A 144179-nucleotide genomic window follows, 5' to 3' on the forward strand; every position below is an offset into this window, starting at 1 on the left:
GTGGATCGGAAATGTGATTGTCGTATCCCAAAAGAAAATACTGTCGTTTCCATAGAAACGTTACTCGATTTAGAAGGAAATGTCTTAGAACACATAGTACTCGTATTTCACAGCGACGCAATATCCGTGTGAATTCTTCAATGTGTGGGAGTGAGGGATGCAGTAAAGAAGGATTAGTGGATCGGAAATGTGATTGTCGTATCCCAAAAGAAAATCCTGTCGTTTCCATAGAAACGTTACTCGATTTAGAAGGAAATGTCTTAGAACACATAGTACTCGTATTTCACAGCGACGCAATTTCCGTGTGAATTCTTCAATGTGTGGGAGTGAGGGATGCAGTAAAGAAGGATTAGTGGATCGTAAATGTGATTGTCGTATCCCAAAAGAAAATCCTGTCGTTTCCATAGAAACGTTACTCGATTTAGAAGGAAATGTCTTAGAACACATAGTACTCGCATTTCACAGCGACGGAATTTCCGTGTGAATTCGTCAATGTTTGGGAGTGAGGGATGCAGTAAAAAAGGATTAGTGGATCGGAAATGAGATTGTCGTATCCCAAAAGAAAATTTTGTCGTTTCCATAGAAACGTTACTCGATTTAGAAGGAAATGTCTTAGAACACATAGTACTCGTATTTCACAGCGACGGAATTTCCATGTGAATTCTTCAATGTGTGGGAGTGAGGGATGCAGTAAAGAAGGATTAGTGGATCGGAAATGTGATTGTCGTATCCCAAAAGAAAATCCTGTCGTTTCCATAGAAACGTTACTCGATTTAGAAGGAAATGTCTTAGGACACATAGTACTCGTATTTCACAGCGACGCAATTTCCGTGTGAATTCTTCAATGTGTGGGAGTGAGGGATGCAGTAAAGAAGGATTAGTGGATCGGAAATGTGATTGTCGTATCCCAAAAGAAAATCCTGTCGTTTCCATAGAAACGTTACTCGATTTAGAAGGAAATGTCTTAGAACACATAGTACTCGTATTTCAGAGCGACGCAATTTCCGTGTGAATTCTTCAATGTGTGTTAGTGAGGGATGCAATAAAGAAGGATTAGTGGATCGGAAATGTGATTGTCGTATCCCAAAAGAAAATTCTGTCGTTTCCATAGAAACGTTACTCGATTTAGAAGGAAATGTCTTAGAACACATAGTACACGTATTTCACAGCGACGCAATTTCCGTGTGAATTCTTCAATGTGTGGGAGTGAGGGATGCAGTAAAGAAGGATTAGTGGATCGGAAATGTGATTGTCGTATCCCAAAAGAAAATCCTGTCGTTTCCATAGAAACGTTACTCGATTTAGAAGGTAATGTCTTAGAGCACATAGTACTCGTATTTCACAGCGACGCAATTTCCGTGTGAATTCTTCAATGTGTGGGAGTGAGGGATGCAGTAAAGAAGGATTAGTGGATCGGAAATGTGATTGTCGTATCCCAAAAGAAAATCCTGTCGTTTCCATAGAAACGTTACTCGATTTAGAAGGAAATGTCTTAGAACACATAGTACTCGTATTTCACAGCGACGCAATTTCCGTGTGAATTCTTCAATGTGTGAGAGTGAGGGATGCAGTAAAGAAGGATTAGTGGATCGGAAATGAGATTGTCGTATCCCAAAAGAAAATCCTGTCGTTTCCATAGAAACGTTACTCGATTTAGAAGGAAATGTCTTAGAACACATAGTACTCGTATTTCACAGCGACGGAATTTCCGTGTGAATTCTTCAATGTGTGGGAGTGAGGGATGCAGTAAAGAAGGATTAGTGGATCGTAAATGTGATTGTCGTATCCCAAAAGAAAATCCTGTCGTTTCCATAGAAACGTTACTCGATTTAGAAGAAATTTGTGTTAGAACACATAGTACTCGTATTTCACAGCGACGCAATTTCCGTGTGATTTCTTCAATGTGTGGGAGTGAGGGATGCAGTAAAGAAGGATTAGTGGATCGGAAATGTGATTGTCGTATCCCAAAAGAAAATCCTGTCGTTTCCATAGAAACGTTACTCGATTTAGAAGGAAATGTCTTAGAACACATAGTACTCGTATTTCATAGCGACGAAATTTCCGTGTGAATTCGTCAATGTTTGGGAGTGAGGGATGCAGTAAAGAAGGATTAGTGGATCGGAAATTTGATTGTCGTATCCCAAAAGAAAATCCTGTCGTTTCCATAGAAACGTTACTCGATTTAGAAGGAAATGTCTTAGAACACATAGTACTCGTATATCACAGCGACGCAATTTCCGTGTGAATTCTTCAATGTGTGGGAGTGAGGGATGCAGTAAAGAAGGATTAGTGGATCGGAAATGAGATTGTTGTATCCCAAAAGAAAATCCTGTCGTTTCCAAAGAAACGTTACTCGATTTAGAAGGAAATGTCTTAGTACACATAGTACTCGTATTTCACAGCGACGCAATTTCCGTGTGAATTAGTCAATGTTTGGGAGTGAGGGATGCAGTAAAGAAGGATTAGTGGATCGGAAATGAGATTGTCGTATCCCAAAAGAAAATCCAGTCGTTTCCATAGAAACGTTTCTCGATGTAAAAGGAAATGTCTTAGAACACATAGTACTCGGATTTCACAGCGACGCAATTTCCGTGTGAATTCTTCAATGTGTGGGAGTGAGGGATGCAGTAAAGAAGGATTAGTGGATCGGAAATGTGATTGTCGTATCCCAAAAGAAAATACTGTCGTTTCCATAGAAACGTTACTCGATTTAGAAGGAAATGTCTTAGGACACATAGTACTCGTATTTCACAGCGACGCAATATCCGTGTGAATTCTTCAATGTGTGGGAGTGAGGGATGCAGTAAAGAAGGATTAGTGGATCGGAAATGTGATTGTCGTATCCCAAAAGAAAATCCTGTCGTTTCCATAGAAACGTTACTCGATTTAGAAGGAAATGTCTTAGAACACATAGTACTCGTATTTCACAGCGACGCAATTTCCGTGTGAATTCTTCAATGTGTGGGAGTGAGGGATGCAGTAAAGAAGGATTAGTGGATCGTAAATGTGATTGTCGTATCCCAAAAGAAAATCCTGTCGTTTCCATAGAAACGTTACTCGATTTAGAAGGAAATGTCTTAGAACACATAGTACTCGTATTTCACAGCGACGGAATTTCCGTGTGAATTCGTCAATGTTTGGGAGTGAGGGATGCAGTAAAAAAGGATTAGTGGATCGGAAATGAGATTGTCGTATCCCAAAAGAAAATCCTGTCGTTTCCATAGAAACGTTACTCGATTTAGAAGGAAATGTCTTAGAACACATAGTACTCGTATTTCACAGCCACGGAATTTCCATGTGAATTCTTCAATGTGTGGGAGTGAGGGATGCAGTAAAGAAGGATTAGTGGATCGGAAATGTGATTGTCGTATCCCAAAAGAAAATCCTGTCGTTTCCATAGAAACGTTACTCGATTTAGAAGGAAATGTCTTAGGACACATAGTACTCGTATTTCACAGCGACGCAATTTCCGTGTGACTTCTTCAATGTGTGGGAGTGAGGGATGCAGTAAAGAAGGATTAGTGGATCGGAAATGTGATTGTCGTATCCCAAAAGAAAATCCTGTCGTTTCCATAGAAACGTTACTCGATTTAGAAGGAAATGTCTTAGAACACATAGTACTCGTATTTCACAGCGACGCAATTTCCGTGTGAATTCTTCAATGTGTGGGAGTGAGGGATGCAGTAAAGAAGGATTAGTGGATCGGAAATGTGATTGTCGTATCCCAAAAGAAAATCCTGTCGTTTCCATAGAAACGTTACTCGATTTAGAAGGAAGTGTCTTAGAACACATAGTACTCGTATTTCACAGCGACGCAATTTCCGTGTGAATTCTTCAATGTGTGGGAGTGAGGGATGCAGTAAAGAAGGATTAGTGGATCGGAAATGTGATTGTCGTATCCCAAAAGAAAATCCTGTCGTTTCCATAGAAACGTTACTCGATTTAGAAGGAAATGTCTTAGAACACATAGTACTCGTATTTCACAGCGACGCAATTTCCGTGTGAATTATTCAATGTGTGGGAGTGAGGGATGCAGTAAAGAAGGATTAGTGGATCGGAAATGTGATTGTCGTATCCCAAAAGAAAATCCTGTCGTTTCCATAGAAACGTTACTCGATTTAGAAGGAAATGTCTTAGAACACATAGTACTCGTATTTCACAGCGACGCAATTTCCGTGTGAATTCTTCAATGTGTGGGAGTGAGGGATGCAGTAAAGAAGGATTAGTGGATCGGAAATGTGATTGTCGTATCCCAAAAGAAAATCCTGTCGTTTCCATAGAAACGTTTCTCATTTTAGAAGGAAATGTCTTAGAACACATAGTACTCGTATTTCACAGCGACGCAATTTCCGTGTGAATTCTTCAATGTGTGGGAGTGAGGGATGCAGTAAAGAAGGATTAATGGATCGGAAATGAGATTGTCGTATCCCAAAAGAAAATCCTGTCGTTTCCATAGAAACGTTACTCGATTTAGAAGGAAATGTCTTAGAACACATAGTACTCGTATATCACAGCGACGCAATTTCCGTGTGAATTCTTCAATGTGTGGGAGTGAGGGATGCAGTAAAGAAATATTAGTGGATCGGAAATGTGATTGTCGTATCCCAAAAGAAAATCCTGTCGTTTCCATAGAAACGTTACTCGATTTAGAAGGAAATGTCTTAGAACACATAGTACTCGTATCTCACAGCGACGGAATTTCCATGTGAATTCTTCAATGTGTGGGAGTGAGGGATGCAGTAAAGAAGGATTAGTGGATCGGAAATGTGATTGTCGTATCCCAAAAGAAAATCCTGTCGTTTCCATAGAAACGTTACTCGATTTAGAAGGAAATGTCTTAGGACACATAGTACTCGTATTTCACAGCGACGCAATTTCCGTGTGAATTCTTCAATGTGTGGGAGTGAGGGATGCAGTAAAGAAGGATTAGTGGATCGGAAATGTGATTGTCGTATCCCAAAAGAAAATCCTGTCGTTTCCATAGAAACGTTACTCGATTTAGAAGGAAATGTCTTAGAACACATAGTACTCGTATTTCAGAGCGACGCAATTTCCGTGTGAATTCTTCAATGTGTGGGAGTGAGGGATGCAGTAAAGAAGGATTAGTGGATCGGAAATGTGATTGTCGTATCACAAAAGAAAATCCTGTCGTTTCCATAGACACGTTACTCGATTTAGAAGGAAATGTCTTAGAACACATAGTACTCGTATTTCACAGCGACGCAATTTCCGTGTGAATTCTTCAATGTGTGGAGTGAGGGATGCTGTAAAGAAGGATTAGTGGATCGGAAATGTGATTGTCGTATCCCAAAAGAAAATCCTGTCGTTTCCATAGAAACGTTACTCGATTTAGAAGGAAATGTCTTAGAACACATAGTACTCGTATTTCACAGCGACGCAATTTCCGTGTGAATTCTTCAATGTGTGGGAGTGAGGGATGCAGTAAAGAAGGATTAGTGGATCGGAAATGTGATTGTCGTATCCCAAAATAAAATCCTGTCGTTTCCATAGAAACGTTTCTCGATTTAGAAGGAAATGTCTTAGAACACATAGTACTCGTATTTCACAGCGACGCAATTTCCGTGTGAATTCTTCAATGTGTGGGAGTGAGGGATGCAGTAAAGAAGGATTAATGGATCGGAAATGAGATTGTCGTATCCCAAAAGAAAATCCTGTCGTTTCCATAGAAACGTTACTCGATTTAGAAGGAGATGTCTTAGAACACATAGTACTCGTATTTCACATCGACGCAATTTCCGTGTGAATTCGTCAATGTTTGGGAGTGAGTGATGCAGTAAAGAAGGATTAGTGGATCGGAAATGAGATTGTCGTATCCCAAAAGAAAATCCTGTCGTTTCCATAGAAACGTTTCTCGATTTAGAAGGAAATGTCTTAGAACACATAGTACTCGTATTTCACAGCGACGCAATTTCCGTGTGAATTCTTCAATGTGTGGGAGTGAGGGATGCAATAAAGAAGGATTAGTGGATCGGAAATGTGATTGTCGTATCCCAAAAGAAAATCCTGTCGTTTCCATAGAAACGTTACTCGATTTAGAAGGTAATGTCTTAGAACAGATAGTACTCGTATTTCACAGCGACGCAATTTCCGTGTGAATTCTTCAATGTGTGGGAGTGAGGGATGCAGTAAAGAAGGATTAGTGGATTGTAAATGTGATTGTCGTATCCCAAAAGAAAATCCTGTCGTTTCCATAGAAACGTTACTCGATTTAGAAGGAAATGTCTTAGAACACATAGTACTCGTATTTCTCAGCGACGCAATTTCCGTGTGAATTCTTCAATGTGTGAGAGTTAGGGATGCAGTAAAGAAGGATTAGTGGGTCGGAAATGAGATTGTCGTATCCCAAAAGAAAATCCTGTCGTTTCCATAGAAACGTTACTCGATTTAGAAGGAAATGTCTTAGAACACATAGTACTCGTATTTCACAGCGACGCAATTTCCGTGTGAATTCTTCAATGTGTGGGAGTGAGGGATGCAGTAAAGAAGGATTAGTGGATCGGAAATGTGATTGTCGTATCCCAAAAGAAAATCCTGTCGTTTCCATAGAAACGTTACTCGATTTAGAAGGTAATGTCTTAGAACACATTGTACTCGTATTTCACAGCGACGCAATTTCCGTGTGAATTCTTCAATGTGTGGGAGTGAGGGATGCAGTAAAGAAGGATTAGTGGATTGTAAATGTGATTGTCGTATCCCAAAAGAAAATCCTGTCGTTTCCATAGAAACGTTACTCGATTTAGAAGGAAATGTCTTAGAACACATAGTACTCGTATTTCACAGCGACGCAATTTCCGTGTGAATTCTTCAATGTGTGATAGTGAGGGATGCAGTAAAGAAGGATTAGTGGATCGGAAATGTGATTGTCGTATCCCAAAAGAAAATCCTGTCGTTTCCATAGAAACGTTACTCGATTTAGAAGGAAATGTCTTAGAACATATAGTACTCGTATTTCACAGCGACGCAATTTCCGTGTGAATTCTTCAATGTGTGGGAGTGAGGGATGAAGTAAAGAAGGATTAGTGGATCGTAAATGTGATTGTCGTATCCCAAAAGAAAATCCTGTCGTTTCCATAGAAACGTTACTCGATTTAGAAGGAAATGTCTTAGAACACATAGTACTCGTATTTCACAGCGACGCAATTTCCGTGTGAATTCTTCATTGTGTGGGAGTGGGGGATGCAGTAAAGAAGGATTAGTGAATCGGAAATGTGATTGTCGTATCCCAAAAGAAAATCCTGTCGTTTCCATAGAAACGTTACTCGATTTAGAAGGTAATGTCTTAGAACACATTGTACTCGTATTTCACAGCGACGCAATTTCCGTGTGAATTCTTCAATGTGTGGGAGTGAGGGATGCAGTAAAGAAGGATTAGTGGATTGTAAATGTGATTGTCGTATCCCAAAAGAAAATCCTGTCGTTTCCATAGAAACGTTACTCGATTTAGAAGGAAATGTCTTAGAACACATAGTACTCGTATTTCACAGCGACGCAATTTCCGTGTGAATTCTTCAATGTGTGATAGTGAGGGATGCAGTAAAGAAGGATTAGTGGATCGGAAATGTGATTGTCGTATCCCAAAAGAAAATCCTGTCGTTTCCATAGAAACGTTACTCGATTTAGAAGGAAATGTCTTAGAACATATAGTACTCGTATTTCACAGCGACGCAATTTCCGTGTGAATTCTTCAATGTGTGGGAGTGAGGGATGAAGTAAAGAAGGATTAGTGGATCGTAAATGTGATTGTCGTATCCCAAAAGAAAATCCTGTCGTTTCCATAGAAACGTTACTCGATTTAGAAGGAAATGTCTTAGAACACATAGTACTCGTATTTCACAGCGACGCAATTTCCGTGTGAATTCTTCAATGTGTGGGAGTGGGGGATGCAGTAAAGAAGGATTAGTGAATCGGAAATGTGATTGTCGTATCCCAAAAGAAAATCCTGTCGTTTCCATAGAAACGTTACTCGATTTAGAAGGAAATGTCTTAGAACACATAGTACTCGTATGTCACAGCGACGCAATTTCCGTGTGAATTCTTCAATGTGTGGGAGTGAGGGATGCAGTAAAGAAGGATTAGTGGATCGGAAATGTGATTGTCGTATCCCAAAAGAAAATCCTGTCGTTTCCGTAGAAACGTTTCTCGATTTAGAAGGAAATGTCTTAGAACACGTAGTACTCGTATTTCACAGCGACGCAATTTCCGTGTGAATTCTTCAATGTGTGGGAGTGAGGGATGCAGTAAAGCAGGATTAGTGGATCGGAAATGAGATTGTCGTATCCCAAAAGAAAATCCTGTCGTTTCCATTGAAACGTTACTCGATTTAGAAGGAAATGTCTTAGAACACATAGTACTCGTATTTCACAGCGACGCAATTTCCGTGTAAATTCTTCAATGTGTGGGAGTGAGGGATGCAGTAAAGAAGGATTAGTGGATCGGAAATGTGATTGTCGTATCCCAAAAGAAAATCCTGTCGTTTCCATAGAAACGTTACTCGATTTAGAAGGAAATGTCTTAGAACACATAGTACTCGTATTTCACAGCGAAGCAATTTCCGTGTGAATTCTTTAATGTGTGGGAGTGAGGGATGCAGTAAAGAAGGTTTAGTGGATCGGAAATGTGATTGTCGTATCTCAAAAGAAAATCCTGTCGTTTCCATAGAAACGTTACACGATTTAGAAGGAAATGTCTTAGAACACATAGTACTCGTATTTCACAGCGACGCAATTTCCGTGTGAATTCTTCAATGTGTGGGAGTGAGGGATGCAGTAAAGAAGGATTAGTGGATCGGAAATGTGATTGTCGTATCCCAAAAGAAAATCCTGTCGTTTCCATAGAAACGTTACTCGATTTAGAAGGAAATGTCTTAGAACACATAGTACTCGTATTTCACAGCGACGGAATTTCCGTGTGAATTCCTCAATGTGTGGGAGTGAGGGATGGAGTAAAGAAGGATTATTGGATCGGAAATGTGATTGTCGTATCCCAAAAGAAAATCCTGTCGTTTCCATAGAAACGTTACTCGATTTAGAAGGAAATGTCTTAGAACACATAGTACTCGTATTTCACAGCGACGCAATTTCCGTGTGAATTCTTCAATGTGTGGGAGTGAGGGATGCAGTAAAGAAGGATTAGTGGATCGGAAATGTGATTGTCGTATCCCAAAAGAAAATCCTGTCGTTTCCATAGAAACGTTTCTCGATTTAGAAGGAAATGTCTTAGAACACATAGTACTCGTATTTCACAGTGACGCAATTTCCGTGTGAATTCTTCAATGTGTGGGAGTGAGGGATGCAGTAAAGAAGGATTAATGGATCGGAAATGAGATTGTCGTATCCCAAAAGAAAATCCTGTCGTTTCCATAGAAACGTTACTCGATTTAGAAGGAAATGTCTTAGAACACATAGTACTCGTATTTCACAGCGACGCAATTTCCGTGTGAATTCGTCAATGTTTGGGAGTGAGGGATGCAGTAAAGAATGATTAGTGGATCGGAAATGAGATTGTCGTATCCCAAAAGAAAATCCTGTCGTTTCCATAGAAACGTTTCTCGATTTAGAAGGAAATGTCTTAGAACACATAGTACTCGTATTTCACAGCGACGCAATTTCCGTGTGAATTCTTCAATGTGTGGGAGTGAGGGATGCAATAAAGAAGGATTAGTGGATCGGAAATGTGATTGTCGTATCCCAAAAGAAAATCCTGTCGTTTCCATAGAAACGTTACTCGATTTAGAAGGAAATGTCTTAGAACACATAGTACTCGTATTTCACAGCGACGCAATTTCCGTGTGAATTCTTCAATATGTGGGAGTGAGGGATGCAGTAAAGAAGGATTAGTGGATCGTAAATGTGATTGTCGTATCCCAAAAGAAAATCCTGTCGTTTCCATAGAAACGTTACTCGATTTAGAAGGAGATGTCTTAGAACACATAGTACTCGTATTTCACAGCGACGCAATTTCCGTGTGAATTCTTCAATGTGTGGGAGTGAGGGATGCAGTAAAGAAGGATTAGTGGATCGTAAATGTGATTGTCGTATCACAAAAGAAAATCCTGTCGTCTCCATAGAAACGTTACTCGATTTAGAAGGAAATGTCTTAGAACACATAGTACTCGTATTTTACAGCGACGCAATTTCCGTGTGAATTCTTCAATGTGTGGGAGTGAGGGATGCTGTAAAGAAGGATTAGTGGATCGTAAATGTGATTGTCGTATCCCAAAAGAAAATCCTGTCGTTTCCATAGAAAAGTTACTCAATTTAGAAGGAAATGTCTTAGAACACATAGTACTCGTATTTCACAGCGACGCAATTTCCGTGTGAATTCTTCAATGTGTGGGAGTGAGGGATGCAGTAAAGAAGGATTAGTGGATCGGAAATGTGATTGTCGTATCCCAAAAGAAAATCCTGTCGTTTCCATAGAAACGTTACTCGATTTAGAAGGAAATGTCATAGAACACAAAGTACTCGTATTTCACAGCGATGCAATTTCCGTGGGAATTCGTCAATGTGTGGGAGTGAGGGATGCAGTAAAGAAGGATTAGTGGATCGTAAATGTGATTGTCGTATCCCAAAAGAAAAGCCTGTCGCTTCCATAGAAACGTTACTCGATTTACAAGGAAATGTCTTAGAACACATAGTACTCGTATTTCACAGCGACGCAATTTCCGTGTGAATTCTTCAATGTGTGGGAGTGAGGGATGCAGTAAAGAAGGATTAGTGGATCGGAAATGTGATTGTCGTATCCCAAAAGAAAATCCTGTCGTTTCCATAGAAACGTTACTCGATTTAGAAGGAAATGTCTTAGAACACATAGTACTCGTATTTCATAGCGACGGAATTTCCGTTTGAATTCGTCAATGTTTGGGAGTGAGGGATGCAGTAAAGAAGGATTAGTGGATCGGAAATGTGATTGTCGTATCCCAAAAGAAAATCCTATCGTTTCCATAGAAACGTTACTCGATTTAGAAGGAAATGTCTTAGAACACATAGTACTCGTATGTCACAGCGACGCAATTTCCGTGTGAATTCTTCAATGTGTGGGAGTGAGGGATGCAGTAAAGAAGGATTAGTGGATCGGAAATGTGATTGTCGTATCCCAAAAGAAAATCCTGTCGTTTCCATAGAAACGTTTCTCGATTTAGAAGGAAATGTCTTAGAACACGTAGTACTCGTATTTCACAGCGACGCAATTTCCGTGTGAATTCTTCAATGTGTGGGAGTGAGGGATGCAGTAAAGCAGGATTAGTGGATCGGAAATGAGATTGTCGTATCCCAAAAGAAAATCCTGTCGTTTCCATAGAAACGTTACTCGATTTAGAAGGAAATGTCTTAGAACACATAGTACTCGTATTTCACAGCGACGCAATTTCCGTGTAAATTCTTCAATGTGTGGGAGTGAGGGATGCAGTAAAGAAGGATTAGTGGATCGGAAATGTGATTGTCGTATCCCAAAAGAAAATCCTGTCGTTTCCATAGAAACGTTACTCGATTTAGAAGGAAATGTCTTAGAACACATAGTACTCGTATTTCACAGCGAAGCAATTTCCGTGTGAATTCTTTAATGTGTGGGAGTGAGGGATGCAGTAAAGAAGGTTTAGTGGATCGGAAATGTGATTGTCGTATCTCAAAAGAAAATCCTGTCGTTTCCATAGAAACGTTACACGATTTAGAAGGAAATGTCTTAGAACACATAGTACTCGTATTTCACAGCGACGCAATTTCCGTGTGAATTCTTCAATGTGTGGGAGTGAGGGATGCAGTAAAGAAGGATTAGTGGATCGGAAATGTGATTGTCGTATCCCAAAAGAAAATCCTGTCGTTTCCATAGAAACGTTACTCGATTTAGAAGGAAATGTCTTAGAACACATAGTACTCGTATTTCACAGCGACGGAATTTCCGTGTGAATTCCTCAATGTGTGGGAGTGAGGGATGGAGTAAAGAAGGATTAGTGGATCGGAAATGTGATTGTCGTATCCCAAAAGAAAATCCTGTCGTTTCCATAGAAACGTTACTCGATTTAGAAGGAAATGTCTTAGAACACATAGTACTCGTATTTCACAGCGACGCAATTTCCGTGTGAATTCTTCAATGTGTGGGAGTGAGGGATGCAGTAAAGAAGGATTAGTGGATCGGAAATGTGATTGTCGTATCCCAAAAGAAAATCCTGTCGTTTCCATAGAAACGTTTCTCGATTTAGAAGGAAATGTCTTAGAACACATAGTACTCGTATTTCACAGTGACGCAATTTCCGTGTGAATTCTTCAATGTGTGGGAGTGAGGGATGCAGTAAAGAAGGATTAATGGATCGGAAATGAGATTGTCGTATCCCAAAAGAAAATCCTGTCGTTTCCATAGAAACGTTACTCGATTTAGAAGGAAATGTCTTAGAACACATAGTACTCGTATTTCACAGCGACGCAATTTCCGTGTGAATTCGTCAATGTTTGGGAGTGAGGGATGCAGTAAAGAATGATTAGTGGATCGGAAATGAGATTGTCGTATCCCAAAAGAAAATCCTGTCGTTTCCATAGAAACGTTTCTCGATTTAGAAGGAAATGTCTTAGAACACATAGTACTCGTATTTCACAGCGACGCAATTTCCGTGTGAATTCTTCAATGTGTGGGAGTGAGGGATGCAATAAAGAAGGATTAGTGGATCGGAAATGTGATTGTCGTATCCCAAAAGAAAATCCTGTCGTTTCCATAGAAACGTTACTCGATTTAGAAGGAAATGTCTTAGAACACATAGTACTCGTATTTCACAGCGACGCAATTTCCGTGTGAATTCTTCAATATGTGGGAGTGAGGGATGCAGTAAAGAAGGATTAGTGGATCGGAAATGTGATTGTCGTATCCCAAAAGAAAATCCTGTCGTTTCCATAGAAACGTTACTCGATTTAGAAGGTAATGTCTTAGAACACATAGTACTCGTATTTCACAGCGACGCAATTTCCGTGTGAATTCTTCAATGTGTGGGAGTGAGGGATGCAGTAAAGAAGGATTAGTGGATCGTAAATGTGATTGTCGTATCCCAAAAGAAAATCCTGTCGTTTCCATAGAAACGTTACTCGATTTAGAAGGAGATGTCTTAGAACACATAGTACTCGTATTTCACAGCGACGCAATTTCCGTGTGAATTCTTCAATGTGTGGGAGTGAGGGATGCAGTAAAGAAGGATTAGTGGATCGTAAATGTGATTGTCGTATCACAAAAGAAAATCCTGTCGTCTCCATAGAAACGTTACTCGATTTAGAAGGAAATGTCTTAGAACACATAGTACTCGTATTTTACAGCGACGCAATTTCCGTGTGAATTCTTCAATGTGTGGGAGTGAGGGATGCTGTAAAGAAGGATTAGTGGATCGTAAATGTGATTGTCGTATCCCAAAAGAAAATCCTGTCGTTTCCATAGAAAAGTTACTCAATTTAGAAGGAAATGTCTTAGAACACATAGTACTCGTATTTCACAGCGACGCAATTTCCGTGTGAATTCTTCAATGTGTGGGAGTGAGGGATGCAGTAAAGAAGGATTAGTGGATCGGAAATGTGATTGTCGTATCCCAAAAGAAAATCCTGTCGTTTCCATAGAAACGTTACTCGATTTAGAAGGAAATGTCATAGAACACAAAGTACTCGTATTTCACAGCGACGCAATTTCCGTGGGAATTCGTCAATGTGTGGGAGTGAGGGATGCAGTAAAGAAGGATTAGTGGATCGTAAATGTGATTGTCGTATCCCAAAAGAAAAGCCTGTCGCTTACATAGAAACGTTACTCGATTTACAAGGAAATGTCTTAGAACACATAGTACTCGTATTTCACAGCGACGCAATTTCCGTGTGAATTCTTCAATGTGTGGGAGTGAGGGATGCAGTAAAGAAGGATTAGTGGATCGGAAATGTGATTGTCGTATCCCAAAAGAAAATCCTGTCGTTTCCATAGAAACGTTACTCGATTTAGAAGGAAATGTCTTAGAACACATAGTACTCGTATTTCATAGCGACGGAATTTCCGTTTGAATTCGTCAATGTTTGGGAGTGAGGGATGCAGTAAAGAAGGATTAGTGGATCGGAAATGTGATTGTCGTATCCCAAAAGAAAATCCTATCGTTTCCATAGAAACGTTACTCGATTTAGAAGGAAATGTCTTAGAACACATAGTACTCGTATTTCACAGCGACGGAATTTCCGTGTAAATTCTTCAATGTGTGGGAGTGAGGGATGCAGTCAAGAAGGATTAGTGGATCGGAAATGAGATCGTCGTATCCCAAAAGAAAATCCTGTCGTTTCCATAGAAACGTTACTCGATTTAGTAGGAAATGTCTTAGAACACATAGTACTCGTATTTCACAGCGTCGGAATTTCCGTGTGAATTCGTCAATGTTTGGGAGTGAGGGATGCAGTAAAGAAGGATTAGTGGATCGGAAATGAGATTGTCGTATCCCAAAAGAAAATCCTGTCGTTTCCATAGAAACGTTACTCGATTTTGAAGGAAATGTCTTAGAACACATAGTACTCGTATTTCACAGCGACGCAATTTCCGTGTGAATTCTTCAATGTGTGTGAGTGAGGGATGCAGTAAAGAAGGATTAGTGGATCGGAAATGTGATTGTCGTATCCCAAAAGAAAATCCTGTCGTTTCCATACAAACCTTACTCGATTTAGAAGGAAATGTCTTAGAACTCATAGTACTCGTATTTCATAGCGACGGAATTTCCGTGTGAATTCGTCAATGTTTGGGAGTGAGGGATGCAGTAAAGAAGGATTAGTGGATCGGAAATGTGATTGTCGTATCCCAAAAGAAAATCCTGTTGTTTCCATAGAAACGTTACTCGATTTAGAAGGAAATGTCTTAGAACACATAGTACTCGTATTTCACAGCGACGCAATTTCCGTGTGAATTCTTCAAAGTGTGGGAGTGAGGGATGCAGTAAAGAAGGATTAGTGGATCGTAAATGTGATTGTCGTATCACAAAAGAAAATCCTGTCGTCTCCATAGAAACGTTACTCGATTTAGAAGGAAATGTCTTAGAACACATAGTACTCGTATTTTACAGCGACGCAATTTCCGTGTGAATCCTCAATGTGTGGGAGTGAGGGATGCTGTAAAGAAGGATTAGTGGATCGTAAATGTGATTGTCGTATCCCAAAAGAAAATCCTGTCGTTTCCATAGAAAAGTTACTCAATTTAGAAGGAAATGTCTTAGAACACATAGTACTCGTATTTCACAGCGACGCAATTTCCGTGTGAATTCTTCAATGTGTGGGAGTGAGGGATGCAGTAAAGAAGGATTAGTGGATCGGAAATGTGATTGTCGTATCCCAAAAGAAAATCCTGTCGTTTCCATGGAAACGTTACTCGATTTAGAAGGAAATGTCATAGAACACAAAGTACTCGTATTTCACAGCGACGCAATTTCCGTGGGAATTCGTCAATGTGTGGGAGTGAGGGATGCAGTAAAGAAGGATTAGTGGATCGTAAATGTGATTGTCGTATCCCAAAAGAAAAGCCTGTCGCTTCCATAGAAACGTTACTCGATTTACAAGGAAATGTCTTAGAACACATAGTACTCGTATTTCACAGCGACGCAATTTCCGTGTGAATTCTTCAATGTGTGGGAGTGAGGGATGCAGTAAAGAAGGATTAGTGGATCGGAAATGTGATTGTCGTATCCCAAAAGAAAATCCTGTCGTTTCCATAGAAACGTTACTCGATTTAGAAGGAAATGTCTTAGAACACATAGTACAAGTATTTCATAGCGACGGAATTTCCGTTTGAATTCGTCAATGTTTGGGAGTGAGGGATGCAGTAAAGAAGGATTAGTGGATCGGAAATGTGATTGTCGTATCCCAAAAGAAAATCCTATCGTTTCCATAGAAACGTTACTCGATTTAGAAGGAAATGTCTTAGAACACATAGTACTCGTATTTCACAGCGACGGAATTTCCGTGTAAATTCTTCAATGTGTGGGAGTGAGGGATGCAGTCAAGAAGGATTAGTGGATCGGAAATGAGATCGTCGTATCCCAAAAGAAAATCCTGTCGTTTCCATAGAAACGTTACTCGATTTAGAAGGAAATGTCTTAGAACACATAGTACTCGTATTTCACAGCGTCGGAATTTCCGTGTGAATTCGTCAATGTTTGGGAGTGAGGGATGCAGTAAAGAAGGATTAGTGGATCGGAAATGAGATTGTCGTATCCCAAAAGAAAATCCTGTCGTTTCCATAGAAACGTTACTCGATTTTGAAGGAAATGTCTTAGAACACATAGTACTCGTATTTCACAGCGACGCAATTTCCGTGTGAATTCTTCAATGTGTGTGAGTGAGGGATGCAGTAAAGAAGGATTAGTGGATCGGAAATGTGATTGTCGTATCCCAAAAGAAAATCCTGTCGTTTCCATACAAACCTTACTCGATTTAGAAGGAAATGTCTTAGAACTCATAGTACTCGTATTTCATAGCGACGGAATTTCCGTGTGAATTCGTCAATGTTTGGGAGTGAGGGATGCAGTAAAGAAGGATTAGTGGATCGGAAATGTGATTGTCGTATCCCAAAAGAAAATCCTGTTGTTTCCATAGAAACGTTACTCGATTTAGAAGGAAATGTCTTAGAACACATAGTACTCGTATTTCACAGCGACGCAATTTCCGTGTGAATTCTTCAAAGTGTGGGAGTGAGGGATGCAGTAAAGAAAGATTAGTGGATCGGAAATGAGATTGTCGTATCCCAAAAGAAAATCCTGTCGTTTCCATAGAAACGTTACTCGATTTAGAAGGTAATGTCTTAGAACACATAGTACTCGTATTTCACAGCGACGCAATTTCCGTGTGAATTCTTCAATGTGTGGGAGTGAGGGATGCAGTAAAGAAGGATTAGTGGATTGTAAATGTGATTGTCGTATCCCAAAAGAAAATCCTGTCGTTTCCATAGAAACGTTACTCGATTTAGAAGGAAATGTCTTAGAACACATAGTACTCGTATTTCACAGCGACGCAATTTCCGTGTGAATTCTTCAATGTGTGATAGTGAGGGATGCAGTAAAGAAGGATTAGTGGATCGGAAATGTGATTGTCGTATCCCAAAAGAAAATCCTGTCGTTTCCATAGAAACGTTACTCGATTTAGAAGGAAATGTCTTAGAACATATAGTACTCGTATTTCACAGCGACGCAATTTCCGTGTGAATTCTTCAATGTGTGGGAGTGAGGGATGAAGTAAAGAAGGATTAGTGGATCGTAAATGTGATTGTCGTATCCCAAAAGAAAATCCTGTCGTTTCCATAGAAACGTTACTCGATTTAGAAGGAAATGTCTTAGAACACATAGTACTCGTTTTTCACAGCGACGCAATTTCCGTGTGAATTCTTCAATGTGTGGGAGTGGGGGATGCAGTAAAGAAGGATTAGTGAATCGGAAATGTGATTGTCGTATCCCAAAAGAAAATCCTGTCGTTTCCATAGAAACGTTACTCGATTTAGAAGGAAATGTCTTAGAACACATAGTACTCGTATGTCACAGCGACGCAATTTCCGTGTGAATTCTTCAATGTGTGGGAGTGAGGGATGCAGTAAAGAAGGATTAGTGGATCGGAAATGTGATTGTCGTATCCCAAAAGAAAATCCTGTCGTTTCCATAGAAACGTTTCTCGATTTAGAAGGAAATGTCTTAGAACACGTAGTACTCGTATTTCACAGCGACGCAATTTCCGTGTGAATTCTTCAATGTGTGGGAGTGAGGGATGCAGTAAAGAAGGATTAGTGGATCGGAAATGAGATTGTCGTATCCCAAAAGAAAATCCTGTCGTTTCCATAGAAACGTTACTCGATTTAGAAGGAAATGTCTTAGAACACATAGTACTCGTATTTCACAGCGACGCAATTTCCGTGTAAATTCTTCAATGTGTGGGAGTGAGGGATGCAGTAAAGAAGGATTAGTGGATCGGAAATGTGATTGTCGTATCCCAAAAGAAAATCCTGTCGTTTCCATAGAAACGTTACTCGATTTAGAAGGAAATGTCTTAGAACACATAGTACTCGTATTTCACAGCGAAGCAATTTCCGTGTGAATTCTTTAATGTGTGGGAGTGAGGGATGCAGTAAAGAAGGTTTAGTGGATCGGAAATGTGATTGTCGTATCTCAAAAGAAAATCCTGTCGTTTCCATAGAAACGTTACACGATTTAGAAGGAAATGTCTTAGAACACATAGTACTCGTATTTCACAGCGACGCAATTTCCGTGTGAATTCTTCAATGTGTGGGAGTGAGGGATGCAGTAAAGAAGGATTAGTGGATCGGAAATGTGATTGTCGTATCCCAAAAGAAAATCCTGTCGTTTCCATAGAAACGTTACTCGATTTAGAAGGAAATGTCTTAGAACACATAGTACTCGTATTTCACAGCGACGGAATTTCCGTGTGAATTCCTCAATGTGTGGGAGTGAGGGATGGAGTAAAGAAGGATTAGTGGATCGGAAATGTGATTGTCGTATCCCAAAAGAAAATCCTGTCGTTTCCATAGAAACGTTACTCGATTTAGAAGGAAATGTCTTAGAACACATAGTACTCGTATTTCACAGCGACGCAATTTCCGTGTGAATTCTTCAATGTGTGGGAGTGAGGGATGCAGTAAAGAAGGATTAGTGGATCGGAAATGTGATTGTCGTATCCCAAAAGAAAATCCTGTCGTTTCCATAGAAACGTTTCTCGATTTAGAAGGAAATGTCTTAGAACACATAGTACTCGTATTTCACAGTGACGCAATTTCCGTGTGAATTCTTCAATGTGTGGGAGTGAGGGATGCAGTAAAGAAGGATTAATGGATCGGAAATGAGATTGTCGTATCCCAAAAGAAAATCCTGTCGTTTCCATAGAAACGTTACTCGATTTAGAAGGAAATGTCTTAGAACACATAGTACTCGTATTTCACAGCGACGCAATTTCCGTGTGAATTCGTCAATGTTTGGGAGTGAGGGATGCAGTAAAGAATGATTAGTGGATCGGAAATGAGATTGTCGTATCCCAAAAGAAAATCCTGTCGTTTCCATAGAAACGTTTCTCGATTTAGAAGGAAATGTCTTAGAACACATAGTACTCGTATTTCACAGCGACGCAATTTCCGTGTGAATTCTTCAATGTGTGGGAGTGAGGGATGCAATAAAGAAGGATTAGTGGATCGGAAATGTGATTGTCGTATCCCAAAAGAAAATCCTGTCGTTTCCATAGAAACGTTACTCGATTTAGAAGGAAATGTCTTAGAACACATAGTACTCGTATTTCACAGCGACGCAATTTCCGTGTGAATTCTTCAATATGTGGGAGTGAGGGATGCAGTAAAGAAGGATTAGTGGATCGGAAATGTGATTGTCGTATCCCAAAAGAAAATCCTGTCGTTTCCATAGAAACGTTACTCGATTTAGAAGGTAATGTCTTAGAACACATAGTACTCGTATTTCACAGCGACGCAATTTAGGTGTGAATTCTTCAATGTGTGGGAGTGAGGGATGCAGTAAAGAAGGATTAGTGGATCGTAAATGTGATTGTCGTATCCCAAAAGAAAATCCTGTCGTTTCCATAGAAACGTTACTCGATTTAGAAGGAGATGTCTTAGAACACATAGTACTCGTATTTCACAGCGACGCAATTTCCGTGTGAATTCTTCAATGTGTGGGAGTGAGGGATGCAGTAAAGAAGGATTAGTGGATCGTAAATGTGATTGTCGTATCACAAAAGAAAATCCTGTCGTCTCCATAGAAACGTTACTCGATTTTGAAGGAAATGTCTTAGAACACATAGTACTCGTATTTTACAGCGACGCAATTTCCGTGTGAATTCTTCAATGTGTGGGAGTGAGGGATGCTGTAAAGAAGGATTAGTGGATCGTAAATGTGATTGTCGTATCCCAAAAGAAAATCCTGTCGTTTCCATAGAAAAGTTACTCAATTTAGAAGGAAATGTCTTAGAACACATAGTACTCGTATTTCACAGCGACGCAATTTCCGTGTGAATTCTTCAATGTGTGGGAGTGAGGGATGCAGTAAAGAAGGATTAGTGGATCGGAAATGTGATTGTCGTATCCCAAAAGAAAATCCTGTCGTTTCCATAGAAACGTTACTCGATTTAGAAGGAAATGTCATAGAACACAAAGTACTCGTATTTCACAGCGACGCAATTTCCGTGGGAATTCGTCAATGTGTGGGAGTGAGGGATGCAGTAAAGAAGGATTAGTGGATCGTAAATGTGATTGTCGTATCCCAAAAGAAAAGCCTGTCGCTTCCATAGAAACGTTACTCGATTTACAAGGAAATGTCTTAGAACACATAGTACTCGTATTTCACAGCGACGCAATTTCCGTGTGAATTCTTCGATGTGTGGGAGTGAGGGATGCAGTAAAGAAGGATTAGTGGATCGGAAATGTGATTGTCGTATCCCAAAAGAAAATCCTGTCGTTTCCATAGAAACGTTACTCGATTTAGAAGGAAATGTCTTAGAACACATAGTACTCGTATTTCATAGCGACGGAATTTCCGTTTGAATTCGTCAATGTGTGGGAGTGAGGGATGCAGTCAAGAAGGATTAGTGGATCGGAAATGAGATCGTCGTATCCCAAAAGAAAATCCTGTCGTTTCCATAGAAACGTTACTCGATTTAGAAGGAAATGTCTTAGAACACATAGTACTCGTATTTCACAGCGTCGGAATTTCCGTGTGAATTCGTCAATGTTTGGGAGTGAGGGATGCAGTAAAGAAGGATTAGTGGATCGGAAATGAGATTGTCGTATCCCAAAAGAAAATCCTGTCGTTTCCATAGAAACGTTACTCGATTTTGAAGGAAATGTCTTAGAACACATAGTACTCGTATTTCACAGCGACGCAATTTCCGTGTGAATTCTTCAATGTGTGTGAGTGAGGGATGCAGTAAAGAAGGATTAGTGGATCGGAAATGTGATTGTCGTATCCCAAAAGAAAATCCTGTCGTTTCCATACAAACCTTACTCGATTTAGAAGGAAATGTCTTAGAACTCATAGTACTCGTATTTCATAGCGACGGAATTTCCGTGTGAATTCGTCAATGTTTGGGAGTGAGGGATGCAGTAAAGAAGGATTAGTGGATCGGAAATGTGATTGTCGTATCCCAAAAGAAAATCCTGTTGTTTCCATAGAAACGTTACTCGATTTAGAAGGAAATGTCTTAGAACACATAGTACTCGTATTTCACAGCGACGCAATTTCCGTGTGAATTCTTCAAAGTGTGGGAGTGAGGGATGCAGTAAAGAAAGATTAGTGGATCGGAAATGAGATTGTCGTATCCCAAAAGAAAATCCTGTCGTTTCCATAGAAACGTTACTCGATTTAGAAGGAAATGTCTTAGAACACATAGTACTCGTATTCCACAGCGACGCAATTTCCGTGTGAATTCGTCAATGTTTGGGAGTGAGGGATGCAGTAAAGAAGGATTAGTGGATCGGAAATGAGATTGTCGTATCCCAAAAGAAAATCCAGTCGTTTCCATAGAAACGTTACTCGATTTAGAAGGAAATGTCTTAGAACACATAGTAATCGTATTTCACAGCGACGCAATTTCCGTGTGAATTCTTCAATGTGTGGGAGTGAGGGATGCAGTTAAGAAGGATTAGTGAATCGGAATTGTGATTGTCGTATCCCAAAAGAAAATCCTGTCGTTTCCATAGAAACGTTACTCGATTTAGAAGGAAATGTCTTAGAACACATAGTACTCGTATTTCACATCGACGCAATTTCCGTGTGAATTCTTCAATGTGTGGGAGTGAGGGATGCAGTAAAGATGGATTAGTGGATCGGAAATGTGATTGTCGTATCCCAAAAGAAAATCCTGTCGTTTCCATAGAAACGTTACTCGATTTAGAAGGAAATGTCTTAGAACACATAGTACTCGTATTTCACAGCGACGCAATTTCCGTGTGAATTCTTCAATGTGTGGGAGTGAGGGATGCAGTAAAGAAGGATTAGTGGATCGGAAATGTGATTGTCGTATCCCAGAAGAAAATCCTGTCGTTTCCATAGAAACGTTACTCGATTTAGAAGGAAATGTCTTAGAACACATAGTACTCGTATTTCACAGCGACGCAATTTCCGTGTGAATTCGTCAATGTTTGGGAGTGAGGGATGCAGTAAAGAAGGATTAGTGGATCGGAAATGAGATTGTCGTATCCCAAAAGAAAATCCAGTCGTTTCCATAGAAACGTTACTCGATTTAGTAGGAAATGTCGTAGAACACATAGTACTCGTATTTCACAGCGACGGAATTTCCGTGTGAATTCTTCAATGTGTGGGAGTGAGGGATGCAGTAAAGAAGGATTAGTGGATCGGAAATGTGATTGTCGTATCCCAAAAGAAAATCCTGTCGTTTCCATAGAAACGTTACTCGATTTAGAAGGAAATATCTTAGAACACATAGTACTCGTATTTCACAGCGACGCAATTTCCGTGTGAATTCTTCAATGTGTGGGAGTGAGGGATGCAGTAAAGAAGGATTAGTGGATCGGAAATGTGATTGTCGTATCCCAAAAGAAAATCCTGTCGTTTCCATACAAACGTTACTCGATTTAGAAGGAAATGTCTTAGAACACATAGTACTCGTATTGCACAGCGACGCAATTTCCGTGTGAATTCTTCAATGTGTGGGAGTGAGGGATGCAGTAAAGAACGATTAGTGGATCGGAAATGTGATTGTCGTATCCCAAAAGAAAATCCTGTCGTTTCCATAGAAACGTTACTCGATTTAGAAGGAAAAGTCTTAGAACACATAGTAATCGTATTTCACAGCGACGCAATTTCCGTGTGAATTCTTCAATGTGTGGGAGTGAGGGATGCAGTAAAGAAGGATTAGTGGATCGGAAATGTGATTGTCGTATCCCAAAAGAAAATCCTGTCCTTTCCATAGAAACGTTACTCGATTTAGAAGGAAATGTCTTAGAACACATAGTACTCGTATTTCACAGCGACGCAATTTCCGTGTGAATTCTTCAATGTGTGGGAGTGAGGGATGCAGTAAAGAAGGATTAGTGGATCGGAAATGTGATTGTCGTATCCCAAAAGAAAATCCAGTCGTTTCCATAGAAACGTTACTCGATTTAGAAGGAAATGTCTTAGTACACATAGTAATCGTATTTCACAGCGACGCAATTTCCGTGTGAATTCTTCAATGTGTGGGAGTGAGGGATGCAGTAAAGAAGGATTAGTGGATCGGAAATGTGATTGTCGTATCCCAAAAGAAAATCCTGTCGTTTCCATAGAAACGTTACTCGATTTAGAAGGAAATATATTAGAACGCATAGTACTCGTATTTCACAGCGACGCAATTTCCGTGTGAATTCTTCAATGTGTGGGAGTGACGGATGCAGTAAAGAAGGATTAGTGGATCGTAAATGTGATTGTCGTATGCCAAAAGAAAATCCTGTCGTTTTCATAGAAACGTTTCTCGATTTAGAAGGAAATGTCTTAGAACACATAGTACTCGTATTTCACAGCGACGCAAATTCCGTGTGAAATCTTCAATGTGTGGGAGTGAGGGATGCAGTAAAGAAGGATTAGTGGATCGTAAATGTGATTGTCGTATCCCAAATGAAAATCCTGTCGTTTCCATAGAAACGATACTCGATTTAGAAGGAAATGTCTTAGAACACATAGTACTCGTATTTCTCAGCGACGCAATTTCCGTGTGAATTCTTCAATGTGTGGGAGTGAGGGATGCAGTAAAGAAGGCATATTGGATCGTAAATATGATTGTCGTATCCCAAAAGAAAATCCTGTCGTTTCCATAAAAACGTTACTCGATTTAGAAGGAAATGTCTTAGAACACATAGCACTCGTATTTCACAGCGACGCAATTTCCGTGTGAATTCTTCAATGTGTGGGAGTGAGGGATGCAGTAAAGAAGGATTAGTGGATCGTAAATGTGATTGTCGTATCCCAAAAGAAAATCCTGTCGTTTCCATAGAAACGTTACTCGATTTAGAAGGAAATGTCTTAGAACACATAGTACTCGTATTTCACAGCGACGGAATTTCCGTGTGAATCCTTCATTGTGTGGGTGTGAGGGATGCAGTAAGGAAGGATAAGTGGATCGGAAATGTGATTGTCGTATCCCAAATGAAAATCCTGTCGTTTCCATAGAAACGTTACTCGATTTAGAAGGTAATGTCTTAGAACACATAGTACTCGTATTTCATAGCGACGGAATTTCCGTGTGAATTGGTCAATGTTTGGGAGTGAGGGATGCAGTAAAGAAGGATTAGTGGATCGGAAATGTGATTGTCGTATCCCAAAAGAAAATCCTATCGTTTCCATAGAAACGTTACTCGATTTAGAAGGAAATGTCTTAGAACACATAGTACTCGTATTTCACAGCGACGCAATTTCCGTGTGAATTCTTCAATGTGTGAGAGTGAGGGATGCAGTAAAGAAGGATTAGTGGATCGGAAATGAGATTGTCGTATCCCAAAAGAAAATCCTGTCGTTTCCATAGAAACGTTTTTCGATTTAGAAGGAAATGTCTTAGAACACATAGTACTCGTATTTCACCGCGACGCAATTTCCGTGTGAATTCGTTAATGTTTGGGAGTGACGGATGCAGTAAAGAAGGATTAGTGGATCGGAAATGAGATTGTCGTATCCCAAAAAAAATCCTGTCATTTCCATAGAAACGTTACTCGATTTAGAAGGAAATGTCTTAGAACACATAGTACTCGTATATCACAGCGACGCAATTTCCGTGTGAATTGTTCAATGTGTGGGAGTGAGGGATGCAGTAAAGAAGGATTAGTGGATCGTAAATGTGATTGTCGTATCCCAAAAGAAAATCCTGTCGTTTCCATAGAAACGTTACTCGATTTAGAAGGAAATGTCTTAGAACACATAGTACTCGTATTTCACAGCGACGCAATTTCCGTGTGAATTCTTCAATGTGTGGGAGTGAGGGATGCAGTAAAGAAGGGTTAGTAGATCGTAAATGTGATTGTCGTATCCCAAAAGAAAATCCTGTTGTTTCCATAGAAACGTTACTTGATTTAGAAGGAAATGTCTTAGAACACATAGTACTCGTATTTCACAGCGAGGCAATTTCCGTGTGAATTCTTCAATGTGTGGGAGTGAGGGATGCAGTAAAGAAGGATTAGTGGATCGTAAATGTGATTGTCGTATCCCAAAAGAAAATCCTGTCGTTTCCATAGAAACGTTACTCGATTTAGAAGGAAATGTCATAGAACACATAGTACTCGTATTTCACAGCGACGCAATTTCCGTGTGAATTCTTCAATGTGTGAGAGTGAGGGATGCAGTAAAGAAGGATTAGTGGATCGTAAATGTGATTGTCGTATCCCAAAAGAAAATCCTGTCGTTTCCATAGAAACGTTACTCGATTTAGAAGGAAATGTCTTAGAACACATAGTACTCGTATTTCACAGCGACGCAATTTCCGTGTGAATTCTTCAATGTGTGGGAGTGAGGGATGCAGTAAAGATGGATTAGTGGATCGTAAATGTGATTGTCGTATCCCAAAAGAAAATCCTGTCGTTCCCATAGAAACGTTACTCGATTTAGAAGGAAATGTCTTAGAACACATAGTACTCGTATTTCACAGCGACACAATTTCCGTTTGAATTCTTCAATGTGTGGGAGTGAGGGATGCAGTAAAGAAGGATTAGTGGATCGGAAATGTGATTGTCGTATCCCAAAAGAAAATCCTGTCGTTTCCATACAAACGTTACTCGATTTAGAAGGAAATGTCTTAGAACACATAGTACTCGTATTTCACAGCGACGCAATTTCCGTGTGAATTCTTCAATGTGTGGGAGTGAGGGATGCAGTAAAGAAGGATTAGTGGATCGTAAATGTGATTGTCGTATCCCAAAAGAAAATCCTGTCGTTTCCACAGAAACGTTACTCCATTTAGAAGGAAATGTCTTAGTACACATAGTACACGTATTACACAGCGACGCAATTTCCGTGTGAATTCTTCAATGTGTGGGAGTGAGAGATGCAGTAAAGAAGGATTAGTGGATCGTAAATGAGATTGTCGTATCCCAAAAGAAAATCCTGTCGTTTCCATAGAAACGTTACTCGATTTAGAAGGAAATGTCTTAGAACACATAGTACTCGAATTTCACAGCGACGCAATTTCCGTGTGAATTCTTCAATGTGTGGGGGTGAGGGATGCAGTAAAGAGGGATTAGTGGATCGTAAATGTGATTGTCGTATCCCAAAAGAAAATCCTGTCGTTTCCATAGAAACGTTACTCGATTTAGAAGGAAATGTCTTAGAACACATAGTACTCGTATTTCACAGCGACGCAATTTTCGTGTGAATTCTTCAATGTGTGGGAGTGAGGGATCCAGTAAAGAAGGATTAGTGGATCGTAAATGTGATTGTCGTATCCCAAAAGAAAATCCTGTCGTTTCCATAGAAACGTTACTCGATTTAGAAGGAAATGTCTTAGAACACATAGTACTCGTATTTCACAGCGACGCAATTTCCGTGTGAATTCTTCAAAGTGTGGGAGTGAGGGATGCAGTAAAGAAGGATTAGTGGATCGGAAATGAGATTGTCGTATCCCAAAAGAAAATCCTGTCGTTTCCATAGAAACGTTACTCGATTTAGAAGGAAATGTCTTAGAACACATAGTACACGTATTTCACAGCGACGGAATTTCCGTGTGAATTCGTCAATGTTTGGGAGTGAGGGATGCAGTAAAGAAGGATTAGTGGATCGGAAATGAGATTGTCGTATCCCAAAAGAAAATCCTGTCGTTTCCATAGAAACGTTACTCGATTTAGAAGGAAATGTCTTAGAACACATAGTACTCGTATGTCACAGCGACGCAATTTCCGTGTGAATTCTTCAATGTGTGGGAGTGAGGGATGCAGTAAAGAAGGATTAGTGGATCGGAAATGTGATTGTCGTATCCCAAAAGAAAATCCTGTCGTTTCCATAGAAACGTTACTCGATTTAGAAGGAAATGTCTTAGAACACATAGTACTCGTATTTCACAGCGACGCAATTTCCGTGTGAATTCTTCAATGTGAGGGAGTGAGGGATGCAGTAAAGAACGATTAGTGGATCGGAAATGTGATTGTCGTATCCCAAAAGAAAAACCTGTCGTTTCCATAGAAACGTCACTCGATTTAGAAGGAAATGTCTTAGAACACATTGTACTCGTATTTCACAGCGACGCAATTTCCGTGTGAATTCGTCAATGTTTGGGAGTGAGGGATGCAGTAAAGAACGATTAGTGGATCGGAAATGAGATTGTCGTATCCCAAAAGAAAATCCTGTCGTTTCCATAGAAACGTTACTCGATTTAGAAGGAAATGTCTTAGAACACATAGTACTCGTATTTCACAGCGACGGAATTTCCGTGTGAATCCTTCACTGTGTGGGAGTGAGGGATGCAGTAAAGAAGGATTAGTGGATCGTAAATGTGATTGTCGTATCCCAAAAGAAAATCCTGTCGTTTCCATAGAAACGTTACTCGATTTAGAAGGAAATGTCTTAGAACACATAGTACTCGTATTTCACAGCGACGCAATTTCCGTGTGAATTCTTCAAAGTGTGGGAGTGAGGGATGCAGTAAAGAAGGATTAGTGGATCGGAAATGAGATTGTCGTATCCCAAAAGAAAATCCTGTCGTTTCCATAGAAACGTTACTCGATTTAGAAGGAAATGTCTTAGAACACACAGTACACGTATTTCACAGCGACGGAATTTCCGTGTGAATTCGTCAATGTTTGGGAGTGAGGGATGCAGTAAAGAAGGATAAGTGGATCGGAAATGAGATTGTCGTATCCCAAAAGAAAATCCTGTCGTTTCCATAGAAACGTTACTCGATTTAGAAGGAAATGTCTTAGAACACATAGTACTCGTATTTTACAGCGACGCAATTTCCGTGTGAATTCTTCAATGTGTGGGAGTGAGGGATGCAGTAAAGAAGGATTAGTGGATCGGAAATGTGATTGTCGTATCCCAAAAGAAAATCCTGTCGTTTCCATAGAAACGTTACTCGATTTAGAAGGAAATGTCTTAGAACACATAGTACTCGTATTTCACAGCGACGCAATTTCCGTGTGAATTCTTCAATGTGAGGGAGGGAGGGATGCAGTAAAGAAGGATTAGTGGATCGGAAATGTGATTGTCGTATCCCAAAAGAAAATCCTGTCGTTTCCATAGAAACGTCACTCGATTTAGAAGGAAATGTCTTAGAACACATTGTACTCGTATTTCACAGCGACGCAATTTCCGTGTGAATTCGTCAATGTTTGGGAGTGAGGGATGCAGTAAAGAACGATTAGTGGATCGGAAATGAGATTGTCGTATCCCAAAAGAAGATCTTGTCGTTTCCATTGAAATGTTACTCGATTTAGAAGGATATGTCTTAGAACACATAGTACTCGTATTTCACAGCTACGGAATTTCCGTGTGAATTCGTCAATGTTTGGGAGTGAGGGATGTAGTAATGAACGATTAGTGGATCGGAAATGTGATTGTCGTATCCCAAAAGAAAATCCTGTCGTTTCCATAGAAACGTTACTCGATTTAGAAGGAAATGTCTTAGAACAAATAGTACTCGTATTTCACAGCGACGGAATTTCCGTGTGAATTTGTCAATGTTTGGGAGTAAGGGATGCAGTAAAGAAGGATTAGTGGATCGGAAATGTGATTGTCGTATCCCAAAAGAAAATCCTGTCGTTTCCATAGAAACGTTACTCGATTTAGAAGGAAATGTCTTAGAACACATAGTACTCGTATTTCACAGCGACGCAATTTCCGTGTGAATTCGTCAATGTTTGGGAGTGAGGGATGCAGTAAAGAACGATTACTGGATCGGAAATGTGATTGTCGTATCCCAAAAGAAAATCCTGTCGTTTCCATAGAAACGTTACTCGATTTAGAAGGAAATGTCTTAGAACACATAGTACTCGTATTTCATAGCGACGGAATTTCCGTGTGAATTTTTCAATGTTTGGGAGTGAGGGATGCAGTAAAGAAGGATTAGTGGATCGGAAATGTGATTGTCGTATCCCAAAAGAAAATCCTGTCGTTTCCATAGAAACATTACTAGATTTAGAAGGAAATGTCTCAGAACACATAGTACTCGTATTTCACAGCGACGCAATTTCCGTGTGAAATCTTCAATGTGTGGGAGTGAGGGATGCAGTAAAGAAGGATTAGTGGATCGTAAATGTGATTGTCGTATCCCAAAAGAAAATCCTGTCGTTTCCATAGAAACGTTACTCGATTTAGAAGGAAATGTCTTAGAACATATAGTACTCGTATTTCACAGCGACGCATTTCCGTGTGAATTCTTCATTGTTTGGGAGTGAGGGATGCAGTAAAGAAGGATTAGTGGATCGTAAATGTGATTGTCGTATCCCAAAAAAAAATCCTGTCGTTTCCATAGAAACGTTACTCGATTTAGAAGGAAATGTCTTAGAACACATAGTACTCGTATTTCACAGCGACGCAATTTCCGTGTGAATTCTTCAAAGTGTGGGAGTGAGGGATGCAGTAAAGAAGGATTAGTGGATCGGAAATGAGATTGTCGTATCCCAAAAGAAAATCCTGTCGTTTCGATAGAAACGTTACTCGATTTAGAAGGAAATGTCTTAGAACACATAGTACACGTATTTCACAGCGACGGAATTTCCGTGTGAATTCGTCAATGTTTGGGAGTGAGGGATGCAGTAAAGAAGGATTAGTGGATCGGAAATGAGATTGTCGTATCCCAAAAGAAAATCCTGTCGTTTCCATAGAAACGTTACTCGATTTAGAAGGAAATGTCTTAGAACACATAGTACTCGTATTTCACAGCGACGCAATTTCCGTGTGAATTCTTCAATGTGTGGGAGTGAGGGATGCAGTAAAGAAGGATTAGTGGATCGGAAATGTGATTGTCGTATCCCAAAAGAAAATCCTGTCGTTTCCATAGAAACGTTACTCGATTTAGAAGGAAATGTCTTAGAACACATAGTACTCGTATTTCACAGCGACGCAATTTCCGTGTGAATTCTTCAATGTGAGGGAGTGAGGGATGCAGTAAAGAAGGATTAGTGGATCGGAAATGTGATTGTCGTATCCCAAAAGAAAATCCTGTCGTTTATATAGAAACGTCACTCGATTTAGAAGGAAATGTCTTAGAACACATTGTACTCGTATTTCACAGCGACGCAATTTCCGTGTGAATTCGTCAATGTTTGGGGGTGAGGGATGCAGTAAAGAACGATTAGTGGATCGGAAATGAGATTGTCGTATCGCAATAGAAAATCCTGTCGTTTCCATAGAAATGTTACTCGATTTAGAAGGATATGTCTTAGAACACATAGTACTCGTATTTCACAGCGACGGAATTTCCGTGTGAATTCGTCAATGTTTGGGAGTGAGGGATGCAGTAAAGAAAGATTAGTGGATCGGAAATGTGATTGTCGTATCCCAAAAGAAAATCCTGTCGTTTCCATAGAAACGTTACTCGATTTAGAAGGAAATGTCTTAGAACAAATAGTAATCGTATTTCACAGCGACGGAATTTCCGTGTGAATTTGTCAATGTTTGGGAGTAAGGGATGCAGTAAAGAAGGATTAGTGGATCGGAAATGTGATTGTCGTATCCCAAAAGAAAATCCTGTCGTTTCCATAGAAACGTTACTCGATTTAGAAGGAAATGTCTTAGAACACATAGTACTCGTATTTCACAGCGACGCAATTTCCGTGTGAATTCGTCAATGTTTGGGAGTGAGGAATGCAGTAAAGAACGATTAGTGGATCGGAAATGTGATTGTCGTATCCCAAAAGAAAATCCTGTCGTTTCCATAGAAACGTTACTCGATTTAGAAGGAAATGTCTTAGAACACATAGTACTCGTATTTCATAGCGACGGAATTTCCGTGTGAATTCGTCAATGTTTGGGAGTGAGGGATGCAGTAAAGAAGGATTAGTGGATCGGAAATGTGATTGTCGTGTCCCAAAAGAAAATCCGGTCGTTTCCATAGAAACATTACTCGATTTAGAAGGAAATGTCTTAGAACACATAGTACTCGTATTTCACAGCGACGCAATTTCCGTGTGAAATCTTCAATGTGTGGGAGTGAGGGATGCAGTAAAGAAGGATTAGTGGATCGGAAATGAGATTGTCGTATCCCAAAAGAAAATCCTGTCGTTTCCATAGAAACGTTACTCGATTTAGAAGGAAATGTCTTAGAACACATAGTACTCGTATTTCACAGCGACGGAATTTCCGTGTGAATTCGTCAATGTTTGGGAGTGAGGGATGCAGTAAAGAACGATTAGTGGATCGGAAATGTGATTGTCGTATCCCAAAAGAAAATCCTGTCGTTTCCATAGAAACGTTACTCGATTTAGAAGAAAATGTCTTAGAACACATAGTACTCGTATTTCACAGCGACGGAATTTCCGTGTGAATTCTTCCATGTGTGGGAGTGAGGGATTCAGTAAAGAAGGATTAGTGGTTCGGAAATGAGATTGTCGTATCCCAAAAGAAAATCCTGTCGTTTCCATAGAAACGTTACTCGATTTAGAAGGAAATGTCTTAGAACACATAGTACTCGTATTGCACAGCGACGGAATTTCCGTGTGAATTTGTCAATGTTTGGGAGTGAGGGATGCAGTAAAGAAGGATTAGTGGATCGGAAATGTGATTGTCGTATCCCAAAAGAAAATCCTGTCGTTTCCATAGAGACGTTACTCGATTTAGAAGGAAATGTCTTAGAACACATAGTACTCGTATTTCACAGCGACGCAATTTCCGTGTGAATTCTTCCATGTGTGGGAGTGAGGGATGCAGTAAAGAAGGATTAGTGGATCGTAAATGTGGTTGTCGTATCCCAAAAGAAAATCCTGTCGTTTCCATAGAAACGTTACTCGATTTAGAAGGAAATGTCTTAGAACAAATAGTACTCGAATTTCACAGCGACGGAATTTCCGTGTGAATTCGTCAATGTTTGGGAGTGAGGGATGCAGTAAAGAACGATTAGTGGATCGGAAATGTGATTGTCGAATCCCAAAAGAAAATCCTGTCGTTTCCATAGAAACGTTACTCGATTTAGAAGGAAATGTCTTAGAACACATAGTACTCGTATTTCACAGCGACGAAATTTCCGTGTGAATTCGTCAATGTTTGGGAGTGAGGGATGCAGTAAAGAACGATTAGTGGATCGGAAATGTGATTGTCGTATCCCAAAAGAAAATCCTGTCGTTTCCATAGAAACGTTAGTCGATTTAGAAGGAAATGTCTTAGAACACATAGTACTCGTATTCCATAGCGACGGAATTTCCGTGTGAATTCGTCAATGTTTGGGAGTGAGGGATGCAGTAAAGAACGATTAGTGGATCGGAAATGTGATTGTCGTATCCCAAAAGAAAATCCTGTCGTTCCCATAGAAACGTTACTCGATTTAGAAGGAAATGTCTTAGAACACATAGTACTCGTATTTCACAGCGACGCAATTTCCGTGTGAATTCTTCAATGTGTGGGAGTGAGGGATGCAGTAAAGAAGGATTAGTGGATCGGAAATGTGATTGTCGTATCCCAAAAGAAAATCCTGTCGTTTCCATAGAAACGTTACTCGATTTAGAAGGAAATGTCTTAGAACACATAGTACTCGTATTTCACAGCGACGCAATTTCCGTGTGAATTCTTCAATGTGAGGGAGTGAGGGATGCAGTAAAGAAGGATTAGTGGATCGGAAATGTGATTGTCGTATCCCAAAAGAAAATCCTGTCGTTTCCATAGAAACGTCACTCGATTTAGAAGGAAATGTCTTAGAACACATTGTACTCGTATTTCACAGCGACGCAATTTCCGTGTGAATTCGTCAATGTTTGGGGGTGAGGGATGCAGTAAAGAACGATTAGTGGATCGGAAATGAGATTGTCGTATCGCAATAGAAAATCCTGTCGTTTCCATAGAAATGTTACTCGATTTAGAAGGATATGTCTTAGAACACATAGTACTCGTATTTCACAGCGACGGAATTTCCGTGTGAATTCGTCAATGTTTGGGAGTGAGGGATGCAGTAAAGAAAGATTAGTGGATCGGAAATGTGATTGTCGTATCCCAAAAGAAAATCCTGTCGTTTCCATAGAAACGTTACTCGATTTAGAAGGAAATGTCTTAGAACAAATAGTACTCGTATTTCACAGCGACGGAATTTCCGTGTGAATTTGTCAATGTTTGGGAGTAAGGGATGCAGTAAAGAAGGATTAGTGGATCGGAAATGTGATTGTCGTATCCCAAAAGAAAATCCTGTCGTTTCCATAGAAACGTTACTCGATTTAGAAGGAAATGTCTTAGAACACATAGTACTCGTATTTCACAGCGACGCAATTTCCGTGTGAATTCGTCAAAGTTTGGGAGTGAGGGATGCAGTAAAGATCGATTAGTGGATCGGAAATGTGATTGTCGTATCCCAAAAGAAAATCCTGTCGTTTCCATAGAAACGTTACTCGATTTAGAAGGAAATGTCTTAGAACACATAGTACTCGTATTTCATAGCGACGGAATTTCCGTGTGAATTCGTCAATGTTTGGGAGTGAGGGATGCAGTAAAGAAGGATTAGTGGATCGGAAATGTGATTGTCGTGTCCCAAAAGAAAATCCGGTCGTTTCCATAGAAACATTACTCGATTTAGAAGGAAATGTCTTAGAACACATAGTACTCGTATTTCACAGCGACGCAATTTCCGTGTGAAATCTTCAATGTGTGGGAGTGAGGGATGCAGTAAAGAAGGATTAGTGGATCGGAAATGAGATTGTCGTATCCCAAAAGAAAATCCTGTCGTTTCCATAGAAACGTTACTCGATTTAGAAGGAAATGTCTTAGAACACATAGTACTCGTATTTCACAGCGACGGAATTTCCGTGTGAATTCGTCAATGTTTGGGAGTGAGGGATGCAGTAAAGAACGATTAGTGGATCGGAAATGTGATTGTCGTATCCCAAAAGAAAATCCTGTCGTTTCCAAAGAAACGTTACTCGATTTAGAAGGAAATGTCTTAGAACACATAGTACTCGTATTTCACAGCGACGGAATTTCCGTGTGAATTCTTCCATGTGTGGGAGTGAGGGATTCAGTAAAGAAGGATTAGTGGTTCGGAAATGAGATTGTCGTATCCCAAAAGAAAATCCTGTCGTTTCCATAGAAACGTTACTCGATTTAGAAGGAAACGTCTTAGAACACATAGTACTCGTATTGCACAGCGACGAAATTTCCGTGTGAATTTGTCAATGTTTGGGAGTGAGGGATGCAGTAAAGAAGGATTAGTGGATCGGAAATGTGATTGTCGTATCCCAAAAGAAAATCCTGTCGTTTCCATAGAGACGTTACTCGATTTAGAAGGAAATGTCTTAGAACACATAGTACTCGTATTTCACAGCGACGCAATTTCCGTGTGAATTCTTCAATGTGTGGGAGTGAGGGATGCAGTAAAGAAGGATTAGTGGATCGGAAATGACATTGTCGTATCCCAAAAGAAAATCCTGTCGTTTCCATAGAAACGTTACTCGATTTAGAAGGAAATGTCTTAGAACACATAGTACTCGTATTTCACAGCGACGCAATTTCCGTGTGAATTCTTCCATGTGTGGGAGTGAGGGATGCAGTAAAGAAGGATTAGTGGATCGTAAATGTGGTTGTCGTATCCCAAAAGAAAATCCTGTCGTTTCCATAGAAACGTTACTCGATTTAGAAGGAAATGTCTTAGAACAAATAGTACTCGAATTTCACAGCGACGGAATTTCCGTGTGAAATCGTCAATGTTTGGGAGTGAGGGATGCAGTAAAGAACGATTAGTGGATCGGAAATGTGATTGTCGAATCCCAAAAGAAAATCCTGTCGTTTCCATAGAAACGTTACTCGATTTAGAAGGAAATGTCTTAGAACACATAGTACTCGTATTTCACAGCGACGAAATTTCCGTGTGAATTCGTCAATGTTTGGGAGTGAGGGATGCAGTAAAGAACGATTAGTGGATCGGAAATGTGATTGTCGTATCCCAAAAGAAAATCCTGTCGTTTCCATAGAAACGTTAGTCGATTTAGAAGGAAATGTCTTAGAACACATAGTACTCGTATTCCATAGCGACGGAATTTCCGTGTGAATTCGTCAATGTTTGGGAGTGAGGGATGCAGTAAAGAACGATTAGTGGATCGGAAATGTGATTGTCGTATCCCAAATGAAAATCCTGTCGTTTAATTAGAAACGTTACTCGATTTAGAAGGAAATGTCTTAGAACACATAGTACTCGTATTTCACAGCGACGCAATTTCCGTGTGAATTCTTCAATGTGTGGGAGTGAGGGATGCAATAAAGCAGGATTAGTGGATCGGAAATGAGATTGTCGTATCCCAAAATAAAATCCTGTCGTCTCCATAGAAACGTTACTCGATTTAGAAGGAAATGTCTTAGAACACATAGTACTCGTATTTCACAGCGACGCAATTTCCGTGTGAATTCGTCAATGTTTGGGAGTGAGGGATGCAGTAAAGAAGGATTAGTGGATCGGAAATGAGATTGTCGTATCCCAAAAGTAAATCCTGTCGTTTCCATTGAAACGTTACTCGATTTAGAAGGAAATGTCTTAGAACACATAGTACTCGTATTTCACAGCGACGCAATTTCCGTGTGAGTTCATCAATGTGTGGGAGTGAGGGATGCAGTAAAGAAGGATTAGTGGATCGTAAATGTGATTGTCGTATCCCAAAAGAAAATCCTGTCGTTTCCATAGAAACGTTACTCGATTTAGAAGGAAATGTCTTAGAACACATAGTACTCGTATTTCACAGCGACGGAATTTCCGTGTGAATTCGTCAATGTTTGGGAGTGAGGGATGCAGTAAAGAACGATTAGTGGATCGGAAATGTGATTGTCGTATCCCAAAAGAAAATCCTGCCGTTTCCATAGAAACGTTACTCGATTTAGAAGGAAATGTCTTAGAACACATAGTACTCGTATTTCACAGCGACGCAATTTCCGTGTGAATTCTTCAATGTGTGGGAGTGAGGGATGCAGTAAAGAAGGATTAGTGGATCGGAAATGAGATTGTCGTATCCCAAAAGAAAATCCTGTCGTTTCCATAGAAACGTTACTCGATTTAGAAGGAGATGTCTTAGAACACATAGTACTCGTATTTTACAGCGACGCAATTTCCGTGTGAATTCTTCCATGTGTGGGAGTGAGGGATTCAGTAAAGAAGGATTAGTGGATCGTAAATGTGATTATCGAATCCCAAAAGAAAATCCTGTCGTTTCCATAGAAACGTTACTCGATTTAGATGGAAATGTCTCAGAACACATACTACTCGTATTTCACTGCGACGGAATTTCCGTGTGAATTCGTCAATAATTGGGAGTGAGGGATGCAGTAAAGAAGGATTAGTGGATCGGAAATGTGATTGTCGTATCCCAAAAGAAAATCCTGTCGTTTCCATAGAAACGTTACTCGATTTAGAAGGAAATGTCTTAGAACACATAGTACTCGTATTTCACAGCCACGCAATTTCCGTGTGAATTCGTCAATGTTTGGGAGTGAGGGATGCAGTAAAGAACGATTAGTGGATCGGAAATGAAATTGTCGTATCCTAAAAGATAATCCTGTCGTTTCCATAGAAACGTTACTCGATTTAGAAGGAAATGTCTTAGAACACATAGTACTCGTATTTCACAGCGATGGAATTTCCGTGTGAATTCGTCAATGTTTGGGAGTGAGGGATGCCGTAAAGAAGGATTAGTGGATCGGAAATGTGATTGTCGTATCCCAAAAGAAAATAATGTCGTTTCCATAGAAACGTTACTCGATTTAGAAGGAAATGTCTTAGAACACATAGTACTCGTATTTCAAAGCGACGCAATTTCCGTGTGAATTCGTCAATGTTTGGGAGTGAGGGATGCAGTAAAGAACGATTAGTGGATCGGAAATGAGATTGTCGTATCCCAAAAGAAAATCCTGTCGTTTCCATAGAAACGTTACTCGATTTAGAAGGAAATGTCTTAGAACACATAGTACTCGTATTTCACAGCGACGCAATTTCCGTGTGAATTCGTCAATGTTTGGGAGTGAGGGATGCAGTAAAGAAGGATTAGTGGATCGGAAATGAGATTGTCGTATCCCAAAAGAATATCCTGTCGTTTCCATTGAAACGTTACTCGATTTAGAAGGAAATGTCTTAGAACACATAGTACTCGTATTTCACAGCGACGCAATTTCCGTGTGAATTCTACAATGTGTGGGAGTGAATGATGCAGTAAAGAAGGATTAGTGGATCGTAAATGTGATTGTCGTATCCCAAAAGAAAATCCTGTCGTTTCCATAGAAACGTTACTCGATTTAGAAGGCAATGTCTTAGAACACATAGTACTCGTATTTCACAGCGACGGAATTTCCGTGTGAATTCGTCAATGTTTGGGAGTGAGGGATGCAGTAAAGAACGATTAGTGGATCGGAAATGTGATTGTCGTATCCCAAATGAAAATCCTGTCGTTTCCTTAGAAACGTTACTCGATTTAGAAGGAAATGTCTTAGAACACATAGTACTCGTATTTCACAGCGACGCAATTTCCGTGTGAATTCTTCAATGTGTGGGAGTGAGGGATGCAATAAAGAAGGATTAGTGGATCGGAAATGAGATTGTCGTATCCCAAAATAAAATCCTGTCGTCTCCATAGAAACGTTACTCGATTTAGAAGGAAATGTCTTAGAACACATAGTACTCGTATTTCGCAGCGACGCAATTTCCGTGTGAATTCGTCAATGTTTGGGAGTGAGGGATGCAGTAAAGAAGGATTAGTGGATCGGAAATGAGATTGTCGTATCCCAAAAGTAAATCCTGTCGTTTCCATTGAAACGTTACTCGATTTAGAAGGAAATGTCTTAGAACACATAGTACTCGTATTTCACAGCGACGCAATTTCCGTGTGAATTCTTCAATGTGTGGGAGTGAGGGATGCAGTAAAGAAGGATTAGTGGATCGTAAATGTGATTGTCGTATCCCAAAAGAAAATCCTGTCGTTTCCATAGAAACGTTACTCGATTTAGAAGGAAATGTCTTAGAACACATAGTACTCGTATTTCACAGCGACGGAATTTCCGTGTGAATTCGTCAATGTTTGGGAGTGAGGGATGCAGTAAAGAACGATTAGTGGATCGGAAATGTGATTGTCGTATCACAAAAGAAAATCCTGCCATTTCCATAGAGACGTTACTCGATTTAGAAGGAAATGTCTTAGAACACATAGTACTCGTATTTCACAGCGACGCAATTTCCGTGTGAATTCTTCAATGTGTGGGAGTGAGGGATGCAGTAAAGGAGGATTAGTGGATCGGAAATGAGATTGTCGTATCCCAAAAGAAAATCCTGTCGTTTCCATAGAAACGTTACTTGATTTAGAAGGAGATGTCTTAGAACACATAGTACTCGTATTTTACAACGCCGCAATTTCCGTGTGAATTCTTCCATGTGTGGGAGTGAGGGATTCAGTAAAGAAGGATTAGTGGATCGTAAATGTGATTGTCGAATCCCAAAAGAAAATCCTGTCGTTTCCATAGAAACGTTACTCGATTTAGAAGGAAATGTCTTAGAACACATACTACTCGTATTTCACTGCGACGGAATTTCCGTGTGAATTCTTCAATATTTGGGAGTGAGGGATGCAGTAAAGAAGGATTAGTGGATCGGAAATGTGATTGTCGTATCCCAAAAGAAAATCCTGTCGTTTCCATAGAAACGTTACTCGATTTAGAAGGAAATGTCTTAGAACACATAGTACTCGTATTTCACAGCGACGCAATTTCCGTGTGAATTCGTCAATGTTTGGGAGTGAGGGATGCAGTAAAGAACGATTAGTGGATCGGAAATGAGATTGTCGTATCCTAAAAGATAATCCTGTCGTTTCCATAGAAACGTTACTCGATTTAGAAGGAAATGTCTTAGAACACATAGTACTCGTATTTCACAGCGACGGAATTTCCGTGTGAATTCGTCAATGTTTGGGAGTGAGGGATGCCGTAAAGAAGGATTAGTGGATCGGAAATGTGATTGTCGTATCCCAAAAGAAAATAATGTCATTTCCATAGAAACGTTACTCGATTTAGAAGGAAATGTCTTAGAACGCATAGTACTCGTATTTCACAGCGACGCAATTTCCGTGTGAATTCGTCAATGTTTGGGAGTGAGGGATGCAGTAAAGAACGATTAGTGGATCGGAAATGAGATTGTCGTATCCCAAAAGAAAATCCTGTCGTTTCCATAGAAACGTTACTCGATTTAGAAGGAAATGTCTTAGAACACATAGTACTCGTATTTCACAGCGACGCAAGTTCTGTGTGAATTCGTCAATGTTTGGGAGTGAGGGATGCAGTAAAGAAGGATTAGTGGATCGGAAATGAGATTGTCGTATCCCAAAAGAAAATCCTGTCGTTTCCATTGAAACGTTACTCGATTTAGAAGGAAATGTCTTAGAACACATAGTACTCGTATTTCACAGCGACGCAATTTCCGTGTGAATTCTTCAATGTGTGGGAGTGAATGATGCAGTAAAGAAGGATTAGTGGATCGTAAATGTGATTGTCGTATCCCAAAAGAAAATCCTGTCGTTTCCATAGAAACGTTACTCGATTTAGAAGGAAATGTCTTAGAACACATAGTACTCGTATTTCACAGCGACGGAATTTCCGTGTGAATTCGTCAATGTTTGGGAGTGAGGGATGCAGTAAAGAACGATTAGTGGATCGGAAATGTGATTGTCGTATCCCAAAAGAAAATTCTGTCGTTTCCATAGAAACGTTACTCGATTTAGAAGGAAATGTCTTAGAACACATAGTACTCGTATTTCACAGCGACGCAATTTCCGTGTGAATTCTTCAATGTGTGGGAGTGAGGGATGCAGTAAAGAAGGATTAGTGGATCGGAAATGAGATTGTCGTATCCCAAAAGAAAATCCTGTCGTTTCCATAGAAACGTTACTCGATTTAGAAGGAAATGTCTTAGAACACATAGTACTCGTATTTCACAGCGACGCAATTTCCGTGTGAATTCTTCCATGTGTGGGAGTGAGGGATGCAGTAAAGAAGGATTAGTGGATCGTAAATGTGATTGTCGAATCCCAAAAGAAAATCCTGTCGTTTCCATAGAAACGTTACTCGATTTAGAAGGAAATGTCTCAAAACAAATAGTACTCGTATTTCACAGCGACGGAATTTCCGTGTGAATTCGTCAATGTTTGGGAGTGAGGGATGCAGTAAAGAAGGATTAGTGGATCGGAAATGTGATTGTCGTATCCCAAAGGTAAATCCTGTCGTTTCCATTGAAACGTTACTCGATTTAGAAGGAAATGTCTTAGAACACATAGTACTCGTATTTCACAGCGACGCAATTTCCGTGTGAATTCTTCAATGTGTGGGAGTGAATGATGCAGTAAAGAAGGATTAGTGGATCGTAAATGTGATTGTCGTATCCCAAAAGAAAATCCTGTCGTTTCCATAGAAACGTTACTCGATTTAGAAGGAAATGTCTTAGAACACATAGTACTCGTATTTCACAGCGACGGAATTTCCGTGTGAATTCGTCAATGTTTGGGAGTGAGGGATGCAGTAAAGAACGATTAGTGGATCGGAAATGTGATTGTCGTATCCCAAAAGAAAATTCTGTCGTTTCCATAGAAACGTTACTCGATTTAGAAGGAAATGTCTTAGAACACATAGTACTCGTATTTCACAGCGACGCAATTTCCGTGTGAATTCTTCAATGTGTGGGAGTGAGGGATGCAGTAAAGAAGGATTAGTGGATCGGAAATGAGATTGTCGTATCCCAAAAGAAAATCCTGTCGTTTCCATAGAAACGTTACTCGATTTAGAAGGAAATGTCTTAGAACACATAGTACTCGTATTTCACAGCGACGCAATTTCCGTGTGAATTCTTCCATGTGTGGGAGTGAGGGATGCAGTAAAGAAGGATTAGTGGATCGTAAATGTGATTGTCGAATCCCAAAAGAAAATCCTGTCGTTTCCATAGAAACGTTACTCGATTTAGAAGGAAATGTCTCAAAACAAATAGTACTCGTATTTCACAGCGACGGAATTTCCGTGTGAATTCGTCAATGTTTGGGAGTGAGGGATGCAGTAAAGAAGGATTAGTGGATCGGAAATGTGATTGTCGTATCCCAAAGGTAAATCCTGTCGTTTCCATTGAAACGTTACTCGATTTAGAAGGAAATGTCTTAGAACACATAGTACTCGTATTTCACAGCGACGCAATTTCCGTGTGAATTCGTCAATGTTTGGGAGTGAGGGATGCAGTAAACAACGATTAGTGGATCGGAAATGTGATTGTCGTATCCCAAAAGAAAATCCTGTCGTTTCCATAGAAACGTTACTCGATTTAGAAGGAAATGTCTTAGAACACATAGTACTCGTATTTCACAGCGACGCAATTTCCGTGTGAATTCTTCAATGTGTGGGAGTGAGGGATGCAGTACAGAAGGATTAGTGGATCGTAAATGTGATTGTCGTATCCCAAAAGAAAATCCTGTCGTTTCCATAGAAACGTTACTCGATTTAGAAGGAAATGTCTTAGAGCACATAGTACTCGTATTTCACAGCGACGCAATTTCCGTGTGAATTCTTCCATGTGTGGGAGTGAGGGATGCAGTAAAGAAGGATTAGTGGATCGGAAATGTGATTGTCGTATCCCAAAAGAAAAATCTGTCGTTTCCATAGAAACGTTACTCGATTTAGAAGGAAATGTCTTAGAACACATAGTACTCGTATTTCACAGCGACGCAATTTCCGTGTGAATTCTTCAGTGTGTGGGAGTGAGGGATGCAGTAAAGAAGGAATAGTGGATCGTAAATGTGATTGTCGTATCCCAAAAGAAAATCCTGTCGTTTCCATAGAAACGTTACTAGATTTAGAAGGAAATGTCTTAGAACACATAGTACTCGTATTTCAAAGCGACGGAATTTCCGTGTGAATTCGTCAATGTTTGGGAGTGAGGGATGCAGTAAAGAAGGATTAGTGGATCGGAATTGAGATTGTCGTATCCCAAAAGAAAATCCTGTCGTTTCCATAGAAACGTTACTCGATTTAGAAGGAAATGTCTTAGAACACATAGTACTCGTATTTCACAGCGACGGAATTTCCGTGTGAATTCGTCAATGTTTGGGAGTGAGGGATGCAGTAAAGAAGGATTAGTGGATCGGAAATGTGATTGTCGTATCCCAAAAGAAAATCCTGTCGTTTCCATAGAAACGTTACTCGATTTAGAAGGAAATGTCTTAGAACACATAGTACTCGTATTTCACAGCGACGGAATTTCCGTGTGAATTCGTCAATGTTTGGGAGTGAGGGATGCAGTAAAGAAGGATTAGTGGATCGGAAATGAGATTGTCGTATCCCAAAAGAAAATCCTGTCGTTTCCAAAGAAACGTTACTCGATTTAGAAGGAAATGTCTTAGAACACATAGTACTCGTATTTCATAGCGACGGAATTTCCGTGTGAATTCGTCAATGTTTGGGAGTGAGGGATGCAGTAAAGAACGATTAGTGGATCGGAAATGTGATTGTCGTATCCCAAAAGAAAATCCTGTCGTTTCCATAGAAACGTTACTCGATTTGGAAGGAAATGTCTTAGAACACATAGTACTCGTATTTCACAGCGACGGAATTTCCGTGTGAATTCGTCAATGTTTGTTAGTGAGGGATGTAGTAAAGAAGGATTAGTGGATCGGAAATTTAATTGTCGTATCCCAAAAGAAAATCCTGTCGTTTCCATAGAAACGTTACTCGATTTAGAAGGAAATGTCTTAGAACACATAGTACTCGTATTTCACAGCGACGGAATTTCCGTGTGAATTCGTCAATGTTTGGGAGTGAGGGATGCAGTAAAGAAAGATTAGTGGATCGGAAATGAGATTGTCGTATCCCAAAAGAAAATCCTGTCGTTTCCAAAGAAATGTTACTCGATTTAGAAGGAAATGTCTTAGAACACATAGTACTCGTATTTCATAGCGACGGAATTTCCGTGTGAATTCGTCAATGTTTGGGAGTGAGGGATGCAGTAAAGAACGATTAGTGGATCCGAAAGGTGGATGTCGTATCCCAAAAGAAAATCCTGTCGTTTCCATAGAAACGTTACTCGATTTAGAAGGAAATGTCTTAGAACACATAGTACTCGTATTTCACAGCGACGCAATTTCCGTGTGAATTCTTCCATGTGTGGGAGTGAGGGATGCAGTAAAGAAGGGTTAGTGGATTGGAAATGTGATTGTCGTATCCCAAAAGAAAAATCTGTCGTTTCCATAGAAACGTTACTTGATTTAGAAGGAAATGTCTTAGAACACATAGTACTCGTAATTCACAGCGACGCAATTTCCGTGTGAATTCTTCAATGTGTGGGAGTGAGGGATGCAGTAAAGAAGGATTAGTGGATCGTAAATGTGATTGTCGTATCCCAAAAGAAAATCCTGTCGTTTCCATAGAAACGTTACTAGATTTAGAAGGAAATGTCTTAGAACACATAGTACTCGTATTTCAAAGCGACGGAATTTACGTGTGAATTCGTCAATGTTTGGGAGTGAGGGATGCAGTAAAGAAGGATTGGTGGATCGGAATTGAGATTGTCGTATCCCAAAAGAAAATCCTGTCGTTTCCATAGAAACGTTACTCGATTTAGAAGGAAATGTCTTAGAACACATAGTACTCGTATTTCACAGCGACGGAATTTCCGTGTGAATTCGTCAATGTTTGGGAGTGAGGGATGCAGTAAAGAAGGATTAGTGGATCGGAAATGTGATTGTCGTATCCCAAAAGAAAATCCTGTCGTTTCCATAGAAACGTTACTCGATTTAGAAGGAAATGTCTTAGAACACATAGTACTCGTATTTCACAGCGTTGAATTTCCGTGTGAATTCGTCAATGTTTGGGAGTGAGGGATGCAGTAAAGAAGGATTAGTGGATCGGAAATGAGATTGTCGTATCCCAAAAGAAAATCCTGTCGTTTCCAAAGAAACGTTACTCGATTTAGAAGGAAATGTCTTAGAACACATAGTACTCGTATTTCATAGCGACGGAATTTCCGTGTGAATTCGTCAATGTTTGGGAGTGAGGGATGCAGTAAAGAACGATTAGTGGATCGGAAATGTGATTGTCGTATCCCAAAAGAAAATCCTGTCGTTTCCATAGAAACGTTACTCGATTTAGAAGGAAATGTCTTAGAACACATAGTACTCGTATTTCACAGCGACGGAATTTCCGTGTGAATTCGTCAATGTTTGGGAGTGAGGGATGTAGTAAAGAAGGATTAGTGATCGGAAATTTGATTGTCGTATCCCAAAAGAAAATCCTGTCGTTTCCATAGAAACGTTACTCGATTTAGAAGGAAATGTCTTAGAACACATAGTACTCGTATTTCACAGCGACGCAATTTCCGTGTGAATTCGTCATTGTTTGGGAGTGAGGGATGCAGTAAAGAACGATTAGTGGATCCGAAATGTGATTGTCGTATCCCAAAAGAAAATCCTGTCGTTTCCATACAAACGTTACTCGATTTAGAAGGAAATGTCTTAGAACACATAGTACTCGTATTTCACAGCGACGCAATTTCCGTGTGAATTCGTCAATGTTTGGGAGTGAGGGATGCAGTAAAGAACGATTAGTGGATCGGAAGTGTGATTGTCGTATCCCAAAAGAAAATCCTGTCGTTTTCATAGAAACGTCACTCGATTTAGAAGGAAATGTCTTAGAGCACATAGTAGTCGTATTTCACAGCGACGCAATTTCCGTGTGAATTCATCAATGTTTGGGAGTGAGGGATGCAGTAAAGAATGATTAGTGGATCAGAAATGTGATTGTCGTATCCCAAAAGAAAATCCTGTCGTTTCCATAGAAACGTTACTCGATTTAGAAGGAAATGTCTTAGAACACATAGTACTCGTATTTCATAGCGACGGAATTTCCGTGTGAATTCGTCAATGTTTGGGAGTGAGGGATGCACTAAAGAAGGATTAGTGGATCGGAAATGTGATTGTCGTGTCCCAAAAGAAAATCCTGTCATTTCCATAGAAACGTTACTCGATTTAGAAGGAAATGTCTTAGAACACATAGTACTCGTATTTCACAGCGACGCAATTTCCGTGTGAATTCTTCAATGTGTGGGAGTGAGGGATGCAGTAAAGAAGGATTAGTGGATCGGAAATGAGATTGTCGTATCCCAAAAGAATATCCTGTCGTTTCCATTGAAACGTTACTCGATTTAGAAGGAAATGTCATAGAACACATAGTACTCGTATTTCACAGCGACGCAATTTCCGTGTGAATTCGTCAATGTTTGGGAGTGAGGGATGCAGTAAAGAAGGATTAGTGGATCGGAAATGAGATTGTCGTATCCCAAAAGAAAATCCTGTCGTTTCCATAGAAACGTTACTCGATTTAGATGGAAATGTCTTAGAACACATAGTACTCGTATTTCACAGCGACGCTATATCCGTGTGAATTCTTCAATGTGTGGGAGTGAGGGATGCAGTAAAGAAGGATTAGTGGATCGGAAATGTGATTGTCGTATCCCAAAAGAAAATCCTGTCGTTTCCATAGAAACGTTACTCGATTTAGAAGGAAATGTCTTAGAACACATAGTACTCGTATTTCACAGCGACGCAATTTCCGTGTGAATTCTTCAATGTGTGGGAGTGAGGGATGCAGTAAAGAAGGATTAGTGGATCGTAAATGTGATTGTCGTATCCCAAAAGAAAATCCTGTCGTTTCCATAGAAACGTTACTCGATTTAGAAGGAAATGTCTTAGAACACATAGTACTCGTATTTCACAGCGACGGAATTTCCGTGTGAATTCGTCAATGTTTGGGAGTGAGGGATGCAGTAAAGAAAGATTAGTGGATCAGAAATGAGATTGTCGTATCCCAAAAGAAAATCCTGTCGTTTCCAAAGAAACGTTACTCGAATTAGACGGAAATGTCTTAGAACACATAGTACTCGTATTTCATAGCGACGGAATTTCCGTGTGAATTCGTCAATGTTTGGGAGTGAGGGATGCAGTAAAGAACGATTAGTGGATCGGAAATGTGATTGTCGTATCCCAAAAGAAAATCCTGTCGTTTCCATAGAAACGTTACTCGATTTAGAAGGAAATGTCTTAGAACACATAGTACTCGTATTTCGCAGCGACGCAATTTCCGTGTGAATTCTTCAATGTGTGGGAGTGAGGGATGCAGTAAAGAAGGATTAGTGGATCGTAAATGTGATTGTCGTATCCCAAAAGAAAATCCTGTCGTTTCCATAGAAACGTTACTCGATTTAGAACGAAATGTCTTAGAGCACATAGTACTCGTATTTCACAGCGACGCAATTTCCGTGTGAATTCTTCCATGTGTGGGAGTGAGGGATGCAGTAAAGAAGGATTAGTGGATCGGAAATGTGATTGTCGTATCCCAAAAGAAAAATCTGTCGTTTCCATAGAAACGTTACTCGATTTAGAAGGAAATGTTTTAGAACACATTGTACTCGTATTTCACAGCGACGCAATTTCCGTGTGAATTCTTCAGTGTGTGGGAGTGAGGGATGCAGTAAAGAAGGAATAGTGGATCGTAAATGTGATTGTCGTATCCCAAAAGAAAATCCTGTCGTTTCCATAGAAACGTTACTAGATTTAGAAGGAAATGTCTTAGAACACATAGTACTCGTATTTCAAAGCGACGGAATTTCCGTGTGAATTCGTCAATGTTTGGGAGTGAGGGATGCAGTAAAGAAGGATTAGTGGATCGGAATTGAGATTGTCGTATCCCAAAAAAAAATCCTGTCGTTTCCATAGAAACGTTAATCGATTTAGAAGGAAATGTCTTAGAACACATAGTACTCGTATTTCACAGCGACGGAATTTCCGTGTGAATTCGTCAATGTTTGGGAGTGAGGGATGCAGTAAAGAAGGATTAGTGGATCGGAAATGTGATTGTCGTATCCCAAAAGAAAATCCTGTCGTTTCCATAGAAACGTTACTCGATTTAGAAGGAAATGTCTTAGAACACATAGTACTCGTATTTCACAGCGACGGAATTTCCGTGTGAATTCGTCAATGTTTGGGAGTGAGGGATGCAGTAAAGAAGGATTAGTGGATCGGAAATGAGATTGTCGTATCCCAAAAGAAAATCCTGTCGTTTCCAAAGAAACGTTACTCGATTTAGAAGGAAATGTCTTAGAACACATAGTACTCGTATTTCATAGCGACGGAATTTCCGTGTGAGTTCGTCAATGTTTGGGAGTGAGGGATGCAGTAAAGAACGATTAGTGGATCGGAAATGTGATTGTCGTATCCCAAAAGAAAATCCTGTCGTTTCCATAGAAACGTTACTCGATTTAGAAGGAAATGTCTTAGAACACATAGTACTCGTATTTCACAGCGACGGAATTTCCGTGTGAATTCGTCAATGTTTGGGAGTGAGGGATGTAGTAAAGAAGGATTAGTGGATCGGAAATTTAATTGTCGTATCCCAAAAGAAAATCCTGTCGTTTCCATAGAAACGTTACTCGATTTAGAAGGAAATGTCTTAGAACACATAGTACTCGTATTTCACAGCGACGGAATTTCCGTGTGAATTCGTCAATGTTTGGGAGTGAGGGATGCAGTAAAGAAAGATTAGTGGATCGGAAATGAGATTGTCGTATCCCAAAAGAAAATCCTGTCGTTTCCAAAGAAATGTTACTCGGTTTAGAAGGAAATGTCTTAGAACACATAGTACTCGTATTTCATAGCGACGGAATTTCCGTGTGAATTCGTCAATGTTTGGGAGTGAGGGATGCAGTAAAGAACGATTAGTGGATCCGAAAGGTGGATGTCGTATCCCAAAAGAAAATCCTGTCGTTTCCATTGAAACGTTACTCGATTTAGAAGGAAATGTCTTAGAACACATAGTACTCGTATTTCACAGCGACGCAATTTCCGTGTGAATTCTTCCATGTGTGGGAGTGAGGGATGCAGTAAAGAAGGATTAGTGGATTGGAAATGTGATTGTCGTATCCCAAAAGAAAAATCTGTCGTTTCCATAGAAACGTTACTTGATTTAGAAGGAAATGTCTTAGAACACATAGTACTCGTAATTCACAGCGACGCAATTTCCGTGTGAATTCTTCAATGTGTGGGAGTGAGGGATGCAGTAAAGAAGGATTAGTGGATCGTAAATGTGATTGTCGTATCCCAAAAGAAAATCCTGTCGTTTCCATAGAAACGTTACTAGATTTAGAAGGAAATGTCTTAGAACACATAGTACTCGTATTTCAAAGCGACGGAATTTACGTGTGAATTCGTCAATGTTTGGGAGTGAGGGATGCAGTAAAGAACGATTAGTGGATCGGAATTGAGATTGTCGTATCCCAAAAGAAAATCCTGTCGTTTCCATAGAAACGTTACTCGATTTAGAAGGATATGTCTTAGAACACATAGTACTCGTATTTCACAGCGACGGAATTTCCGTGTGAATTCGTCAATGTTTGGGAGTGAGGGATGCAGTAAAGAAGGATTAGTGGATCGGAAATGTGATTGTCGTATCCCAAAAGAAAATCCTGTCGTTTCCATAGAAACGTTACTCGATTTAGAAGGAAATGTCTTAGAACACATAGTACTCGTATTTCACAGCGACGGAATTTCCGTGTGAATTCGTCAATGTTTGGGAGTGAGGGATGCAGTAAAGAAGGATTAGTGGATCGGAAATGAGATTGTCGTATCCCAAAAGAAAATCCTGTCGTTTCCAAAGAAACGTTACTCGATTTAGAAGGAAATGTCTTAGAACACATAGTACTCGTATTTCATAGCGACGGAATTTCCGTGTGAATTCGTCAATGTTTGGGAGTGAGGGATGCAGTAAAGAACGATTAGTGGATCGGAAATGTGATTGTCGTATCCCAAAAGAAAATCCTGTCGTTTCCATAGAAACGTTACTCGATTTAGAAGGAAATGTCTTAGAACACATAGTACTCGTATTTCACAGCGACGGAATTTCCGTGTGAATTCGTCAATGTTTGGGAGTGAGGGATGTAGTAAAGAAGGATTAGTGGATCGGAAATTTGATTGTCGTATCCCAAAAGAAAATCCTGTCGTTTCCATAGAAACGTTACTCGATTTAGAAGGAAATGTCTTAGAACACATAGTACTCGTATTTCACAGCGACGCAATTTCCGTGTGAATTCGTCATTGTTTGGGAGTGAGGGATGCAGTAAAGAACGATTAGTGGATCCGAAATGTGATAGTAGTATCCCAAAAGAAAATCCTGTCGTTTCCATAGAAACGTTACTCGATTTAGAAGGAAATGTCTTAGAACACATAGTACTCGCATTTCATAGCGACGCAACTTCCATGTGAATTCGTCAATGTTTGGGAGTGAGGGATGCAGTAAAGAACGATTAGTGGATCGGAAATGTGATTGTCGTAACCCAAAAGAAAATCCTGTCGTTTCCATAGAAACGTTACTCGATTTAGAAGGAAATGTCTTAGAACACATAGTACTCATATTTCATAGCGACGCAATGTCCGTGTGAATTCGTCAATGTTTGGGAGTGAGGGATGCAGTAAAGAACGATTAGTGGATCGGAAATGTGATTGTCGTATCCCAAAAGAAAATCCTGTCGTTTCCATTGAAACGTTACTCGATTTAGAAGGAAATGTCTTAGAACACATAGTACTCGCATTTCATAGCGACGCAATTTCCGTGTGAATTCGTCAATGTTTGGGAGTGAGGGATGCAGTAAAGAACGATTAGTGGATCGGAAATGTGATTGTCGTATCCCAAAAGAAAATCCTGTCGTTTCCATACAAACGTTACTCGATTTAGAAGGAAATGTCTTAGAACACATAGTACTCGTATTTCACAGCGACGCAATTTCCGTGTGAATTCGTCAATGTTTGGGAGTGAGGGATGCAGTAAAGAACGATTAGTGGATCGGAAGTGTGATTGTCGTATCCCAAAAGAAAATCCTGTCGTTTTCATAGAAACGTTACTCGATTTAGAAGGAAATGTCTTAGAGCACATAGTAGTCGTATTTCACAGCGACGCAATTTCCGTGTGAATTCATCAATGTTTGGGAGTGAGGGATGCAGTAAAGAATGATTAGTGGATCAGAAATGTGATTGTCGTATCCCAAAAGAAAATCCTGTCGTTTCCATAGAAACGTTACTCGATTCAGAAGGAAATGTCTTAGAACACATAGTACTCGTATTTCACAGCGACGCAATTTCCGTGTGAATTCGTCAATGTTTGGGAGTGAGGGATGCAGTAAAGAACGATTAGTGGATCGGAAATGTGATTGTCGTATCCCAAAAGAAAATCCTGTCGTTTCCATAGAAACGTTACTCGATTTAGAAGGAAATGCCTTAGAACACATAGTACTCGTATTTCATAGCGACGCAACTTCCATGTGAATTCGTCAATGTTTGGGAGTGAGAAATGCAGTAAAGAACGATTAGTGGATCGGAAATGTGATTGTCGTATCCCAAAAGAAAATCCTGTCGTTTCCATAGAAACGTTACTCGATTTAGAAGGAAATGTCTTAGAACACATAGTACTCGTATTTCACAGCGACGCAATTTCCGTGTGAATTCGTCAATGTTTGGGAGTGAGGGATGCAGTAAAGAACGATTAGTGGATCGGAAATGTGATTGTCGTATCCCAAAAGAAAATCCTGTCGTTTCCATAGAAACGATACTCGATTTAGAAGGAAATGTCTTAGAACACATAGTACTCGTATTTCACAGCGACGGAATTTCCGTGTGAATTCGTCATTGTTTGGGAGTGAGGGATGCAGTAAAGAACGATTAGTGGATCGGAAATGCGATTGTCGTATCCCAAAAGAAAATCCTGTCGTTTCCATAGAAACGTTACTCGATTTAGATGGAAATGTCTTAGAACACATAGTACTCGTATTTCACAGCGACGCAATTTCCGTGTGAATTCGTCAATGTTTGGGAGTGAGGGATGCAGTAAAGAAGGATTAGTGGATCGGAAATGTGATTGTCGTATCCCAAAAGAAAATCCTGTCGTTTCCATAGAAACGTTACTCGATTTAGAAGGAAATGTCTTAGAACACATAGTACTCGTATTTCACAGCGACGGAATTTCCGTGTGAATTCGTCAATGTTTGGGAGTGAGGGATGCAGTAAAGAAGGATTAGTGGATCGGAAATGAGATTGTCGTATCCCAAAAGAAAATCCTGTCGTTTCCAAAGAAACGTTACTCGATTTAGAAGGAAATGTCTTAGAACACATAGTACTCGTATTTCATAGCGACGGAATTTCCGTGTGAATTCGTCAATGTTTGGGAGTGAGGGATGCAGTAAAGAACGATTAGTGGATCGGAAATGTGATTGTCGTATCCCAAAAGAAAATCCTGTCGTTTCCATAGAAACGTTACTCGATTTAGAAGGAAATGTCTTAGAACACATAGTACTCGTATTTCACAGCGACGGAATTTCCGTGTGAATTCGTCAATGTTTGGGAGTGAGGGATGTAGTAAAGAAGGATTTGTGGATCGGAAATTTAATTGTCGTATCCCAAAAGAAAATCCTGTCGTTTCCATAGAAACGTTACTCGATTTAGAAGGAAATGTCTTAGAACACATAGTACTCGTGTTTCACAGCGACGGAATTTCCGTGTGAATTCGTCAATGTTTGGGAGTGAGGGATGCAGTAAAGAAAGATTAGTGGACCGGAAATGAGATTGTCGTATCCCAAATGAAAATCCTGTCGTTTCCAAAGAAACGTTACTCGATTTAGAAGGAAATGTCTTAGAACACATAGTACTCGTATTTCACAGCGACGCAATTTCCGTGTGAATTCTTCAATGTGTGGGAGTGAGGGATGCAGTAAAGAAGGATTAGTGGATCGTAAATGTGATTGTCGTATCCCAAAAGAAAATCCTGTCGTTTCCATAGAAACGTTACTCGATTTAGAAGGAAATGTCTTAGAGCACATAGTACTCGTATTTCACAGCGACGCAATTTCCGTGTGAATTCTTCCATGTGTGGGAGTGAGGGATGCAGTAAAGAAGGATTAGTGGATCGGAAATGTGATTGTCGTATCCCAAAAGAAAAATCTGTCGTTTCCATAGAAACGTTACTCGATTTAGAAGGAAATGTCTTAGAACACATAGTACTCGTATTTCACAGCGACGCAATTTCCGTGTGAATTCTTCAATGTGTGGGAGTGAGGGATGCAGTAAAGAAGGATTAGTGGATCGTAAATGTGATTGTCGTATCCCAAAAGAAAATCCTGTCGTTTCCATAGAAACGTTACTAGATTTAGAAGGAAATGTCTTAGAACACATAGTACTCGTATTTCAAAGCGACGGAATTTACGTGTGAATTCGTCAATGTTTGGGAGTGAGGGATGCAGTAAAGAAGGATTAGTGGATCGGAAATGGGATTGTTGTATCCCAAAAGAAAATCCTGTCGTTTCCAAAGAAACGTTACTCGATTTAGAAGGAAATGTCTTAGAACACATAGTACTCGTATTTCATAGCGACGGAATTTCCGTGTGAATTCGTCAATGTTTGGGAGTGAGGGATGTAGTAAAGAAGGATTAGTGGATCGGAAATTTGATTGTCGTATCCCAAAAGAAAATCCTGTCGTTTCCATAGAAACGTTACTCGATTTAGAAGGAAATGTCTTAGAACACATAGTACTTGTATTTCACAGCGACGCAATTTCCGTGTGAATTCGTCATTGTTTGGGAGTGAGGGATGCAGTAAAGAACGATTAGTGGATCCGAAATGTGATAGTCGTATCCCAAAAGAAAATCCTGTCGTTTCCATAGAAACGTTACTCGATTTAGAAGGAAATGTCTTAGAACACATAGTACTCGCATTTCATAGCGACGCAACTTCCATGTGAATTCGTCAATGTTTGGGAGTGAGGGATGCAGTAAAGAACGATTAGTGGATCAGAAATGTGATTGTCGTATCCCAAAAGAAAATCCTGTGGTTTCCATAGAAACGTTACTCGATTCAGAAGGAAATGTCTTAGAACACATAGTACTCGTATTTCACAGCGACGCAATTTCCGTGTGAATTCGTCAATGTTTGGGAGTGAGGGACGCAGTAAAGAACGATTAGTGGATCGGAAATGTGATTGTCGTATCCCAAAAGAAAATCCTGTCGTTTCCATAGAAACGTTACTCGATTTAGAAGGAAATGCCTTAGAACACATAGTACTCGTATTTCATAGCGACGCAACTTCCATGTGAATTCGTCAATGTTTGGGAGTGAAAAATGCAGTAAAGAACGATTAGTGGATCGGAAATGTGATTGTCGTATCCCAAAAGAAAATCCTGTCGTTTCCATAGAAACGTTACTCGATTTAGAAGGAAATGTCTTAGAACACATAGTACTCGTATTTCACAGCGACGCAATTTCCGTGTGAATTCGTCAATGTTTGGGAGTGAGGGATGCAGTAAAGAACGATTAGTGGATCGGAAATGTGATTGTCGTATCCCAAAAGAAAATCCTGTCGTTTCCATAGAAACGATACTCGATTTAGAAGGAAATGTCTTAGAACACATAGTACTCGTATTTCACAGCGACGGAATTTCCGTGTGAATTCGTCATTGTTTGGGAGTGAGGGATGCAGTAAAGAACGATTAGTGGATCAGAAATGCGATTGTCGTATCCCAAAAGAAAATCCTGTCGTTTCCATAGAAACGTTACTCGATTTAGATGGAAATGTCTTAGAACACATAGTACTCGTATTTCATAGCGACGCAACTTCCATGTGAATTCGTCAATGTTTGGGAGTGAGGAATGCAGTAAAGAACGATTAGTGGATCGGAAATGTGATTGTCGTATCCCAAAAGAAATTCTGTCGTTTCCATAGAAACGTTACTCGATTTAGAAGGAAATGTCTTAGAACATATAGTACTCGTATTTCATAGCGACGCAATTTCCGTGTGAATTCGTCAATGTTTGGGAGTGAGGGATGCAGTAAAGAATGATAAGTGCATCGGAAATGTGATATTCGTACCCCAAAAGAAAATCCTGTCGTTTCCATAGAAACGTTACTCGATTTAGAAGGAAATGTCTTAGAACACATAGTACTCGTATTTCATAGCGACGCAACTTCCGTGTGAATTCGTCAATGTTTGGGAGTGAGGGATGCAGCACAGAATGATAAGTGGATCGGAAATGTGATTGTCGTACCCCAAAAGAAAATCCTGTCGTTTCCATAGAAACGTTACTCGATTTAGAAGGAAATGTCTTAGAACACATAGTACTCGTATTTCATAGCGACGCAATTTCCGTGTGAATTCGTCAATGTTTGGGAGTGAGGGATGCAGTAAAGAACGATTAGTGGATCGGAAATGTGATTGTCGTATCCCAAAAGAAAATCCTGTCGTTTCCATAGAAACGTTACTCGATTTACAAGGAAATGTCTTAGAACACATAGTACTCGTATTTCATAGCGACGCAATTTCCGTGTGAATTCGTCAATGTTTGGGAGTGAGGGATGCAGTAAAGAACGATTAGTGGATCGGAAATGTGATTGTCGTATCCCAAAAGAAAATTATGTCGTTTCCATAGAAACGTTACTCGATTTAGAAGGAAATGTCTTAGAACACATAGTACTCGTATTTCAAAGCGACGCAATTTCTGTGTGAATTCGCCAATGTTTGGGAGTGAGGGATGCAGTAAAGAACGATTAGTGGATCTGAAATGTGATTGTCGCTTCCCAAAAGAAAATCCTGTCGTTTCCATAGAAACGTTACTCGATTTAGAAGGAAATGTCTTAGAACACATAGTACTCGTATTTCACAGCGACGCAATTTCCGTGTGAATTCGTCAATGTTTGGGAGTGAGGGATGCAGTAAAGAACGATTAGTGGATCGGAAATGTGATTATCGTATGCCAAAAGAAAATCCGGTCGTTTCCATAGAAACGTTACTCGATTTAGAAGGAAATGTCTTAGAACACATAGTACTCGTATTTCACAGCGACGGAATTTCCGTGTGAATTCGTCAATGTTTGGGAGTGAGGGATGCAGTAAAGAACGATTAGTTGATCGGAAATGTGATTGTCGTATCCCAAAAGAAAATCCTGTCGTTTCCATAGAAACGTTACTCGATTTAGAAGGAAATGTCTTAGAACACATAGTACTCGTATTTCATAGCGACGCAACTTCCATGGGAATTCGTCAATGTTTGGGAGTGAGGAATGCAGTAAAGAACGATTAGTGGATCGGAAATGTGATTGTCGTTTCCGAAAAGAAAATCCTGTCGTTTCCATAGAAACGTTACTCGATTTAGAAGGAAATGTCTTAGAACACATTGTACTCGTATTTCACAGCGACGCAATTTCCGTGTGAATTCGTCAATGTTTGGGAGTGAGGGATGCAGTAAAGAACGATTAGTGGATCGGAAATGTGATTGTCGTATCCCAAAAGAAAATTCTGTCGTTTCCATAGAAACGTTACTCGATTTAGAAGGAAATGTCTTAGAACACATAGTACTCGTATTTCACAGCGACGCAATTTCCGTGTGAATTCGTCAATGTTTGGGAGTGAGGGATGCAGTAAAGAAGGATTAGTGGATCGGAAATGAGATTGTCGTATCCCAAAAGAAAATCCTGTCGTTTCCATTGAAACGTTACTCGATTTAGAAGGAAATGTCTTAGAACACATAGTACTCGTATTTCACAGCGACACAATTTCCGTGTGAATTCGTCAATGTTTGGGAGTGAGGGATGCAGTAAAGAACGATTAGTGGATCGGAAATGTGATTGTCGTATCCCGAAAGAAAATCCTGTCGTTTCCATAGAAACGTTACTCGATTTAGAAGGAAATGTCTTAGAACACATAGTACTCGCATTTCATGGCGACGCAACTTCCGTGTGAATTCGTCAATGCTTGGGAGTGAGGGATGCAGTAAAGAACGATTAGTGGATCGGAAATGTGATTGTCGTATCCCAAAAGAAAATCCTGTCGTTTCCATAGAAACGTTACTCGATTTAGAAGGAAATGTCTTAGAACACATAGTACTCGTGTTTCATAGCGACGCAACTTCCGTGTGAATTCGTCAATGTTTGGGAGTGAGGGATGCAGCAAAGAATGATTAGTGGATCGGAAATGTGATTGTCGTATCCCAAAAGAAAATCCTGTCATTTCCATAGAAACGTTACTCGATTTAGAAGGAAATGTCTTAGAACACATAGTACTCGTATTTCATAGCGACGCAATTTCCGTGTGTATTCGTCAATGTTTGGGAGTGAGGGACGCAGTAAAGAACGATTAGTGGATCGGAAATGTGATTGTCGTATCCCAAAAGAAAATCCTGTCGTTTCCATAGAAACGTAACTCAATTTAGAGGGAAATGTCTTAGAACACATAGTACTCGTATTTCATAGCGACGCAATTTCCGTGTGAATTCGTCAATGTTTGGGAGTGAGGGATGCAGTAAAGAACGATTAGTGGATCGGAAATGTGATTGTCGTATCCCAAAAGAAAATCCTGTCGTTTCCATAGAAACGTTACTCGATTTAGAAGGAAATGTCTTAGAACACATAGTACTCGTATTTCATAGTGACGCAATCTCCGTGTGAATTCGTCAATGTTTGGGAGTGAGGGATGCAGTAAAGAACGATTAGTGGATCGGAAATGTGATTGTCGTATCCCAAAAGAAAATCCTGTCGTTTCCATAGAAACGTTACTCGATTTAGAAGGAAATGTCTTAGAACACATAGTACTCGTATTTCATAGCGACGCAACTTCCATGTGAATTCGTCAATGTTTGGGAGTGAGGAATGCAGTAAAGAACGATTAGTGGATCGGAAATGTGATTGTCGTTTCCGAAAAGAAAATCCTGTCGTTTCCATAGAAACGTTACTCGATTTAGAAGGAAATGTCTTAGAACACATAGTACTCGTATTTCACAGCGACGCAATTTCCGTGTGAATTCGTCAATGTTTGGGAGTGAGGGATGCAGTAAAGAAGGATTAGTGGATCGGAAATGAGATTGTCGTATCCCAAAAGTAAATCCTGTCGTTTCCATTGAAACGTTACTCGATTTAGAAGGAAATGTCTTAGAACACATAGTACTCGTATTTCACAGCGACACAATTTCCGTGTGAATTCGTCAATGTTTGGGAGTGAGGGATGCAGTAAAGAACGATTAGTGGATCAGAAATGTGATTGTCGTATCCCAAAAGAAAATCCTGTCGTTTCCATAGAAACGTTACTCGATTCAGAAGGAAATGTCTTAGAACACATAGTACTCGTATTTCACAGCGACGGAATTTCCGTGTGAATTCGTCAATGTTTGGGAGTGAGAAATGCAGTAAAGAACGATTAGTGGATCGGAAATGTGATTGTCGTATCCCAAAAGAAAATCCTGTCGTTTCCATATAAACGTTACTCGATTTAGAAGGAAATGTCTTAGAACACATAGTACTCGTATTTCACAGCGACGCAATTTCCGTGTGAATTCGTCAATGTTTGGGAGTGAGGGATGCAGTAAAGAACGATTAGTGGATCGGAAATGTGATTGTCGTATCCCAAAAGAAAATCCTGTCGTTTCCATAGAAACGATACTCGATTTAGAAGGAAATGTCTTAGAACACATAGTACTCGTATTTCACAGCGACGGAATTTCCGTGTGAATTCGTCATTGTTTGGGAGTGAGGGATGCAGTAAAGAACGATTAGTGGATCGGAAATGCGATTGTCGTATCCCAAAAGAAAATCCTGTCGTTTCCATAGAAACGTTACTCGATTTAGATGGAAATGTCTTAGAACACATAGTACTCGTATTTCATAGCGACGCAACTTCCATGTGAATTCGTCAATGTTTGGGAGTGAGGAATGCAGTAAAGAACGATTAGTGGATCGGAAATGTGATTGTCGTATCCCAAAAGAAATTCTGTCGTTTCCATAGAAACGTTACTCGATTTAGAAGGAAATGTCTTAGAACACATAGTACTCGTATTTCATAGCGACGCAATTTCCGTGTGAATTCGTCAATGTTTGGGAGTGAGGGATGCAGTAAAGAACGATTAGTGGATCGGAAATGTGATTGTCGTATCCCAAAAGAAAATCCTGTCGTATCCATAGAAACGTTACTCGATTTACAAGGAAATGTCTTAGAACACATAGTACTCGTCTTTCATAGCGACGCAATTTCCGTGTGAATTCGTCAATGTTTGGGAGTGAGAGATGCAGTAAAGAACGATTAGTGGATCGGAAATGTGATTGTCGTATCCCAAAAGAAAATTATGTCGTTTCCATAGAAACGTTACTCGATTTAGAAGGAAATGTCTTAGAACACATAGTACTCGTATTTCAAAGCGACGCAATTTCCGTGTGAATTCGTCAATGTTTGGGAGTGAGGGATGCAGTAAAGAACGATTAGTGGATCTGAAATGTGATTGTTGCATCCCAAAAGAAAATCCTGTCGTTTCCATAGATACGTTACTCGATTTAGAAGGAAATGTCTTAGAACACATAGTACTCGTATTTCACAGCGACGCAATTTCCGTGTGAATTCGTCAATGTTTGGGAGTGAGGGATGCAGTAAAGAACGATTAGTGGATCGGAAATGTGATTGTCGTATGCCAAAAGAAAATCCGGTCGTTTCCATAGAAACGTTACTCGATTTAGAAGGAAATGTCTTAGAACACATAGTACTCGTATTTCATAGCGACGCAATTTCCGTGTGAATTCGTCAATGTTTGGGAGTGAGGGATGCTGTAAAGAACGATTAGTGGATCGGAAATGTGATTGTCGTATCCCAAAAGAAAATCCTGTCGTTTCCATAGAAACGTTACTCGATTTAGAAGGAAATGTCTTAGAACACATAGTACTCGTATTTCATAGCGACGCAATTTCCGTGTGAATTCGTCAATGTTTAGGAGTGAGGGATGCAGTAAAGAACGATTAGTGGATCGGAAATGTGATTGTCGTATCCCAAAAGAAAATCTTGTCGTATCCATAGAAACGTTACTCGATTTACAAGGAAATGTCTTAGAACACATAGTACTCGTATTTCATAGCGACGCAATTTCCATGTGAATTCGTCAATGTTTGGGAGTGAGGGATGCAGTAAAGAACGATTAGTGGATCGGAAATGTGATTGTCGTATCCCAAAAGAAAATTATGTCGTTTCCATAGAAACGTTACTCGATTTAGAAGGAAATGTCTTAGAACACATAGTACTCGTATTTCATAGCGACGCAACTTCCATGTGAATTCGTCAATGTTTGGGAGTGAGGAATGCAGTAAAGAACGATTAGTGGATCGGAAATGTGATTGTCGTATCCCAAATGAAATTCTGTCGTTTCCATAGAAACGTTACTCGATTTAGAAGGAAATGTCTTAGAACACATAGTACTCGTATTTCAAAGCGACGCAATTTCCGTGTGAATTCGTCAATGTTTGGGAGTAAGGGATGCAGTAAAGAACGATTAGTGGATCTGAAATGTGATTGTTGCATCCCAAAAGAAAATCCTGTCGTTTCCATAGATACGTTACTCGATTTAGAAGGAAATGTCTTAGAACACATAGTACTCGTATTTCACAGCGACGCAATTTCCGTGTGAATTCGTCAATGTTTGGGAGTGAGGGATGCAGTAAAGAACGATTAGTGGATCGGAAATGTGATTGTCGTATGCCAAAAGAAAATCCGGTCGTTTCCATAGAAACGTTACTCGATTTAGAAGGAAATGTCTTAGAACACATAGTACTCGTATTTCATAGCGACGCAATTTCCGTGTGAATTCGTCAATGTTTGGGAGTGAGGGATGCTGTAAAGAACGATTAGTGGATCGGAAATGTGATTGTCGTATCCCAAAAGAAAATCCTGTCGTTTCCATAGAAACGTTACTCGATTTAGATGGAAATGTCTTAGAACACATAGTACTCGTATTTCATAGCGACGCAATTTCCGTGTGAATTCGTCAATGTTTGGGAGTGAGGGATGCAGTAAAGAACGATTAGTGGATCGGAAATGTGATTGTCGTATCCCAAAAGAAAATCTTGTCGTATCCATAGCAACGTTACTCGATTTACAAGGAAATGTCTTAGAACACATAGTACTCGTATTTCATAGCGACGCAATTTCCATGTGAATTCGTCAATGTTTGGGAGTGAGGGATGCAGTAAAGAACGATTAGTGGATCGGAAATGTGATTGTCGTATCCCAAAAGAAAATTATGTCGTTTCCATAGAAACGTTACTCGATTTAGAAGGAAATGTCTTAGAACACATAGTACTCGTATTTCATAGCGACGCAACTTCCATGTGAATTCGTCAATGTTTGGGAGTGAGGAATGCAGTAAAGAACGATTAGTGGATCGGAAATGTGATTGTCGTATCCCAAATGAAATTCTGTCGTTTCCATAGAAACGTTACTCGATTTAGAAGGAAATGTCTTAGAACACATAGTACTCGTATCTCACAGCGACGCAATTTCCGTGTGAATTCGTCAATGTTTGGGAGTGAGGGATGCAGTAAAGAATGATAAGTGGATCGGAAATGTGATATTCGTACCCCAAAAGAAAATCCTGTCGTTTCCATAGAAACGTTACTCGATTTAGAAGGAAATGTCTTAGAACACATAGTACTCGTATTTCATAGCGACGCAACTTCCGTGTGAATTCGTCAATGTTTGGGAGTGTGGGATGCAGTACAGAATGATAAGTGGATCGGAAATGTGATTGTCGTACCCCAAAAGAAAATCCTGTCGTTTCCATAGAAACGTTACTCGATTTAGAAGGAAATGTCTTAGAACACATAGTACTCGTATTTCATAGCGACGCAATTTCCGTGTGAATTCGTCAATGTTTGGGAGTGAGGGATGCTGTAAAGAACGATTAGTGGATCGGAAATGTGATTGTCGTATCCCAAAAGAAAATCCTGTCGTTTCCATAGAAACGTTACTCGATTTAGAAGGAAATGTCTTAGAACACATAGTACTCGTATTTCATAGCGACGCAATTTCCGTGTGAATTCGTCAATGTTTGGGAGTGAGGGATGCAGTAAAGAACGATTAGTGGATCGGAAGTGTGATTGTCGTATCCCAAAAGAAAATCCTGTCGTATCCATAGAAACGTTACTCGATTTACAAGGAAATGTCTTAGAACACATAGTACTCGTATTTCATAGCGACGCAATTTCCATGTGAATTCGTCAATGTTTGGGAGTGAGGGATGCAGTAAAGAACGATTAGTGGATCGGAAATGTGATTGTCGTATCCCAAAAGAAAATTATGTCGTTTCCATAGAAACGTTACTCGATTTAGAAGGAAATGTCTTAGAACACATAGTACTCGTATTTCAAAGCGACGCAATTTCCGTGTGAATTCGTCAATGTTTGGGAGTGAGGGATGCAGTAAAGAACGATTAGTGGATCGGAAATGTGATTGTCGTATCCCAAATGAAATTCTGTCGTTTCCATAGAAACGTTACTCGATTTAGAAGGAAATGTCTTAGAACACATAGTACTCGTATCTCACAGCGACGCAATTTCCGTGTGAATTCGTCAATGTTTGGGAGTGAGGGATGCAGTAAAGAATGATAAGTGGATCGGAAATGTGATATTCGTACCCCAAAAGAAAATCCTGTCGTTTCCATAGAAACGTTACTCGATTTAGAAGGAAATGTCTTAGAACACATAGTACTCGTATTTCATAGCGACGCAACTTCCGTGTGAATTCGTCAATGTTTGGGAGTGAGGGATGCAGTACAGAATGATAAGTGGATCGGAAATGTGATTGTCGTACCCCAAAAGAAAATCCTGTCGTTTCCATAGAAACGTTACTCGATTTAGAAGGAAATGTCTTAGAACACATAGTACTCGTATTTCATAGCGACGCAATTTCCGTGTGAATTCGTCAATGTTTGGGAGTGAGGGATGCTGTAAAGAACGATTAGTGGATTGGAAATGTGATTGTCGTATCCCAAAAGAAAATCCTGTCGTTTCCATAGAAACGTTACTCGATTTAGAAGGAAATGTCTTAGAACACATAGTACTCGTATTTCATAGCGACGCAATTTCCGTGTGAATTCGTCAATGTTTGGGAGTGAGGGATGCCGTAAAGAACGATTAGTGGATCGGAAATGTGATTGTCGTATCCCAAAAGAAAATCCTGTCGTATCCATAGAAACGTTACTCGATTTACAAGGAAATGTCTTAGAACACATAGTACTCGTATTTCATAGCGACGCAATTTCCATGTGAATTCGTCAATGTTTGGGAGTGAGGGATGCAGTAAAGAACGATTAGTGGATCGGAAATGTGATTGTCGTATCCCAAAAGAAAATTATGTCGTTTCCATAGAAACGTTACTCGATTTAGAAGGAAATGTCTTAGAACACATAGTACTCGTATTTCATAGCGACGCAACTTCCATGTGAATTCGTCAATGTTTGGGAGTGAGGAATGCAGTAAAGAACGATTAGTGGATCGGAAATGTGATAGCCGTATCACAAATGAAATTCTATCGTTTCCATAGAAACGTTACTCGATTTAGAAGGAAATGTCTTAGAACACAAAGTACTCGTATCTCACAGCGACGCAATTTCCGTGTGAATTCGTCAATGTTTGGGAGTGAGGGATGCAGTACAGAATGATAAGTGGATCGGAAATGTGATTGACGTACCCCAAAAGAAAATCCTGTCGTTTCCATAGAAACGTTACTCGATTTAGAAGGAAATGTCTTAGAACACATAGTACTCGTATTTCATAGCGACGCAATTTCCGTGTGAATTCGTCAATGTTTGGGAGTGAGGGATGCTGTAAAGAACGATTAGTGGATCGGAAATGTGATTGTCGTATCCCAAAAGAAAATCCTGTCGTTTCCATAGAAACGTTACTCGATTTAGAAGGAAATGTCTTAGAACACATAGTACTCGTATTTCATAGCGACGCAATTCCCGTGTGAATTCGTCAATGTTTGGGAGTGAGGGATGCAGTAAAGAACGATTAGTGGATCGGAAATGTGATTGTCGTATCCCAAAAGAAAATCCTGTCGTATCCATAGAAACGTTACTCGATTTAGAAGGAAATGTCTTAGAACACATAGTACTCGTATTTCATAGCGACGCAATTTCCATGTGAATTCGTCAATGTTTGGGAGTGAGGGATGCAGTAAAGAACGATTAGTGGATCGGAAATGTGATTGTCGTATCCCAAAAGAAAATTATGTCGTTTCCATAGAAACGTTACTCGATTTAGAAGGAAATGTCTTAGAACACATAGTACTCGTATTTCAAAGCGACGCAATTTCCGTGTGAATTCGTCAATGTTTGGGAGTGAGGGATGCAGTAAAGAACGATTAGTGGATCTGAAATGTGATTGTCGCATCCCAAAAGAAAATCCTGTCGTTTCCATAGAAACGTTACTCGATTTAGAAGGAAATGTCTTAGAACACATAGTACTCGTATTTCACAGCGACGGAATTTCCGTGTGAATTCGTCAATGTTTGGGAGTGAGGAATGCAGTAAAGAACGATTAGTGGATCGGAAATGTGATTGTCGTATGCCAAAAGAAAATCCGGTCGTTTCCATAGAAACGTTACTCGATTTAGAAGGAAATGTCTTAGAACACATAGTACTCGTATTTCATAGCGACGCAATTTCCATGTGAATTCGTCAATGTTTGGGAGTGAGGGATGCAGTAAAGAACGATTAGTGGATCGGAAATGTGATTGTCGTATCCCAAAAGAAAATTATGTCGTTTCCATAGAAACGTTACTCGATTTAGAAGGAAATGTCTTAGAACACATAGTACTCGTATTTCATAGCGACGCAACTTCCATGTGAATTCGTCAATGTTTGGGAGTGAGGAATGCAGTAAAGAACGATTAGTGGATCGGAAATGTGATTGTCGTATCCCAAATGAAATTCTGTCATTTCCATAGAAACGTTACTCGATTTAGAAGGAAATGTCTTAGAACACATAGTACTCGTATCTCACAGCGACGCAATTTCCGTGTGAATTCGTCAATGTTTGGGAGTGAGGGATGCAGTAAAGAATGATAAGTGGATCGGAAATGTGATATTCGTACCCCAAAAGAAAATCCTGTCGTTTCCATAGAAACGTTACTCGATTTAGAAGGAAATGTCTTAGAACACATAGTACTCGTATTTCATAGCGACGCAACTTCCGTGTGAATTCGTCAATGTTTGGGAGTGAGGGATGCAGTACAGAATGATAAGTGGATCGGAAATGTGATTGTCGTACCCCAAAAGAAAATCCTGTCGTTTCCATAGAAACGTTACTCGATTTAGAAGGAAATGTCTTAGAACACATAGTACTCGTATTTCATAGCGACGCAATTTCCGTGTGAATTCGTCAATGTTTGGGAGTGAGGGATGCTGTAAAGAACGATTAGTGGATCGGAAATGTGATTGTCGTATCCCAAAAGAATGTCCTGTCGTTTCCATAGAAACGTTACTCGATTTAGAAGGAAATGTCTTAGAACACATAGTACTCGTATTTCATAGCGACGCAATTTCCGTGTGAATTCGTCAATGTTTGGGAGTGAGGGATGCAGTAAAGAACGATTAGTGGATCGGAAGTGTGATTGTCGTATCCCAAAAGAAAATCCTGTCGTATCCATAGAAACGTTACTCGATTTACAAGGAAATGTCTTAGAACACATAGTACTCGTATTTCATAGCGACGCAATTTCCATGTGAATTCGTCAATGTTTGGGAGTGAGGGATGCAGTAAAGAACGATTAGTGGATCGGAAATGTGATTGTCGTATCCCAAAAGAAAATTATGTCGTTTCCATAGAAACGTTATTCGATTTAGAAGGAAATGTCTTAGAACACATAGTACTCGTATTTCAAAGCGACGCAATTTCCGTGTGAATTCGTCAATGTTTGGGAGTGAGGGATGCAGTAAAGAACGATTAGTGGATCGGAAATGTGATTGTCGTATCCCAAATGAAATTCTGTCGTTTCCATAGAAACGTTACTCGATTTAGAAGGAAATGTCTTAGAACACATAGTACTCGTATCTCACAGCGACGCAATTTCCGTGTGAATTCGTCAATGTTTGGGAGTGAGGGACGCAGTAAAGAATGATAAGTGGATCGGAAATGTGATATTCGTACCCCAAAAGAAAATCCTGTCGTTTCCATAGAAACGTTACTCGATTTAGAAGGAAATGTCTTAGAACACATAGTACTCGTATTTCATAGCGACGCAACTTCCGTGTGAATTCGTCAATGTTTGGGAGTGAGGGATGCAGTACAGAATGATAAGTGGATCGGAAATGTGATTGTCGTACCCCAAAAGAAAATCCTGTCGTTTCCATAGAAACGTTACTCGATTTAGAAGGAAATGTCTTAGAACACATAGTACTCGTTTTTCATAGCGACGCAATTTCCGTGTGAATTCGTCAATGTTTGGGAGTGAGGGATGCTGTAAAGAACGTTTAGTGGATCGGAAATGTGATTGTCGTATCCCAAAAGAAAATCCTGTCGTTTCCATAGAAACGTTACTCGATTTAGAAGGAAATGTCTTAGAACACATAGTACTCGTATTTCATAGCGACGCAATTTCCGTGTGAATTCGTCAATGTTTGGGAGTGAGGGATGCAGTAAAGAACGATTAGTGGATCGGAAGTGTGATTGTCGTATCCCAAAAGAAAATCCTGTCGTATCCATAGAAACGTTACTCGATTTACAAGGAAATGTCTTAGAACACATAGTACTCGTATTTCATAGCGACGCAATTTCCATGTGAATTCGTCAATGTTTGGGAGTGAGGGATGCAGTAAAGAACGATTAGTGGATCGGAAATGTGATTGTCGTATCCCAAAAGAAAATTATGTCGTTTCCATAGAAACGTTACTCGATTTAGAAGGAAATGTCTTAGAACACATAGTACTCGTATTTCAAAGCGACGCAATTTCCGTGTGAATTCGTCAATGTTTGGGAGTGAGGGATGCAGTAAAGAACGATTAGTGGATCGGAAATGTGATTGTCGTATTACAAATGAAATTCTGTCGTTTCCATAGAAACGTTACTCGATTTAGAAGGAAATGTCTTAGAACACATAGTACTCGTATCTCACAGCGACGCAATTTCCGTGTGAATTCGTCAATGTTTGGGAGTGAGGGATGCAGTAAAGAATGATAAGTGGATCGGAAATGTGATATTCGTACCCCAAAAGAAAATCCTGTCGTTTCCATAGAAACGTTACTCGATTTAGAAGGAAATGTCTTAGAACACATAGTACTCGTATTTCATAGCGACGCAACTTCCGTGTGAATTCGTCAATGTTTGGGAGTGAGGGATGCAGTACAGAATGATAAGTGGATCGGAAATGTGATTGTCGTACCCCAAAAGAAAATCCTGTCGTTTCCATAGAAACGTTACTCGATTTAGAAGGAAATGTCTTAGAACACATAGTACTCGTATTTCATAGCGACGCAATTTCCGTGTGAATTCGTCAATGTTTGGGAGTGAGGGATGCTGTAAAGAACGATTAGTGGATCGGAAATGTGATTGTCGTATCCCAAAAGAAAATCCTGTCGTTTCCATAGAAACGTTACTCGATTTAGAAGGAAATGTCTTAGAACACATAGTACTCGTATTTCATAGCGACGCAATTTCCGTGTGAATTCGTCAATGTTTGGGAGTGAGGGATGCAGTAAAGAACGATTAGTGGATCGGAAATGTGATTGTCGTATCCCAAAAGAAAATCCTGTCGTATCCATAGAAACGTTACTCGATTTACAAGGAAATGTCTTAGAACACATAGTACTCGTATTTCATAGCGACGCAATTTCCATGTGAATTCGTCAATGTTTGGGAGTGAGGGATGCAGTAAAGAACGATTAGTGGATCGGAAATGTGATTGTCGTATCCCAAAAGAAAATTATGTCGTTTCCATAGAAACGTTACTCGATTTAGAAGGAAATGTCTTAGAACACATAGTACTCGTATTTCATAGCGACGCAACTTCCATGTGAATTCGTCAATGTTTGGGAGTGAGGAATGCAGTAAAGAACGATTAGTGGATCGGAAATGTGATAGTCGTATCCCAAATGAAATTCTGTCGTTTCCATAGAAACGTTACTCGATTTAGAAGGAAATGTCTTAGAACACATAGTACTCGTATCTCACAGCGACGCAATTTCCGTGTGAATTCGTCAATGTTTGGGAGTGAGGGATGCAGTAAAGAATGATAAGTGGATCGGAAATGTGATATTCGTACCCCAAAAGAAAATCCTGTCGTTTCCATAGAAACGTTACTCGATTTAGAAGGAAATGTCTTAGAACACATGGTACTCGTATTTCATAGCGACGCAACTTCCGTGTGAATTCGTCAATGTTTGGGAGTGAGGGATGCAGTACAGAATGATAAGTGGATCGGAAATGTGATTGTCGTACCCCAAAAGAAAATCCTGTCGTTTCCATAGAAACGTTACTCGATTTAGAAGGAAATGTCTTAGAACACATAGTACTCGTATTTCATAGCGACGCAATTTCCGTGTGAATTCGTCAATGTTTGGGAGTGAGGGATGCTGTAAAGAACGATTAGTGGATCGGAAATGTGATTGTCGTATCCCAAAAGAAAATCCTGTCGTTTCCATAGAAACGTTACTCGATTTAGAAGGAAATGTCTTAGAACACATAGTACTCGTATTTCATAGCGACGCAATTTCCGTGTGAATTCGTCAATGTTTGGGAGTGAGGGATGCAGTAAAGAACGATTAGTGGATCGGAAATGTGATTGTCGTATCCCAAAAGAAAATCCTGTCGTATCCATAGAAACGTTACTCGATTTACAAGGAAATGTCTTAGAACACATAGTACTCGTATTTCATAGCGACGCAATTTCCATGTGAATTCGTCAATGTTTGGGAGTGAGGGATGCAGTAAAGAACGATTAGTGGATCGGAAATGTGATTGTCGTATCCCAAAAGAAAATTATGTCGTTTCCATAGAAACGTTACTCGATTTAGAAGGAAATGTCTTAGAACACACAGTACTCGTATTTCAAAGCGACGCAATTTCCGTGTGAATTCGTCAATGTTTGGGAGTGAGGGATGCAGTAAAGAACGATTAGTGGATCTGAAATGTGATTGTCGCATCCCAAAAGAAAATCCTGTCGTTTCCATAGAAACGTTACTCGATTTAGAAGGAAATGTCTTAGAACACATAGTACTCGTATTTCACAGCGACGCAATTTCCGTGTGAATTCGTCAATGTTTGGGAGTGAGGAATGCAGTAAAGAACGATTAGTGGATCGGAAATGTGATTGTCGTATGCCAAAAGAAAATCCGGTCGTTTCCATAGAAACGTTACTCGATTTAGAAGGAAATGTCTTAGAACACATAGTACTCGTATTTCACAGCGACGGAATTTCCGTGTGAATTCGTCAATGTTTGGGAGTGAGGGATGCAATAAAGAACGATTAGTTGATCGGAAATGTGATTGTCGTATCCCAAAAGAAAATCCTGTCGTTTCCATAGAAACGTTACTCGATTTAGAAGGAAATGTCTTAGAACACATAGTACTCGTATTTCAAAGCGACGCAACTTCCATGTGAATTCGTCAATGTTTGGGTGTGAGGAATGCAGTAAAGAACGATTAGTGGATCGGAAATGTGATTGTCGTTTCCGAAAAGAAAATCCTGTCGTTTCCATAGAAACGTTACTCGATTTAGAAGGAAATGTCTTAGAACACAATGTACTCGTATTTCACAGCGACGCAATTTCCGTGTGAATTCGTCAATGTTTGGGAGTGAGGGATGCAGTTAAGAACGATTAGTGGATCGGGAATCTGATTGTCGTATCCCAAAAGAAAATCCTGTCGTTTCCATAGAAACGTTACTCGATTTAGAAGGAAATGTCTTAGAACACATAGTACTCGTATTTCACAGCGACGCAATTTCCGTGTGAATTCGTCAATGTTTGGGAGTGAGGGATGCAGTAAAGAAGGATTAGTGGATCGGAAATGAGATTGTCGTATCCCAAAAGAAATTCCTGTCGTTTCCATTGAAACGTTACTCGATTTAGAAGGAAATGTCTTAGAACACATAGTACTCGTATTTCACAGCGACACAATTTCCGTGTGAATTCGTCAATGTTTGGGAGTGAGGGATGCAGTAAAGAACGATTAGTGGATTGGAAATGTGATTGTCGTATCCCAAAAGAAAATCCTGTCGTTTCCATAGAAACGTTACTCGATTTAGAAGGAAATGTCTTAGAACACATAGTACTCGCATTTCATGGCGACGCAACTTCCGTGTGAATTCGTCAATGTTTGGGAGTGAGGGATGCAGTAAAGAACGATTAGTGGATCGGAAATGTGATTGTCGTATCCCAAAAGAAAATCCTCTCGTTTCCATAGAAACGTTACTCGATTTAGAAGGAAATGTCTTAGAACACATCGTACTCGTATTTCATAGCGACGCAACTTCCGTGTGAATTCGTCAATGTTTGGGAGTGAGGGATGCAGCAAAGAATGATTAGTGGATCGGAAATGTGATTGTCGTATCCCAAAAGAAAATCCTGTCATTTCCATAGAAACGTTACTCGATTTAGAAGGAAATGTCTTAGAACACATAGTACTCGTATTTCATAGCGACGCAATTTCCGTGTGTATTCGTCAATGTTTGGGAGTGAGGGACGCAGTAAAGAACGATTAGTGGATCGGAAATGTGATTGTCGTATCCCAAAAGAAAATCCTGTCGTTTCCATAGAAACGTAACTCAATTTAGAAGGAAATGTCTTAGAACACATAGTACTCGCATTTCATGGCGACGCAACTTCCGTGTGAATTCGTCAATGTTTGGGAGTGAGGGATGCAGTAAAGAACGATTAGTGGATCGGAAATGTGATTGTCGTATCCCAAAAGAAAATCCTGTCGTTTCCATAGAAACGTTACTCGATTTAGAAGGAAATGTCTTAGAACACATAGTACTCGTATTTCATAGCGACGCAACTTCCGTGTGAATTCGTCAATGTTTGGGAGTGAGGGATGCAGCAAAGAATGATTAGTGGATCGGAAATGTGATTGTCGTATCCCAAAAGAAAATCCTGTCATTTCCATAGAAACGTTACTCGATTTAGAAGGAAATGTCTTAGAACACATAGTACTCGTATTTCATAGCGACGCAATTTCCGTGTGTATTCGTCAATGTTTGGGAGTGAGGGACGCAGTAAAGAACGATTAGTGGATCGGAAATGTGATTGTCGTATCCCAAAAGAAAATCCTGTCGTTTCCATAGAAACGTAACTCAATTTAGAGAGAAATGTCTTAGAACACATAGTACTCGTATTTCATAGCGACGCAATTTCCGTGTGAATTCGTCAATGTTTGGGAGTGAGGGATGCAGTAAAGAACGATTAGTGGATCGGAAATGTGATTGTCGTATCCCAAAAGAAAATCCTGTCGTTTCCATAGAAACGTTACTCAATTTAGAAGGAAATGTCTTAGAACACATAGTACTCGTATTTCATAGCGACGCAATTTCCGTGTGAATTCGTCAATGTTTGGGAGTGAGGGATGCAGTAAAGAACGATTAGTGGATCGGAAATGTGATTGTCGTATCCCAAAAGAAAATCCTGTCGTTTCCATAGAAACGTTACTCGATTTAGAAGGAAATGTCTTAGAACACACAGTACTCGTATTTCATAGCGACGCAACTTCCATGTGAATTCGTCAATGTTTGGGAGTGAGGGATGCAGTAAAGAACGATTAGTGGATCGGAAATGTGATTGTCGTATCCCAAAAGAAAATCCTGTCGTTTCCATAGAAACGTTACTCGATTTAGAAGGAAATGTCTTAGAACACATTGTACTCGAATTTCACAGCGACGCAATTTCCGTTTGAATTCGTCAATGTTTGGGAGTGAGGGATGCAGTAAAGAAAGATTAGTGGATCGGAAATGTGATTGTCGTATCCCAAAAGAAAGTCCTGTCGTTTCCATAGAAACGTTACTCGATTTAGAAGGAAATGTCTTAGAACACATAGTACTCGTATTTCACAGCGACGCAATTTCCGTGTGAATTCGTCAATGTTTGGGAGTGAGGGATGCAGTAAAGAAGGATTAGTGGATCGGAAATGAGATCGTCGTATCCCAAAAGAAAATCCTGTCGTTTCCATTGAAACGTTACTCGATTTAGAAGGAAATGTCTTAGAACACATAGTACTCGTATTTCACAGCGACACAATTTCCGTGTGAATTCGTCAATGTTTGGGAGTGAGGGATGCAGTAAAGAACGATTAGTGGATCGGAAATGTGATTGTCGTATCCCAAAAGAAAATCCTGTCGTTTCCATAGAAACGTTACTCGATTTAGAAGGAAATGTCTTAGAACACATAGTACTCGCATTTCATGGCGACGCAACTTCCGTGTGAATTCGTCAATGTTTGGGAGTGAGGGATGCAGTAAAGAACGATTAGTGGATCGGAAATGTGATTGTCGTATCCCAAAAGAAAATCCTGTCGTTTCCATAGAAACGTTACTCGATTTAGATATAAATGTCTTAGAACACATAGTACTCGTATTTCATAGCGACGCAACTTCCATGTGAATTCGTCAATGTTTGGGAGTGAGGAATGCAGTAAAGAACGATTAGTGGATCGGAAATGTGATTGTCGTATCCCAAATGAAATGCTGTCGTTTCCATAGAAACGTTACTCGATTTAGAAGGAAATGTCTTAGAACACATAGTACTCGTATTTCACAGCGACGCAATTTCCGTGTGAATTCGTCAATGTTTGGGAGTGAGGGATGCAGTAAAGAATGATAAGTGGATCGGAAATGTGATATTCGTACCCCAAAAGAAAATCCTGTCGTTTCCATAGAAACGTTACTCGATTTAGAAGGAAATGTCTTAGAACACATAGTACTCGTATTTCAAAGCGACGCAATTTCCGTGTGAATTCGTCAATGTTTGGGAGTGAGGGATGCAGTACAGAACGATTACTGGATCTGAAATGTGATTGTCGCATCCCAAAAGAAAATCCTGTCGTTTCCATAGAAACGTTACTCGATTTAGAAGGAAATGTCTTAGAACACATAGTACTCGTATTTCACAGCGACGCAATTTCCGTGTGAATTCGTCAATGTTTGGGAGTGAGGGATGCAGTAAAGAACGATTAGTGGATCGGAAATGTGATTGTCGTATGCCAAAAGAAAATCCGGTCGTTTCCATAGAAACGTTACTCGATTTAGAAGGAAATGTCTTAGAACACATAGTACTCGTATTTCACAGCGACGGAATTTCCGTGTGAAATCGTCAATGTTTGGGAGTGAGGGGTGCAGTAAAGAACGATTAGTTGATCGGAAATGTGATTGTCGTATCCCAAAAGAAAATCCTGTCGTTTCCATAGAAACGTTACTCGATTTAGAAGGAAATGTCTTAGAACACATAGTACTCGTATTTCATAGCGACGCAACTTCCATGTGAATTCGTCAATGTTTGGGAGCGAGGAATGCAGTAAAGAACGATTAGTGGATCGGAAATGTGATTGTCGTTTCCGAAAAGAAAATCCTGTCGTTTCCATAGAAACGTTACTCGATTTAGAAGGAAATGTCTTAGAACACATTGTTCTCGTATTTCACAGCGACGCAATTTCCGTGTGAATTCGTCAATGTTTGGGAGTGAGGGATGCAGTAAAGAACGATTAGTGGATCGGAAATGTGATTGTCGTATCCCAAAAGAAAATCCTGTCGTTTCCATAGAAACGTTACTCGATTTAGAAGGAAATGTCTTAGAACACATAGTACTCGTATTTCACAGCGACGCAATTTCCGTGTGAATTCAACAATGTTTGGGAGTGAGGGATGCAGTAAAGAAGGATTAGTGGATCGGAAATGAGATTGTCGTATCCCACAAGAAATTCCTGTCGTTTCCATTGAAACGTTACTCGATTTAGAAGGAAATGTCTTAGAACACATAGTACTCGTATTTCACAGCGACACAATTTCCGTGTGAATTCGTCAATGTTTGGGAGTGAGGGATGCAGTAAAGAACGATTAGTGGATCGGAAATGTGATTGTCGTATCCCAAAAGAAAATCCTGTCGTTTCCATAGAAACGTTACTCGATTTAGAAGGAAATGTCTTAGAACACATAGTACTCGCATTTCATGGCGACGCAACTTCCGTGTGAATTCGTCAATGTTTGGGAGTGAGGGATGCAGTAAAGAACGATTAGTGGATCGGAAATGTGATTGTCGTATCCCAAAAGAAAATCCTGTCGTTTCCATAGAAACGTTACTCGATTTAGATGGAAATGTCTTAGAACACATAGTACTCGTATTTCATAGCGACGCAACTTCCATGTGAATTCGTCAATGTTTGGGAGTGAGGAATGCAGTAAAGAACGATTAGTGGATCGGAAATGTGATTGTCGTATCCCAAATGAAATTCTGTCGTTTCCATAGAAACGTTACTCGATTTAGAAGGAAATGTCTTAGAACACATAGTACTCGTATTTCACAGCGACGCAATTTCCGTGTGAATTCGTCAATGTTTGGGAGTGAGGGATGCAGTAAAGAATGATAAGTGGATCGGAAATGTGATTTTCGTACCCCAAAAGAAAATCCTGTCGTTTCCATAGAAACGTTACTCGATTTAGAAGGAAATGTCTTAGAACACATAGTACTCGTATTTCATAGCGACGCTACTTCCGTGTGAATTCGTCAATGTTTGGGAGTGAGGGATGCAGTACAGAATGATAAGTGGATCGGAAATGTGATTGTCATACCCCAAAAGAAAATCCTGTCGTTTCCATAGAAACGTTACTCGATTTAGAAGGAAATGTCTTAGAACACATAGTACTCGTATTTCATAGCGACGCAATTTCCGTGTGAATTCGTCAATGTTTGGGAGTGAGGGATGCTGTAAAGAACGATTAGTGGATCGGAAATGTGATTGTCGTATCCCAAAAGAAAATCCTGTCGTTTCCATAGAAACGTTACTCGATTTAGAAGGAAATGTCTTAGAACACATAGTACTCGTATTTCATAGCGACGCAATTTCCGTGTGAATTCGTCAATGTTTGGGAGTGAGGGATGCAGTAAAGTCGAGTAGTGGATCGGAAATGTGATTGTCGTATCCCAAAAGAAAATCCTGTCGTATCCATAGAAACGTTACTCGATTTACAAGGAAATGTCGTAGAACACATAGTACTCGTTTTTCATAGCGACGCCATTTCCGTGTGAATTCGTCAATGTTTGGGAGTGAGGGATGCAGTAAAGAACGATTAGTGGATCGGAAATGTGATTGTCGTATCCCAAAAGAAAATTATGTCGTTTCCATAGAAACGTTACTCGATTTAGAAGGAAATGTCTTAGAACACATAGTACTCGTATTTCAAAGCGACGCAATTTCCGTGTGAATTCGTCAATGTTTGGGAGTGAGGGATGCAGTAAAGAACGATTAGTGGATCTGAAATGTGATTGTCGCATCCCAAAAGAAAATCCTGTCGTTTCCATAGAAACGTTACTCGATTTAGAAGGATATGTCTTAGAACACATAGTACTCGTATTTCACAGCGACGCAATTTCCGTGTGAATTCGTCAATGTTTGGGAGTGAGGGATGCAGTAAAGAACGATTAGTGGATCGGAAATGTGATTGTCGTATGCCAAAAGAAAATCCGGTCGTTTCCATAGAAACGTTACTCGATTTAGAAGGAAATGTCTTAGAACACATAGTACTCGTATTTCACAGCGACGGAATTTCCGTGTGAATTCGTCAATGTTTGGGAGTGAGGGATGCAGTAAAGAACGATTAGTTGATCGGAAATGTGATTGTCGTATCCCAAAAGAAAATCCTGTCGTTTCCATAGAAACGTTACTCGATTTAGAAGGAAATGTCTTAGAACACATAGTACTCGTATTTCGTAGCGACGCAACTTCCATGTGAATTCGTCAATGTTTGGGAGTGAGGAATGCAGTAAAGAACGATTAGTGGATCGGAAATGTGATTGTCGTTTCCGAAAAGAAAATCCTGTCGTTTCCATAGAAACGTTACTCGATTTAGAAGGAAATGTCTTAGAACACATTGTACTCGTATTTCACAGCGACGCAATTTCCGTGTGAATTCGTCAATGTTTGGGAGTGAGGGATGCAGTAAAGAACGATTAGTGGATCGGGAATCTGATTGTCGTATCCCAAAAGAAAATCCTGTCGTTTCCATAGAAACGTTACTCGATTTAGAAGGAAATGTCTTAGAACACATAGTACTCGTATTTCACAGCGACGCAATTTCCGTGTGAATTCGTCAATGTTTGGGAGTGAGGGATGCAGTAAAGAAGGATTAGTGGATCGGAAATGAGATTGTCGTATCCCAAAAGAAATTCCTGTCGTTTCCATAGAAACGTTACTCGATTTAGAAGGAAATGTCTTAGAACACATAGTACTCGTATTTCATAGCGACGCAACTTCCGTGTGAATTCGTCAATGTTTGGGAGTGAGGGATGCAGCAAAGAATGATTAGTGGATCGGAAATGTGATTGTCGTATCCCAAAAGAAAATCCTGTCATTTCCATAGAAACGTTACTCGATTTAGAAGGAAATGTCTTAGAACACATAGCACTCGTATTTCATAGCGACGCAATTTCCGTGTGAATTCGTCAATGTTTGGGAGTGAGGGATGCAGTAAAGAACGATTAGTGGATCGGAAATGTGATTGTCGTATCCCAAAAGAAAATCCTGTCGTTTATATAGAAACGTTACTCGATTTAGAAGGAAATGTCTTAGAACACATAGTACTCGTATTTCATAGCGACGCAATTTCCGTGTGAATTCGTCAATGTTTGGGAGTGAGGGATGCAGTAAAGAACGATTAGTGGATCGGTAATGTGATTGTCGTATCCCAAAAGAAAATCCTGTCGTTTCCATAGAAACGTTACTCGATTTAGAAGGAAATGTCTTAGAACACATAGTACTCGTATTTCATAGCGACGCAACTTCCATGTGAATTCGTCAATGTTTGGGAGTGACTAATGCAGTAAAGAACGATTAGTGGATCGGAAATGTGATTGTCGTTTCCGAAAAGAAAATCCTGTCGTTTCCATAGAAACGTTACTCGATTTAGAAGGAAATGTCTTAGAACACATTGTACTCGTATTTCACAGCGACGCAATTTCCGTGTGAATTCGTCAATGTTTGGGAGTGAGGGATGCAGTAAAGAACGATTAGTGGATCGGAAATGTGATTGTCGTATCCCAAAAGAAAATCCTGTCGTTTCCATAGAAACGTTACTCGATTTAGAAGGAAATGTCTTAGAACACATAGTACTCGTATTTCACAGCGACGCAATTTCCGTGTGAATTCGTCAATATTTGGGAGCGAGGGATGCAGTAAAGAAGGATTAGTGGATCGGAAATGAGATTGTCGTATCCCAAAAGAAAATCCTGTCGTTTCCATTGAAACGTTACTCGATTTAGAAGGAAATGTCTTAGAACACATAGTACTCGTATTTCACAGCGACACAATTTCCGTGTGAATTCGTCAATGTTTGGGATTGAGGGATGCAGTAAAGAACGATTAGTGGATCGGAAATGTGATTGTCGTATCCCAAAAGAAAATCCTGTCGTTTCCATAGAAACGTTACTCGATTTAGAAGGAAATGTCTTAGAACACATAGTACTCGCATTTCATGGCGACGCAACTTCCGTGTGAATTCGTCAATGTTTGGGAGTGAGGGATGCAGTAAAGAACAATTAGTGGATCGGAAATGTGATTGTCGTATCCCAAAAGAAAATCCTGTCGTTTCCATAGAAACGTTACTCGATTTAGAAGGAAATGTCTTAGAACACATAGTACTCGTATTTCATAGCGACGCAACTTCCGTGTGAATTCGTCAATGTTTGGGAGTGAGGGATGCAGCAAAGAATGATTAGTGGATCGGAAATGTGATTGTCGTATCCCAAAAGAAAATCCTGTCATTTCCATAGAAACGTTACTCGATTTAGAAGGAAATGTCTTAGAACACATAGTACTCGTATTTCATAGCGACGCAATTTCCGTGTGTATTCATCAATGTTTGGGAGTGAGGGATGCAGTAAAGAACGATTAGTGGATCGGAAATGTGATTGTCGTATCCCAAAAGAAAATCCTGTCGTTTCCATAGAAACGTAACTCAATTTAGAGGGAAATGTCTTAGAACACATAGTACTCGTATTTCATAGCGACGCAATTTCCGTGTGAATTCGTCAATGTTTGGGAGTGAGGGATGCAGTAAAGAACGATTAGTGGATCGGAAATGTGATTGTCGTATCCCAAAAGAAAATCCTGTCGTTTCCATAGAAACGTTACTCGATTTAGAAGGAAATGTCTTAGAACACATAGTACTCGTATTTCATAGCGACGCAATTTCCGTGTGAATTCGTCAATGTTTGGGAGTGAGGGATGCAGTAAAGAACGATTAGTGGATCGGAAATGTGATTGTCGTATCCCAATAGAAAATCCTGTCGTTTCCATAGAAACGTTACTCGATTTAGAAGGAAATGTCTTAGAACACATAGTACTCGTATTTCACAGCGACGCAATTTCCGTGTGAATTCGTCAATGTTTGGGAGTGAGGGATGCAGTAAAGAACGATTAGTGGATCGGAAATGAGATTGTCGTATCCCAAAAGAAATTCCTGTCGTTTCCATTGAAACGTTACTCGATTTAGAAGGAAATGTCTTAAAACACATAGTACTCGTATTTCACAGCGACACAATTTCCGTGTGAATTCGTCAATGTTTGGGAGTGAGGGATGCAGTAAAGAACGATTAGTGGATCGGAAATGTGATTGTCGTATCCCAAAAGAAAATCCTGTCGTTTCCATAGAAACGTTACTCGATTTAGAAGGAAATATCTTAGAACACATAGTACTCGCATTTCATGGCGACGCAACTTCCGTGTGAATTCGTCAATGTTTGGGAGTGAGGGATGCAGTAAAGAACGATTAGTGGATCGGAAATGTGATTGTCGTATCCCAAAAGAAAATCCTGTCGTTTCCATAGAAACGTTACTCGATTTAGACGGAAATGTCTTAGAACACATAGTACTCGTATTTCATAGCGACGCAACTTCCATGTGAATTCGTCAATGTTTGGGAGTGAGGAATGCAGTAAAGAACGATTAGTGGATCGGAAATGTGATTGTCGTACCCCAAAAGAAATTCTGTCGTTTCCATAGAAACGTTACTCGATTTAGAAGGAAATGTCTTAGAACACATAGTACTCGTATTTCACAGCGACGCAATTTCCGTGTGAATTCGTCAATGTTTGGGAGTGAGGGATGCAGTAAAGAATGATAAGTGGATCGGAAATGTGATATTAGTACCCCAAAAGAAAATCCTGTCGTTTCCATAGAAACGTTACTCGATTTAGAAGGAAATGTCTTAGAACACATAGTCCTCGTATTTCATAGCGACGCAACTTCCGTGTGAATTCGTCAATGTTTGGGAGTGAGGGATGCAGTACAGAATGATAAGTGGATCGGAAATGTGATTGTCGTACCCCAAAAGAAAATCCTGTCGTTTCCATAGAAACGTTACTCGATTTAGAAGGAAATGTCTTAGAACACATAGTACTCGTATTTCATAGCGACGCAATTTCCGTGTGAATTCGTCAATGTTTGGGAGTGAGGGATGCTGTAAAGAACGATTAGTGGATCGGAAATGTGATTGTCGTATCCCAAAAGAAAATCCTGTCGTTTCCATAGAAACGTTACTCGATTTAGAAGGAAATGTCTTAGAACACATAGTACTCGTATTTCATAGCGACGCAATTTCCGTGTGAATTCGTCAATGTTTGGGAGTGAGGGATGCAGTAAAGAACGATTAGTGGATCGGAAATGTGATTGTCGTATCCCAAAAGAAAATCCTGTCGTATCCATAGAAACGTTACTCGATTTACAAGGAAATGTCTTAGAACACATAGTACTCGTATTTCATAGCGACGCAATTTCCGTGTGAATTCGTCAATGTTTGGGAGTGAGGGATGCAGTAAAGAACGATTAGTGGATCGGAAATGTGATTGTCGTATCCCAAAAGAAAATTATGTCGTTTCCATAGAAACGTTACTCGATTTAGAAGGAAATGTCTTAGAACACATAGTACTCGTATTTCAAAGCGACGCAATTTCCGTGTGAATTCGTCAATGTTTGGGAGTGAGGGATGCAGTAAAGAACGATTAGTGGATCTGAAATGTGATTGTCGCATCCCAAAAGAAAATCCTGTCGTTTCCATAGAAACGTTACTCGATTTAGAAGGAAATGTCTTAGAACACATAGTACTCGTATTTCACAGCGACGCAATTTCCGTGTGAATTCGTCAATGTTTGGGAGTGAGGGATGCAGTAAAGAACGATTAGTGGATCGGAAATGTGATTGTCGTATGGCAAAAGAAAATCCGGTCGTTTCCATAGAAACGTTACTCGATTTAGAAGGAAATGTCTTAGAACACATAGTACTCGTATTTCACAGCGACGGAATTTCCGTGTGAATTCGTCAATGTTTGGGAGTGAGGGATGCAGTAAAGAACGATTAGTGGATCGGAAATGTGATTGTCGTATCCCAAAAGAAAATCCTGTCGTTTCCATAGAAACGTTACTCGATTTAGAAGGAAATGTCTTAGAACACATAGTACTCGTATTTCATAGCGACGCAACTTCCGTGTGAATTCGTCAATGTTTGGGAGTGAGGGAAGCAGCAAAGAATGATTAGTGGATCGGAAATGTGATTGTCGTATCCCAAAAGAAAATCCTGTCATTTCCATAGAAACGTTACTCGATTTAGAAGGAAATGTCTTAGAACACATAGCACTCGTATTTCATAGCGACGCAATTTCCGTGTGTATTCGTCAATGTTTGGGAGTGAGGGACGCAGTAAAGAACGATTAGTGGATCGGAAATGTGATTGTCGTATCCCAAAAGAAAATCCTGTCGTTTCCATAGAAACGTAACTCAATTTAGAGGGAAATGTCTTAGAACACATAGTACTCGTATTTCATAGCGACGCAATTTCCGTGTGAATTCGTCAATGTTTGGGAGTGAGGGATGCAGTAAAGAACGATTAGTGGATCGGAAATGTGATTGTCGTATCCCAAAAGAAAATCCTGTCGTTTCCATAGAAACGTTACTCGATTTAGAAGGAAATGTCTTAGAACACATAGTACTCGTATTTCATAGCGACGCAATTTCCGTGTGAATTCGTCAATGTTTGGGAGTGAGGGATGCAGTAAAGAACGATTAGTGGATCGGAAATGTGATTGTCGTATCCCAAAAGAAAATCCTGTCGTTTCCATAGAAACGTTACTCGATTTAGAAGGAAATGTCTTAGAACACATAGTACTCGTATTTCATAGCGACGCAACTTCCATGTGAATTCGTCAATGTTTGGGAGTGAGGAATGCAGTAAAGAACGATTAGTGGATCGGAAATGTGATTGTCGTTTCCGAAAAGAAAATCCTGTCGTTTCCATAGAAACGTTACTCGATTTAGAAGGAAATGTCTTAGAACACATTGTACTCGTATTTCACAGCGACGCAATTTCCGTGTGAATTCGTCAATGTTTGGGAGTGAGGGATGCAGTAAAGAACGATTAGTGGATCGGAAATGTGATTGTCGTATCCCAAAAGAAAATCCTGTCGTTTCCATAGAAACGTTACTCGATTTAGAAGGAAATGTCTTAGAACACATAGTACTCGTATTTCACAGCGACGCAATTTCCGTGTGAATTCGTCAATATTTGGGAGCGAGGGATGCAGTAAAGAAGGATTAGTGGATCGGAAATGAGATTGTCGTATCCCAAAAGAAAATCCTGTCGTTTCCATTGAAACGTTACTCGATTTAGAAGGAAATGTCTTAGAACACATAGTACTCGTATTTCACAGCGACACAATTTCCGTGTGAATTCGTCAATGTTTGGGATTGAGGGATGCAGTAAAGAACGATTAGTGGATCGGAAATGTGATTGTCGTATCCCAAAAGAAAATCCTGTCGTTTCCATAGAAACGTTACTCGATTTAGAAGGAAATGTCTTAGAACACATAGTACTCGCATTTCATGGCGACGCAACTTCCGTGTGAATTCGTCAATGTTTGGGAGTGAGGGATGCAGTAAAGAACGATTAGTGGATCGGAAATGTGATTGTCGTATCCCAAAAGAAAATCCTGTCGTTTCCATAGAAACGTTACTCGATTTAGAAGGAAATGTCTTAGAACACATAGTACTCGTATTTCATAGCGACGCAACTTCCGTGTGAATTCGTCAATGTTTGGGAGTGAGGGATGCAGCAAAGAATGATTAGTGGATCGGAAATGTGATTGTCGTATCCCAAAAGAAAATCCTGTCATTTCCATAGAAACGTTACTCGATTTAGAAGGAAATGTCTTAGAACACATAGTACTCGTATTTCATAGCGACGCAATTTCCGTGTGTATTCATCAATGTTTGGGAGTGAGGGATGCAGTAAAGAACGATTAGTGGATCGGAAATGTGATTGTCGTATCCCAAAAGAAAATCCTGTCGTTTCCATAGAAACGTAACTCAATTTAGAGGGAAATGTCTTAGAACACATAGTACTCGTATTTCATAGCGACGCAATTTCCGTGTGAATTCGTCAATGTTTGGGAGTGAGGGATGCAGTAAAGAACGATTAGTGGATCGGAAATGTGATTGTCGTATCCCAAAAGAAAATCCTGTCGTTTCCATAGAAACTTTACTCGATTTAGAAGGAAATGTCTTAGAACACATAGTACTCGTATTTCATAGCGACGCAATTTCCGTGTGAATTCGTCAATGTTTGGGAGTGAGGGATGCAGTAAAGAACGATTAGTGGATCGGAAATGTGATTGTCGTATCCCAATAGAAAATCCTGTCGTTTCCATAGAAACGTTACTCGATTTAGAAGGAAATGTCTTAGAACACATAGTACTCGTATTTCACAGCGACGCAATTTCCGTGTGAATTCGTCAATGTTTGGGAGTGAGGGATGCAGTAAAGAACGATTAGTGGATCGGAAATGAGATTGTCGTATCCCAAAAGAAATTCTTGTCGTTTCCATTGAAACGTTACTCGATTTAGAAGGAAATGTCTTAAAACACATAGTACTCGTATTTCACAGCGACACAATTTCCGTGTGAATTCGTCAATGTTTGGGAGTGAGGGATGCAGTAAAGAACGATTAGTGGATCGGAAATGTGATTGTCGTATCCCAAAAGAAAATCCTGTCGTTTCCATAGAAACGTTACTCGATTTAGAAGGAAATGTCTTAAAACACATAGTACTCGCAATTCATGGCGACGCAACTTCCGTGTGAATTCGTCAATGTTTGGGAGTGAGGGATGCAGTAAAGAACGATTAGTGGATCGGAAATGTGATTGTCGTATCCCAAAAGAAAATCCTGTCGTTTCCATAGAAACGTTACTCGATTTAGATGGAAATGTCTTAGAACACATAGTACTCGTATTTCATAGCGACGCAACTTCCATGTGAATTCGTCAATGTTTGGGAGTGAGGAATGCAGTAAAGAACGATTAGTGGATCGGAAATGTGATTGTCGTACCCCAAAAGAAATTCTGTCGTTTCCATAGAAACGTTACTCGATTTAGAAGGAAATGTCTTAGAACACATAGTACTCGTATTTCACAGCGACGCAATTTCCGTGTGAATTCGTCAATGTTTGGGAGTGAGGGATGCAGTAAAGAATGATAAGTGGATCGGAAATGTGATATTAGTACCCCAAAAGAAAATCCTGTCGTTTCCATAGAAACGTTACTCGATTTAGAAGGAAATGTCTTAGAACACATAGTACTTGTATTTCATAGCGACGCAACTTCCGTGTGAATTCGTCAATGTTTGGGAGTGAGGGATGCAGTACAGAATGATAAGTGGATCGGAAATGTGATTGTCGTACCCCAAAAGAAAATCCTGTCGTTTCCATAGAAACGTTACTCGATTTAGAAGGAAATGTCTTAGAACACATAGTACTCGTATTTCATAGCGACGCAATTTCCGTGTGAATTCGTCAATGTTTGGGAGTGAGGGATGCTGTAAAGAACGATTAGTGGATCGGAAATGTGATTGTCGTATCCCAAAAGAAAATCCTGTCGTTTCCATAGAAACGTTACTCGATTTAGAAGGAAATGTCTTAGAACACATAGTACTCGTATTTCATAGCGACGCAATTTCCGTGTGAATTCGTCAATGTTTGGGAGTGAGGGATGCAGTAAAGAACGATTAGTGGATCGGAAATGTGATTGTCGTATCCCAAAAGAAAATCCTGTCGTATCCATAGAAACGTTACTCGATTTACAAGGAAATGTCTTAGAACACATAGTACTCATATTTCATAGCGGCGCAATTTCCGTGTGAATTCGTCAATGTTTGGGAGTGAGGGATGCAGTAAAGAACGATTAGTGGATCGGAAATGTGATTGTCGTATCCCAAAAGAAAATTATGTCGTTTCCATAGAAACGTTACTCGATTTAGAAGGAAATGTCTAAGAACACATAGTACTCGTATTTCAAAGCGACGCAATTTCCGTGTGAATTCGTCAATGTTTGGGAGTGAGGGATGCAGTAAAGAACGATTAGTGGATCTGAAATGTGATTGTCGCATCCCAAAAGAAAATCCTGTCGTTTCCATAGAAACGTTACTCGATTTAGAAGGAAATGTCTTAGAACACGTAGTACTCGTATTTCACAGCGACGCAATTTCCGTGTGAATTCGTCAATGTTTGGGAGTGAGGGATGCAGTAAAGAACGATTAGTGGATCGGAAATGTGATTGTCGTATGCCAAAAGAAAATCCGGTCGTTTCCATAGAAACGTTACTCGATTTAGAAGGAAATGTCTTAGAACACATAGTACTCGTATTTCACAGCGACGGAATTTCCGTGTGAATTCGTCAATGTTTGGGAGTGAGGGATGCAGCAAAGAACGATTAGTTGATCGGAAATGTGATTGTCGTATCCCAAAAGAAAATCCTGTCGTTTCCATAGAAACGTTACTCGATTTAGAAGGAAGTGTCTTAGAACACATAGTACTCGTATTTCATAGCGACGCAACTTCCATGTGAATTCGTCAATGTTTGGGAGTGAGGAATGCAGTAAAGAACGATTAGTGGATCGGAAATGTGATTGTCGTTTCCGAAAAGAAAATCCTGTCGTTTCCATAGAAACGTTACTCGATTTAGAAGGAAATGTCTTAGAACACATTGTACTCGTATTTCACAGCGACGCAATTTCCGTGTGAATTCGTCAATGTTTGGGAGTGAGGGATGCAGTAAAGAACGATTAGTGGATCGGAAATGTGATTGTCGTATCCCAAAAGAAAATCCTGTCGTTTCCATAGAAACGTTACTCGATTTAGAAGGAAATGTCTTAGAACACATAGTACTCGTATTTCACAGCGACGCAATTTCCGTGTGAATTCGTCAATGTTTGGGAGTGAGGGATGCAGTAAAGAAGGATTAGTGGATCGGAAATGAGGTTGTCGTATCCCAAAAGAAATTCCTGTCGTTTCCATTGAAACGTTACTCGATTTAGAAGGAAATGTCTTAGAACACATAGTACTCGTATTTCACAGCGACACAATTTCCGTGTGAATTCGTCAATGTTTGGGAGTGAGGGATGCAGTAAAGAACGATTAGTGGATCGGAAATGTGATTGTCGTATCCCAAAAGAAAATCCTGTCGTTTCCATAGAAACGTTACTCGATTTAGAAGGAAATGTCTTAGAACACATAGTACTCGCATTTCATGGCGACGCAACTTCCGTGTGAATTCGTCAATGTTTGGGAGTGAGGGATGCAGTAAAGAACGATTAGTGGATCGGAAATGTGATTGTCGTATCCCAAAAGAAAATCCTGTCGTTTCCATAGAAACGTTACTCGATTTAGAAGGAAATGTCTTACAACACATAGTACTCGTATTTCATAGCGACGCAACTTCCGTGTGAATTCGTCAATGTTTGGGAGTGAGGGATGCAGCAAAGAATGATTAGTGGATCGGAAATGTGATTGTCGTATCAAAAAAGAAAATCCTGTCATTTCCATAGAAACGTTACTCGATTTAGAAGGAAATGTCTTAGAACACATAGTACTCGTATTTCATAGCGACGCAATTTCCGTGTGTATTCGTCAATGTTTGGGAGTGAGGGACGCAGTAAAGAACGATTAGTGGATCGGAAATGTGATTGTCGTATCCCAAAAGAAAAACCTGTCGTTTCCATAGAAACGTAACTCAATTTAGAGGGAAATGTCTTAGAACACATAGTACTCGTATTTCATAGCGACGCAATTTCCGTGTGAATTCGTCAATGTTTGGGAGTGAGGGATGCAGTAAAGAACGATTAGTGGATCGGAAATGAGATTGTCGTATCCCAAAAGAAAATCCTGTCGTTTCCATAGAAACGTTACTCGATTGAGAAGGAAATGTCTTAGAACACATAGTACTCGTATTTCATAGCGACGCAATTTCCGTGTGAATTCGTCAATGTTTGGGAGTGAGGGATGCAGTAAAGAACGATTAGTGGATCGGAAATGTGATTGTCGTATCCCAAAAGAAAATCCTGTCGTTTCCATAGAAACGTTACTCGATTTAGAAGGAAATGTCTTAGAACACATAGTACTCGTATTTCATAGCGACGCAACTTCCATGTGAATTCGTCAATGTTTGGGAGTGAGGAATGCAGTAAAGAACGATTAGTGGATCGGAAATGTGATTGTCGTTTCCGAAAAGAAAATCCTGTCGTTTCCATAGAAACGTTACTCGATTTAGAAGGAAATGTCTTAGAACACATTGTACTCGTATTTCACAGCGACGCAATTTCCGTGTGAATTCGTCAATGTTTGGGAGTGAGGGATGCAGTAAAGAACGATTAGTGGATCGGAAATGTGATTGTCGTATCCCAAAAGAAAATCCTGTCGTTTCCATAGAAACGTTACTCGATTTAGAAGGAAATGTCTTAGAACACATAGTACTCGTATTTCACAGCGACGCAATTTCCGTGTGAATTCGTCAATGTTTGGGAGTGAGGGATGCAGTAAAGAAGGATTAGTGGATCGGAAATGAGATTGTCGTATCCCAAAAGAAAATCCTGTCGTTTCCATTGAAACGTTACTCGATTTAGAAGGAAATGTCTTAGAACACATAGTACTCGTATTTCACAGCGACACAATTTCCGTGTGAATTCGTCAATGTTTGGGAGTGAGGGATGCAGTAAAGAACGATTAGTGGATCGGAAATGTGATTGTCGTATCCCAAAAGAAAATCCTGTCGTTTCCATAGAAACGTTACTCGATTTAGAAGGAAATGTCTTAGAACACATAGTACTCGCATTTCATGGCGACGCAACTACCGTGTGAATTCGTCAATGTTTGGGAGTGAGGGATGCAGTAAAGAACGATTAGTGGATCGGAAATGTGATTGTCGTATCCCAAAAGAATATCCTGTCGTTTCCATAGAAACGTTACTCGATTTAGAAGGAAATGTCTTAGAACACATAGTACTCGCATTTCATAGCGACGCAACTTCCGTGTGAATTCGTCAATGTTTGGGAGTGAGGGATGCAGTAAAGAACGATTAGTGGATCGGGAATGTGATTGTCGTATCCCAAAAAAAATCCTGTCGTTTCCATAGAAACGTTACTCGATTTAGAAGGAAATGTCTTAGTACACATAGTACTCGTATTTCATAGCGACGCAATTTCCGTGTGAATTCGTCAATGTTTGAGAGTGAGGGATGCAGTAAAGAACGATTAGTGGATCAGAAATGTGATTGTCGTATCCCAAAAGGAAATTATGTCGTTTCCATAGAAACGATAATCGATTTAGAAGGAAATGTCTTAGAACACATAGTACTCGTATTTCAAAGCGACGCAATTTCCGTGTGAATTCGTCAATGTTTGGGAATGAGGGATGCAGTAAAGAACGATTAGTGGATCTGAAATGTGATTAACGTATCCCAAAAGAAAATCCTGTCGTTTCCATAGAAACGTTACTCGATTTAGAAGGAAATGTCTTAGAACACTTAGTACTCGTATTTCATAGCGACGCAACTTCCGTGTGAATTCGTCAATGTTTGGGAGTGAGGGATGCAGTAAAGAACGATTAGTGGATCGGAAATGTGATTGTCGAATCCCAAAAGAAAATCCTGTCGTTTCCATAGAAACGTTACTCGATTTAAAAGGAAATGTCTTAGAACACATAGTACTCGTATCTCATAGCGACGCAATTTCCGTGTGAATTCGTCAATGTTTGGGAGTGAGGGATGCAGTAAAGAACGATTAGTGGATCGGAAATGTGATTGTCGTATACCAAAAGAAAATCCTGTCGTTTCCATAGAAACGTTACTCGATTTAGAAGGAAATGTCTTAGAACACATAGTACTCGTATTTCACAGCGACGCAATTTCCGTGTGAATTCGTCAATGTTTGGGAGTGAGGGATGCAGCAAAGAACGATTAGTGGATCGGAAATGTGATTGTCGTATCCCAAAGGAAACTCCTGTCGTTTCCATAGAAACGTTACTCGATTTAGAAGGAAATGTCTTAGAACACATAGTACTCGTATTTCACAGCGACGCAATTTCCGTGTGAATTCGTCAATGTTTGGGAGTGAGGGATGCAGTAAAGAACGATTAGTGGATCGGAAATGTGATTGTCGTATCCCAAAAGAAAATCCTGTCGTTTCCATGGAAACGTTACTCGATTTAGAAGGCAATGTCTTAGAACACATAGTACTCGTAATTCACTGCGTCGCAATTTCCGTGTGAATTCGTCAATGTTTGGGAGTGAGGGATGCAGTAAAGAACGATTAGTGGATCCGAAATGTGATTGTCGTATCCCAAAAGAAAATCCTGTCGTTTCCATAGAAACGTTACTCTATTTAGTAGGAAATGTCTTAGAACACATAGTACTCGTATTTCACAGCGACGGAATTTCCGGGTGAATTCGTCAATGTTTGGGAGTGAGGGATGCAGTAAAGAAGGATTAGTGGATCGGAAATGTGACTGTCGTATCCCAAAAGAACATCCTGTCGTTTCCATAGAAACGTTACTCGATTTAGAAGGAAGTGTCTTAGAACACATAGTACTCGTATTTCACAGCGACGGAATTTCCGTGTGAATTCGTCAATGTTTGGGAGTGAGGGATGCAGTAAAGAGGGATTAGTGGATCGGAAATGAGATTGTCGTATCCCAAAAGAAAATCCTGTCGTTTCCATAGAAACGTTACTCGATTTAGAAGGAAATGTCTTAGAACACATATTACTCGCATTTCATAGCGACGCAACTTCCGTGTGAATTCGTCAATGTTTGGGAGTGTGGGATGCAGTAAAGAACGATTAGTGGATCGGAAATGTGATTGTCGTATCCCAAAAGAAAATCCTGTCGTTTCCATCGAAACGTTACTCGATTTAGAAGGAAATGTCTTAGAACACATAGTACTCGTATTTCATAGCGACGCAATTTCCGTGTGAATTCGTCAATGTTTGGGAGTGAGGGATGCAGTAAAGAACGATTAGTGGATCGGAAATGTGATTGTCGTATTCCAAAAGAAAATCCTGTCGTTTCCATTGAAACGTTACTCGATTTAGAAGGAAATGTCTTAGAACACATAGTACTCGCATTTCATAGCGACGCAACTTCCGTGTGAATTCGTCAATGTTTGGGAGTGAGGGATGCAGTAAAGAACGATTAGTGGATCGGAAATGTGATTGTCGTATCCCAAAAGAAAATCCTGTAGTTTCCATAGAAACGTTACTCGATTTAGAAGGAAATGTCTAAGAACACATAGTACTCGTATTTCAAAGCGACGCAATTTCCGTGTGAATTCGTCAATGTTTGGGAGTGAGGGATGCAGTAAAGAACGATTAGTGGATCTGAAATGTGATTGTCGCATCCCAAAAGAAAATCCTGTCGTTTCCATAGAAACGTTACTCGATTTAGAAGGAAATGTCTTAGAACACATAGTACTCGTATTTCACAGCGACGCAATTTCCGTGTGAATTCGTCAATGTTTGGGAGTGAGGGATGCAGTAAAGAACGATTAGTGGATCGGAAATGTGATTGTCGTATGCCAAAAGAAAATCCGGTCGTTTCCATAGAAACGTTACTCGATTTAGAAGGAAATGTCTTAGAACACATAGTACTCGTATTTCACAGCGACGGAATTTCCGTGTGAATTCGTCAATGTTTGGGAGTGAGGGATGCAGCAAAGAACGATTAGTTGATCGGAAATGTGATTGTCGTATCCCAAAAGAAAATCCTGTCGTTTCCATAGAAACGTTACTCGATTTAGAAGGAAGTGTCTTAGAACACATAGTACTCGTATTTCATAGCGACGCAACTTCCATGTGAATTCGTCAATGTTTGGGAGTGAGGAATGCAGTAAAGAACGATTAGTGGATCGGAAATGTGATTGTCGTTTCCGAAAAGAAAATCCTGTCGTTTCCATAGAAACGTTACTCGATTTAGAAGGAAATGTCTTAGAACACATTGTACTCGTATTTCACAGCGACGCAATTTCCGTGTGAATTCGTCAATGTTTGGGAGTGAGGGATGCAGTAAAGAACGATTAGTGGATCGGAAATGTGATTGTCGTATCCCAAAAGAAAATCCTGTCGTTTCCATAGAAACGTTACTCGATTTAGAAGGAAATGTCTTAGAACACATAGTACTCGTATTTCACAGCGACGCAATTTCCGTGTGAATTCGTCAATGTTTGGGAGTGAGGGATGCAGTAAAGAAGGATTAGTGGATCGGAAATGAGGTTGTCGTATCCCAAAAGAAATTCCTGTCGTTTCCATTGAAACGTTACTCGATTTAGAAGGAAATGTCTTAGAACACATAGTACTCGTATTTCACAGCGACACAATTTCCGTGTGAATTCGTCAATGTTTGGGAGTGAGGGATGCAGTAAAGAACGATTAGTGGATCGGAAATGTGATTGTCGTATCCCAAAAGAAAATCCTGTCGTTTCCATAGAAACGTTACTCGATTTAGAAGGAAATGTCTTAGAACACATAGTACTCGCATTTCATGGCGACGCAACTTCCGTGTGAATTCGTCAATGTTTGGGAGTGAGGGATGCAGTAAAGAACGATTAGTGGATCGGAAATGTGATTGTCGTATCCCAAAAGAAAATCCTGTCGTTTCCATAGAAACGTTACTCGATTTAGAAGGAAATGTCTTACAACACATAGTACTCGTATTTCATAGCGACGCAACTTCCGTGTGAATTCGTCAATGTTTGGGAGTGAGGGATGCAGCAAAGAATGATTAGTGGATCGGAAATGTGATTGTCGTATCCCAAAAGAAAATCCTGTCATTTCCATAGAAACGTTACTCGATTTAGAAGGAAATGTCTTAGAACACATAGTACTCGTATTTCATAGCGACGCAATTTCCGTGTGTATTCGTCAATGTTTGGGAGTGAGGGACGCAGTAAAGAACGATTAGTGGATCGGAAATGTGATTGTCGTATCCCAAAAGAAAAACCTGTCGTTTCCATAGAAACGTAACTCAATTTAGAGGGAAATGTCTTAGAACACATAGTACTCGTATTTCATAGCGACGCAATTTCCGTGTGAATTCGTCAATGTTTGGGAGTGAGGGATGCAGTAAAGAACGATTAGTGGATCGGAAATGTGATTGTCGTTTCCGAAAAGAAAATCCTGTCGTTTCCATAGAAACGTTACTCGATTTAGAAGGAAATGTCTAAGAACACATTGTACTCGTATTTCACAGCGACGCAATTTCCGTGTGAATTCGTCAATGTTTGGGAGTGAGGGATGCAGTAAAGAACGATTAGTGGATCGGAAATGTGATTGTCGTATCCCAAAAGAAAATCCTGTCGTTTCCATAGAAACGTTACTCGATTTAGAAGGAAATGTCTTAGAACACATAGTACTCGTATTTCACAGCGACGCAATTTCCGTGTGAATTCGTCAATGTTTGGGAGTGAGGGATGCAGTAAAGAAGGATTAGTGGATCGGAAATGAGATTGTCGTATCCCAAAAGAAAATCCTGTCGTTTCCATTGAAACGTTACTCGATTTAGAAGGAAATGTCTTAGAACACATAGTACTCGTATTTCACAGCGACACAATTTCCGTGTGAATTCGTCAATGTTTGGGAGTGAGGGATGCAGTAAAGAACGATTAGTGGATCGGAAATGTGATTGTCGTATCCCAAAAGAAAATCCTGTCGTTTCCATAGAAACGTTACTCGATTTAGAAGGAAATGTCTTAGAACACATAGTACTCGCATTTCATGGCGACGCAACTACCGTGTGAATTCGTCAATGTTTGGGAGTGAGGGATGCAGTAAAGAACGATTAGTGGATCGGAAATGTGATTGTCGTATCCCAAAAGAATATCCTGTCGTTTCCATAGAAACGTTACTCGATTTAGAAGGAAATGTCTTAGAACACATAGTACTCGCATTTCATAGCGACGCAACTTCCGTGTGAATTCGTCAATGTTTGGGAGTGAGGGATGCAGTAAAGAACGATTAGTGGATCGGGAATGTGATTGTCGTATCCCAAAAAAAAATCCTGTCGTTTCCATAGAAACGTTACTCGATTTAGAAGGAAATGTCTTAGTACACATAGTACTCGTATTTCATAGCGACGCAATTTCCGTGTGAATTCGTCAATGTTTGAGAGTGAGGGATGCAGTAAAGAACGATTCGTGGATCAGAAATGTGATTGTCGTATCCCAAAAGGAAATTATGTCGTTTCCATAGAAACGTTAATCGATTTAGAAGGAAATGTCTTAGAACACATAGTACTCGTATTTCAAAGCGACGCAATTTCCGTGTGAATTCGTCAATGTTTGGGAATGAGGGATGCAGTAAAGAACGATTAGTGGATCTGAAATGTGATTAACGTATCCCAAAAGAAAATCCTGTCGTTTCCATAGAAACGTTACTCGATTTAGAAGGAAATGTCTTAGAACACTTAGTACTCGTATTTCATAGCGACGCAACTTCCGTGTGAATTCGTCAATGTTTGGGAGTGAGGGATGCAGTAAAGAACGATTAGTGGATCGGAAATGTGATTGTCGAATCCCAAAAGAAAATCCTGTCGTTTCCATAGAAACGTTACTCGATTTAAAAGGAAATGTCTTAGAACACATAGTACTCGTATCTCATAGCGACGCAATTTCCGTGTGAATTCGTCAATGTTTGGGAGTGAGGGATGCAGTAAAGAACGATTAGTGGATCGGAAATGTGATTGTCGTATACCAAAAGAAAATCCTGTCGTTTCCATAGAAACGTTACTCGATTTAGAAGGAAATGTCTTAGAACACATAGTACTCGTATTTCACAGCGACGCAATTTCCGTGTGAATTCGTCAATGTTTGGGAGTGAGGGATGCAGCAAAGAACGATTAGTGGATCGGAAATGTGATTGTCGTATCCCAAAGGAAACTCCTGTCGTTTCCATAGAAACGTTACTCGATTTAGAAGGAAATGTCTTAGAACACATAGTACTCGTATTTCACAGCGACGCAATTTCCGTGTGAATTCGTCAATGTTTGGGAGTGAGGGATGCAGTAAAGAACGATTAGTGGATCGGAAATGTGATTGTCGTATCCCAAAAGAAAATCCTGTCGTTTCCATGGAAACGTTACTCGATTTAGAAGGCAATGTCTTAGAACACATAGTACTCGTAATTCACTGCGTCGCAATTTCCGTGTGAATTCGTCAATGTTTGGGAGTGAGGGATGCAGTAAAGAACGATTAGTGGATCCGAAATGTGATTGTCGTATCCCAAAAGAAAATCCTGTCGTTTCCATAGAAACGTTACTCTATTTAGTAGGAAATGTCTTAGAACACATAGTACTCGTATTTCACAGCGACGGAATTTCCGGGTGAATTCGTCAATGTTTGGGAGTGAGGGATGCAGTAAAGAAGGATTAGTGGATCGGAAATGTGACTGTCGTATCCCAAAAGAACATCCTGTCGTTTCCATAGAAACGTTACTCGATTTAGAAGGAAATGTCTTAGAACACATAGTACTCGTATTTCACAGCGACGGAATTTCCGTGTGAATTCGTCAATGTTTGGGAGTGAGGGATGCAGTAAAGAGGGATTAGTGGATCGGAAATGAGATTGTCGTATCCCAAAAGAAAATCCTGTCGTTTCCATAGAAACGTTACTCGATTTAGAAGGAAATGTCTTAGAACACATAGTACTCGCATTTCATAGCGACGCAACTTCCGTGTGAATTCGTCAATGTTTGGGAGTGTGGGATGCAGTAAAGAACGATTAGTGGATCGGAAATGTGATTGTCGTATCCCAAAAGAAAATCCTGTCGTTTCCATCGAAACGTTACTCGATTTAGAAGGAAATGTCTTAGAACACATAGTACTCGTATTTCATAGCGACGCAATTTCCGTGTGAATTCGTCAATGTTTGGGAGTGAGGGATGCAGTAAAGAACGATTAGTGGATCGGAAATGTGATTGTCGTATTCCAAAAGAAAATCCTGTCGTTTCCATTGAAACGTTACTCGATTTAGAAGGAAATGTCTTAGAACACATAGTACTCGCATTTCATAGCGACGCAACTTCCGTGTGAATTCGTCAATGTTTGGGAGTGAGGGATGCAGTAAAGAACGATTAGTGGATCGGAAATGTGATTGTCGTATCCCAAAAGAAAATCCTGTCGTTTCCATAGAAACGTTACTCGATTTAGAAGGAAATGTCTTAGAACACATAGTACTCGTATTTCATAGCGACGCAATTTCCGTGTGAATTCGTCAATGTTTGAGAGTGAGGGATGCAGTAAAGAACAATTAGTGGATCGGAAATGTGATTGTCGTATCCCAAAAGAAAATCCTGTTGCTTCCATAGAAACGTTACTCGATTTAGAAGGAAATGTCTTAGAACACATAGTACTCGTATTTCATAGCGACGCAATTTCCGTGTGAATTCGTCAATGTTTGGGAGTGAGGGATGCAGTAAAGAACGATTAGTGGATCGGAAATGTGATTGTCGTATCCCAAAAGAAAATCCTGTCGTTTCCATAGAAACGTTACTCGATTTAGAAGGAAATGTCTTAGAACACATGGTACTCGTATTTCATAGCGACGCAATTTCCGTGTGAATTCGTCAATGTTTGGGAGTGAGGGATGCAGTAAAGAACGATTAGTGGATCGGAAATGTGATTGTCGTATCCCAAAAGAAAATCCTGTCGTTTCCATCGAAACGTTACTCGATTTAGAAGGAAATGTCTTAGAACACATAGTACTCGTATTTCATAGCGACGCAACTTCCGTGTGAATTCGTCAATGTTTGGGAGTGAGGGATGCAGTAAAGAACGATTAGTGGATCGGAAATGTGATTGTCGTATTCCAAAAGAAAATCCTGTCGTTTCCATTGAAACGTTACTCGATTTAGAAGGAAATGTCTTAGAACACATAGTACTCGCATTTCATAGCGACGCAACTTCCGTGTGAATTCGTCAATGTTTGGGAGTGAGGGATGCAGTAAAGAACGATTAGTGGATCGGAAATGTGATTGTCGTATCCAAAAGAAAATCCTGTCGTTTCCATAGAAACGTTACTCGATTTAGAATGAAATGTCTTAGAACACATAGTACTCGTATTTCATAGCGACGCAATTTCCGTGTGAATTCGTCAATGTTTGAGAGTGAGGGATGCAGTAAAGAACAATTAGTGGATCGGAAATGTGATTGTCGTATCCCAAAAGAAAATCCTGTTGCTTCCATAGAAACGTTACTCGATTTAGAAGGAAATGTCTTAGAACACATAGTACTCGTATTTCATAGCGACGCAATTACCGTGTGAATTCGTCAATGTTTGGGAGTGAGGGATGCAGTAAAGAACGATTAGTGGATCGGAAATGTGATTGTCGTATCCCAAAAGAAAATCCTGTCGTTTCCATAGAAACGTTACTCGATTTAGAAGGAAATGTCTTAGAACACATAGTACTCGTATTTCATAGCGACGCAATTTCCGTGTGAATTCGTCAATGTTTGGGAGTGAGGGATGCAGTAAAGAACGATTAGTGGATCGGAAATGTGATTGTCGTATCCCAAAAGGAAATTATGTCGTTTCCATAGAAACGTTACTCGATTTAGAAGGAAATGTCTTAGAACACATAGTACTCGTATTTCAAAGCGACGCAATTTCCGTGTGAATTCGTCAATGTTTGGGAGTGAGGGATGCAGTAAAGAACGATTAGTGGATCTGAAATGTGATTGTCGTATCCCAAAAGAAAATCCTGTCGTTTCCATAGAAACGTTACTCGATTTAGAAGGAAATGTCTTAGAACACTTAGTACTCGTATTTCATAGCGACGCAACTTCCGTGTGAATTCGTCAATGTTTGGGAGTGAGGGATGCAGTAAAGAACGATTAGTGGATCGGAAATGTGATTGTCGTATCCCAAAAGAAATTCCTGTCGTTTCCATAGAAACGTTACTCGATTTAAAAGGAAATGTCTTAGAACACATAGTACTCGTATTTCACAGCGACGCAATTACCGTGTGAATTCGTCAATGTTTGGGAGTGAGGGATGCAGTAAAGATCGATTGGTGGATCGGAAATGTGATTGTCGTATCCCAAAAGAAAATCCTGTCGTTTCCATAGAAACGTTACTCGATTTAGGAGGCAATGTCTTAGAACACATAGTACTCGTATTTCACAGCGACGCAATTTCCGTGTGAATTCGTCAATGTTAGGGAGTGAGTGATGCAGTAAAGAACGATTAGTGGATCGGAAATGTGATTGTCGTATCGCAAAAGAAAATCCTGTCGTTTCCATAGAAACGTTACTCTATTTAGAAGGAAATGTCTTAGAACACATAGTACTCGTATTTCACAGCGACGGAATTTCCGTGTGAATTCGTCAATGTTTGGGAGTGAGGGATGCAGTGAAGAAGGATTAGTGGATCGGAAATGAGATTGTCGTATCCCAAAAGAAAATCCTGTCGTTTCCATAGAAACGTTACTCGATTTAGAAGGAAATGTCTTAGAACACATAGTACTCGCATTTCATAGCGACGCAACTTCCGTGTGAATTCGTCAATGTTTGGGAGTGTGGGATGCAGTAAAGAACGATTAGTGGATCGGAAATGTGATTGTCGTATCCCAAAAGAAAATCCTGTCGTTACCTTCGAAACGTTACTCGATTTAGAAGGAAATGTCTTAGAACACATAGTACTCGCATTTCATAGCGACGCAACTTCCGTGTGAATTCGTCAATGTTTGGGAGTGAGGGATGCAGTAAAGAACGATTAGTGGATCGGAAATGTGATTGTCGTATCCCAAAAGAAAATCCTGTCGTTTCCATAGAAACGTTACTCGATTTAGAATGAAATGTCTTAGAACACATAGTACTCGTATTTCATAGCGACGCAATTTCCGTGTGAATTCGTCAATGTTTGGGAGTGAGGGATGCAGTAAAGAACGATTAGTGGATCGGAAATGTGATTGTCGTATCCCAAAAGGAAATTATGTCGTTTCCATAGAAACGTTACTCGATTTAGAAGGAAATGTCTTAGAACACATAGTACTCGTATTTCAAAGCGACGCAATTTCCGTGTGAATTCGACAATGTTTGGGAGTGAGGGATGCAGTAAAGAACGATTAGTGGATCTGAAATGTGATTGTCGTATCCCAAAAGAAAATCCTGTCGTTTCCATAGAAACGTTACTCGATTTAGAAGGAAATGTCTTAGAACACTTAGTACTCGTATTTCATAGCGACGCAACTTCCGTGTGAATTCGTCAATGTTTGGGAGTGAGGGATGCAGTAAAGAACGATTAGTGGATCGGAAATGTGATTGTCGTATCCCAAAAGAAAATCCTGTCGTTTCCATAGAAACGTTACTCGATTTAAAAGGAAATGTCTTAGAACACATAGTACTCGTATTTCATAGCGACGCAATTTCCGTGTGAATTCGTCAATGTTTGGGAGTGAGGGATGCAGTAAAGAACGATTAGTGGATCGGAAATGTGATTGTCGTATCCCAAAAGAAAATCCTGTCGTTACCTTCGAAACGTTACTCGATTTAGAAGGAAATGTCTTCGAACACATAGTACTCGCATTTCATAGCGACGCAACTTCCGTGTGAATTCGTCAATGTTTGGGAGTGAGGGATGCAGTAAAGAACGATTAGTGGATCGGAAATGTGATTGTCGTATCCCAAAAGAAAATCCTGTCGTTTCCATAGAAACGTTACTCGATTTAGAATGAAATGTCTTAGAACACATAGTACTCGTATTTCATAGCGACGCAATTTCCGTGTGAATTCGTCAATGTTTGGGAGTGAGGGATGCAGTAAAGAACGATTAGTGGATCGGAAATGTGATTGTCGTATCCCAAAAGGAAATTATGTCGTTTCCATAGAAACGTTACTCGATTTAGAAGGAAATGTCTTAGAACACATAGTACTCGTATTTCAAAGCGACGCAATTTCCGTGTGAATTCGTCAATGTTTGGGAGTGAGGGATGCAGTAAAGAACGATTAGTGGATCTGAAATGTGATTGTCGTATCCCAAAAGAAAATCCTGTCGTTTCCATAGAAACGTTACTCGATTTAGAAGGAAATGTCTTAGAACACTTAGTACTCGTATTTCATAGCGACGCAACTTCCGTGTGAATTCGTCAATGTTTGGGAGTGAGGGATGCAGTAAAGAACGATTAGTGGATCGGAAATGTGATTGTCGTATCCCAAAAGAAAATCCTGTCGTTTCCATAGAAACGTTACTCGATTTAAAAGGAAATGTCTTAGAACACATAGTACTCGTATTTCATAGCGACGCAATTTCCGTGTGAATTCGTCAATGTTTGGGAGTGAGGGATGCAGTAAAGAACGATTAGTGGATCGGAAATGTGATTGTCGTATACCAAAAGAAAATCCTGTCGTTTCCATAGAAACGTTACTCGAATTAGAAAGAAATGTCTTCGAACACATAGTACTCGTATTTCACAGCGACGCAATTTCCGTGTGAATTCGTCAATGTTTGGGAGTGAGGGATGCAGTAAAGAACGATTAGTGGATCGGAAATGTGATTGTCGTATCCCAAAAGAAATTCCTGTCGTTTCCATAGAAACGTTACTCGATTTAGAAGGAAATGTCTTAGAACACATAGTACTCGTATTTCACAGCGACGCAATTTCCGTGTGAATTCGTCAATGTTTGGGAGTGAGGGATGCAGTAAAGATCGATTGGTGGATCGGAAATGTGATTGTCGTATCCCAAAAGAAAATCCTGTCGTTTCCATAGAAACTTTACTCGATTTAGAAGGCAATGTCTTAGAACACATAGTACTCGTATTTCACAGCGACGCAATTTCCGTGTGAATTCGTCAATGTTAGGGAGTGAGGGATGCAGTAAAGAACGATTAGTGGATCGGAAATGTGATTGTCGATTCCCAAAAGAAAATCCTGTCGTTTCCATAGAAACGTTACTCTATTTACAAGGAAATGTCTTGGAACACATAGTACTCGTATTTCACAGCGACGGAATTTCCGTGTGAATTCGTCAATGTTTGGGAGTGAGGGATGCAGTAAAGAAGGATTAGTGGATCGGAAATGTGATTGTCGTATCCCAAAAGAAAATCCTGTCGTTTCCATAGAAACGTTACTCGATTTAGAAGGAAATGTCTTAGAACAAATAGTACTCGTAATTCACAGCGACGGAATTTCCGTGTGAATTCGTCAATGTTTGGGAGTGAGGGATGCAGTAAAGAAGGATTAGTGGATCGGAAATGAGATTGTCGTATCCCAAAAGAAAATCCTGTCGTTTCCATAGAAACGTTACTCGATTTAGAAGGAAATGTCTTAGAACACATAGTACTCGCATTTGATAGCGACGCAACTTCCGTGTGAATTCGTCAATGTTTGGGAGTGTGGGATGCAGTAAAGAACGATTAGTGGATCGGAAATGTGATTGTCGTATCCCAAAAGAAAATCCTGTCGTTTCCATCGAAACGTTACTGGATTTAGAAGGAAATGTCTTAGAACACATAGTACTCGTATTTCACAGCGACGGAATTTCCGTGTGAATTCGTCAATGTTTGGAAGTGAGGGATGCAGTAAAGAACGATTAGTGGATCGGAAATGTGATTGTATCCCAAAAGAAAATCCTGTCGTTTCCATAGAAACGTTACTCGATTTAGAAGGAAATGTCTTAGAATACATAGTACTCGTATTTCACAGCGACGCAATTTCCGTGTGAATTCGTCAATGTTTGGGAGTGAGGGATGCAGAAAAGAACGATTAGTGGATCGGAAATATGATTGTCGTATCCCAAAAGAAATACCTGTCGTTTCCATAGAAACCTTACTCGATTTAGAAGGAAATGTCTTAGAACACATAGTACTCGTATTTCATATCGACGCTATTTCCGTGTGAATTCGTCAATGTTTGGGAGTGAGGGATGCAGTAAAGAACGATTAGTGGATCGGAAATGTGATTGTCGTATCCCAAAAGGAAATTATGTCGTTTCCATAGAAACGTTACTCGATTTAGGAGGAAATGTCTTAGAACACATAGTACTCGTATTTCAAAGCGACGCAATTTCGTGTGAATTCGTCAATGTTTGGGAGTGAGGGATGCAGTAAAGAGCGATTAGTGGATCTGAAATGTGATTGTCGTATCCCAAAAGAAAATCCTGTCGTTTCCATAGAAACGTTACTCAATTTAGAAGGAAATGTCTTAGAACACTTAGTACTCGTATTTCATAGCGACGCAACTTCCGTGTGAATTCGTCAATGTTTGGGAGTGAGGGATGCAGTAAAGAACGATTAGTGGATCGGAAATGTGATTGTCGTATCCCAAAAGAAAATCCTGTCGTTTCCATAGAAACGTTACTCGATTTAAAAGGAAATGTCTTAGAACACATAGTACTCGTATTTCATAGCGACGCAATTTCCGTGTGAATTCGTCAATGTTTGGGAGTGAGGGATGCAGTAAAGAACGATTAGTGGATCGGAAATGTGATTGTCGTATCCCAAAAGAAAATCCTGTCGTTTCCATAGAAACGTTACTCGATTTAGAAGGAAATGTCTTAGAACACATAGTACTCGTAATTCACAGCGACGCAATTTCCGTGTGAATTCGTCAATGTTTGGGAGTGAGGGATGCAGTAAAGAACGATTAGTGGATCGGAAATGTGATTGTCGTATCCCAAAAGAAAATCCTGTCGTTTCCATAGAAACGTTTATCGATTTAGAAGGAAATGTCTTAGAACACATAGTACTCGTATTTCACAGCGACGCAATTTCCGTGTGAATTCGTCAATGTTTGGGAGTGAGGGATGCAGTAAAGAACGATTAGTGGATCCAAAATGTGATTGTCGTATCCCTAAAGAAAATCCTGTCGTTTCCATAGAAACGTTACTCTATTTAGAAGGAAATGTCTTAGAACACATAGTACTCGTATTTCACAGCGACGGAATTTCCGTGTGAATTCGTCAATGTTTGGGAGTGAGGGATGCAGTAAAGAAGGATTAGTGGATCGGAAATGTGATTGTCGTATCCCAAAAGAAAATCCTGTCGTTTCCATAGAAACGTTACTCGATTTAGAAGGAAATGTCTTAGAATACATAGTACTCGTATTTCACAGCGACGCAATTTCCGTGTGAATTCGTCAATGTTTGGGAGTGAGGGATGCAGTAAAGAACGATTAGTGGATCGGAAATGTGATTGTCGTATCCCAAAAGAAAAACCTGTCGTTTCCATAGAAACGTTACTCGATTTAGAAGGTAATGTCTTAGAACACATAGTATTCGTATTTCATAGCGACGCAATTTCCGTGTGAATTCGTCAATGTTAGGGAGTGAGGGATGCAGTAAAGAACGATTAGTGGATCGGAAATGTGTTTGTCGTATCCCAAAAGAAAATCCTGTCGTTTCCACAGTAACGTTACTCGATTTAGAATGAAATGTCTTAGAACACATAGTACTTGTATTTCACAGCGACGCAATTTCCGTGTGAATTCGTCAATGTTTGGGAGTGAGGGATGCAGTAAAGAACGATTAGTGGATCGGAAATGTGATTGTCGTATCCCAAAAAAAAATCCTGTGGTTTCCATAGAAACGTTACTCGATTTAGAAGGATATGTCTTAGAACACATAGTGCTCGTATTTCACAGCGACGGAATTTCCGTGTGAATTCGTCAATGTTTGGGAGTGAGGGATGCAGTAAAGAACGATTAGTGGATCGGAGATGTGATTGTCTTATCCCAAAAGAAAATCCTGTCGTATCCATAGAAACGTTACTCGATTTAGAAGGAAATGTCTTAGAACACATAGTACTCGTATTTCACAGCGACGCAATTTCCGTGTGAATTCGTCAATGTTTGGGAGTGAGGGATGCAGTAAAGAACGATTAGTGGATCCGAAATGTGATTGTCGTATCCCAAAAGAAAATCCTGTCGTTTCCATAGCAACGTTACTCGATTTAGAAGGAAATGTCTTAGAACACATAGTACTCGTATTTCACCGCGACGCAATTTCCGTGTGAATTCGTCAATGTTTGGGAGTGAGGGATGCAGTAAAGAACGATTAGTGGATCGGAAATGTGATTGTATCCCAAATGAAAATCCTGTCGTTTCCATAGAAACGTTACTCGATTTAGAAGGAAATGTCTTAGAACACACAGTACTCGTATTTCACAGCGACGCAATTTCCGTGTGAATTCGTCAATGTTTGGGAGTGAGGGATGCAGTAAAGAACGATTAGTGGATCGGAAATGTGATTGTCGTATCCCAAAAGAAAATCCTGTCGTTTCCATAGAAACGTTACTCGATTTAGAAGGAAATGTCTTAGAATACATAGTACTCGTATTTCACAGCGACGGAATTTCCGTGTGAATTCGTCAATGTTTGGGAGTGAGGGATGCAGTAAAGAACGATTAGTGGATCGGAAATGTGATTGTCGTATCCCAAAAGAAAATCCTGTCGTTTCCATAGAAACGTTACTCGATTTAGAAGGAAATGTCTTAGAACACATAGTACTCGTATTTCACAGCGACGCAATTTCCGTGTGAATTCGTCAATGTTTGGGAGTGAGGGATGCAGTAAAGAACGTTTAGTGGATCGGATATGTGATTGTATCCCAAAAGAAAATCCTGTCGTTTCCATAGAAACGTTACTCGATTTAGAAGGAAATGTCTTAGAATACATAGTACTCGTATTTCACAGCGACGCAATTTCCGTGTGAATTCGTCAATGTTTGGGAGTGAGGGATGCAGAAAAGAACGATTAGTGGATCAGAAATGTGATTGTCGTATCCCAAAAGAAAAACCTGTCGTTTCCATAGAATCGTTACTCGATTTAGAAGGAAATGTCTTAGAACACATAGTACTCGTATTTCATAGCGACGCAATTTCCGTGTGAATTCGTCAATGTTTGGTAGTGAGGGATGCAGTAAAGAACGATTAGTGGATCGAAAATGTGATTGTCGTATCCCAAAAGAAAATCCTGTCGTTTCCATAGAAACGTTGCTCGATTTAGAAGGAAATGTCTTGGAACACATAGTACTCGCATTTCATAGCGACGCAATTTCCGTGTGAATTCGTCAATGTTTGGGAGTGAGGGATGCAGTAAAGAACGATTAGTGGATCGGAAATGTGATTGTCGTATCCCAAAAGAAAATCCTGTCGTTTCCATAGAAACGTTACTCGATTTAGAAGGAAATGTCTTAGAACACATAGTACTCGCATTTCATAGCGACGCAACTTCCGTGTGAATTCGTCAATGTTTGGGAGTGAGGGATGCAGTAAAGAACGATTAGCGGATCGGAAATGTGATTGTCGTATCCCAAAAGAAAATCCTGTCGTTTCCATAGAAACGTTACTCGATTTAGAAGGAAATGTCTTAGAACACATAGTACTCGTATTTCATAGCGACGCAATTTCCGTGTGAATTCGTCAATGTTTGGGAGTGAGGGATGCAGTAATGAACGATTAGTGGATCGGAAATGTGATTGTCGTATACCAAAAGAAAATCCTGTCGTTTCCATAGAAACGTTACTCGATTTAGAAGGAAATGTCTTAGAACACATAGTACTCGCATTTCATAGCGACGCAACTTCCGTGTGAATTCGTCAATGTTTGGCAGTAAGGGATGCAGTAATGAACGATTAGTGGATCGGAAATGTGATTGTCGTATCCCAAAAGAAAATCCTGTCGTTTCCATAGAAACGTTACTCGATTTAGAAGGAAATGTCTTAGAACACATAGTACTCGCATTTCATAGCGACGCAACTTCCGTGTGAATTCGTCAATGTTTGGGAATGAGGGATGCAGTAAAGAACGATTAGTGGATCGGAAATGTGATTATCGTATCCCAAAAGAAAATCCTGTCGTTTCCATAGAAACGTTACTCGATTTAGAAAGAAATGTCTTAGAACACATAGTACTCGTATTTCACAGCGACGCACTTTCCGTGTGAATTCATCATCGTTTGGGAGTGAGGGATGCAGTAAAGAACGATTAGTGGATCGGAAATGTGATTGTCGTATCCCAAAAGAAAATCCTGTCGTTTCCATAGAAACGTTACTCGATTTAGAAGGAAATGTCTTAGAACACATAGTACTCTCATTTCATAGCGACGCAACTTCCGTGTGAATTCGTCAATGTTTGGGAGTGAGGGATGCAGTAAAGAACGATTAGTGGATCGGAAATGTGATTGTCGTATCCCAAAAGAAAATCCTGTCGTTTCCATAGAAACGTTACTCGATTTAGAAGGGAATGTCTTAGAACACATAGTACTCGTATTTCACAGCGACGCACTTTCCGTGTGAATTCATCATCGTTTGGGAGTGAGGGATGCAGTAAAGAACGATTAGTGGATCGGAAATGTGATTGTCGTATCCCAAAAGAAAATCCTGTCGTTTCCATAGAAACGTTACTCGATTTAGAAGGAAATGTCCTAGAACACATAGTACTCGCATTTCATAGCGACGCAATTTCCGTGTGAATTCGTCAATGTTTGGGAGTGAGGGATGCAGTAATGAACGATTAGTGGATCAGAAATGTGATTGTCGTATACCAGAAGAAAATCCTGTCGTTTCCATAGAAACGTTACTCGATTTAGAAGGAAATGTCTTAGAACACATAGTACTCGCATTTCATAGCGACGCAACTTCCGTGTGAATTCGTCAATGTTTGGCAGTAAGGGATGCAGTAAAGAACGATTAGTGGATCGGAAATGTGATTGTCGTATCCCAAAAGAAATTCCTGTCGTTTCCATAGAAACGTTACTCGATTTAGAAGGAAATGTCTTAGAACACATAGTACTCGCATTTCATAGCGACGCAACTTCCGTGTGAATTCGTCAATGTTTGGGAGTGAGGGATGCAGTAAAGAACGATTAGTGGATCGGAAATGCGATTGTCGTATCCCAAAGGAAAATCCTGTCGTTTCCATAGAAACGTTACTCGATTTAGAAGGAAATGTCTTAGAACACATAGTACTCGTATTTCACAGCGACGCACTTTCCGTGTGAATTCTTCATCGTTCGGGAGTGAGGGATACAGTAAAGAACGATTAGTGGATCGGAAATGTGATTGTCGTATCCCAAAAGAAAATCCTGTCGTTTCCATAGAAACGTTACTCGATTTAGAAGGAAATGTCTTAGAACACATAGTACTCGCATTTCATAGCGACGCAATTTCCGTGTGAATTCGTCAATGTTTGGGAGTGAGGGATGCAGTAAAGAACGATTAGTGGATCGGAAATGTGATTGTCGTATCCCAAAAGAAAATCCTGTCGTTTCCATAGAAACGTTACTCGATTTAGAAGGAAATGTCTTAGAACACATAGTACTCGTATTTCACAGCGACGCACTTTCCGTGTGAATTCATCATCGTTTGGGAGTGAGGGATGCAGTAAAGAACGATTAGTGGATCGGAAATGTGATTGTCGTATCCCAAAAGAAAATCCTGTCGTTTCCATAGAAACGTTACTCCATTTAGAAGGAAATGTCTTAGAACACATAGTACTCGCATTTCATAGCGACGCAATTTCCGTGTGAATTCGTCAATGTTTGGGAGTGAGGGATGCAGTAAAGAACGATTAGTGGATCGGAAATGTGATTGTCGTATCCCAAAAGAAAATCCTGTCGTTTCCATAGAAACGTTACTCGATTTAGAAGGAAATGTCTTAGAACACATAGTACACGCATTTCATAGCGACGCAATTTCCGTGTGAATTCGTCAATGTTTGGGAGTGTGGGATGCAGTAAAGAACGATTAGTGGATCGGAAATGTGATTGTCGTATCCCAAAAGAAAATCCTGTCGTTTCCATCAAAACGTAACTGGATTTAGAAGGAAATGTCTAAGAACACATAGTACTCGTATTTCACAGCGACGGAATTTCCGTGTGAAATCGTCAATGTTTGTAAGTGAGGGATGCAGTAAAGAACGATTAGTGGATCGGAAATGTGATTGTATCCCAAAAGAAAATCCTGTCGTTTCCATAGAAACGTTACTCGATTTAGAAGGAAATGTCTTAGAATACATAGTACTCGTATTTCACAGCGACGCAATTTCCGTGTGAATTCGTCAATGTTTGGGAGTGAGGGATGCAGAAAAGAACGATTAGTGGATCGGAAATATGATTGTCGTATCCCAAAAGAAAAACCTGTCGTTTCCATAGAAACCTTACTCAATTTAGAAGGAAATGTCTTAGAACACATAGTACTCGTATTTCATATCGACGCAATTTCCGTGTGAATTCGTCAATGTTTGGGAGTGAGGGATGCAGTAAAGAACGATTAGTGGATCGGAAATGTGATTGTCGTATCCCAAAAGGAAATTATGTCGTTTCCATAGAAACGTTACTCGATTTAGAAGGAAATGTCTTAGAACACATAGTACTCGTATTTCAAAGCGACGCAATTTCCGTGTGAATTCGTCAATGTTTGGGAGTGAGGGATGCAGTAAAGAGCGATTAGTGGATCTGAAATGTGATTGTCGTATCCCAAAAGAAAATCTTGTCGTTTCCATAGAAACTTTACTCAATTTACAAGGAAATGTCTTAGAACACTTAGTACTCGTATTTCATAGCGACGCAACTTCCGTGTGAATTCGTCAATGTTTGGGAGTGAGGGATGCAGTAAAGAACGATTAGTGGATCGGAAATGTGATTGTATCCCAAATGAAAATCCTGTCGTTTCCATAGAAACGTTACTCGATTTAGAAGGAAATGTCTTAGAACACACAGTACTCGTATTTCACAGCGACGCAATTTCCGTGTGAATTCGTCAATGTTTGGGAGTGAGGGATGCAGTAAAGAACGATTAGTGGATCGGAAATGTGATTGTCGTATCCCAAAAGAAAATCCTGTCGTTTCCATAGAAACGTTACTCGATTTAGAAGGAAATGTCTTAGAATACATAGTACTCGTATTTCACAGCGACGGAATTTCCGTGTGAATTCGTCAATGTTTGGGAGTGAGGGATGCAGTAAAGAACGATTAGTGGATCGGAAATGTGATTGTCGTATCCCAAAAGAAAATCCTGTCGTTTCCATAGAAACGTTACTCGATTTAGAAGGAAATGTCTTAGAACACATAGTACTCGTATTTCACAGCGACGCAATTTCCGTGTGAATTCGTCAATGTTTGGGAGTGAGGGATGCAGTAAAGAACGTTTAGTGGATCGGATATGTGATTGTATCCCAAAAGAAAATCCTGTCGTTTCCATAGAAACGTTACTCGATTTAGAAGGAAATGTCTTAGAATACATAGTACTCGTATTTCACAGCGACGCAATTTCCGTGTGAATTCGTCAATGTTTGGGAGTGAGGGATGCAGAAAAGAACGATTAGTGGATCAGAAATGTGATTGTCGTATCCCAAAAGAAAAACCTGTCGTTTCCATAGAATCGTTACTCGATTTAGAAGGAAATGTCTTAGAACACATAGTACTCGTATTTCATAGCGACGCAATTTCCGTGTGAATTCGTCAATGTTTGGTAGTGAGGGATGCAGTAAAGAACGATTAGTGGATCGAAAATGTGATTGTCGTATCCCAAAAGAAAATCCTGTCGTTTCCATAGAAACGTTGCTCGATTTAGAAGGAAATGTCTTGGAACACATAGTACTCGCATTTCATAGCGACGCAATTTCCGTGTGAATTCGTCAATGTTTGGGAGTGAGGGATGCAGTAAAGAACGATTAGTGGATCGGAAATGTGATTGTCGTATCCCAAAAGAAAATCCTGTCGTTTCCATAGAAACGTTACTCGATTTAGAAGGAAATGTCTTAGAACACATAGTACTCGCATTTCATAGCGACGCAACTTCCGTGTGAATTCGTCAATGTTTGGGAGTGAGGGATGCAGTAAAGAACGATTAGCGGATCGGAAATGTGATTGTCGTATCCCAAAAGAAAATCCTGTCGTTTCCATAGAAACGTTACTCGATTTAGAAGGAAATGTCTTAGAACACATAGTACTCGTATTTCATAGCGACGCAATTTCCGTGTGAATTCGTCAATGTTTGGGAGTGAGGGATGCAGTAATGAACGATTAGTGGATCGGAAATGTGATTGTCGTATACCAAAAGAAAATCCTGTCGTTTCCATAGAAACGTTACTCGATTTAGAAGGAAATGTCTTAGAACACATAGTACTCGCATTTCATAGCGACGCAACTTCCGTGTGAATTCGTCAATGTTTGGCAGTAAGGGATGCAGTAATGAACGATTAGTGGATCGGAAATGTGATTGTCGTATCCCAAAAGAAAATCCTGTCGTTTCCATAGAAACGTTACTCGATTTAGAAGGAAATGTCTTAGAACACATAGTACTCGCATTTCATAGCGACGCAACTTCCGTGTGAATTCGTCAATGTTTGGGAATGAGGGATGCAGTAAAGAACGATTAGTGGATCGGAAATGTGATTATCGTATCCCAAAAGAAAATCCTGTCGTTTCCATAGAAACGTTACTCGATTTAGAAAGAAATGTCTTAGAACACATAGTACTCGTATTTCACAGCGACGCACTTTCCGTGTGAATTCATCATCGTTTGGGAGTGAGGGATGCAGTAAAGAACGATTAGTGGATCGGAAATGTGATTGTCGTATCCCAAAAGAAAATCCTGTCGTTTCCATAGAAACGTTACTCGATTTAGAAGGAAATGTCTTAGAACACATAGTACTCTCATTTCATAGCGACGCAACTTCCGTGTGAATTCGTCAATGTTTGGGAGTGAGGGATGCAGTAAAGAACGATTAGTGGATCGGAAATGTGATTGTCGTATCCCAAAAGAAAATCCTGTCGTTTCCATAGAAACGTTACTCGATTTAGAAGGGAATGTCTTAGAACACATAGTACTCGTATTTCACAGCGACGCACTTTCCGTGTGAATTCATCATCGTTTGGGAGTGAGGGATGCAGTAAAGAACGATTAGTGGATCGGAAATGTGATTGTCGTATCCCAAAAGAAAATCCTGTCGTTTCCATAGAAACGTTACTCGATTTAGAAGGAAATGTCCTAGAACACATAGTACTCGCATTTCATAGCGACGCAATTTCCGTGTGAATTCGTCAATGTTTGGGAGTGAGGGATGCAGTAATGAACGATTAGTGGATCAGAAATGTGATTGTCGTATACCAGAAGAAAATCCTGTCGTTTCCATAGAAACGTTACTCGATTTAGAAGGAAATGTCTTAGAACACATAGTACTCGCATTTCATAGCGACGCAACTTCCGTGTGAATTCGTCAATGTTTGGCAGTAAGGGATGCAGTAAAGAACGATTAGTGGATCGGAAATGTGATTGTCGTATCCCAAAAGAAATTCCTGTCGTTTCCATAGAAACGTTACTCGATTTAGAAGGAAATGTCTTAGAACACATAGTACTCGCATTTCATAGCGACGCAACTTCCGTGTGAATTCGTCAATGTTTGGGAGTGAGGGATGCAGTAAAGAACGATTAGTGGATCGGAAATGTGATTGTCGTATCCCAAAGGAAAATCCTGTCGTTTCCATAGAAACGTTACTCGATTTAGAAGGAAATGTCTTAGAACACATAGTACTCGTATTTCACAGCGACGCACTTTCCGTGTGAATTCTTCATCGTTCGGGAGTGAGGGATACAGTAAAGAACGATTAGTGGATCGGAAATGTGATTGTCGTATCCCAAAAGAAAATCCTGTCGTTTCCATAGAAACGTTACTCGATTTAGAAGGAAATGTCTTAGAACACATAGTACTCGCATTTCATAGCGACGCAATTTCCGTGTGAATTCGTCAATGTTTGGGAGTGAGGGATGCAGTAAAGAACGATTAGTGGATCGGAAATGTGATTGTCGTATCCCAAAAGAAAATCCTGTCGTTTCCATAGAAACGTTACTCGATTTAGAAGGAAATGTCTTAGAACACATAGTACTCGTATTTCACAGCGACGCACTTTCCGTGTGAATTCATCATCGTTTGGGAGTGAGGGATGCAGTAAAGAACGATTAGTGGATCGGAAATGTGATTGTCGTATCCCAAAAGAAAATCCTGTCGTTTCCATAGAAACGTTACTCCATTTAGAAGGAAATGTCTTAGAACACATAGTACTCGCATTTCATAGCGACGCAATTTCCGTGTGAATTCGTCAATGTTTGGGAGTGAGGGATGCAGTAAAGAACGATTAGTGGATCGGAAATGTGATTGTCGTATCCCAAAAGAAAATCCTGTCGTTTCCATAGAAACGTTACTCGATTTAGAAGGAAATGTCTTAGAACACATAGTACACGCATTTCATAGCGACGCAATTTCCGTGTGAATTCGTCAATGTTTGGGAGTGTGGGATGCAGTAAAGAACGATTAGTGGATCGGAAATGTGATTGTCGTATCCCAAAAGAAAATCCTGTCGTTTCCATAGATACGTTACTCGATTTAGAAGGAAATGTCTTAGAACACATAGTACTCGTAATTCTCAGCGACGCAATTTCCGTGTGAATTCGTCAATGTTTAGGAGTGAGGGATGCAGTAAAGAACGATTAGTGGATCCGAAATGTGATTGTCGTATCCCAAAAGAAAATCCTGTCGTTTCCATCAAAACGTAACTGGATTTAGAAGGAAATGTCTAAGAACACATAGTACTCGTATTTCACAGCGACGGAATTTCCGTGTGAAATCGTCAATGTTTGTAAGTGAGGGATGCAGTAAAGAACGATTAGTGGATCGGAAATGTGATTGTCGTATCCCAAAAGAAAATCTTGTCGTTTCCATAGAAACTTTACTCAATTTACAAGGAAATGTCTTAGAACACTTAGTACTCGTATTTCATAGCGACGCAACTTCCGTGTGAATTCGTCAATGTTTGGGAGTGAGGGATGCAGTAAAGAACGATTAGTGGATCGGAAATGTGATTGTCGTATCCCAAAAGAAAATCCTGTCGTTTCCATAGATACGTTACTCGATTTAGAAGGAAATGTCTTAGAACACATAGTACTCGTAATTCTCAGCGACGCAATTTCCGTGTGAATTCGTCAATCTTTAGGAGTGAGGGATGCAGTAAAGAACGATTAGTGGATCCGAAATGTGATTGTCGTATCCCAAAAGAAAATCCTGTCGTTTCCATAGAAACGTTACTCTATTTAGAAGGAAATGTCTTAGAACACATAGTACTCGTATTTCATAGCGACGCAATTTCCGTGTGAATTCGTCAATGTTTGGGAGTGAGGCATGCAGAAAAGAACGATTAGTGGTTCGGAAATGTGATTGTCGTATCCCAAAAGAAAATCCTGTCGTTTCCATAGAAACGTTACTCGATTTGGAAGGAAATGTCTTAGAACACATAGTACTCGTAATTCACAGCGACGCAATTTCCGTGTGAATTCGTCAATGTTTGGGAGTGAGGGATGCAGTAAAGAACGATTAGTGGATCGGAAATGTGATTGTCGTATCCCAAAAGAAAATCCTGTCGTTTCCATAGAAACGTTTATCGATTTAGAAGGAAATGTCTTAGAACACATAGTACTCGTATTTCACAGCGACGCAATCTCCGTGTGAATTCGTCAATGTTTGGGAGTGAGGGGTGCAGTAAAGAACGATTAGTGGACCTGAAATGTGATTGTCGTATCCCTAAAGAAAATCCTGTCGTTTCCATAGAAACGTTACTCTATTTAGAAGGAAATGTCTTAGAACACATAGTACTCGTATTTCACAGCGACGGAATTTCCGTGTGAATTCGTCAATGTTTGGGAGTGATGGATGCAGTAAAGAAGGATTAGTGGATCGGAAATGTGATTGTCGTATCCCAAAAGAAAATCCTGTCGTTTCCATAGAAACGTTACTCGATTTAGAAGGAAATGTCTCAGAACACATAGTACTCGTATTTCATAGCGACGCAATTTCCGTGTGAATTCGTCAATGTTTGGGAGTGAGGGATGCAGTAAAGAACGATTAGTGGATCCGAAATGTGATTGTCGTATCCCAAAAGAAAATCCTGTCGTTTCCATAGAAACGTTACTCGATTTGGAAGGAAATGTCTTAGAACACATAGTACTCGTATTTCACCGCGACGCAATTTCCGTGTGAATTCGTCAATGTTTGGGAGTGAGGGATGCAGTAAAGAACGATTAGTGGATCGGAAATGTGATTGTATCCCAAATGAAAATCCTGTCGTTTCCATAGAAACGTTACTCGATTTAGAAGGAAATGTCTTAGAACACACAGTACTCGTATTTCACAGCGACGCAATTTCCGTGTGAATTCGTCAATGTTTGGGAGTGAGGGATGCAGTAAAGAACGATTAGTGGATCGGAAATGTGATTGTCGTATCCCAAAAGAAAATCCTGTCGTTTCCATAGAAACGTTACTCGATTTAGAAGGAAATGTCTTAGAATACATAGTACTCGTATTTCACAGCGACGGAATTTCCGTGTGAATTCGTCAATGTTTGGGAGTGAGGGATGCAGTAAAGAACGATTAGTGGATCGGAAATGTGATTGTCGTATCCCAAAAGAAAATCCTGTCGTTTCCATAGAAACGTTACTCGATTTAGAAGGAAATGTCTTAGAACACATAGTACTCGTATTTCACAGCGACGCACTTTCCGTGTGAATTCATCATCGTTTGGGAGTGAGGGATACAGTAAAGAACGATTAGTGGATCGGAAATGTGATTGTCGTATCCCAAAAGAAAATCCTGTCGTTTCCATAGAAACGTTACTCTATTTAGAAGGAAATGTCTTAGAACACATAGTACTCATATTTCATAGCGACGCAATTTCCGTGTGAATTCGTCAATGTTTGGGAGTGAGGGATGCAGAAAAGAACGATTAGTGGTTCGGAAATGTGATTGTCGTATCCCAAAAGAAAATCCTGTCGTTTCCATAGAAACGTTACTCCATTTAGAAGGAAATGTCTTAGAACACATAGTACTCGCATTTCATAGCGACGCAATTTCCGTGTGAATTCGTCAATGTTTGGGAGTGAGGGATGCAGTAAAGAACGATTAGTGGATCGGAAATGTGATTGTCGTATCCCAAAAGAAAATCCTGTCGTTTCCATAGAAACGTTACTCGATTTAGAAGGAAATGTCTTAGAACACATAGTACACGCATTTCATAGCGACGCAATTTCCGTGTGAATTCGTCAATGTTTGGGAGTGTGGGATGCAGTAAAGAACGATTAGTGGATCGGAAATGTGATTGTCGTATCCCAAAAGAAAATCCTGTCGTTTCCATCAAAACGTAACTGGATTTAGAAGGAAATGTCTTAGAACACATAGTACTCGTATTTCACAGCGACGGAATTTCCGTGTGAAATCGTCAATGTTTGTAAGTGAGGGATGCAGTAAAGAACGATTAGTGGATCGGAAATGTGATTGTATCCCAAAAGAAAATCCTGTCGTTTCCATAGAAACGTTACTCGATTTAGAAGGAAATGTCTTAGAATACATAGTACTCGTATTTCACAGCGACGCAATTTCCGTGTGAATTCGTCAATGTTTGGGAGTGAGGGATGCAGAAAAGAACGATTAGTGGATCGGAAATATGATTGTCGTATCCCAAAAGAAAAACCTGTCGTTTCCATAGAAACCTTACTCGATTTAGAAGGAAATGTCTTAGAACACATAGTACTCGTATTTCATATCGACGCAATTTCCGTGTGAATTCGTCAATGTTTGGGAGTGAGGGATGCAGTAAAGAACGATTAGTGGATCGGAAATGTGATTGTCGTATCCCAAAAGGAAATTATGTCGTTTCCATAGAAACGTTACTCGATTTAGAAGGAAATGTCTTAGAACACATAGTACTCGTATTTCAAAGCGACGCAATTTCCGTGTGAATTCGTCAATGTTTGGGAGTGAGGGATGCAGTAAAGAGCGATTAGTGGATCTGAAATGTGATTGTCGTATCCCAAAAGAAAATCTTGTCGTTTCCATAGAAACGTTACTCAATTTACAAGGAAATGTCTTAGAACACTTAGTACTCGTATTTCATAGCGACGCAACTTCCGTGTGAATTCGTCAATGTTTGGGAGTGAGGGATGCAGTAAAGAACGATTAGTGGATCGGAAATGTGATTGTCGTATCCCAAAAGAAAATCCTGTCGTTTCCATAGAAACGTTACTCGATTTAGAAGGAAATGTCTTAGAACACATAGTACTCGTAATTCTCAGCGACGCAATTTCCGTGTGAATTCGTCAATGTTTAGGAGTGAGGGATGCAGTAAAGAACGATTAGTGGATCCGAAATGTGATTGTCGTATCCCAAAAGAAAATCCTGTCGTTTCCATAGAAACGTTACTCTATTTAGAAGGAAATGTCTTAGAACACATAGTACTCGTATTTCATAGCGACGCAATTTCCGTGTGAATTCGTCAATGTTTGGGAGTGAGGGATGCAGAAAAGAACGATTAGTGGTTCGGAAATGTGATTGTCGTATCCCAAAAGAAAATCCTGTCGTTTCCATAGAAACGTTACTCGATTTAGAAGGAAATGTCTTAGAACACATAGTACTCGTAATTCACAGCGACGCAATTTCCGTGTGAATTCGTCAATGTTTGGGAGTGAGGGATGCAGTAAAGAACGATTAGTGGATCGGAAATGTGATTGTCGTATCCCAAAAGAAAATCCTGTCGTTTCCATAGAAACGTTTGTCGATTTAGAAGGAAATGTCTTAGAACACATAGTACTCGTATTTCACAGCGACGCAATCTCCGTGTGAATTCGTCAATGTTTGGGAGTGAGGGGTGCAGTAAAGAACGATTAGTGGACCTGAAATGTGATTGTCGTATCCCTAAAGAAAATCCTGTCGTTTCCATAGAAACGTTACTCTATTTAGAAGGAAATGTCTTAGAACACATAGTACTCGTATTTCACAGCGACGGAATTTCCGTGTGAATTCGTCAATGTTTGGGAGTGATGGATGCAGTAAAGAAGGATTAGTGGATCGGAAATGTGATTGTCGTATCCCAAAAGAAAATCCTGTCGTTTCCATAGAAACGTTACTCGATTTAGAAGGAAATGTCTCAGAACACATAGTACTCGTATTTCATAGCGACGCAATTTCCGTGTGAATTCGTCAATGTTTGGGAGTGAGGGATGCAGTAAAGAACGATTAGTGGTTACGAAATGTGATTGTCGTATCCCAAAAGAAAATCCTGTCGTTTCCATAGAAACGTTACTCGATTTAGAAGGAAATGTCTTAGAACACATAGTACTCGTATTTCACCGCGACGCAATTTCCGTGTGAATTCGTCAATGTTTGGGAGTGAGGGATGCAGTAAAGAACGATTAGTGGATCGGAAATGTGATTGTATCCCAAATGAAAATCCTGTCGTTTCCATAGAAACGTTACTCGATTTAGAAGGAAATGTCTTAGAACACACAGTACTCGTATTTACAGCGACGCAATTTCCGTGTGAATTCGTCAATGTTTGGGAGTGAGGGATGCAGTAAAGAACGATTAGTGGATCGGAAATGTGATTGTCGTATCCCAAAAGAAAATCCTGTCGTTTCCATAGAAACGTTACTCGATTTAGAAGGAAATGTCTTAGAATACATAGTACTCGTATTTCACAGCGACGGAATTTCCGTGTGAATTCGTCAATGTTTGGGAGTGAGGGATGCAGTAAAGAACGATTAGTGGATCGGAAATGTGATTGTCGTATCCCAAAAGAAAATCCTGTCGTTTCCATAGAAACGTTACTCGATTTAGAAGGAAATGTCTTAGAACACATAGTACTCGTATTTCACAGCGACGCAATTTCCGTGTGAATTCGTCAATGTTTGGGAGTGTGGGATGCAGTAAAGAACGATTAGTGGATCGGAAATGTGATTGTCGTATACCAAAAGAAAATCCTGTCGTTTCCATCAAAACGTTACTGGATTTAGAAGGAAATGTCTTAGAACACATAGTACTCGTATTTCACAGCGACGGAATTTCCGTGTGAATTCGTCAATGTTTGGAAGTGAGGGATGCAGTAAAGAACGATTAGTGGATCGGAAATGTAATTGTATCCCAAAAGAAAATCCTGTCGTTTCCATAGAAACGTTACTCGATTTAGAAGGAAATGTCTTAGAATACATAGTACTCGTATTTCACAGCGACGCAATTTCCGTTTGAATTCGTCAATGTTTGGGAGTGAGGGATGCAGAAAAGAACGATTAGTGGATCGGAAATATGATTGTCGTATCCCAAAAGAAAAACCTGTCGTTTCCATAGAAACCTTACTCGATTTAGAAGGAAATGTCTTAGAACACATAGTACTCGTATTTCATATCGACGCAATTTCCGTGTGAATTCGTCAATGTTTGGGAGTGAGGGATGCAGTAAAGAACGATTAGTGGATCGGAAATGTGATTGTCGTATCCCAAAAGGAAATTATGTCGTTTCCATAGAAACGTTACTCGATTTAGAAGGAAATGTCTTAGAACACATAGTACTCGTATTTCAAAGCGACGCAATTTCCGTGTGAATTCGTCAATGTTTGGGAGTGAGGGATGCAGTAAAGAGCGATTAGTGGATCTGAAATGTGATTGTCGTATCCCAAAAGAATATCCTGTCGTTTCCATAGAAACGTTACTCAATTTACAAGGAAATGTCTTAGAACACTTAGTACTCGTATTTCATAGCGACGCAACTTCCGTGTGAATTCGTCAATGTTTGGGAGTGAGGGATGCAGTAAAGAACGGTTAGTGGATCGGAAATGTGATTGTCGTATCCCAAAAGAAAATCCTGTCGTTTCCATAGAAACGTTACTCGATTTAAAAGGAAATGTCTTAGAACACATAGTACTCGTATTTCATAGCGACGCAATTTCCGTGTGAATTCGTCAATGTTTGGGAGTGAGGGATGCAGTAAAGAACGATTAGTGGATCGGAAATGTGATTGTCGTATCCCAAAAGAAAATCCTGTCGTTTCCATAGAAACGTTACTCGATTTAGAAGGAAATGTCTCAGAACACATAGTACTCGTAATTCTCAGCGACGCAATTTCCGTGTGAATTCGTCAATGTTTAGGAGTGAGGGATGCAGTAAAGAACGATTAGTGGATCGGAAATGTGATTGTCGTATCCCAAAAGAAAATCCTGTCGTTTCCATAGAAACGTTACTCTATTTAGAAGGAAATGTCTTAGAACACATAGTACTCGTATTTCATAGCGACGCAATTTCCGTGTGAATTCGTCAATGTTTGGGAGTGAGGGATGCAGTAAAGAACGATTAGTGGATCGGAAATGTGATTGTCGTATCCCAAAAGAAAATCCTGTCGTTTCCATAGAAACGTTACTCGATTTAGAAGGAAATGTCTTAGAACACATAGTACTCGTATTTCACAGCGACGCACTTTCCGTGTGAATTCATCATCGTTTGGGAGTGAGGGATGCAGTAAAGAACGATTAGTGGATCGGAAATGTGATTGTCGTATCCCAAAAGAAAATCCTGTCGTTTCCATAGAAACGTTACTCCATTTAGAAGGAAATGTCTTAGAACACATAGTACTCGCATTTCATAGCGACGCAATTTCCGTGTGAATTCGTCAATGTTTGGGAGTGAGGGATGCAGTAAAGAACGATTAGTGGATCGGAAATGTGATTGTCGTATCCCAAAAGAAAATCCTGTCGTTTCCATAGAAACGTTACTCGATTTAGAAGGAAATGTCTTAGAACACATAGTACACGCATTTCATAGCGACGCAATTTCCGTGTGAATTCGTCAATGTTTGGGAGTGTGGGATGCAGTAAAGAACGATTAGTGGATCGGAAATGTGATTGTCGTATCCCAAAAGAAAATCCTGTCGTTTCCATCAAAACGTAACTGGATTTAGAAGGAAATGTCTTAGAACACATAGTACTCGTATTTCACAGCGACGGAATTTCCGTGTGAAATCGTCAATGTTTGTAAGTGAGGGATGCAGTAAAGAACGATTAGTGGATCGGAAATGTGATTGTATCCCAAAAGAAAATCCTGTCGTTTCCATAGAAACGTTACTCGATTTAGAAGGAAATGTCTTAGAATACATAGTACTCGTATTTCACAGCGACGCAATTTCCGTGTGAATTCGTCAATGTTTGGGAGTGAGGGATGCAGAAAAGAACGATTAGTGGATCGGAAATATGATTGTCGTATCCCAAAAGAAAAACCTGTCGTTTCCATAGAAACCTTACTCGATTTAGAAGGAAATGTCTTAGAACACATAGTACTCGTATTTCATATCGACGCAATTTCCGTGTGAATTCGTCAATGTTTGGGAGTGAGGGATGCAGTAAAGAACGATTAGTGGATCGGAAATGTGATTGTCGTATCCCAAAAGGAAATTATGTCGTTTCCATAGAAACGTTACTCGATTTAGAAGGAAATGTCTTAGAACACATAGTACTCGTATTTCAAAGCGACGCAATTTCCGTGTGAATTCGTCAATGTTTGGGAGTGAGGGATGCAGTAAAGAGCGATTAGTGGATCTGAAATGTGATTGTCGTATCCCAAAAGAAAATCTTGTCGTTTCCATAGAAACTTTACTCAATTTACAAGGAAATGTCTTAGAACACTTAGTACTCGTATTTCATAGCGACGCAACTTCCGTGTGAATTCGTCAATGTTTGGGAGTGAGGGATGCAGTAAAGAACGATTAGTGGATCGGAAATGTGATTGTCGTATCCCAAAAGAAAATCCTGTCGTTTCCATAGAAACGTTACTCGATTTGGAAGGAAATGTCTTAGAACACATAGTACTCGTAATTCACAGCGACGCAATTTCCGTGTGAATTCGTCAATGTTTGGGAGTGAGGGATGCAGTAAAGAACGATTAGTGGATCGGAAATGTGATTGTCGTATCCCAAAAGAAAATCCTGTCGTTTCCATAGAAACGTTTATCGATTTAGAAGGAAATGTCTTAGAACACATAGTACTCGTATTTCACAGCGACGCAATCTCCGTGTGAATTCGTCAATGTTTGGGAGTGAGGGGTGCAGTAAAGAACGATTAGTGGACCTGAAATGTGATTGTCGTATCCCTAAAGAAAATCCTGTCGTTTCCATAGAAACGTTACTCTATTTAGAAGGAAATGTCTTAGAACACATAGTACTCGTATTTCACAGCGACGGAATTTCCGTGTGAATTCGTCAATGTTTGGGAGTGATGGATGCAGTAAAGAAGGATTAGTGGATCGGAAATGTGATTGTCGTATCCCAAAAGAAAATCCTGTCGTTTCCATAGAAACGTTACTCGATTTAGAAGGAAATGTCTCAGAACACATAGTACTCGTATTTCATAGCGACGCAATTTCCGTGTGAATTCGTCAATGTTTGGGAGTGAGGGATGCAGTAAAGAACGATTAGTGGATCCGAAATGTGATTGTCGTATCCCAAAAGAAAATCCTGTCGTTTCCATAGAAACGTTACTCGATTTAGAAGGAAATGTCTTAGAACACATAGTACTCGTATTTCACCGCGACGCAATTTCCGTGTGAATTCGTCAATGTTTGGGAGTGAGGGATGCAGTAAAGAACGATTAGTGGATCGGAAATGTGATTGTATCCCAAATGAAAATCCTGTCGTTTCCATAGAAACGTTACTCGATTTAGAAGGAAATGTCTTAGAACACACAGTACTCGTATTTCACAGCGACGCAATTTCCGTGTGAATTCGTCAATGTTTGGGAGTGAGGGATGCAGTAAAGAACGATTAGTGGATCGGAAATGTGATTGTCGTATCCCAAAAGAAAATCCTGTCGTTTCCATAGAAACGTTACTCGATTTAGAAGGAAATGTCTTAGAATACATAGTACTCGTATTTCACAGCGACGGAATTTCCGTGTGAATTCGTCAATGTTTGGGAGTGAGGGATGCAGTAAAGAACGATTAGTGGATCGGAAATGTGATTGTCGTATCCCAAAAGAAAATCCTGTCGTTTCCATAGAAACGTTACTCGATTTAGAAGGAAATGTCTTAGAACACATAGTACTCGTATTTCACAGCGACGCACTTTCCGTGTGAATTCATCATCGTTTGGGAGTGAGGGATACAGTAAAGAACGATTAGTGGATCGGAAATGTGATTGTCGTATCCCAAAAGAAAATCCTGTCGTTTCCATAGAAACGTTACTCTATTTAGAAGGAAATGTCTTAGAACACATAGTACTCGTATTTCATAGCGACGCAATTTCCGTGTGAATTCGTCAATGTTTGGGAGTGAGGGATGCAGAAAAGAACGATTAGTGGTTCGGAAATGTGATTGTCGTATTCCAAAAGAAAATCCTGTCGTTTCCATAGAAACGTTACTCCATTTAGAAGGAAATGTCTTAGAACACATAGTACTCGCATTTCATAGCGACGCAATTTCCGTGTGAATTCGTCAATGTTTGGAAGTGAGGGATGCAGTAAAGAACGATTAGTGGATCGGAAATGTGATTGTCGTATCCCAAAAGAAAATCCTGTCGTTTCCATAGAAACGTTACTCGATTTAGAAGGAAATGTCTTAGAACACATAGTACACGCATTTCATAGCGACGCAATTTCCGTGTGAATTCGTCAATGTTTGGGAGTGTGGGATGCAGTAAAGAACGATTAGTGGATCGGAAATGTGATTGTCGTATCCCAAAAGAAAATCCTGTCGTTTCCATCAAAACGTAACTGGATTTAGAAGGAAATGTCTTAGAACACATAGTACTCGTATTTCACAGCGACGGAATTTCCGTGTGAAATCGTCAATGTTTGTAAGTGAGGGATGCAGTAAAGAACGATTAGTGGATCGGAAATGTGATTGTATCCCAAAAGAAAATCCTGTCGTTTCCATAGAAACGTTACTCGATTTAGAAGGAAATGTCTTAGAATACATAGTACTCGTATTTCACAGCGACGCAATTTCCGTGTGAATTCGTCAATGTTTGGGAGTGAGGGATGCAGAAAAGAACGATTAGTGGATCGGAAATATGATTGTCGTATCCCAAAAGAAAAACCTGTCGTTTCCATAGAAACCTTACTCGATTTAGAAGGAAATGTCTTAGAACACATAGTACTCGTATTTCATATCGACGCAATTTCCGTGTGAATTCGTCAATGTTTGGGAGTGAGGGATGCAGTAAAGAACGATTAGTGGATCGGAAATGTGATTGTCGTATCCCAAAAGGAAATTATGTCGTTTCCATAGAAACGTTACTCGATTTAGAAGGAAATGTCTTAGAACACATAGTACTCGTATTTCAAAGCGACGCAATTTCCGTGTGAATTCGTCAATGTTTGGGAGTGAGGGATGCAGTAAAGAGCGATTAGTGGATCTGAAATGTGATTGTCGTATCCCAAAAGAAAATCTTGTCGTTTCCATAGAAACGTTACTCAATTTACAAGGAAATGTCTTAGAACACTTAGTACTCGTATTTCATAGCGACGCAACTTCCGTGTGAATTCGTCAATGTTTGGGAGTGAGGGATGCAGTAAAGAACGATTAGTGGATCGGAAATGTGATTGTCGTATCCCAAAAGAAAATCCTGTCGTTTCCATAGAAACGTTACTCGATTTAGAAGGAAATGTCTTAGAACACATAGTACTCGTAATTCTCAGCGACGCAATTTCCGTGTGAATTCGTCAAAGTTTAGGAGTGAGGGATGCAGTAAAGAACGATTAGTGGATCCGAAATGTGATTGTCGTATCCCAAAAGAAAATCCTGTCGTTTCCATAGAAACGTTACTCTATTTAGAAGGAAATGTCTTAGAACACATAGTACTCGTATTTCATAGCGACGCAATTTCCGTGTGAATTCGTCAATGTTTGGGAGTGAGGGATGCAGAAAAGAACGATTAGTGGTTCGGAAATGTGATTGTCGTATCCCAAAAAAAAATCCTGTCGTTTCCATAGAAACGTTACTCGATTTAGAAGGAAATGTCTTAGAACACATAGTACTCGTAATTCACAGCGACGCAATTTCCGTGTGAATTCGTCAATGTTTGGGAGTGAGGGATGCAGTAAAGAACGATTAGTGGATCGGAAATGTGATTGTCGTATCCCAAAAGAAAATCCTGTCGTTTCCATAGAAACGTTTATCGATTTAGAAGGAAATGTCTTAGAACACATAGTACTCGTATTTCACAGCGACGCAATCTCCGTGTGAATTCGTCAATGTTTGGGAGTGAGGGGTGCAGTAAAGAACGATTAGTGGACCTGAAATGTGATTGTCGTATCCCAAAAGAAAATCCTGTCGTTTCCATAGAAACGTTACTCGATTTAGAAGGAAATGTCCCAGAACACATAGTACTCGTATTTCATAGCGACGCAATTTCCGTGTGAATTCGTCAATGTTTGGGAGTGATGGATGCAGTAAAGAAGGATTAGTGGATCGGAAATGTGATTGTCGTATCCCAAAAGAAAATCCTGTCGTTTCCATAGAAACGTTACTCGATTTAGAAGGAAATGTCTCAGAACACATAGTACTCGTATTTCATAGCGACGCAATTTCCGTGTGAATTCGTCAATGTTTGGGAGTGAGGGATGCAGTAAAGAACGATTAGTGGATCCGAAATGTGATTGTCGTATCCCAAAAGAAAATCCTGTCGTTTCCATAGAAACGTTACTCGATTTAGAAGGAAATGTCTTAGAACACATAGTACTCGTATTTCACCGCGACGCAATTTCCGTGTGAATTCGTCAATGTTTGGGAGTGAGGGATGCAGTAAAGAACGATTAGTGGATCGGAAATGTGATTGTATCCCAAATGAAAATCCTGTCGTTTCCATAGAAACGTTACTCGATTTAGAAGGAAATGTCTTAGAACACACAGTACTCGTATTTACAGCGACGCAATTTCCGTGTGAATTCGTCAATGTTTGGGAGTGAGGGATGCAGTAAAGAACGATTAGTGGATCGGAAATGTGATTGTCGTATCCCAAAAGAAAATCCTGTCGTTTCCATAGAAACGTTACTCGATTTAGAAGGAAATGTCTTAGAATACATAGTACTCGTATTTCACAGCGACGGAATTTCCGTGTGAATTCGTCAATGTTTGGGAGTGAGGGATGCAGTAAAGAACGATTAGTGGATCGGAAATGTGATTGTCGTATCCCAAAAGAAAATCCTGTCCTTTCCATAGAAACGTTACTCGATTTAGAAGGAAATGTCTTAGAACACATAGTACTCGTATTTCACAGCGACGCAATTTCCGTGTGAATTCGTCAATGTTTGGGAGTGTGGGATGCAGTAAAGAACGATTAGTGGATCGGAAATGTGATTGTCGTATACCAAAAGAAAATCCTGTCGTTTCCATCAAAACGTTACTGGATTTAGAAGGAAATGTCTTAGAACACATAGTACTCGTATTTCACAGCGACGGAATTTCCGTGTGAATTCGTCAATGTTTGGAAGTGAGGGATGCAGTAAAGAACGATTAGTGGATCGGAAATGTAATTGTATCCCAAAAGAAAATCCTGTCGTTTCCATAGAAACGTTACTCGATTTAGAAGGAAATGTCTTAGAATACATAGTACTCGTATTTCACAGCGACGCAATTTCCGTTTGAATTCGTCAATGTTTGGGAGTGAGGGATGCAGAAAAGAACGATTAGTGGATCGGAAATATGATTGTCGTATCCCAAAAGAAAAACCTGTCGTTTCCATAGAAACCTTACTCGATTTAGAAGGAAATGTCTTAGAACACATAGTACTCGTATTTCATATCGAAGCAATTTCCGTGTGAATTCGTCAATGTTTGGGAGTGAGGGATGCAGTAAAGAACGATTAGTGGATCGGAAATGTGATTGTCGTATCCCAAAAGGAAATTATGTCGTTTCCATAGAAACGTTACTCGATTTAGAAGGAAATGTCTTAGAACACATAGTACTCGTATTTCAAAGCGACGCAATTTCCGTGTGAATTCGTCAATGTTTGGGAGTGAGGGATGCAGTAAAGAGCGATTAGTGGATCTGAAATGTGATTGTCGTATCCCAAAAGAAAATCCTGTCGTTTCCATAGAAACGTTACTCAATTTACAAGGAAATGTCTTAGAACACTTAGTACTCGTATTTCATAGCGACGCAACTTCCGTGTGAATTCGTCAATGTTTGGGAGTGAGGGATGCAGTAAAGAACGGTTAGTGGATCGGAAATGTGATTGTCGTATCCCAAAAGAAAATCCTGTCGTTTCAATAGAAACGTTACTCGATTTAAAAGGAAATGTCTTAGAACACATAGTACTCGTATTTCATAGCGACGCAATTTCCGTGTGAATTCGTCAATGTTTGGGAGTGAGGGATGCAGTAAAGAACGATTAGTGGATCGGAAATGTGATTGTCGTATCCCAAAAGAAAATCCTGTCGTTTCCATAGAAACGTTACTCGATTTAGAAGGAAATGTCTCAGAACACATAGTACTCGTAATTCTCAGCGACGCAATTTCCGTGTGAATTCGTCAATGTTTAGGAGTGAGGGATGCAGTAAAGAACGATTAGTGGATCGGAAATGTGATTGTCGTATCCCAAAAGAAAATCCTGTCGTTTCCATAGAAACGTTACTCTATTTAGAAGGAAATGTCTTAGAACACATAGTACTCGTATTTCATAGCGACGCAATTTCCGTGTGAATTCGTCAATGTTTGGGAGTGAGGGATGCAGTAAAGAACGATTAGTGGATCGGAAATGTGATTGTCGTATCCCAAAAGAAAATCCTGTCGTTTCCATAGAAACGTTACTCGATTTAGAAGGAAATGTCTTAGAACACATAGTACTCGTAATTCACAGCGACGCAATTTCCGTGTGAATTCGTCAATGTTTGGGAGTGAGGGATGCAGTAAAGAACGATTAGTGGATCGGAAATGTGATTGTCGTATCCCAAAAGAAAATCCTGTCGTTTCCATAGAAACGTTTATCGATTTAGAAGGAAATGTCTTAGAACACATAGTACTCGTATTTCACAGCGACGCAATTTCCGTGTGAATTCGTCAATGTTTGGGTGTGAGGGGTGCAGTAAAGAACGATTAGTGGATCCGAAATGTGATTGTCGTATCCCTAAAGAAAATCCTGTCGTTTCCATAGAAACGTTACTCTATTTAGAAGGAAATGTCTTAGAACACATAGTACTCGTATTTCACAGCGACGGAATTTCCGTGTGAATTCGTCAATGTTTGGGAGTGATGGATGCAGTAAAGAAGGATTAGTGGATCGGAAATGTGATTGTCGTATCCCAAAAGAAAATCCTGTCGTTTCCATAGAAACGTTACTCGATTTAGAAGGAAATGTCTTAGAATACATAGTACTCGTATTTCACAGCGACGCAATTTCCGTGTGAATTCGTCAATGTTTGGGAGTGAGGGATGCAGAAAAGAACGATTAGTGGATCGGAAATGTGATTGTCGTATCCCAAAAGAAAAACCTGTCGTTTCCATAGAAACGTTACTCGATTTAGAAGGTAATGTCTTAGAACACATAGTATTCGTATTTCATAGCGACGCAATTTCCGTGTGAATTCGTCAATGTTAGGGAGTGAGGGATGCAGTAAAGAACGATTAGTGGATCGGAAATGTGTTTGTCGTATCCCAAAAGAAAATCCTGTCGTTTCCACAGAAACGTTACTCGATTTAGAATGAAATGTCTTAGAACACATAGTACTCGTATTTCACAGCGACGCAATTTCCGTGTGAATTCGTCAATGTTTGGGAGTGAGGGATGCAGTAAAGAACGATTAGTGGATCGGAAATGTGATTGTCGTATCCCAAAAAAAAAATCCTGTGGTTTCCATAGAAACGTTACTCGATTTAGAAGGATATGTCATAGAACACATAGTGCTCGTATTTCACAGCGACGGAATTTCCGTGTGAATTCGTCAATGTTTGGGAGTGAGGGATGCAGTAAAGAACGATTAGTGGATCGGAAATGTGATTGTCTTATCCCAAAAGAAAATCCTGTCGTATCCATAGAAACGTTACTCGATTTAGAAGGAAATGTCTTAGAACACATAGTACTCGTAATTCTCAGCGACGCAATTTCCGTGTGAATTCGTCAATGTTTAGGAGTGAGGGATGCAGTAAAGAACGATTAGTGGATCCGAAATGTGATTGTCGTATCCCAAAAGAAAATCCTGTCGTTTCCATAGAAACGTTACTCTATTTAGAAGGAAATGTCTTAGAACACATAGTACTCGTATTTCATAGCGACGCAATTTCCGTGTGAATTCGTCAATGTTTGGGAGTGAGGGATGCAGTAAAGAACGATTAGTGGATCGGAAATGTGATTGTCGTATCCCAAAAGAAAATCCTGTCGTTTCCATAGAAACGTTACTCGGATTTAGAAGGAAATGTCTTAGAACACATAGTACTCGTAATTCACAGCGACGCAATTTCCGTGTGAAATCGTCTATGTTTGGGAGTGAGGGATGCAGTAAAGAACGATTAGTGGATCGGAAATGTGATTGTCGTATCCCAAAAGAAAATCCTGTCGTTTCCATAGAAACGTTTATCGATTTAGAAGGAAATGTCTTAGAACCCATAGTACTCGTATTTCACAGCGACGCAATTTCCGTGTGAATTCGTCAATGTTTGGGAGTGAGGGGTGCAGTAAAGAACGATTAGTGGATCCGAAATGTGATTGTCGTATCCCTAAAGAAAATATTGTCGTTTCCATAGAAACGATACTCTATTTAGAAGGAAATGTCTTAGAACACATAGTACTCGTATTTCACAGCGACGGAATTTCCGTGTGAATTCGTCAATGTTTGGGAGTGATGGATGCAGTACAGAAGGATTAGTGGATCGGAAATGTGATTGTCGTATCCCAAAAGAAAATCCTGTCGTTTCCATAGAAACGTTAGTCGATTTAGAAGGAAATGTCTTAGAATACATAGTACTCGTATTTCACAGCGACGCAATTTCCGTGTGAATTCGTCAATGTTTGGGAGTGAGGGATGCAGAAAAGAACGATTAGTGGATCGGAAATGTGATTGTCGTATCCCAAAAGAAAAACCTGTCGTTTCCATAGAAACGTTACTCGATTTAGAAGGTAATGTCTTAGAACACATAGTATTCGTATTTCATAGCGACGCAATTTCCGTGTGAATTCGTCAATGTTAGGGAGTGAGGGATGCAGTAAAGAACGATTAGTGGATCGGAAATGTGTTTGTCGTATCCCAAAAGAAAATCCTGACGTTTCCACAGAAACGTTACTCGATTTGGAATGAAATGTCTTAGAACACATAGTACTCGTATTTCACAGCAACGCAATTTCCGTGTGAATTCGTCAATGTTTGGGAGTGAGGGATGCAGTAAAGAACGATTAGTGGATCGGAAATGTGATTGTCGTATCCCAAAAAAAAATCCTGTGATTTCCATAGAAACGTTACTCGATTTAGAAGGATATGTCATAGAACACATAGTGCTCGTATTTCACAGCGACGGAATTTCCGTGTGAATTCGTAAATGTTTCGGAGTGAGGGATGCAGTAAAGAACGATTAGTGGATCGGAAATGTGATTGTCTTATCCCAAAAGAAAATCCTGTCGTATCCATAGAAACGTTACTCGATTTAGAAGGAAATGTCTTAGAACACATAGTACTCGTATTTCACAGCGACGCAATTTCCGTGTGAATTCGTCAATGTTTGGGAGTGAGGGATGCAGTAAAGAACGATTAGTGGATCCGAAATGTGATTGTCGTATCCCAAAAGAAAATCCTGTCGTTTCCATAGAAACGTTACTCGATTTAGAAGGAAATGTCTTAGAACACATAGTACTCGTATTTCACCGCGACGCAATTTCCGTGTGAATTCGTCAATGTTTGGGAGTGAGAGATGCAGTAAAGAACGATTAGTGGATCGGAAATGTGATTGTATCCCAAATGAAAATCCTGTCGTTTCCATAGAAACGTTACTCGATTTAGAAGGAAATGTCTTAGAACACACAGTACTCGTATTTCACAGCGACGCAATTTCCGTGTGAATTCGTCAATGTTTGGGAGTGAGGGATGCAGTAAAGAACGATTAGTGGATCGGAAATGTGATTGTCGTATCCCAAAAGAAAATCCTGTCGTTTCCATAGAAACGTTACTCGATTTAGAAGGAAATGTCTTAGAATACATAGTACTCGTATTTCACAGCGACGGAATTTCCGTGTGAATTCGTCAATGTTTGGGAGTGAGGGATGCAGTAAAGAACGATTAGTGGATCGGAAATGTGATTGTCGTATCCCAAAAGAAAATCCTGTCGTTTCCATAGAAACGTTACTCGATTTAGAAGGAAATGTCTTAGAACACATAGTACTCGTATTTCACAGCGACGCAATTTCCGTGTGAATTCGTCAATGTTTGGGAGTGAGGGATGCAGTAAAGAACGTTTAGTGGATCGGATATGTGATTGTATCCCAAAAGAAAATCCTGTCGTTTCCATAGAAACGTTACTCGATTTAGAAGGAAATGTCTTAGAATACATAGTACTCGTATTTCACAGCGACGCAATTTCCGTGTGAATTCGTCAATGTTTGGGAGTGAGGGATGCAGAAAAGAACGATTAGTGGATCAGAAATGTGATTGTCGTATCCCAAAAGAAAAACCTGTCGTTTCCATAGAAACGTTACTCGATTTAGAAGGAAATGTCTTAGAACACATAGTACTCGTATTTCATAGCGACGCAATTTCCGTGTGAATTCGTCAATGTTTGGTAGTGAGGGATGCAGTAAAGAACGATTAGTGGATCGAAAATGTGATTGTCGTATCCCAAAAGAAAATCCTGTCGTTTCCATGGAAACGTTGCTCGATTTAGAAGGAAATGTCTTGGAACACATAGTACTCGCATTTCATAGCGACGCAATTTCCGTGTGAATTCGTCAATGTTTGGGAGTGAGGGATGCAGTAAAGAACGATTAGTGGATCGGAAATGTGATTGTCGTATCCCAAAAGAAAATCCTGTCGTTTCCATAGAAACGTTACTCGATTTAGAAGGAAATGTCTTAGAACACATAGTACTCGCATTTCATAGCGACGCAACTTCCGTGTGAATTCGTCAATGTTTGGGAGTGAGGGATGCAGTAAAGAACGATTAGCGGATCGGAAATGTGATTGTCGTATCCCAAAAGAAAATCCTGTCGTTTCCATAGAAACGTTACTCGATTTAGAAGGAAATGTCTTAGAACACATAGTACTCGTATTTCATAGCGACGCAATTTCCGTGTGAATTCGTCAATGTTTGGGAGTGAGGGATGCAGTAATGAACGATTAGTGGATCGGAAATGTGATTGTCGTATACCAAAAGAAAATCCTGTCGTTTCCATAGAAACGTTACTCGATTTAGAAGGAAATGTCTTAGAACACATAGTACTCGCATTTCATAGCGACGCAACTTCCGTGTGAATTCGTCAATGTTTGGCAGTAAGGGATGCAGTAAAGAACGATTAGTGGATCGGAAATGTGATTGTCGTATCCCAAAAGAAAATCCTGTCGTTTCCATAGAAACGTTACTCGATTTAGAAGGAAATGTCTTAGAACACATAGTACTCGCATTTCATAGCGACGCAACTTCCGTGTGAATTCGTCAATGTTTGGGAGTGAGGGATGCAGTAAAAAACGATTAGTGGATCGGAAATGTGATTGTCGTATCCCAAAAGAAAATCCTGTCGTTTCCATAGAAACGTTACTCGATTTAGAAGGAAATGTCTTAGAACACATAGTACTCGTATTTCACAGCGACGCACTTTCCATGTGAATTCAACATCGTTTGGGAGTGAGGGATGCAGTAAAGAACGATTAGTGGATCCGAAATGTGATTGTCGTATCCCAAAAGAAAATCCTGTCGTTTCCATAGAAACGTTACTCGATTTAGAAGGAAATGTCTTAGAACACATAGTACTCGTATTTCACCGCGACGCAATTTCCGTGTGAATTCGTCAATGTTTGGGAGTGAGAGATGCAGTAAAGAACGATTAGTGGATCGGAAATGTGATTGTATCCCAAATGAAAATCCTGTCGTTTCCATAGAAACGTTACTCGATTTAGAAGGAAATGTCTTAGAACACACAGTACTCGTATTTCACAGCGACGCAATTTCCGTGTGAATTCGTCAATGTTTGGGAGTGAGGGATGCAGTAAAGAACGATTAGTGGATCGGAAATGTGATTGTCGTATCCCAAAAGAAAATCCTGTCGTTTCCATAGAAACGTTACTCGATTTAGAAGGAAATGTCTTAGAATACATAGTACTCGTATTTCACAGCGACGGAATTTCCGTGTGAATTCGTCAATGTTTGGGAGTGAGGGATGCAGTAAAGAACGATTAGTGGATCGGAAATGTGATTGTCGTATCCCAAAAGAAAATCCTGTCGTTTCCATAGAAACGTTACTCGATTTAGAAGGAAATGTCTTAGAACACATAGTACTCGTATTTCACAGCGACGCAATTTCCGTGTGAATTCGTCAATGTTTGGGAGTGAGGGATGCAGTAAAGAACGTTTAGTGGATCGGATATGTGATTGTATCCCAAAAGAAAATCCTGTCGTTTCCATAGAAACGTTACTCGATTTAGAAGGAAATGTCTTAGAATACATAGTACTCGTATTTCACAGCGACGCAATTTCCGTGTGAATTCGTCAATGTTTGGGAGTGAGGGATGCAGAAAAGAACGATTAGTGGATCAGAAATGTGATTGTCGTATCCCAAAAGAAAAACCTGTCGTTTCCATAGAAACGTTACTCGATTTAGAAGGAAATGTCTTAGAACACATAGTACTCGTATTTCATAGCGACGCAATTTCCGTGTGAATTCGTCAATGTTTGGTAGTGAGGGATGCAGTAAAGAACGATTAGTGGATCGAAAATGTGATTGTCGTATCCCAAAAGAAAATCCTGTCGTTTCCATGGAAACGTTGCTCGATTTAGAAGGAAATGTCTTGGAACACATAGTACTCGCATTTCATAGCGACGCAATTTCCGTGTGAATTCGTCAATGTTTGGGAGTGAGGGATGCAGTAAAGAACGATTAGTGGATCGGAAATGTGATTGTCGTATCCCAAAAGAAAATCCTGTCGTTTCCATAGAAACGTTACTCGATTTAGAAGGAAATGTCTTAGAACACATAGTACTCGCATTTCATAGCGACGCAACTTCCGTGTGAATTCGTCAATGTTTGGGAGTGAGGGATGCAGTAAAGAACGATTAGCGGATCGGAAATGTGATTGTCGTATCCCAAAAGAAAATCCTGTCGTTTCCATAGAAACGTTACTCGATTTAGAAGGAAATGTCTTAGAACACATAGTACTCGTATTTCATAGCGACGCAATTTCCGTGTGAATTCGTCAATGTTTGGGAGTGAGGGATGCAGTAATGAACGATTAGTGGATCGGAAATGTGATTGTCGTATACCAAAAGAAAATCCTGTCGTTTCCATAGAAACGTTACTCGATTTAGAAGGAAATGTCTTAGAACACATAGTACTCGCATTTCATAGCGACGCAACTTCCGTGTGAATTCGTCAATGTTTGGCAGTAAGGGATGCAGTAAAGAACGATTAGTGGATCGGAAATGTGATTGTCGTATCCCAAAAGAAAATCCTGTCGTTTCCATAGAAACGTTACTCGATTTAGAAGGAAATGTCTTAGAACACATAGTACTCGCATTTCATAGCGACGCAACTTCCGTGTGAATTCGTCAATGTTTGGGAGTGAGGGATGCAGTAAAAAACGATTAGTGGATCGGAAATGTGATTGTCGTATCCCAAAAGAAAATCCTGTCGTTTCCATAGAAACGTTACTCGATTTAGAAGGAAATGTCTTAGAACACATAGTACTCGTATTTCACAGCGACGCACTTTCCATGTGAATTCAACATCGTTTGGGAGTGAGGGATGCAGTAAAGAACGATTAGTGGATCGGAAATGTGATTGTCGTATCCCAAAAGAAAATCCTGTCGTTTCCATAGAAACGTTACTCGATTTAGAAGGAAATGTCTTAGAACACATAGTACTCGCATTTCATAGCGACGCAACTTCCGTGTGAATTCGTCAAAGTTTGGGAGTGAGGGATGCAGTAAAGAACGATTAGTGGATCGGAAATGTGATTGTCGTATCCCAAAAGAAAATCCTGTCGTTTCCATAGAAACGTTACTCGATTTAGAAGGGAATGTCTTAGAACACATAGTACTCGTATTTCACAGCGACGCACTTTCCGTGTGAATTCATCATCGTTTGGGAGTGAGGGATGCAGTAAAGAACGATTAGTGGATCGGAAATGTGATTGTCGTATCCCAAAAGAAAATCCTGTCGTTTCCATAGAAACGTTACTCGATTTAGAAGGAAATGTCTTAGAACACATAGTACTCGCATTTCATAGCGACGCAATTTCCGTGTGAATTCGTCAATGTTTGGGAGTGAGCGATGCAGTAAAGAACGATTAGTGGATCGGAAATGTGATTGTCGTATCCCAAAAGAAAATCCTGTCGTTTCCATAGAAACGTTACTCGATTTAGTAGGAAATGTCTTAGAAAACATAGTACTCGTATTTCACAGCGACGCACTTTCCGTGTGAATTCATCATCGTTTGGGAGTGACGGATGCAGTAAAGAACGACTAGTGGATCGGAAATGTGATTGTCGTATCCCAAAAGAAAATCCTGTCGTTTCCATAGAAACGTTACTCGATTTAGAAGGAAATGTCTTAGAACACATAGTACTCGCATTTCATAGCGACGCAATTTCCGTGTGAATTCGTCAATGTTTGGGAGTGAGGGATGCAGTAATGAACGATTAGTGGATCGGAAATGTGATTGTCGTATACCAAAAGAAAATCCTGTCGTTTCCATAGAAACGTTACTCGATTTAGAAGGAAATGTCTTAGAACACATAGTACTCGCATTTCATAGCGACGCAACTTCCGTGTGAATTCGTCAATGTTTGGCAGTAAGGGATGCAGTAAAGAACGATTAGTGGATCGGAAATGTGATTGTCGTATCCCAAAAGAAATTCCTGTCGTTTCCATAGAAACGTTACTCGATTTAGAAGGAAATGTCTTAGAACACATAGTACTCGCATTTCATAGCGACGCAACTTCCGTGTGAATTCGTCAATGTTTGGGAGTGAGGGATGCAGTAATGAACGATTAGTGGATCGGAAATGTGATTGTCGTATCCCAAAAGAAAATCCTGTCGTTTCCATAGAAACGTTACTCGATTTAGAAGGAAATGTCTTAGAACACATAGTACTCGTATTTCACAGCGACGCACTTTCCGTGTGAATTCATCATCGTTTGGGAGTGAGGGATGCAGTAAAGAACGATTAGTGGATCGGAAATGTGATTGTCGTATCCCAAAAGAAAATCCTGTCGTTTCCATAGAAACGTTACTCGATTTAGAAGGAAATGTCTTAGAACACATAGTACTCGCATTTCATAGCGACGCAATTTCCGTGTGAATTCGTCAATGTTTGGGAGTGAGGGATGCAGTAAAGAACGATTAGTGGATCGGAAATGTGATTGTCGTATCCCAAAAGAAAATCCTGTCATTTCCATAGAAACGTTACTCGATTTAGAAGGAAATGTCTTAGAACACATAGTACTCGTATTTCACAGCGACGCACTTTCCGTGTGAATTCATCATCGTTTGGGAGTGAGGGATGCAGTAAAGAACGATTAGTGGATCGGAAATGTGATTGTCGTATCCCAAAAGAAAATCCTGTCGTTTCCATAGAAACGTTACTCGATTTAGAAGGAAATGTCTTAGAACACATAGTACTCGCATTTCATAGCGACGCAATTTCCGTGTGAATTCGTCAATGTTTGGGAGTGAGGGATGCAGTAAAGAACGATTAGTGGATCGGAAATGTGATTGTCGTATCCCAAAAGAAAATCCTGTCGTTTCCATAGAAACGTTACTCGATTTAGAAGGAAATGTCTTAGAACACATAGTACACGCATTTCATAGCGACGCAATTTCCGTGTGAATTCGTCAATGTTTGGGAGTGAGGGATGCAGTAAAGAACGATTAGTGGATCGGAAATGTGATTGTCGTATCCCAAAAGAAAATCCTGTCGTTTCCATAGAAACGTTACTCGATTTAGAAGGAAATGTCTTAGAACACATAGTACTCGTAATTCACAGCGACGCAATTTCCGTGTGAATTCGTCAATGTTTGGGAGTGAGGGATGCAGTAAAGAACGATTAGTGGATCGGAAATGTGATTGTCGTATCCCAAAAGAAAATCCTGTCGTTTCCATAGAAACGTTTATCGATTTAGAAGGAAATGTGTTAGAACACATAGTACTCGTATTTCACAGCGACGCAATTTCCGTGTGAATTCGTCAATGTTTGGGAGTGAGGGGTGCAGTAAAGAACGATTAGTGGATCCGAAATGTGATTGTCGTATCCCTAAAGAAAATCCTGTCGTTTCCATAGAAACGTTACTCTATTTAGAAGGAAATGTCTTAGAACACATAGTACTCGTATTTCACAGCGACGGAATTTCCGTGTGAATTCGTCATTGTTTGGGAGTGATGGATGCAGTTAAGAAGGATTAGTGGATCGGAAATGTGATTGTCGTATCCCAAAAGAAAATCCTGTCGTTTCCATAGAAACGTTACTCGATTTAGAAGGAAATGTCTTAGAATACATAGTACTCGTATTTCACAGCGACGCAATTTCCGTGTGAATTCGTCAATGTTTGGGAGTGAGGGATGCAGAAAAGAACGATTAGTGGATCGGAAATGTGATTGTCGTATCCCAAAAGAAAAACCTGTCGTTTCCATAGAAACGTTACTCGATTTAGAAGGTAATGTCTTAGAACACATAGTATTCGTATTTCATAGCGACGCAATTTCCGTGTGAATTCGTCAATGTTAGGGAGTGAGGGATGCAGTAAAGAACGATTAGTGGATCGGAAATGTGTTTGTCGTATCCCAAAAGAAAATCCTGTCGTTTCCATAGAAACGTTACTCGATTTAGAAGGAAATGTCTTAGAATACATAGTACTCGTATTTCACAGCGACGGAATTTCCGTGTGAATTCGTCAATGTTTGGGAGTGAGGGATGCAGTAAAGAACGATTAGTGGATCGGAAATGTGATTGTCGTATCCCAAAAGAAAATCCTGTCGTTTCCATAGAAACGTTACTCGATTTAGAAGGAAATGTCTTAGAACACATAGTACTCGTATTTCACAGCGACGCAATTTCCGTGTGAATTCGTCAATGTTTGGGAGTGAGGGATGCAGTAAAGAACGTTTAGTGGATCGGATATGTGATTGTATCCCAAAAGAAAATCCTGTCGTTTCCATAGAAACGTTACTCGATTTAGAAGGAAATGTCTTAGAATACATAGTACTCGTATTTCACAGCGACGCAATTTCCGTGTGAATTCGTCAATGTTTGGGAGTGAGGGATGCAGAAAAGAACGATTAGTGGATCAGAAATGTGATTGTCGTATCCCAAAAGAAAAACCTGTCGTTTCCATAGAAACGTTACTCGATTTAGAAGGAAATGTCTTAGAACACATAGTACTCGTATTTCATAGCGACGCAATTTCCGTGTGAATTCGTCAATGTTTGGTAGTGAGGGATGCAGTAAAGAACGATTAGTGGATCGAAAATGTGATTGTCGTATCCCAAAAGAAAATCCTGTCGTTTCCATGGAAACGTTGCTCGATTTAGAAGGAAATGTCTTGGAACACATAGTACTCGCATTTCATAGCGACGCAATTTCCGTGTGAATTCGTCAATGTTTGGGAGTGAGGGATGCAGTAAAGAACGATTAGTGGATCGGAAATGTGATTGTCGTATCCCAAAAGAAAATCCTGTCGTTTCCATAGAAACGTTACTCGATTTAGAAGGAAATGTCTTAGAACACATAGTACTCGCATTTCATAGCGACGCAACTTCCGTGTGAATTCGTCAATGTTTGGGAGTGAGGGATGCAGTAAAGAACGATTAGCGGATCGGAAATGTGATTGTCGTATCCCAAAAGAAAATCCTGTCGCTTCCATAGAAACGTTACTCGATTTAGAAGGAAATGTCTTAGAACACATAGTACTCGTATTTCATAGCGACGCAATTTCCGTGTGAATTCGTCAATGTTTGGGAGTGAGGGATGCAGTAATGAACGATTAGTGGATCGGAAATGTGTTTGTCGTATCCCAAAAGAAAATCCTGTCGTTTCCACAGAAACGTTACTCGATTTAGAATGAAATGTCTTAGAACACATAGTACTCGTATTTCACAGCGACGCAATTTCCGTGTGAATTCGTCAATGTTTGGGAGTGAGGGATGCAGTAAAGAACGATTAGTGGATCGGAAATGTGATTGTCGTATCCCAAAAAAAAAATCCTGTGGTTTCCATAGAAACGTTACTCGATTTAGAAGGATATGTCATAGAACACATAGTGCTCGTATTTCACAGCGACGGAATTTCCGTGTGAATTCGTAAATGTTTGGGAGTGAGGGATGCAGTAAAGAACGATTAGTGGATCGGAAATGTGATTGTCTTATCCCAAAAGAAAATCCTGTCGTATCCATAGAAACGTTACTCGATTTAGAAGGAAATGTCTTAGAACACATAGTACTCGTATTTCACAGCGACGCAATTTCCGTGTGAATTCGTCAATGTTTGGGAGTGAGGGATGCAGTAAAGAACGATTAGTGGATCCGAAATGTGATTGTCGTATCCCAAAAGAAAATCCTGTCGTTTCCATAGAAACGATACACGATTTAGAAGGAAATGTCTTAGAACACATAGTACTCGTATTTCACCGCGACGCAATTTCCGTGTGAATTCGTCAATGTTTGGGAGTGAGAGATGCAGTAAAGAACGATTAGTGGATCGGAAATGTGATTGTATCCCAAATGAAAATCCTGTCGTTTCCATAGAAACGTTACTCGATTTAGAAGGAAATGTCTTAGAACACACAGTACTCGTATTTCACAGCGACGCAATTTCCGTGTGAATTCGTCAATGTTTGGGAGTGAGGGATGCAGTAAAGAACGATTAGTGGATCGGAAATGTGATTGTCGTATCCCAAAAGAAAATCCTGTCGTTTCCATAGAAACGTTACTCGATTTAGAAGGAAATGTCTTAGAATACATAGTACTCGTATTTCACAGCGACGGAATTTCCGTGTGAATTCGTCAATGTTTGGGAGTGAGGGATGCAGTAAAGAACGATTAGTGGATCGGAAATGTGATTGTCGTATCCCAAAAGAAAATCCTGTCGTTTCCATAGAAACGTTACTCGATTTAGAAGGAAATGTCTTAGAACACATAGTACTCGTATTTCACAGCGACGCAATTTCCGTGTGAATTCGTCAATGTTTGGGAGTGAGGGATGCAGTAAAGAACGTTTAGTGGATCGGATATGTGATTGTATCCCAAAAGAAAATCCTGTCGTTTCCATAGAAACGTTACTCGATTTAGAAGGAAATGTCTTAGAATACATAGTACTCGTATTTCACAGCGACGCAATTTCCGTGTGAATTCGTCAATGTTTGGGAGTGAGGGATGCAGAAAAGAACGATTAGTGGATCAAAAATGTGATTGTCGTATCCCAAAAGAAAAACCTGTCGTTTCCATAGAAACGTTACTCGATTTAGAAGGAAATGTCTTAGAACACATAGTACTCGTATTTCATAGCGACGCAATTTCCGTGTGAATTCGTCAATGTTTGGTAGTGAGGGATGCAGTAAAGAACGATTAGTGGATCGAAAATGTGATTGTCGTATCCCAAAAGAAAATCCTGTCGTTTCCATGGAAACGTTGCTCGATTTAGAAGGAAATGTCTTGGAACACATAGTACTCGCATTTCATAGCGACGCAATTTCCGTGTGAATTCGTCAATGTTTGGGAGTGAGGGATGCAGTAAAGAACGATTAGTGGATCGGAAATGTGATTGTCGTATCCCAAAAGAAAATCCTGTCGTTTCCATAAAAACGTTACTCGATTTAGAAGGAAATGTCTTAGAACACATAGTACTCGCATTTCATAGCGACGCAACTTCCGTGTGAATTCGTCAATGTTTGGGAGTGAGGGATGCAGTAAAGAACGATTAGCGGATCGGAAATGTGATTGTCGTATCCCAAAAGAAAATCCTGTCGTTTCCATAGAAACGTTACTCGATTTAGAAGGAAATGTCTTAGAACACATAGTACTCGTATTTCATAGCGACGCAATTTCCGTGTGAATTCGTCAATGTTTGGGAGTGAGGGATGCAGTAATGAACGATTAGTGGATCGGAAATGTGATTGTCGTATACCAAAAGAAAATCCTGTCGTTTCCATAGAAACGTTACTCGATTTAGAAGGAAATGTCTTAGAACACATAGTACTCGCATTTCATAGCGACGCAACTTCCGTGTGAATTCGTCAATGTTTGGCAGTAACCGATGCAGTAAAGAACGATTAGTGGATCGGAAATGTGATTGTCGTATCCCAAAAGAAAATCCTGTCGTTTCCATAGAAACGTTACTCGATTTAGAAGGAAATGTCTTAGAACACATAGTACTCGCATTTCATAGCGACGCAACTTCCGTGTGAATTCGTCAATGTTTGGGAGTGAGGGATGCAGTAAAAAACGATTAGTGGATCGGAAATGTGATTGTCGTATCCCAAAAGAAAATCCTGTCGTTTCCATAGAAACGTTACTCGATTTAGAAGGAAATGTCTTAGAACACATAGTACTCGTATTTCACAGCGACGCACTTTCCATGTGAATTCATCATCGTTTGGGAGTGAGGGATGCAGTAAAGAACGATTAGTGGATCGGAAATGTGATTGTCGTATCCCAAAAGAAAATCCTGTCGTTTCCATAGAAACGTTACTCGATTTAGAAGGAAATGTCTTAGAACACATAGTACTCGCATTTCATAGCGACGCAACTTCCGTGTGAATTCGTCAATGTTTGGGAGTGAGGGATGCAGTAAAGAACGATTAGTGGATCGGAAATGTGATTGTCGTATCCCAAAAGAAAATCCTGTCGTTTCCATAGAAACGTTACTCGATTTAGAAGGGAATGTCTTAGAACACATAGTACTCGTATTTCACAGCGACGCACTTTCCGTGTGAATTCATCATCGTTTGGGAGTGACGGATGCAGTAAAGAACGATTAGTGGATCGGAAATGTGATTGTCGTATCCCAAAAGAAAATCCTGTCGTTTCCATAGAAACGTTACTCGATTTAGAAGGAAATGTCTTAGAACACATAGTACTCGCATTTCATAGCGACGCAATTTCCGTGTGAATTCGTCAATGTTTGGGAGTGAGGGATGCAGTAAAGAACGATTAGTGGATCGGAAATGTGATTGTCGTATCCCAAAAGAAAATCCTGTCGTTTCCATAGAAACGTTACTCGATTTAGTAGGAAATGTCTTAGAACACATAGTACTCGTATTTCACAGCGACGCACTTTCCGTGTGAATTCATCATCGTTTGGGAGTGACGGATGCAGTAAAGAACGATTAGTGGATCGGAAATGTGATTGTCGTATCCCAAAAGAAAATCCTGTCGTTTCCATAGAAACGTTACTCGATTTAGAAGGAAATGTCTTAGAACACATAGTACTCGCATTTCATAGCGACGCAATTTCCGTGTGAATTCGTCAATGTTTGGGAGTGAGGGATGCAGTAATGAACGATTAGTGGATCGGAAATGTGATTGTCGTATACCAAAAGAAAATCCTGTCGTTTCCATAGAAACGTTACTCGATTTAGAAGGAAATGTCTTAGAACACATAGTACTCGCATTTCATAGCGACGCAACTTCCGTGTGAATTCGTCAATGTTTGGCAGTAAGGGATGCAGTAAAGAACGATTAGTGGATCGGAAATGTGATTGTCGTATCCCAAAAGAAATTCCTGTCGTTTCCATAGAAACGTTACTCGATTTAGAAGGAAATGTCTTAGAACACATAGTACTCGCATTTCATAGCGACGCAACTTCCGTGTGAATTCGTCAATGTTTGGGAGTGAGGGATGCAGTAATGAACGATTAGTGGATCGGAAATGTGATTGTCGTATCCCAAAAGAAAATCCTGTCGTTTCCATAGAAACGTTACTCGATTTAGAAGGAAATGTCTTAGAACACATAGTACTCGCATTTCATAGCGACGCAATTTCCGTGTGAATTCGTCAATGTTTGGGAGTGAGGGATGCAGTAAAGAACGATTAGTGGATCGGAAATGTGATTGTCGTATCCCAAAAGAAAATCCTGTCATTTCCATAGAAACGTTACTCGATTTAGAAGGAAATGTATTAGAACACATAGTACTCGTATTTCACAGCGACGCACTTTCCGTGAGAATTCATCATCGTTTGGGAGTGAGGGATGCAGTAAAGAACGATTAGTGGATCGGAAATGTGATTGTCGTATCCCAAAAGAAAATCCTGTCGTTTCCATAGAAACGTTACTCGATTTAGAAGGAAATGTCTTAGAACACATAGTACTCGCATTTCATAGCGACGCAATTTCCGTGTGAATTCGTCAATGTTTGGGAGTGAGGGATGCAGTAAAGAACGATTAGTGGATCGGAAATGTGATTGTCGTATCCCAAAAGAAAATCCTGTCGTTTCCATAGAAACGTTACTCGATTTAGAAGGAAATGTCTTAGAACACATAGTACACGCATTTCATAGCGACGCAATTTCCGTGTGAATTCGTCAATGTTTGGGAGTGAGGGATGCAGTAAAGAACGATTAGTGGATCGGAAATGTGATTGTCGTATCCCAAAAGAAAATCCTGTCGTTTCCATAGAAACGTTACTCGATTAAGAAGGAAATGTCTTAGTACACATAGTACTCATATTTCATAGCGACGCAATTTCCGTGTGAATTCGTCAATGTTTGGGAGTGAGGGATGCAGTAAAGAACGATTAGTGGATCGGAAATGTGATTGTCGTATCCCAAAAGAAAATCCTGTCGTTTCCATAGAAACGTTACTCGATTTAGAAGGAAATGTCTTAGAACACATAGTACTCGTATTTCATAGCGACGCAATTTCCGTGTGAATTCGTCAATGTTTGGGAGTGAGGGATGCAGTAAAGAACGATTAGTGGATCGGAAGAGTGATTGTCGTATCCCAAAAGAAAATCCTGTCGTTTCCATAGAAACGTTACTCGATTTAGAAGGAAATGTCTTAGAACACATAGTACTCGTATTTCACAGCGACGCAATTTCCGTGTGAATTCGTCAATGTTTGGGAGTGAGGGACGCAGTAAAGAAGGATTAGTGGATCGGAAATGTGATTGTCGTATCCCAAAAAAAAAATCGTGTCGTTTCCATAGAAACGTTACTCGATTTAGAAGGATATGTCTTAGAACACGTAGTACTCGTATTTCACAGCGACGGAATTTCCGTGTGAATTCGTCAATGTTTGGGAGTGAGGGATGCAGTAAAGAACGATTAGTGGATCGGAAATGTGATTGTCGTATCCCAAAAGAAAATCCTGTCGTTTCCATAGAAACGTTACTCGATTTAGAAGGAAATGTCTTAGAACACATAGTACTCGTATTTCTCAGCGACGGAATTTCCGTGTGAATTCGTCAATGTTTGGGAATGAGGGATGCAGTAAAGAACGATTAGTGGATCGGAAATGTGATTGTCGTATCCCAAAAGAAAATCCTGTCGTTTCCATAGAAACGTTACTCGGTTTAGAAGGAAATGTCTTAGAACACATAGTACTCGAATTTCACAGCGACGGAATTTCCGTGTGAATTCGTCAATGTTTGGGAGTGAGGGATGCAGTAAAGAACGATTAGTGGATCGGAAATGTGATTGTTGTATCCCAAAAGAAAATCCTGTCGTTTCCATAGAAACGTTACTCGATTTAGAAGGAAATGTCTTAGAACACATAGTACTCGTATTTCACAGCGACGCAATTTCCGTGTGAATTCGTCAATGTTTGGGAGTGAGGGATGCAGTAAAGAACGATTAGTGGATCGGAAATGTGATTGTATCCCAAAAGAAAATCCTGTCGTTTCCATAGAAACGTTACTCGATTTAGAAGGAAATGTCTTATAAAACACATAGTACTCGTATTTCATAGCGACGCAATTTCCGAGTGAATTCGTCAATGTTTGGGAGTGAGGGAAGCAGTAAAGAACGATTAGTGGATCGGAAATGTGATTGTCGTAACCCAAAAGAAAATCCTGTCGTTTCCATAGAAACGTTGCTCGATTTAGAAGGAAATGTCTTAGAACACATAGTACTCGCATTTCATAGCGACGCAATTTCCTTGTGAGTTCGTCAATGTTTGGGAGTGAGGGATGCAGTAAAGAACGATTAGTGGATCGGAAATGTGACTGTCGTATCCCAAAAGAAAATCCTGTCGTTTCCATAGAAACGTTACTCGATTTAGAAGGAAATGTCTTAGAACACATAGTACTCGTATTTCATAGCGACGCAACTTCCGTGTGAATTCGTCAATGTTTGGGAGTGAGGGCTGCAGTAAAGAACGATTAGTGGATCGGAAATGTGATTGTCGTATCCCAAAAGAAAATCCTGTCGTTTCCATAGAAAAGTTACTCGATTTAGAAGGAAATTTCTTAGAACACATAGTACTCGTAATTCATAGCGACGCAATTTCCGTGTGAATTCGTCAATGTTTGGGAGTGAGGGATGCAGTAAAGAACGATTAGTGGATCGGAAATGTGATTGTCGTATCCCAAAAGAAAATCCTGTCGTTTCCATAGAAACGTTACTCGATTTAGAAGGAAATGTCTTAGAACACATAGTACTCGTATTTCATAGCGACGCAACTTCCGTGTGAATTCGTCAATGTTTGGGAGTGAGGGATGCAGTAAAGAACGATTAGTGGATCGGAAATGTGATTGTCGTATCCCAAAAGAAAATCCTGTCGTTTCCATAGAAACGTTACTCGATTTAGAAGGAAATGTCTTAGAACACATAGTACTCGTATTTCATAGCGACGCAACTTCCGTGTGAATTCGTCAATGTTTGGGAGTGAGGGATGCAGTAAAGAACGATTAGTGGATCGGAAATGTGATTGTCGTATCCCAAAAGAAAATCCTGTCGTTTCCATAGAAACGTTACTCGATTTAGAAGGAAATGTCTTAGAACACATAGTACTCGTATTTCATAGCGACGCAACTTCCGTGTGAATTCGTCAATGTTTGGGAGTGAGGGATGCAGTAAAGAACGATTAGTGGATCGGAAATGTGATTGTCGTATCCCAAAAGAAAATCCTGTCGTTTCCATAGAATCGTTACGCGATTTAGAAGGAAATGTCTTAGAACACATAGTACTCGTATTTCACAGCGACGCAATTTCCGTGTGAATTCGTATATGTTTGGGAGTGAGGGATGCAGTAAAGAACGATTAGTGGATCGGAAATGTGATTGTCGTATCCCAAAAGAAAATCCTGTCGTTTCCATAGAAACGTTACTCGATTTAGAAGGAAATGTCTTAGAACACATAGTACTCGCGTTTAATAGCGACGCAACTTCCGTGTGAATTCGTCAATGTTTGGGAGTAAGGGATGCAGTAAAGAACGATTAGTGGATCGGAAATGTGATTGTCGTATCCCAAAAGAAAATCCTGTCGTTTCCATAGAAACGTTACTCGATTTAGAAGGAAATGTCTTAGAACACATAGTACTCGCATTTCATAGCGACGCAATTTCCGTGTGAATTCGTCAATGTTTGGGAGTGAGGGATGCAGTAAAGAACGATTAGTGGATCGGAAATGTGATTGTCGTATCCCAAAAGAAAATCCTGTCATTTCCATAGAAACGTTACTCGATTTAGAAGGAAATGTATTAGAACACATAGTACTCGTATTTCACAGCGACGCACTTTCCGTGTGAATTCATCATCGTTTGGGAGTGAGGGATGCAGTAAAGAACGATTAGTGGATCGGAAATGTGATTGTCGTATCCCAAAAGAAAATCCTGTCGTTTCCATAGAAACGTTACTCGATTTAGAAGGAAATGTCTTAGAACACATAGTACTCGCATTTCATAGCGACGCAATTTCCGTGTGAATTCGTCAATGTTTGGGAGTGAGGGATGCAGTAAAGAACGATTAGTGGATCGGAAATGTGATTGTCGTATCCCAAAAGAAAATCCTGTCGTTTCCATAGAAACGTTACTCGATTTAGAAGGAAATGTCTTAGAACACATAGTACACGCATTTCATAGCGACGCAATTTCCGTGTGAATTCGTCAATGTTTGGGAGTGAGGGATGCAGTAAAGAACGATTAGTGGATCGGAAATGTGATTGTCGTATCCCAAAAGAAAATCCTGTCGTTTCCATAGAAACGTTACTCGATTAAGAAGGAAATGTCTTAGTACACATAGTACTCATATTTCATAGCGACGCAATTTCCGTGTGAATTCGTCAATGTTTGGGAGTGAGGGATGCAGTAAAGAACGATTAGTGGATCGGAAATGTGATTGTCGTATCCCAAAAGAAAATCCTGTCGTTTCCATAGAAACGTTACTCGATTTAGAAGGAAATGTCTTAGAACACATAGTACTCGTATTTCATAGCGACGCAATTTCCGTGTGAATTCGTCAATGTTTGGGAGTGAGGGATGCAGTAAAGAACGATTAGTGGATCGGAAGAGTGATTGTCGTATCCCAAAAGAAAATCCTGTCGTTTCCATAGAAACGTTACTCGATTTAGAAGGAAATGTCTTAGAACACATAGTACTCGTATTTCACAGCGACGCAATTTCCGTGTGAATTCGTCAATGTTTGGGAGTGAGGGATGCAGTAAAGAAGGATTAGTGGATCGGAAATGTGATTGTCGTATCCCAAAAAAAAAATCGTGTCGTTTCCATAGAAACGTTACTCGATTTAGAAGGATATGTCTTAGAACACATAGTACTCGTATTTCACAGCGACGGAAT

The sequence above is a fragment of the Schistocerca americana genome, chromosome 5, assembly GCF_021461395.2.
Source record: "Schistocerca americana isolate TAMUIC-IGC-003095 chromosome 5, iqSchAmer2.1, whole genome shotgun sequence".
In the NCBI taxonomy this organism is placed as follows: Eukaryota; Metazoa; Arthropoda; class Insecta; order Orthoptera; family Acrididae; genus Schistocerca; species Schistocerca americana.